This window comes from Lepidochelys kempii, chromosome 9 (assembly GCF_965140285.1).
Source record: "Lepidochelys kempii isolate rLepKem1 chromosome 9, rLepKem1.hap1, whole genome shotgun sequence".
NCBI classification, from domain to species: Eukaryota; Metazoa; Chordata; order Testudines; family Cheloniidae; genus Lepidochelys; species Lepidochelys kempii.
In genome coordinates, this window is record NC_136388.1 from 2,651,763 (window position 1) to 2,764,879 (window position 113,117).

A 113,117-nucleotide genomic window follows, 5' to 3' on the forward strand; every position below is an offset into this window, starting at 1 on the left:
CTAATCTATCTTTTCTGAGATGGGGTGACCACAACTGCACGCAGTATTCAAGGTGCAGGTGTACCATGGATTTATTTACTGGCATTATGGAATTTTCTGTCTTGTTATCTGTCCCTTTCCAAATGGTTCCTAATGTTCTGGTAGCTTTTTTGACTGCCACTGCACACTGAGAAGATCGTTTTGGAAAACTATCCACAATGACTGCAAGATCTCTTTCTTGAGTGGTAACAACTAATTTAGAATCCATCATTGTGTATATATGGTTGGGATTATGTTTTCCAGTGCCCATTACTTTGCATTTATCAACAATGAATTTCATCTGCCATTTTGTTGCCAAGTCACCCAGTTTTGTGAGATCCCTTGGTAACTATTTGCAGTCAGCTTTGGACTTAACTGCCTTGTGTAATGTTGCATTGTCTGCAAACTTTGCCACCTCACTGTTTACCCCTTTTTCCAGACCATTAATCAATATGTTGAACAGCACTGGTCCCAGTACAGATCCCCAGGCCCACCGACAGGAGGGGGCAAAGGGGACAATTGCCCTTGGGCCCAAGCAATTTAAAAGGGTCTGGGGGTCCCCAGCTGCCGCCAGCACAGAGGGGCTAAGGCAGGCTTCCTGCCCACCCTTGCTCCGCGCCACTCAGCCGGCATGTCCCTGTGGCCCTCGGGGAGACTTGATTGTGACCATCATGGAAGAATTGGCTGCAAATCTGAAGGTGGGAATGGAATTTGGATGACTGTCAGCATGAAACGATAGATTTCATGATTCTAAGGAAAGGAAGGAGTGAGAACAGCAGAATAAGGACAATGGACTTCAAAAAAGTGAGCACTGACGAACTCAGAGAACTGATAGGTAGGTCCCATGAGAAGAAAATGTAAGGGAAAAACAAGTTCAGGAGAGCTGGCAGTTTCTCAAGTAGAAAATATTAAAGGCACAACTGCAAACTATCCTGATGTGAAGGACTGATAAGAAGAACAGTAAGAGGCCAATATGGCTCTCTGAGAAGCTCTTTAACGACTTCAAAATCAAAAAGGAATCCTACATAAGAACGGCCAGACTGGGTCAGACCAAAGGTCCATCCAGCCCAGTATCCTGTCTACCAACAGTGTCCAATGCCAGGTGCCCCAGAGGGAGTGAACCTAACAGGTAATGATCAAGTGATCTCTCTCCTGCCATCCGTCTCCACCCTCTGACAAACAGAGGCTAGAGACACCATTCCTTACCCATCCTGGCTAATAGCCATTAATGGACTTAACCTCCATGAATTTATCCAGTTCTCTTTTAAACCCTGTTATAGTCCTAGCCTTCACAACCTCCTCAGGCAAGGAGTTCCACAGGTTGACTGTGCGCTGAGTGAAGAAGAACTTCCTTTTATTTGTTTTAAACCTGCTACCCATTAATTTCATTTGGTGGCCCCTAGTTCTTATATTACGGGAACAAGTAAATAACTTTTCCTTATTAGCTTTCTCCACTCCACTCATGATTTTATAGACCTCTATCACATCCCCCCTTAGTCTTCTCTTTTCCAAGCTGAAAAGTCCTAGCCTCTTTAATCTCTCCTCATATGGAACCCGTTCTAACCCCCAAAAAGTGGAAGCATGGACAAAGTGCTACCAAGGAGTACAGAACAATAGCCCAAATGTGTAGGGACAAAATCAGAAAGGCTAAGGCACAAAATGAGTTACACCTGGCAAGGGACATAAATGCCAATAAGGAGAGGTTCCTTAAATGCTTTAGGAGGAAGAGAAAGACAAAGGAAAGTGTAGGTGTAGGTCATTTACTTAGTGGGGAAAGAGAGCTAATAATGGATGACATCGAAGAAGACTGAGATGTTTATTGCCCATTTTGTTTTAATCTTCATTGGTTAATGGTTAGCAGATATGCCACATGATTAATATTAACAAGGAGGAAGAAACTGCAAGCCAAAATAGGGACAGAATGGGTTAAAGAATAGTGAAATAAGTTAGATGTATGGAGTCAGGAGAGTCTGATGAAATTCATCGGCGGGTACCAGAGGAACTAGCTGAAACAATCTTGGAACTGTTAGCAATTATCTTCAAGAACTAAAGGAGGACAGGAGAAGGGCAAACATAGTACTATCTTTACAAAGGGAAACAAAGAGAACCCATGGAATTATAGACCAGTCAGCCTAACTCCTATGCCTGAAAAGATAGTGGAACAAATTATTAAACAATCAGTTTGTAAGCACCTAGAGGATAATAGGGTTATAAGGAGCAGCCAGCATGGATTTGTCAAGAACAAATCCTGCTGACCCAACCCAATTTCCTTCTCTGACAGGATTACTGGCCTAGTACCTGGGGGAAGCAGTACATGTGATATATCTTGATTTTAGTAGGGCTTCTGACATAGTCCCACATGACATACTCAGGAGCACTCTAAGGTACTTTTTGTTTTTATTCATCTCTGAGCCCACCTTCCTGGAGTCTGAACCCCTCTGCTGGGCAATGCCATACTGAATGCAGTCTCTCATTTACCCAAAGCCACAGGCTCTGAGCAGATGTCTGCCTAGAGACATGCTGGAGTGGTCCAAGTATCCATCTTGTGCCATCAGAGACTGACAGGTTCTTGGAGAAACAGGGCATTTAAATGCACTAGAGCACTCTTGCCCAGTGGATTGCTTTTCTTTTTGTGTCTGAAAGCAAAGATACCCAGAGAGCTCTTAGATTTTCATGCTATTAAAGGGAAAACAGATACAAAAGTCAATGGCTTTACAAGCAATCTGTCACAGGCTAGACAATTTTGAACAGAAGACACATTGGGGAGGGTTTTGCTAGACACATACTGCGGAGAAGGTAGAGCTTACAGCCTTTTAGCATTGAAAGCACAATGGAGGAACAATGTTTTATTGCAGTGCCCATGGATGCTGTTAGAATTCCTGGAATGTCAGCACTTCCCTAACCACCCTCCCCCCTTTCCACACCTTTAGAGCACTGTGTTTTGCAAGGAACACATTCAGGATTTCAGGAGACTGGAATATTTTTTTAAAACTTTGTATATCCATGCATCTCCTGTGGTTACACCCCATTACACAACAATTAGAAGAAGAAGCCGGGTCCCCTATTAACCTGATGCTGGATTTTATGTTACTAATGATGCAGGGATTATTATTTTACAAGGCACTGAAGAAATAACAGATATGGCTAAATCACAGGAAATGTTACCAGCTGCCAAGAGAGTGATGTGTATCGTTTAAAAATCTGTGCCAGGGCCAAGCACTGCAGAATGATACCTGGAGACTAGGGGCCATTAACAAGCCTGGGACAGAGCCTGCCATATGGATGTCTCCCTGATTCCATACAGAGCCCATGAGCGCCCATTTGTAGGCTCTGGCTCTTGGACAGACATTGATTATAGCCTGGGACTTGAGAGAGGATCTTGGTGGCATTTGGCCTTTGTTCCTAGATTTGCTAATATAAATTAGAAGTGCTAATGACAGGTTTTCATTATGTGTCTGTACAACACCTAGCACAGCAGGGTCCCAGTCCTGGACTGAGTCCTCTGTGTTACCACTATACCAATGAATAATAATATTAATACAACTCTCCAGCTATGCATAACATGTACTGCTGTAAGAGAGCTCATATTGCTGATTGTAGACCCTCCCGTATGCTACTAGAGTTGTTTTATTATTCCGTAACAGGGTGCATACCTAAACACTGGGTCCAAAGCTCTTCTGATCTGCGGGAAGTTAGGAGATGGATCTAGGTCACGATTTGAATTTCACGCAGACCCAGCTCTGAACCAGAAGATCAGCTCCAAAGTGCCTTCAAACCCTGGCAGAGTTCAGGTCTGGATTCAGACTTTGCAGCTTGAGTCATCACAACAGTCAAATAAACATAAAAAGGTACTCAAGTCACAGAAAAGAAACTGAGCAGCAGAAATACTTCCTGACATCATTCACTGAGGCCCTGCCCCAGCTCCCGTTGAAGTGCACAAGATTCCAGCTCACGCTGACCGCAATAAGAGTTGGATCAGGCCCTAACTACTCCTTGCAACACCCCAAAGAGGTAGGCAAGGGAGTAGTATAGTTTGCACTTCCCAGATACGGAAACTGAGGCAGAGAGATTAAGTGCCTTGTCTGGGGTCATGTAGTGAGTCATGGTCAGAACTGGTCTATTGGGAAGACACCAAGCACATTTTTAAATGTGTCTGAATACCGAGGTGTGAGCTGGAGGTGAATGGCTCCAGCTCGAGCCTTTGTGTGCACCAAAGGAATGGGTAACAATGGTCTATAGGTGCATGTGCGCAGGCTAATGGAGAAGAAGAATGTTCTGGTGGCTAAGGCACTAGAGTGGGGAGTAGGCTGTGGGGAAGTCTACTCCTGACTCTGCCATGGACTTGGGCAAATCTCTTTGGCTCTTTCCCTGCGTTTCCCCTTGGATCAGGCCTTAGTCTCTCTGGCCCTGATTCTCCAAGGTCTTTAGGAGTCTAACTCCCATGGAAACCAATGAGAGTTAGGTGCCTAAAGGCCTTTGAGGATCTGGGCCTCAGTTTCCCAGGTGTAAAATGAGGATGATGGTATGTCCCTGCCTCACACACGTGCTGTGAGAATAAGCTAGCTGCTGGCTGAGGAGTGCTCAGAGAAGATGCAAACTGATGCTGTCCTTGCTTGCCAGCTCCTACATCTTCTAGCACCCCCAGCACTGGGATGTCTGACCCCTTACAGACATAGGCAAGCTATGCTACTGAGTGTGCTACTCTGTCCCCCTCGACTTGGGTGGTGGCTAGGCCAACGCAAGCACAATGAGCTTGCTACAGCCTTGGCTAAGTGAGACAGGTCTTCTAGCTCGGACAGCAGATTAAGATCCGGAGATCCTATGGTCAAGCCCCACTGCCGACAGCCTTCCCAGGGGTGTCAGCTTAACATATATCAAAGGAACATGAGTCAATATGTGTGTCTCTCTGCTCTCTAGGGAGCGTTGTGGTGTCTCTTCAGTATGTGATGTAGGGACTTCGGGGAAGGTTGGTAGAAGCAGGGGATTTTGCCAAAGGCACTGAGGTTTGCAGGCACTCTCCTCTCTTCTCCTCCAGGTAAGGGTTCCAGTGATGGGACAGTTGCTGTGTCCTATGCATACAACTCTCATTCCTGAAGCTGACATCCTCATGGTTCCAGGGGAACACAGTGGTGCAAGAGGTCAGAATTATGCAGAATGGGCCAGTGCCAGGAAAGGGAATACCTGGACTTGGTATTCAGCAGCTCGAGACAGCAGAGTTTTGGGGTGATAGGCTGCTTTATGGGGGGAGAGGCAATGTGGGCCAATGGGAGTCAGAGAACTGGCTTCTATTCCTAGTTCTCCTGTATGACCTTGGGCCAGTCAATTCAATTCTCTGAGTCTGTTTCATCTCCCACCTATTGTCTGTTTAGACAACAAGTTCTCTGTGGCAGGGCCGGTCCCTCACTTACATGTTTGCACAGTGCCTGACACAATGGACCCTGATTTCGGTTGCTAGGCGCTATTATAATATAAATAATAATTCGCAGGCACTGTGTTTGGAACCAACGGCAGCATTTGTGGTCAGTAGTTTAATTCCTAGGAACAGAGCATTGCAGTATCACAAATGCATTAACAAGAGGAGCTCAGTGTGAGTCCGACAGGAGGGGGTGCAGTCTGCTAGCCTGCTCCATTTGGGCTGTGGGCTGCGTTGGTGGCGAAGGGCACAGGCCCTCCATGTCAGGGTGGTGGTAAACAGGTTCTCCGAAGCATGCTCCTCTTCCCACCGGTATCACAATGGTTCCTAGATTCAGCTTCAGCCAGGCCCTGGGATAGCTGGGGATGCTGCTGCTTGTGTCTGTTGTGAAGATTAGAGCTGGCCAGGAATTAAATGCTGATTTCTCCAAAACTGAACCATTCACAGGAAAGGACCGGCTCCAAACCTGAACCATTCACAGGAAAGGACCGGCTCCAAACCTGAACCGTTCACAGGCAAGGACCAGTCCCAAACCCAAACTGTTTACGGGAAAGGGCCGGGCAGGCTCCAAACCCGAACCGTACACGGGAAAGGGCCGGTTCCGACAAATGTTTCGAGCACCAACCTCACCTGAAGAGCCCAGCAGCCTGGCATGGGGCTGGATGGCCTTCAGGCCAGATTCACTCATGTTGGTGCCAGGAGATTCAGGTTGCAGCTTCCTCCTTGAGTTTGGCCAGCTGTGCCACAGGGAGTGGGATTCACCTGCGGGCAAGCAGGGAGCAAGAGCGCAGATCCTGGAGTTAACCTAGCCCTCTGGCTGCTGTACCCAGGCAGGGCACTGGGCCAAATGCATCCTTGGAGGGACTCCAGTTACTTCAGCTGGTACCAGTGCATTGCGCCAGGGATGAATGTGACTCAGCCTGTGTCTCTGATAATGATCTCAAGGGCTGTGCAGCACTTTCCTGGCACATCAAGGTGTGCTGAGCCAGTTCACCTCAGAGGCCCAGCAATACTTCCTCATTGTGCTCCATTCACTGCAATCAAACAGGGCATTAGACTGTGAGGGGAGTAGGCAGGAAGCCAGAATCCCTTAGGCCAGAAGCACCTCTCACTGCCACTAGTGTAATGCAGGAGTAACTCCATTTAAGTTAGCGGAGTGGCAGTGGTAGAACACTAGAACAAGAGGACACTTAGGCTCCTGGATCATCCAGTCTGACTCCAGTATGCTGGAATTATTTATTGTTTGTAGCTGTCATCCTCAGTTTCCCCATCTGCAAAATGGGGACAGGGAATTAATACTCCCCTGCCACACGGGAGGTTCCAAGGTTTAGCCGATCCAAGTAAGAAAAGCACTTTGAGATCAGGTAATGTGATGTAAATACAAAGAGCTATTTTCTTTAGCATCAGTATTCTGTGGTTCATTATATTGCTAACTGCTCCAGTCTCATTTTTGTTTATTTGCTCAGATAATCCCCACTGCTTGGGTTTATGTAAGGGTTGAATTAACAGCGTATTTATTTAGAGATCTAAAATTGCGCTGATGTGATGAGATAAGAATTGCAGAGGGGATTAACATATACAACGTGGTGGTGTAACTACTCCATGCCTGACAGTATGGTACACCCCATGGCCGCTCGGAACTTTGAAGTGCAAGTGGAAACAGGATGCGGTTCTCTTGCAAAAGCCCAGTCTGCTACTCCTTGAGCTGAAGGAAAATCTGTGTTAGTAGTGCAGGATGGGCATTTCTGATTGAGAAATTGTAAATGTGTAAAATGTATGAGCAGGGGGTGGGACTAGATGACCTCCTGAGGTCCCTTCTAACCCTGATATTCTATGATTCTATGAGTCTATGAAACTAGAGATGGGCCAAAGCCAAAACTGCAAATCAAACCCGTTTGAATATTTTGAGTTTCCAATTCCTGGATCCAAACCCACCTCTGACTTTAATTCTGGTTCCAGATCAAATCCCAAAGGAAATAGGACCTGTTTCTCAGTTCTAATTAGGCTGAGACCTGAAAGGCCAGCATTGTTACAAGATCAGCTGTACTTGAGAAATGCTCCCCAATTTAGGCAGAAATCTTGCAAGAATGGCATATGGGATTTCAGTGCCACTGAACCCAAACTTGAGTCCTAGTTCTGCTTTGACCCCTAACCTAAACATAATCCAGATCTAAATGCCATCTCCTACTCCTCCACCCATCGCTGGTATATATTGGGAAAATCACCTTGACTACCTTTCTAGGTTTAGCTTAGTTCCACTTTCCTGCTTTTCACTGACTCCCTCAATCATTGACTTCAATGGAGATTTCAGAGTAACAGCCCTGTTAGTCTGTATTCGCAAAAAGAAAAGGAGGACTTGTGGCACCTTAGAGACTAACCAATTTATTTGAGCATGAGCTTTCGTGAGCTACAGCTCACTTCATCGGATGCATACCGTGGAAACTGCAGAAGACATTATATACACAGAGACCATGAAACAATACCTCCTCCCACCCCACTGTCCTGCTGGTAATAGCTTATCTAAAGTGATCATCAAGTTGGGCCATTTCCAGCACAAATCCAGGTTTTCTCACCCTCCGCCCCCCCCCCCCCCCACACACACACAAACTCACTCTCCTGCTGGTAATAGCCCATCCAAAGTGACCACTCTCTTCACAATGTGTATGATAATCAAGGTGGGCCATTTCCTGCACAAATCCGGGTTCTCTCACTCCCTCACCCCCCTCCAAAAACCACACACACAAACTCACTCTCCTGCTGGTAATAGCTCATCCAAAGTGACCACTCTCCCCACAATGTGCATGATAATCAAGGTGGGCCATTTCCAGCACAAATCCAGGTTTTCTCACCCCCCCACCCCCATACACACACAAACTCACTCTCCTGCTGGTAATAGCTCATCCAAAGTGACCACTCTCTCTACAATGTGCATGGTAATCAAGGTGGGCCATTTCCAGCACAAATCCAGGCTTTTGGAGGGGGGTGAGGGAGTGAGAGAACCTGGATTTGTGCAGGAAATGGCCCACCTTGATTATCATACACATTGTGAAGAGAGTGGTCACTTTGGATGGGCTATTACCAGCAGGAGAGTGAGTTTGTGGGGGGCGGGGGGCGAAGGGTGAGAAAACCTGGATTTGTGCTGGAAATGGCCCAACTTGATGATCACTTTAGATAAGCTATTACCAGCAGGACAGTGGGGTGGGAGGAGGTATTGTTTCATGGTCTCTGTGTGTATATAATGTCTTCTGCAGTTTCCACGGTATGCATCCGATGAAGTGAGCTGTAGCTCACGAAAGCTTATGCTCAAATAAATTGGTTAGTCTCTAAGGTGCCACAAGTCCTCCTTTTCTTTTTTCAATGGAGATGCATCTGCTCAGCCAGGGACTGAATTTGGCCCTTTGCTTTCAGTCAGTATCCTTGGTGATATAATTTATTAAGTGTTTCATGTCAGGGCTGTAAGAATAAAGGTGCAGTTTAACTGAATACAATGTCATATATTTGTGAATTTCCCAGACAGGAAGCACAATCCTCCCAATGGGTGGACCAAGGTAAACAGCACAGTACGTGGCAGATGATCATACAACCCCCAGGACAGCAGACTGAGCAATACATCCTCAGGCTGAAAAATTAGGCATTAAAAATATATATTGAGAAGAGAAGCAGTTGGGTCTAGTGGACAGAGCACTGGACAGGGAGCCAGGAGGCTGGGATTTTATTCTCAGTTTGGCCACAGACCTGCTATGTGACTTAGGATCAGTCACTTCCCCTTTCTGTGTCTCTCTCCTTTCGTCTTGTCCTTTCACCTGTGTCTCCCACCTTTCACCGTGTCTGTTTAGATTGTAAGCATGGCACAATGGGGCCGTGAGCTCAGTTGTCCCTCTAGGCACTATCGCAATACAAATAATCACTAATGTCCTATAGAACAGCAGTTCTCACCCAGTGGTCGGAGTCTGCGGACTATGTCTAAGGCAGCGGTGCCCACACTTTTCCTCTCCCGCCCCCCCTTACCTGTAATGGAATGTGTCTGTGTCTCCGCCCCTCCCCAGCTGGGAGTGGAGTCGTGGCTGGGCCTGGGCCAGGAGCGGAGCCACAGCCAGGGGCTGGGGCTGGAGCAGAGTTGGGGGCAGAGTGGGACTGGGTGGTGCTCCTTCTCTGCGGGGGCTGGCCCAGGACCCACCACACCCCCAAAACATTCCTCCATAGGGAGGCATGCTCCACAGTTTGGGGACCACTGGTCTAAGGGGTCTGCAAAAAATATTAATTCTTTTCAGTCTCTCTCTATATACCGGGGTGGCCAAACTGGCTTGTGAGCCACGTGCAGCTCTTTTACAGTTAAAGTGCAGATCATGGAGCCCCTCACCCCCCTCATTGTGTAATGCTGTTGCAAAAAAAGTGAACATCATTCTGGGCTGTATTAGCAGGAGTGTTGTTAGCAACACCCGGGAGTAATTCTTCTGCTCTACTCTGTGCTGATTAGGCCTCAACTGGAGTATTGTGTCCAGTTTTGGACACCACATTTCAGGAAAGATGTGGACAAATTGTAGAGTCCAGAGAAGAGCATCAAAAATGATTAAAGGTCTAGAAAGCATAACCTGTGAGGGGAGATTGAAAAAACTGGGTTTGTTTAGTGTGGAGAACAGAAGACTGAGAGGGGACATGATAACAGTTTTGAAGTACATAAAAGGTTGTTACAAGGAGGAAGGGAAAAAATTGTTTTTCTTAAACTCTGGGGATAGGACGAGAAGCAATGGGCTTAAATTGCAGCAATTCCTAACTGTCAGGGTGGTTAAACACTGGAATAAATTGCCTAGGAAGGTTGTGGAATCTCAATCATTGGACATTTTTAAGAGCAGGTTAGACAAACACCTGTCAGAGCTGGTCTAGATAATACTTAGTCCTACCATGAGTGCTGGGGACTAGACTAGATGACCTCTCGAGGTCCCTTCCAGTTCTATGATTTTCCACCTACCGGACTTGGGCGGGGAGGAGCTTGGGGTTTCTGCCCTACAGTATGACAGGGTGGTAGGGCCCACAGGAGGAGCCTTGCCAGGGCTCGGGGCTTCGCCCCACTCTCGCTGAAGCCCTGAGCTCCAGCAGCTGCCTCCCCTGAGTGTGAAGCCTTGCCCACCACCCTGCCGCAGGGCAGAAGCCCGGAGCCTGGGGTAGATGTGCCCAGCTCTGGAACTTCTGAAGATTATCTCATGCGACTCGGAGGGGCAGTACGTCTGGCCACCCCGGATACATACAGCACATAGATTTCCCAAGGGGCTGGTGCCTCCCCTGGGAATTTCCAAAGGGTCCGCAGTGAGAAGTGGGTGAGCCCCTGGCTATCGGCCCGACTAGCAGGGGGCCCAGTGGCAGGAGGGAGACCCCCTAGAGTGCTGCTCTGGCTGAGGTTTAATTACAAGCCCGAGTCCTGGGGCCCATCTCCGAGTCCCTGGCCAGGGCTGGTCCCCGGGCGGTGGTGAGCTCGGGGCTCACCCCTCTCCTTGCCAGGGTGGTGCCAGGGATTTCCCTACACCCTTCCCCCCACCCCCGAATTTCCCCAACACCCCCTCCCCCCAGTTTTGTGAACTAGTTACATGCAGTGTTGCCAATTTAGTGATCGTTTGGAAATCTGAATTGAAATTGAAACATTAATACACACTTTAAAAGCATATACAGTGTGTGATAAAATATGTGTATCTGAAAAAGTATAATAGATTTTAAAAGTATGAATACAGACTAGCTTCCTTGTACAGCGTTTGTTTTTATGACCATGTCAGGGCATTCATTTCGGTGATGTTGGCCAACCTAATAATTTCAAATGATGATTTGTAAGCAAAGTGTAAATGAGCTCTCCCTGACAGCTAGTGATGAGCTGCGGGGAAAGGCTTCAGGACCAGATTGAATTTACATCCACACCTCATCTACCCAGGTATCCAGCAAACACAGCTGCCTTGCCCAAGTGATAGATTTTGGCTGGGGTTGGGTTACAAATCACTTGAATGCGGGGGCCGGGGGGTGGTAATGACATGTTGTTGTTCTTATTGTCTGAGTAAAGGGCAGTAGAACTGTCCTGAGCCTCTGCTGATTGAGGGCACCAAGAGAGAGGGTGGGGACAGGTGTTTTGCTTGATGGTCTGCGTGAGTCACAAGTACGATTTGACCTGCCCCTCTCCACTGTTTAAAGACAGAGCTGATTAGGCTCCATAGAGAGTCTTTTGTTTTAAGTGATCACTACAGCATCCGAGGAAGTGAGCTGTCGCTCACGAAAGCTCATGCTCAAATAAATTGGTTAGTCTCTAACGTGCCACAAGTCCTCCTGTTCTTTTTGCGAATACAGACTCACACGGCCGCTACTCACTGCAGCTGAAATCACTGATAATCAGGTCTAAGTGCTCAGACCGGCGGGGGGACAGTGTTTCTGTGGCAGAGACGGCCCAGCCTGCACCAGCAGCGCGGTTCCCCCTCTGAGAGCTCGGCTGAAATCACGGAGAATCAGGTCTCAGGGCTCAGACCGGCGGGGGGACAGCGTTTCTGTGGCAGAGACGGCCCAGTCTGCACCAGCAGCGCGGTTCCCCCACTGCGAGCTCGGCTGAAATCACGGAGAGCCGGTGGAACCTCAAGAGACCCACTGGCAGAGGTCACAGGGGCAGGTGGCAGCCGAAGGCGACGGCGCAGGGCCATGGGCCACAGCGCGATGGAGCGAACGGGGGCACAACGAACAACAGCGGCCAGAGCGAACCGTGAGCCGCTGGAGGAACGAGCAAGGCGCCTTCTTGCCCCCGACGTGGGAGGTGAACTCATGTGAAAGCACCTCTGAACTCTGAGTCCCCACTGACCAAGGACAACACCGGTGAGTGTTCAGGAGGCTGGTAAGAATGCTGGAGACACAACACAGTTCATGCGAACCAACATGGCCGCGGCATCCTACTTTCTATAAAGCAAGAGATGCCGCACACTGCGAACTGTTGGCCAATGTTAAGTGCATTGTCACTTGTTCATCCTGAAGTTGAACACTGGCTCCGAACAAGACCAGCAAATGCTCACTATCTTTCTGCAAGAAACTCCGCTGACTGGCTAGATGCATGTTGTGCAACAGTGAAAGACTCAACAGTTGAAAAAGTGAAGAACTCTCTCACCACATTCAAAAAAATTGCAGACATGGCTAATAAATGCACCGATGCAAACGGGCATCAAGTATTAAGTCATTGTGTATGTTATCTTGATGTCAGCGGTAGGCCAGTAGATGCATTTCTAGATGTTCAAATTACAGAAGACACATCGGCTGCATCTGTGACAACCCACATCTTAGAGTTAAATGCTTGTCAATTGGACCCCAAAGAGATGCCTGCTTGTGCATTTGATGGAGCTGCAAACTTCTCTGGAAGACATGGTGGAGCAAAGCTTTGCTCAGAGAAAAGTGTAACCCTAGTTTCTCCAATACACACTGCAGAGGCCATCTACTCCAAGTAGCACTAGTACGAGCTGCAGACTCTTCAAAAGACATTTTAAAAGCTATAAATTTAATGTCTTCATTATATTCTTTTTTCAGCAAGAGTCCAAAAAGAATATCTTGGACAATATAGAAGATACACTGGGACTGAAGTTCAAATTAGTCCAATCTGGGAAAACCCTCTGGCTTTCTCATGAACGATCCCTGGCTGTTGTCTTAAAATTACTCCAGCCATTATTACTGACTTTGGAAAGTATCTACCAAGATGCGATGGAGCTAAGTAGTGAGGCTGGTGGATTACTTTTGCTACTACGTTCAGAGAAGACTATTGCCATTCTCTCTCTTGCAAGTCTCTTCTTGAAACCACTTGGGTCACTAAACAATGCCATCCAGGCATCTGCTACAACAGTAGTAGATCTTTGTTCAGCAATAGAAGCTACATTTGGATCAATCAGAGAGCTATCCATTGAAAAAATACTGGAAGAAGCAAAGACTTCAGTCCAGAAGTTGACTAATGAAAGCATTTATATTGAATCCTTAAGTGAAGAGGACAAGAAGTGTTTGTTAAGACAACTGAAAAAGTACACAGACTTGATTCTTAAAAATCTACAACAGCGACTTCCAGATTCTGCTCAACTGCTACGTAGCTTTTACAGATCCCTGTCCTATAAAACACCGACAGCTGAGTGGAGTGAGGCACGACTAGCAATGGGGCTGCCATGTGCTCAGGACGGAATAGAGAATTTGAACACACAGTGGACGATCATACGACAAATGAATGAAGATTTGACTTCAACCTCTTTTTTATCATCGCTAGTGGCTCGACCCAATCTTTGTGCTCTGTTTCCTGGGATGAAAGAAGTGGGAATTCATCTCTTGCTCCTCCCAGTCACAACAGCTACAGTGGAGTGTTCTTTTGCCTCATTGAATAGAATTTTGTGTTCTGAAAGAAGTCGCCTTCTGCCTGATTATGTGAATGAACTAATGAGCATATCACTTGAAGGAATGGAAGTACCAGACACATAAGAAGCCACCAAAGATGAACGCATTGCATTCAAGAAGTTAATTAACAGAGTTGTGCAAAATTATAACAAGAAACCAAGAAGGATGTAGATGTCGTGCTTCATAGAAGGCTTGAGTAACCAACTTTAATTTGAAAGTAGCTATGCTTGAACAAAAAAAGTCAGAAACAGACTTCAAAGAGAAACAGCAGAACTAAAATTCATTTGCAAATTTAACACCATTAATCTGGGCTTGAATAGGGACTGGGAGTGGCTGGCTCATTACAGAAGCAGCCTTGCCTCTCCTGGGATTGACACCTCCTCCTCTGTTATTGGGAGTGGACCACATCCAGGGGGCTCCCATTGGCCCTGTCAGCACTGGTTCTCCACTTGTCAGGTAACTCCCTTCCCTTCTTGTGTCAGTATATTGATGTCTGCGGCTGTAACTTTCACTCCATACAGCTGAAGAAGTGAGGTTTTTGAAAGCTTATGCCCAAATAAATCTGTTAGTCTTTCAGGGGCCACTGGACTCCTTGTTGTTTTTGTGGATACAGACTAACACGGCTATCCTCCCCCCCCCCCATTTAATTTGTGTGAGGCTTTTAAAACGTGAGTTAAAGCTAATAAAACGGTTATGAAACCTTTTTCAGTTTTTACTAGGGGTGCCATAGACCCCCCCCTTCCCCTCACAGTCTCACCCCCCCCCCCCATCAGCCCTGACCCCCCCCCCCATTTCAATTCCTGGGGAAGACACTGGGCGGTGCCCTCGGGCCGGGCCAGGTCTGGGGGCGCCCGCCCCGCTTTTCAGGCCGCACGGAGCCAGCTCCGGAGGAGCCGCCCCGCATCCCGCGCCCCGCCCCGGGCTGGATTCGGAGCAGGCGCCGGCGTCCACACGGGCTCGGCTGGAATCGGCTCCGCGGCGCCGCCGGGCTCGCGTCGGCAGCGGCAGCCGCTTGTTGCTCTGCGCGCTGGTGGCTGTCACATTGTGTCCAGCTCGCCCGCTCGCGGGGGGGGAGGCTCGGGCTGCCGAGCTCGCCGCCGCCAGGGGAGCCCCGAGCCCGGGCCCGCCGAGAGAGGCTCGCTGCTGCTGCTGCTCCGGCGTCTCCTGTGCACGAAGATGGCGGCGCCGCTCGCCAGCAAGCCCGGACCCCTGGGCGCTCCCTGCAAGCCCGCCGGCCCCGAGCTCGATTTCAGGTCCGGAGCCCGCACGGAGGAATTGAACAAACTCATCCAGGAATTCACCAAGCACGACCAGCGGGAGTACGACGACCAGCGAGCCCTGGAGATCCACACGGCCAAAGACTTCATCTTCTCCATGCTCGGTGAGCGGGGGGCGTGGGGGGCTCCGGACCAGCCTGGGCTGCGGGGATGGGGGTCGGGGGTTGATTTGTTGCAGGTTGAGGTGGTGTCTCCCCCCCCCCCTTTTTTTAAAAATTAAAACTCTCTCTCCTGTCCCCCGTGCGAGTGCATGACACACCTTCCTTCCTGGCGGTAGGTGTGCAACCCCCGAGCTGGTGGGGGGCTGATTGAGATGCACACTCGTGGCTTTGGGAGGGGAGGGGGTGAGGCGAGGCCACTCTGGCGCTCCCTGTTATTTATTTATTGTTCTTTTCATGTCTGGAGGCTACTGATATATTTGCAGGTCACGGGTATAGTTGTAGCCAGATGGATTCGTTGCTAGCACTCTCCCATGAGCTGTGTTTCTAGGCTTGGTTGCAAAACTTGCTAAGGTATAAATTATCCTGTGGAAGGGACCCTGGCTGCGCTGGAGAATTCTAGTTTGCATGTAACTTTCATTCATCACGGGTGGGGGGATTCTTAAATGATACTAAAACAAATGGCAAACCACACCACTGCTTAAATCACCCATGTTGTTGAATGACAAAAGAGTTAGCACAGATGAAATGCAGAGTGACTAACGTTTTAACTGCACCTGCAGTCACTGATGAATATTTACCCTGCATTGGTTAAAAATTATTCATCTAAACAGAAACCTTTAAAATAGGAAAGGATCCTTTGTAATGGACCTTGAAACCAAGCTTTCAGGTTTACATCAGCGTCACGAGCACTTTTTCATTAAACTGATAGAAGAGTGAAACATATATTTGGCAGGTTCAAAGTTTTATCTGATATTCAAGAGTCTGGGGTCAAGCCATTGAAATAGAATGTAGGGTCAATAAATAGCTCTGTGCTTCAAGGTGTGTCTCTTTCTTTCTCTCCAGTCCATAATATATGTAACTAAATAGGTAAAGTACATATGCATGTGTGTGGCTGCACAGAATCAATTTATTAATAATTAATCTATACCGCATTTGTATATGAAAACATGCTAGCATATTCCAGAAATCGCTAACTGATCACTTCCTCTTTTGTCATAAATGTACAGTGCTTACATTAAACAAGTGACTACCTGCTGAACTCTGGTTATCTAGGATGACTAGCTAATGAGTAAACGCTTGCTTTGGGATTCAGATAGTCAATATTATCATAGGGCCTAATCACATCAGCCACGCTATCAGAGGCTCGTTCACCTGCACATCTACCAATGTGATAGATGCCATCATGTGCCGGCAATGCCCCTCTGCCATGTACATTGGCCAAACCGGACAGTCTCTACGTAAAAGAATAAATGGACACGAATCAGACGTCAAGAATTATAACATTCAAAAACCGGTCAGAGAACACTTCAATCTCTCTGGTCACTCGATTACAGACCTAAAAGTGGCAATTCTTCAACAAAAAAACTAAAAAACAGACTCCAACAAGAGACTGTTGAATTGGAATTAATTTGCCAACTGGACACAATTAATTTAGGCTTGAATAAGACTGGGAGTGGATGTGTCGTTATGCATCCAATAAAGTGAGCTGTAGCTCACGAAAGCTTGTGCTCAAATAAATTTGTGAGTCTCTAAGGTGCCACAAGTACTCCTTTTCTTTTTTGCGGATACAGACTAACACGGCTGCTACTCTGAAACCTACACAAAGTAAAACTATTTCCACGTGTTTGTTCCCCTCCCCCCTCCCCCCCCCACTGTTCCTCAGACGTTCTTGTCAACTGCTGGAAATGGCCCACCTTGATTATCACTACAAAAGGTTCCCCCCCTGTCCCCCGCTCTCCTGCTGGTAATAGCTCACCTTACCTGATCACTCTCCTTACAGTGTGTATGGTAACACCCATTGTTTCATGTTCTCTGCATATATAAAATCTCCCCACTGTATTTTCCACTGCATGCCTCCGATGAAGTGAGCTGTAGCCCACCAAAGCTTATGCTCTAATCAATGTGTGAGTCTCTGAGGTGCCACAAATCCACATATTTTTTTTCTTTTTCATGTAAGGCTGGAGAGAATGTAACTCACTAATTTTGGCTTGAGAACAAGGGCAAAGCACTGAAATGCTGCCTGGCACGGGTTATAACCGCGGTTTGTGGGTGGGTTTTCTTTTTCCTGCTTCCTTTTTAAAAAAAAAACCAAAAAACAACCCCTCCCTGCATGGAATTCTGGCCCCAGTGAAGTCAATGGGAGTCTTGCCATTCTCGCCAGTGAGGCCAGGGTTCCACCCACTATCGTGATCTGACAAACCTCTCCGCTGGGATTGTGTGGGGAAAACATCAACAAGTAGAAATGAGTGACCGCCTCACAATAACTTGTCGGCAAAGCTCTTTGGTTTGTAAATAGCAACAGCATCTTTCAGAACTGCCAGACCATGCAGAAGAGAACACCGTAGCCTTTCTTCGCCTTTACGTCTCCCCTCCCCCAGGCAGACATTGGGTGTGAGTACAGAAATTCGCACGGCACCACACCTTCTAGTTCTTCCTAGCCATCCTGACGGCCAGCTGCTCAGGATAGATCAGAAACTCTTGGATATTTGGTGCTTACACAAATTAACAAAGCTTCACTGCCCATATAATGCCCAAGGGGGACTGCTTCAGCTGTAATTGTGGAGTCTGAAATCTATCCGAATATACATCAATCACTTTCTGTCAGAATGCTGCGTGTACAACTCTGCAGGCTGAAGCATGCTGTTACATACTGACATGGGGTTTTCACAGAAGCTATGTTCTCTCATACGTCATGTTGGGCAGGTTTTGCTTGAGTCCCATCTTCAAAATTAAACCACTTCCAGTGGAAGGAATTTTGCCAGAGAAAGGACTCCAGGCTCAGACCCCGTGGAAGAATACCCTCTCGCATCGGTATTTAAAAGGTTGAATTTCTTGCTTCCCTGTCCCATACCCTTTTTCTCCCTAGCTATTGGACAGCTGAGCTCTGGAAGAGTTAATGAACTGCTGTTCTGCTACCTCAGACCTGGTACCGGGGTCCCAACAGCCCGTGTCCCCAAACGCTAGGGAAGATGTTTGTAGCTGCAGCCTTCTGACTCTGACCTAGATGGAGCAGGCGTTTGGATTGTGGTAACACAACTCGACGCTTTCCCAAAGAGCTCGCAGTCCTGTTAATCACGTAGCACTGAAAGTGTGCGCGCGGGGGAGCCCCTACTGGGTAAGTTTCCCTGTTTATGCTGAGCGTCACTTGAGGATTGTTTGAAGTTTAGCTGCATGGTTGTATTTTCTGTTTGTTAAGTGACAGAGATGGGTGGGGCTTGCATAATTAGGGTCCTAAATGGGGAAAATTGGGGAGGAAGAATGGTCTTGTACTATTGGGACTTTGGAGATCAGGGTCTAACTTTTAGCTCTACCACTGACTTCTGTGAGACCTTGGACAAGACGCTTATACTCGCTCTCAGGTCTCTGTGGATAGGTTTAGGAAAGCAGTGGTTCCCGACCTCACGGTGCTGTTGTGATGATGATTTCTCAGTGCCTGACAAGTGTCCTGGATACTGTTGTGATGGCGACCACATTAGTATCTAGATAAAATAGTCCTATTGGGGTGTTCATCCAAGGCGGGACTGTTCCCTCCAGAACAGCTGGAGTTGTGGTTATCGCTGCCTCCTACGTTTGCCAGAGCGGTTCAGTTCTTCTTTTGTTCGCAGCCCTTTGCGTAGAATCTTCCTTGATCCACAGCTAATTCCTCTCTGGGGCCTGAATAAAAACGTGCCATGATGCCCAGATGTGCTGTGAACTGTTAAAACCATACGCTGAGCTCTTGGGAACAGGAGTCCTGAGTACGAAACCAAGCTCTGACGTTCCTAGGACTGCGGCTGCCGCCTCAGACTAGCCTGTGGTCGGTTTCTTAGGGGTCCTGACTCTTAGATTCTTTTCTTTCTAAGGGTGCTGACAGCCTTAAGTAGATCTGTAACTGTCCCTTTGTTCCAGGTGGGCATAGACTTGCTCATAGCCATATAGAGAAGGGGTGCGGGGTTACTCATGATGATCCTTTAGTGAGGCCATTTTCACAAACCTTGACTGTTTTGCTTGTTGCCTAAATAGGTCTAGTCTCCACAGGAGGGAAGGGACAAAACCTCAGCTCCACACAGCTTTGGGGTGGGAGGGGGGTGTGTGTCCGTGCGTGCAAGTCCAAACGTTGCAGCCTGAGTCTATTGACAATCTCATGGGCGTTCAAAAGGGTGGTGGTGGTTCTGTCCTCTGACACTGGGCAGGTGGTCGGGCGGGTAAGATTTTCCGAAGCAGCTCATATGAGTTTGCAGGCTGAGTCCCAGTGACTTTCTGTGAGCCCTTTGACCTTGTCTACGTTTACAAGGGCTTGCTGGGATAGATGTACTGAGGGAGCTATACCAGAAAACCTCCCCAGGGGAGAGAGACAGCTTATCCAAGTGAAAGGACACTCCTGCTGGTGTGACTGCAGCTACACCAGGGCTTTGTTGGCATAGGTATATTGGTTAGAATGGTGGTCTTGCCACACCCTGTGGTCCCGTCCCGCAACTCGCTTCTAACAAGCACAGCTAGGCCAGTAAAATTGTCTCATGTAGATCCTGCCTTAGGCTCAAAGATACTTCTGTTAAGCACTCTCGGAAATGTTACCCACTGTCTGTTGTAGGTGAGAGAGAGACTTTGATTGTGGTCCTGTACTGAGGAGCAGAAATAGCTACCAGAGTGGAATGATCTCTCTGGAGTCAAGATTTTGTTCCTCCCTCTTTTGCAAGAGAGGCCAATCACGATAGGAGCCTACCGTACTCTGAGGTCTGTATTACTAAACACCTCTTACTGATGTGCCTCTGTGCTATTGCATACATACCGCACAGCTGTTAAAAATAACCTTCTTCTGCATCACAGTATCCTTCGTCTCTGGCTTTTGCTGGATCCCTCTCCCTGCAGGCCCTGAGTGTCTGGGTTTATATTTAAGGCTGTCCCTTGGGTGCAGAAAATGGTAGCTGTCTCCAATACAAAATCCTGATGGAAACAAGGCATAGGTAGCTCGTACCTCGATGTAGCTAGTTGAAGTCAACCCTATCCTTATGCTGCCCCCCCTCCGGGGAATACTGTGATGTGGGCTAGTCAAGATTTAAAAGACGTGGCTTGTCTCTTTTATCTCAATATAAAAACCCTGCACCTTTTGTGCAGTGAAGGCAGCCTGAGAAGCTTTATCCTACCTGCCTCTGAGACAGGTGAGCGAATGAGCTGGAGAAGTCACTCGGCTACTATTTTGAAACGTTAGGTGGTGGTGCAGGCGGTTTAGTTTAATAGCGAAGAACGTGTCTTCCGGGCACAAAAATTCTCAAGGCAGGGTTGTCAAGAACTTGCCCAACACCCGTTCTTAAAGGCCGGGGAAATATTTGTAAAGGATTTTGGGAATTCTTGCCAAGCCTAATTATGCTTTAAAGGCAATTGATAATTATGTTCCTACAGAAGGATGGTAACTAGGATACGTGAATTGTTTTGTTTTTTTTTCTCTTCCACGTGACTTTGCATGAACACCTAGCGCGAACGCAGCATAAACAAGACAGATGCGATTAGCAGACTTGGAATGTTTCTAGCCTGGAAACAAGTTGTTCCGCTTGCTCTTAGCCAGCTGGTTAGTTTTATTTAGTAGATCCAAATCAAAGGGGCAGCAGAAATAAGGAACATAAGTGGTGGAGTTGCTTAGGAAGGGGGGTGGGGGGTTAAACTTTGCAATTCTAGGAAACACTTCCACTGGAAGATTTTTTCTCTAGTATGCAAAAATGTCTCTCTAGGAAAGCTATTGGTGGCAGCTCTGAAGCTTAATGGGCATTTCTGGGGGCTCTGCTCTGCAGCTTGGCCATTATTTCTCTTGTTAATCACTGCAGAGGAGACGTTAGATTTAATTCTAGTTTTGAAGGTTTTCTTTTCACACATTCAGACCAATGCAGTGTTCCTGCCGGTCCATACAAGATCTGGCAATGTGCAGGGTTTCCTTCGGGGTCCATGGCTATAATTGCACCCCACTTCAAAAGTATTTTACAATCGGAAAACGGGGCTCTAGCCAAATTGCAGCTTGTTTGTCACAGAATCGTAGGACTGGAAGGGACTTCAAGAGGTCATCTAGTCCAGTCCCCTGCACTCGTGGCAGGACTAAGTCCTCATAGTTATCAAGTGACCACAACCAGAATTGTCTGTCCCTCCTCAGACTCTCAAGCCCCCAAACACCGGGGAGACCTGGGTAGTATGGAAGGCAGATTTGAACAACACTTACTTTTGACTTTGCAGACACCAAACCTCTGCTTGTTTTCCCTATCACTGAACCCTGTATCAAGTCCACGGACAGGTGGTATCTAAGTTGTGTCTAAATCTTGCCGATTCCATCTGCATAATGTCTCTGGGGTCTTGTCTACACTACAGAGAAAAGTTGATCTAAGCTACGCAATTTGAGTTACAGGAATAGCGTAACTCAAGTTGACATAGCTTAGATCTATTTACCGCGGGGTCCACACTACATGATACTGACGGGAGACACTCTCCCGTTGACTCCCCTTACTCTTCTTGATCCGGTGGAGTACAGGAGTCGACGGGAGAGCTATCTGCAGTCAATTTAGCGGGTCCTCACGAGCCCCGCTAAATCGACCGCTCATGCATCGATCGCTGCACGTCGATCCCCCAGTGAGTATAGACAAGCCCTAAGGTACAGCCTTTACTGTCCACCCACACAGCTCAAACTCCTTGTCCAGGCTCTCGTCTCCTGTTTCAATTACCACAACATCCTTTTCTCTGGCCTTGACAAATGCAGTCTTGCCCCGCTCATCCATTCAGAGTGCAGCTGCGAAGATCGCTTACGTAGCTTATGGCTTTGAGCATGTCGCCCTCTCTGCATCCCTCCACTGGCTCCCTCTTTCTCGCAGCAAACACAGATTACTTCTTTTCGCTTTCAAGGCTCTTCACGGGCTGTCTTCACCCCACCCATCATCACTCGTTCAGCATTGAGATGTCTACTCTTGCCTCTGATCGGCCCATGATCTCAGCCTCCGTCACTCACTTGTTAAATTTTCAAGCAAGCACCATCATGCTTTCTCCCATGTTGACCTGCAAGCTGGTGAGGAGCTCCCTGTAGGCATCCACGAAGCTACCTTGTTATCCTCCTTCAGATTCCTCCTGGAAACTCTCCGTTTCCATGATGCCTCCAAACAACACGACAGTGGCTAGGCTCTTGGTGTGCCGAGGCCACTGCGTCACATGCTGACCAATGCTGTCCCGTGTGCGCCTCCATCCATCTGTACCCATCTGTTGTCTCCTTTTACTTAGGTTATAAGCTTTGGGAGAGGGGACTGTTTTTTTTTCTTCTGTTTGGACAGTGCCTAGCACAGTGGGGTCCTGGGCCATGACGAGGGCTCCTATGTAGTAGAACAATACAAATAAACAGTGACAGCATGTCCACTTGGAACTTCATGGCAGCAGCAGCAGGGGTAGAATCCAGATCCCACTGTTTTTCAAGCACCATACCTACCCTTTGACCTAAGGAAAATTGCTGTTGGCAATATAGGGCCTATGCCCCAGAGTTGAGTGATTCTGATTGTGTCCAGGAGACGGCAGCGATAGATGCTAGCCTGTTCATTGGAATACATAGCTGACATTAAAACAAATCCTGGAACTACCAAAATGAGATTAATGGTTTGGGGAGGAAAGAACCATATCCTTTACAATTCTTCAGCCCTTCTTTTCAAGCAGGAGTTCCTTCCTGAGCTAAACTCCCCTTGATCTGAATTGGGAAGGGGGCGGGGGAAGGGGAATCACGTTGCACACTTTGGAAAAAACCCACCTTAATTCTGCCCCGCTCTTCACCACCAATTGCCTACCATTCATCTAGTAAGGAGATACATCTCTCTCTCTGGGCAGTGTTTTTTTTAAATAGCCTCTGTTTATAAATGAAAATGTAATAATCTTCTGTTCGGTAAAGAAGTTATGTGCTACCTTAGTTGAATTATTGGGGCACTGTGCGATTTGCGGTTTGTGGGTGTTCGGGGCCGTGTGGCTGGAGTGGATTGGGAGGGACGGAGCCAGGCGGCTGCTCATTCTGTGGCAGACCTGGGGAGCTGTGACGGGCACTGTTGCACGGGGGATATCTTTCAGCGTGGATGTGCGCACACCAGAGCTTGCTTACTGAGGGAGGATGAATTGTCCCAGCTGGCTGGTGGATGGGAAATGACTCTTGGGCAGATGTATCAAACCGCCAGCCCCAGGACTCTGATCTGTGGGTCTGTACGTGCAGCGATCTTGAGTTTACCTGGCCTGATCCCTACTCTGCGTGTACTCCTTTTGGATACATCCTCTCTCGTTTTCAAAGACCTGTTTCAGTGGATCTCCTCTCTGTCTTCTGCAGTAGCTTAAATTAGAAGGAACAAACCTTCCTTGAACTGATTTGTTAAACACACGCGTCAAAGGTACCCTTGATGCTAAGTGAAGTACAGTGGTCTTATTAATGTGCTGTCTTTCATCTGTCAGACAGTATGATTTAGTCTAATTTAGAGCATTAATTAAAGTACAGTTCATGCACTTCGTGCTGATTGGGCTGGTGCGGAAAGTACAATGCTCTGAATGAGGAGCGATTACTTAATGTTAAGATGCAGAAACCACGAGGCGGGGATCTGGACTAGCTTTTCTTCCCTCCTGCTCCTTTCCAGGCCTCTTTGGAGAGGAGGCTGCTAATAGTGCTGTGCTGCCTGGCTTCCGGGCATAGAACAATGGAGACTGATGACACCAACTTGAATCACTGCTTCATAGACTGTAGTTAAGGCATTGGACTGGGAATCCTCAAACCTGGGTTCGGTTCCCAGCCCTACCCTAGTTGGGCAAGTGCCTGAGTCTATTGACTTTCAATGGGATTGGGGCATTTTTGGAAACTTTACCTGTCTGTGCCTCAGTTGCCCGTCTGTAAAATGGGGATAACAATTCTTCCTCTACTTGTGCAGCCTGTTCGGCTTGGTAGTGTCGGGCTGGCTTGGTGTGTCTGTGTATGGCCTACTGCAAGGGGCTGTCATCTTGGTTGGGGTCTCTACAGGCTGTTGTAATGTCAGAAATGAGATGCAACTGCAGGAATATGACAGTTGTGGCCCAGAACTGCTAGCGACCATGTTCCAGGCAATGTTGAAAGGGAATAACATTTTGAAGACTAAGATCATGACCTTTAAGAAGAATACTTCAGTTTGCTGTACAATTAGTCTAAAATACAGCAACTCCGCATTGCATAGCTGCAGGTCTTGAGCAGTAGGACACTGTATGGCAGTTCTTTCTGCTAAGGCTGTGGTGAGGCCATATCTGGCTTAGGGCATGCATTACTGACCAGCCAGCTCCAGAAAGTATTCAAAGAAACACTGGAGGAAGGTACTGATGCACCCTCCTTGTGTGCTGATCGAGTGGCTTGGCCTCAGAGAGAGGTTACAAAGTGACCTACTTATTAAGGTCTAGCAAATAATCCTAGATCTTATGCAGTAGGTTCCCAAAGCTCCTTACAAACTGCAGTTAAAAGTACGGTCCTGGCTTCAGCTGGAGCTGGTGTGGAATGTGTGGGTCCAAGCTCACAGAGCAGCAGGGAACAGCAATCTGGGACAGAAAGTGGTAACTATCATATATTGTTGAAACCACGGATACCGGTGTGGGTAACCACAAGGACACAGGAAAGAGTGTGATCACACTGTGTGACAAACTCGCAGCCTGCAGCTGTGATTTGAGATATGAAAAGTGGAAGTGGTTGAATGTAGGGTTTTTCCTTTTCCAAGCGCATCATGCTACGTGGAATACTCCCACCTCTCGGCACAGTGGGCACTCATTAATGAAAGTTAGCTTGTCCAGAATTGCTGAGAACGCACAGAACTACTGAGAGGTACAACCTGTGTTCCTGCCACAAAGCAGGAGAGCTTGGCCTGAGATACTAGCCCATGTGCTTTCGTTCTAAAACGTCTCTAGCACTCCTAGAGTGGCACAGCTGTACCGATGCAGCCGTGCCACTGTAAGATCGCTCGCGTAGCCGCTCCATGCCGGCGGGAGAGCTCTCCCACCAACGTAGTGCTGATGATATGGCCTTAGCTTTTCCACGCATATGGTGGGACCTTTTGAGATTTTGCTAAGAACCGGCCTTGAGGGAAGGAGGTTAGTCAGTGTGCCCCTGTACAGAAAGTTTGTGACTGTAAGGATTGTGTTTCCTTACTAATCATTCCTTCGTAGTCTCAAAGGTTCGGACAAACGCAATTAACTTCTCTGCTTCTCTTCTGCCCATTAAATCACTGCTTCTTGGGGCAGCGAGTCCTGGAACCCACAAGAGGAGAGGCAATTCTTGATTTAGTCCTATGTGGAGCACAGGATCTGGTCCAAGAGGTGAATAGAGCTGGACCGTGTGGTAATAGTGACCATAATATAATTATTTAACATCTCTGTGACGGGGAAAACACCACAGCAGCCCAACACTGTAGCATTTAATTTCAGAAAGGGGGACTACACAAAAATGAGGAAGTTAGTTTAACAAAAATTAAAAGGTACAGGGCCAAAAGTGAAATCCCTGCAAGGTGCGTGGAAACTTTTTAAAGACACCATAATAGAAGCTCAACTTAAATGTATACCCCACATTAAAAAACACCATAAGAGAACCAAAAAAGTGCCACCGTGGTTAAACAACAAAGTAAAAGAAGCAGTGAGAGACAAAAAGTGCAAGTTTAAATCCTAGTGAGGAAAATAGAAAGGAGCATAAACTCTGGCAAATGAAGTGTAAAAATATAATTAGGAAGGCCAATAAAGAATTTGAGGAACAGCTCGCCAAAGACTCAAAAAAATTAATAGCAATTTTTTTTTTACGTACATCAGAATCAGGAAGCCTGCTAAGCAACCAGTGGGGCCACTGGACGATCGAGATGCTAAATGATCACTCAAGGACGATAAGGCCATTGCGGAGAAACTACATGAATTCTTTGCATCGCTCTTCGTGGTTGAGGATGTGAGGGAGATTCCCAAACCTGAATCTTTTTAGGTGACAAATCTGAGGAACTGTCCCAGATTGAGGTGTCATTAGAGAAGGTTTTGGAACAAATTGACAAACTAAACAGTAATAAGTCACCAGGACCAGATGGTCTTCACCCAAGAATTCTGAAGGAACTCAAATGTGAAATTGCAGAATTACTAACTATAGTCTGTAACCTATCATTTAAATTAGCTTCTGTACCAAATGACTGGAAGATAGCTAATGTGACACCAATTTTTAAAAGTGCTCTAGAGGTGATCCCGGCAATTACAGGCCTGTACGCCTGACTTTAGTACTGGGCAAACTGGTTGAAACTATAGTAAAGAAGAGAATTGTCATACACATAGATGAACATAATTAGCTGGGGAAGAGTCAACATGGTTTTTGTAAAGAGAAATCATGCCTCACCAATCTACTAGAACTCTTTGAGGGGATCAGCAAGCATGTGGACAAGGGGGATCCAGTGGAGATAGTGTACTTAGATTTTCAGAAAGTCACTGAGAACGTCCCTCACCAACGGCTCTTAAGCAAAGTAAGCTGTCATGGGATAAGAGGGAAGGTCCTCTCATGAACTGGTAACTGGTTAGAAGATAGGAAACAAATGGTAGGAATAAATGGTCAGTTTTCAGAATGTAGAGAGGTAAATAGTGGTGTCGCCCAGGCGTCTGTACTAGGACCAGTCCTATTCAACATATTCATAAATGATCTGGAAAAAGGGGTAAACAGTGAAGTGGCAAAATTTTCAGATGATACAAAACTACTCAAGATAGGTAAATCCAAGGCAGACTACGAAGAGCTACAAAAGGATCTCTCAAAACTGGGTGACTGGGTAACAAAATAGCAGGTGAAATTCAGTGTTGATAAATTTCAGAGTAACAGCCGTGTTAGTCTGTATTCGCAAAAAGAAAAGGAGTACTTGTGGCACCTTAGAGACTAACCAATTTATTTGAGCATAAGCTTTCATGAGCTACAGCTCACTTCATCAGATGCTTATTGTGGAAAGTTTAGAAGATCTTATTATATACACACAAAGCATGAAAAAATACCTCCTCCCACCCCACTCTCCTGCTGGTAATAACTTATCTAAAGTGACCACTCTCCTTACAATGTGTATGATAATCAAGGTGGGCCATTTCCAACACAAATCCAGGTTTTCTCACCCCTTCCCCCCCCCCCCCTCTACAAACTTACTCTCCTGCTGGTAATAGCTATTTTACAACAAAAAAACTTCAAATCCAGACTCCAGCGAGAAACTGCTGAATTGGAATTCATTTGCAAATTGGATACAATTAACTTAGGCTTGAATAGAGACTGGGAGTGGCTTAGTCATTATGCAAGGTAGCCTATTTCCCCTTGTTTTTTCCTACTCCCCTCCCCCCAGACATTCTTGTTAAACCCTGGATTTGTGCTGGAAATGGCCCACCTTGATTATCATACACATTGTAGGGAAAGTGGTCACTTTAGATAAGCTATTACCAGCAGGAGAGTGGGGTGGGAGGAGGTATTTTTTCATGCTTTATGTGTATATAATAAGATCTTCCAAACTTTCCACAGTATGCATCTGATGAAGTGAGCTGTAGCTCACGAAAGCTTATGCTCAGATAAATTGGTTAGTCTGTAAGGTGCCACAAGTGTTGATAAAGTAATGCACATTGGCAAACACAACCCGAAGTATACATATAAAATGATGGGGTCTAAATTAGCTGTTACCACTCAAGAAAGAGATCTTGGAGCCATTGTGGATAGTTCTCTGAAAACAGCCGAGCTCCATCCTCTTTGGAACCCCCCTTCGGGTAGTTAAAGGCTGTGATCAAATCCCCCTCACTCTTCTCTTCTGCAGACTAAATAAACCCAGTTCCGTAAGCCTCTCCCCATAAGTCATGTGCCCCAGCCCCCGATTATTTTCGTTGCCCTCTGCTGGACTCTCTCCAATTTGTCCGCATCCTTTCTGTAGTGTGGGACCCAAAACTGGACACAATACTCCAGGTGTGGCCTCACCAGTGCCGAATAGAGGGGAATAATCACTTCCCTTGGTCTGCTGGCAATGCTCCTACTACTGCAGCCCAATATGCCGTTAGCTTTCTTGGCAACAAGGGCACCCTGCTGACTCATATCCAGCTTCTCATCCACTGTAATCTCCAAGTCCTTTTCTGCAGAACTGCCGCTTAGCCAGTTGGTCCCCATCCTGTAGTGGTACATGGGATTCTTCTGTCCTAAGTGCACTTGTCCTTGTTGAACTTCATCAGATTTCTTTTGGCCCGATCCTCCAATTTGTGTAGGTCACTCTGGACCCTATCCCTACCCTCCAGTGTATCTACCTCTCCCCAGAGTTTAGTGTCATCCACGAACTAACTGTGGGTGCAATCCATCCCATCATCCAGATCATTAATGAAGATGTTGAACAATGCTGGGAATCATTAAGAAAGAGATAGAAAATATCATATTGCCTCTATATAAATCCATAGTATGCCCACATCTTGAATACTGCGTGCAGATGTCACCACATCTCAAAAAAGATATATTGGAAAAGGTTCAGAAGAGGACAACAAAAATGATTAGGGATATGGAACAACTGCCATATGAGGAGAGATTAATAAGGCTGGGACTTTTCAGCTTGGAAAAGAGACGACTAAGGGGGGATGTGATAGAGATCTATAAAATCATGACTGGTGTGGAGAAAGTATTTAAGGAAGTGTTATTTACTCCTTCTCATAACACAAGAACTTAGGGTCATCAAATGAATTTAATAGGCAGTAGGTTTAAAACAAATGGAAGTATTTTTTCACACAACACACAGTCAGACTGTGGAACTCCTTGCCAGAGGATGTTGTGGAGGCCAGGACTATAACATGATTCCAAAAAGAACTAGAGAAGTTTGTGGAGGATAGGTCCATCAATGAATGGCTGTTATCCAGGATGGACAGGGGTGGTGTCCCTAGCCTCTGTTTACCAGAAGCGGGGAGTGGGCGACGGGATGGATCACTTGATGATTATCTGTTCTGTTCCTTCCCTCTGGGGCACATGGCACTGGCCACTGTCGGAAGACAGGACACTGGGCTAGATGGACCTTTGGTCTGACCCAGTTTGGCCGTTCTTAGGTCTGTATGTAAAATCTGCATTTACAGCTGCATTTGGCTCTAATACATGAGGCCGATGTTTGGAGATGCTTCAGGTTTATTTTTTTTAGTTCCTTTAGTAAATCTGTAACTTAGCACAGATGGAGAGCTGCATTTGCAGTCATTTCATGATGTAATCATTTAATCCTTTGTGACACGTTACTGCTGAGTGTCAAAGTGGATCACTCTAATCTCCATCTTTGGCTCAGTGTGGCCGAACCTGAACTGCAGGGCATTTTTCAGGAACCTGCAAACTCTCATGTGTGCGGGGAGATTGATGTCCATAAGCTTGTTTTGCTGCTGCTGAATGAGTTTCTCTGCAACACAGTCCAGTGCTTTGAAGAATCTGGAGTTTACAGCAAAGAAGAAAGAGGCAATGGAGTGCAAATTAAGGCATTTCCTGAATACAAAGTCCTACTTAATCTCCTTTTAGATGCACTTCTTTTGCCCACAGTCAGAGTTGTACCGTTTCTGTGGCTCAAAGGTGTCTGAATTCACCTCTCTTCCTTTCTTACAATTCTTACAACCACCTCTACTCGACCTGCACGTTGGGATAATTGTTGTGCAGCTTCCAATTTTTCAGCTGACGAAATATTAGAACTCCGACTCGCTCTACTGCCTGTACAGCTCGTCCGTGAGTGGTGACTCACTGCTATTCAAGACTCCAGTAGTGTTTAGTAACGTCATATTGTTTGCCATGCACAACGAGGTGTTTGCGTTTCTACGGGGAGACAGGTAAGGACTGGCATTCCAACAGCTCTTCAGTCCTCTTTCTCAACTGAGCAGTAGTCTACTTCCCAAATCTTCCTTTTGCTCGCTGCACACAGTGCAGGTTTTGAAGATTGTAGGTATCCCCCAGCTCGCTGGGCCAAACCTGAAGTTGACGGGGGAGGCGCTGCCTGCAGACATCTTCTAGCCACATGCTAAATGGCTTCTAGATTAGAGACAATAACAAGAAAGAACACAAGCCTGAGTGCAGATTGTACAAGCTGCAGCAGCTCGGAGAACTAAACGACTGCTTTCTCTGCATGCAGAGGTCTCAGAAACTTAACGGGGCAGGACACAGAAAACAAAGGCATGAGGATTTCATAGCATTCATCTGTCGGAGGGAAGAATTTCGCTTGATTACATTTTTTTAGAAAAAAGAAAAGGAGGACTTGTGGCACCTTAGAGACTAACGAATTTATTTGAGCATAAGCTTTCGTGAGCTACAGCTCACTTCATAGATATTTAGGTCAGAAGGGACCATTATGATCATCTAGTCTGACCTCCTGCACAATGCAGGCCACAGAATTTCACCCACCACTCCTGCAAAAAACCTCACACCTATATCTGAGCTATTGAAGTCCTCAAATTGTAGTTTAAAGACTTCAAGGAGCAGAGAATCCTCCAGCAAGTGACCCGTGCCCCATGCTACAGAGGAAGGCGAAAAACCTCCAGGGCCTCTTCCAATGTGCCCTTGAGGAAAATTCCTTCCCGACCCCAAATATGGCGATCAACTAAACCCTGAGCATATGGGCAAGATTCATCAGCCAGATACTACAGAAAATTCTTTCCTGGGTAACTCAGATCCCACCCCATCTAATATCCTATCACAGGCCATTGGGCCTATTTACCATGAATATTTAATTACCAAAACCATGTTATCCCATCATACCATCTCCTCCATAAACTTATCTAGTTTAATCTTAAAGCCAGATAGATCTTTTGCCCCCACTGCTTCCTTTGGAAGGCTATTCCAAAACTTCACTCCTCTGATGGTTAGAAACCCTCGTCTAATTTCAAGTATAAATTTCCTAGTGGCCAGTTTATATCCATTTGTTCTTGTGTCCACATTGGTACTGAGCTTAAATAATTCCTCTCCCTCGCCGGTGTTTATCCCTCTGATATATTTATAGAGAGCAATCATATCTCCCCTCAACCTTCTTTTAGTTAGGCTAAACAAGCCAAGCTCCTTGAGTCTCCTTTCATGAGACAGGTTTTCCATTCCTCGGATCATCCTAGTAGCCCTTCTGTGTACCTGTTCCAGTTTGAATTCATCCTTCTTAAACATGGGAGACCAGAACTGCACACAGTATTCCAGGTGAGGTCTCATCAGTGCCTTGTATAACGGTACTAAAACCTCCTTATCCCTACTGGAAATACCTCTCCTGATGCATCCCAAGACCGCATTAGCTTTTTTCATGGCCATATCACATTGGCGGCTCATAGTCATCCTATGATCAACCAATACTCCAAGGTCCTTCTCCTCCTCTGTTACTTCTAATTGATGCGTCCCTAGCTTATAACTAAAATTCTGTTGGATGCAGCTCACGAAAGCTTTGCTCAAATAAATTTCTTAGTCTCTAAGGTGCCACAAGTACTCCTTTTCTTTTTGCGAATACAGACTAACACGGCTGCTACTCTGAAACCTGTCGTTTTTTAGAGAAACCTGATCAGAATCACTCATTAAAGTGTTCAAGTCCTTGATGCTGCATTTCTAATGCAAGTCAGATTCCCTAATGGCCCTTATGGATATGTAAAGAATGCAAGGTTTCATAAAACCACACGTTCCCACTAAATTTATTGTTTTGGGAATGCGTACACTCTTAGGGTGTCTGCCCCCTGGACATTGCAGCATTGACAGCCTGAAGGCAGCACTGCCGACCCCAAACAGTTACGAATCAGAAGTCAGTCCCCAAAATCATGGGATTTTTTTTCTTTTTTTTTAAAGGGGGTATCTTATTTGCCTTCTGGCTTTTGAGCTTTGGGCAGGGTATAGTTGGGTCACGTCTTCAAACTTTAGAATTAGCAAACGTGTATTAGAATTGGCTTGTTAAGAGCAGTTTTCAGCTTTAATAATCTAAGACACTTTATTATGCAGGCAAATAAACTTGCTTCTCTATGATATATCTATTTTAAGATGACAGTGTTAAGATGGCACTTCTGTATATTGAATTTTGCACAGTGAATTCACTTGATCTTTCCTATTTGATTAAACACACATATCTTGTATGACTTAAAACCAACAAAAGAAATCACTTATTCATTTGGGGCCTGATCCTACTCCCACTTGACATGGAGTGGCAACCCCGGATGAGCTCCTCTGGAAAGGGATGTATTTCTTTAATTTGGTGTCTGAGTGGATGGAAGTGCAGCATTGTTTGTCCTCGAACAGGCTCAGCCCACCCTGGAACATCAGCTCCCTTTTCCGCGGCTGTGTTTGGAGAGAAGAAAATACAGCTTGTCAAGAGACCCCCTGTTGTTCTTAATTTGCCTCTCTAAATAGCACTGCTTCTGCCCTTGCGCACCAAGACAATAATAAATAACGATCCTCGGCATTTATAAAGCACTTTGCCCATTTCAAAGCATTCTAGGTACATTAACAAATTTATCTAAGATGCAAATGCTCCCTCGCTGAAGATAGTCTTCCTTCTCCCTAAGGGAATCCGCTATTCGAGCTGGGTCCAGACTTCGCCCCGCCCCCACCTTTCTTTAACTGCAGCTAAGAAGCATCAAAATTCCATTAAATTATGATTGCCACATACGCAGTCCCGTACAGCGGTCCATCAGCATATCTTCATTTTACTGCTGGGTAAAGCAAGGTGCAGCAGTTGAATGTGCGTGGAGTCAAGGGCACCATTCAGAGAACAACTCAGGCATCCAACTCCCAGCCCCACAGCTCTAAGCACTGTTATGCCACTCAGTAAATCTGTAAGTGTCTGGTGGGGAGCTGCCAGGGAGAGGCATTGATGAGGGCCTCTGTTTGTTCATGCCCAACACCGTCTGCCTTTGAAGCCCCGTGGAGCTGGAGGGGATGAGTGTTGGGCACCGGTGTGGGGCCTCCAACTTGTGTCACGTGGGTCACTCGTGAACCAGGCAGCAGTGACTGTGCTCATTACCGTCTTGTGCTGTGAACAGCTCTTGTAACTCATCAGCCCACCCGGCAGCCATAGGGTCACCAGTGTTCGCAAGACCATGGCCCACTGGGCGTGGCAATGCTATGTGGAGATCTTGAGCCTTTAGCAGTTCGGGAGTGGTACCATGATAAACCAACCCCATTTAAAAAAAAGGCCTGTCCCAGTAGGAGAATAAGGGATAGACTTTTTGTCCCTACTTTTGTAGCAGGCAAGCCAGGTCCCCAGCAGGACAGAGGTGGTTCTGCCACAGGCGAGGTGGGGTATAACTTTAGGATGCCATGGAGGAGAAAAACTTTGGCTTTTCTCCTCCATCAGGCACAGCTCAGTGGGGGCTCACTGCACCCTAGCACATGAGTGGGGCGGGGTAGGGTGCCTGGGAAGGAGACACATGGACCAGTGGGTCCATAGCTAATGTAAGCTGGTCATTTCCTCACACAGGGCTGTGGGGGTGGGGTGCGGTGGGCGTTAGAGCCGCAGTAGTATCTGCTCTAAGCGTCTGCAGAGCACGGCTTGGGATTACTTCCCTTCCCAGCTGGGTGCAGAGAATAGACATGTCCCTGAATGCACAGAAATCCTGCATTTACATGCATGTCGGGATGGATGCTTCCGGCTCTAGCCACTTGCCTAGTTTGTCCTTTCTTCTACCACCAGCTTTTCAATAGCTTTAAAAAACATTGTTAACTAAAGTGAGGGGTTAAATGCCGACGTTCATATGAATTGGGAGCCTGCAGACCTGCACTGAAATTCCCAGGCACGCTTCAAGGAGGATGTGGATAAATTGGAGAGAGACCAGCGAAGGGCAACAAAAATGATGAGGGGTCTGGAACACATGAGTTATGAGGAGAGGCTGAGGGAACTGGGATTGTTTAGTCTGCAGAAGAGAAGAATGAGGGGGGATTTGATAGCTGCTTTCAACTACCTGAAAGGGGGTTCCAAAGAGGATGGCTCTAGACTGTTCTCAATGGTAGCAGATGACAGAACGAGGAGTAATGGTCTCAAGTTGCAGTGCGGGAGGTTTAGGTTGGATATTAGGAAAAACTTTTTCACTAAGAGGGTGGTGAAACACTGCAATGCGTTACCTAGGGAGGTGGTAGAATCTCCTTCCTTAGAGGTTTTTAAGGTCAGGCTTGACAAAGCCCTGGCTGGGATGATTTAATTGGGGATGGGTCCTGCTTTGAGCAGGCGGTTGGACTAGATGACCTCCTGAGGTCCCTTCCTACCCGGATAGTCTGATTCTACTGGACCCCAGCTTGCGTGCCCTCTCATGGGCCAGTGCACTGTGCAGAGGCTACAATTAAAAACCCACAATTGCTGCATCAGCAGGTTTCTAACACACAGGGAGAGGGACCAAGGAGAAAGTGGACAGACTTTCCGCAGCATTTCCCCATCTGCCGGAGGTACAGAGTGCTCCCCCGCATGGGCCAGGGGCGTAGAGACAGCCAGCTGACGGCTATGAACAGGGAAATGAGGTGGGGGAGGGAATATCTTTCTGTTAATTGGACCAGCTTCTGGTGGTGGGAGAGACAAGGTTTCGAGCCTCACAGAGCTCTTCTTCAGGCCTGGGAAAGGAACTCCCAGTGTCGCTGCAAATTGCAAGGTGGAATGGATTGTAGGCAGCACATATTGTAAGGAATTACTCAAGGCAGGGAGGCCCATTAACACGTCTGCAGTCATAAGACAAAAAGAGAAGGTTAATTAGTGGGTTACAGATTGTTGTAATGTGCCATAAATCCAGTGTCTGTTCAGTCTGTGATTTTTGGTGCCTGGAAGGGTAATGAATTTAAACTCCTAGGCTTGTCTTTTGGGGTGTTTGTGCTGGTTTCCTTTGAGGATGAGGACTGATAGGTCAGGTATAGAGTGATGGCTTTGTGAAAAATGTTCACCCATAGGTGATAGGGTGTTTTTGTCTTTCTATCATTTTCCTGGGCGAGTTCATCCGAGAGCACAGTGATTGTCTGGTTGTACCCACATACTTCTTGTTGGGGCATTTAGTGCACTGGACGAGGAACACCACCCATTGTTGTGATAGGCACGTGTGGGATGCCTGGATCTTGAAAGATGTGTTTTGGGGGGTGTTGATCAGTGTAGCAGTGGAGAGCTGTCTGCAGGGTTTGAGCACAAAAGGCCTTGAACAGAGAGCACCATCACAAGCCGCCTGCTCCCATCAGCCAGTGGAAGAACTTCCATCAATGTGAACAGGTCCAATCTGAGCAGCTCGAAGCCGTCCCAGAGTTAAGCAAGACAAATTGAGATTAGAGTGCTGTGGAGGGAGGGAACAGGGGGAGGATGCCAGTTTGTCTCCACCTTTCCTGCTCCTTTTTCCCCACAGACCCCTTTTACCTCCTTGGACAGAACAGCGTGACCAATCCCCAGTTTAAATTACCCCTGTGATTTTTGGCATTAAAATGTTAACTGCAGCCTCTTCACTAATCCACAGTCACTGACGTCTGGAAGCTTCTAAAACGAGGGGTGCGGGGAAAGAATCTACTTTGTGCTAGGGATGGCGGAGAGGCCTCTAAACCAGGCCTTTGATGCTGGGCTCCTGCTGTTCCAATGCAACTTTCACAGGCAAATAAATCTTCCATTAAATAACGCTGTAAACAATTACAATGGGACTGGAGCACCAAGATCGCTGCCCCATTGAAGCTTTTTACATTTTTCAGTCAGAACGGAGAGACTAGAGGCAGCCCAGGCCACATTCCTCAAATACCGCCCCAGAGGAGCTGTGCTTAGAGCAGACCATTCCTGGGGCTGTGCTCAGAGCCCACGTTCCCTGGGCTGGCGGAGAGCGGGGTGTGGGTTTTTTTAACCCCCTGTTTGTGAGGTAGGACCCCACAAGATGATGGGTTAGTGTGCACATGCAGGCAAGCTACTCATTGTCTATAGCCTACGGCACAAAGCCATGAACTCCTGCTGAGCCTGATGCCACAGGGCTCGGCTCGCTCTCTGGCGCCCATAGGCTTGGTTCGCGGGCTCTAGAAGTGGGAGCCATCCTTGGTAGATTCATTTGCAGGCCTGAGTTTGAGCCTCCAGAGGGAACAGCCAGTGCAGAGGGAGATTCCCTGGCCACTTTGGCTGAGAGGCCAGCTGGTGTTTCCCAGGTGGCCCATTTCATGGACACGGAACAAGCTAGGGTTCACAAACACATTGTCCCTCACACTCGGTCTGGGTGACTTTGATGGGAACATTTTGCACGGGGCAAGAGACTAAGCACTTTTCCCAAGAGAACTGCTATATCAAAAAGAGCTGAAGGGCTCTGCTCCACACGGAGCTAGGTCAGCATAACTTACGGCCCTATTTTAAACTGGTTGAAAAAGGCTACGTAGAGGTTTTTTATTTCAGTGTAAACCAGGTTTATTTCTGTTTAGCTGGAGTCAGCTAGGAACAGGTGTAAGCGAAACCAAAATAAACTGCTCTTAAACCAAAATAAGATTTCCACACGGGGCCTGCACTGGTTTAACTGAACGGCTGCAAATGCATGTATGTAGACAAGAATGAAATTGCATTATTCATGGGACCGTTTCCTGGCCAGTCCAGGCCTGCACATAGCCTCCCTTATCCCATACAGATAACTCTGCTTTGGCAGGGAGGGATTCGGGGAAAGAGAGGACTCAAGTGCTGAGCACCTTCACACTCACTCTCTCCCCTCCTTCCCTGCCCCCCAGGACACTCAGCTCAGCCTTAGAACATTTCTCCTTAGCACCCTCATGAACAGCCTACCAAGCAGTGTCTCCACAGGGATGGTGTCAATACCAACTGGAGCAGAAAACTCCAAGATCACGCCTGTGCATTGTGCCGCTGAAATGTGGTCCATGCAGAATTGCATAGACCACTGCAACACACATAATGGATCAGATTTGGGTTTTTCATTCTTTAAATAATTTTCTAACGTGACTGTGGCCAAGAAAAGTTTGAAAAGTGTGATCTGAGTGCATCCTAAAGGCTTGAAGAAAAGAGGAGACATAGAAGAACAATTTTTTTTAAATCTCATAATTTTTTAAATTTTTGCTGTTGACCATACTGCTTATCTGACCTTTCAACTTTTTGGGAAGAAATGGGACATGAACCAAGTGGTCAGATAAAGCTATTTGAGTTTTTGGCCCATCTCTGAAGAGGAAATAAACTAACTCCTGATACATTTCAAATCATTCTGCTCTTTGCAGTTTAGACATGAGCACAAGCGATGCAGAGGACTCCAATGTTAGAGTAAAAAAAAAAAATTCCAAAGTTCCCAATACTCCAAGTCTTAAAAAAAAAAAAAAAGTGTCTAAGAACTATTTTTAAAAAGGCATGGAATTGAAAGCTGAAACTTGTACAAAATAACTGTGATTAAGAAAGTCTCCAGCAAATTAAATCCCAGCATTGCAGTTCAAATCACTCAGTTCTTTTTTTCTTTTTAATTCACGCTGGTCCAGTGTTTAATGGGAGCATTTTTCACTGTCTTCGTCTCCATGCTATATTTGGAAGCTAAAAATCTAATTTAAAAACCTCTTGCTCCTACAGTCGACCATCTCCATTAAATGCCACATGGCAGAAGCAAACGTTCTGTTTGGCCAAGACAAACACATGACACGCAATACATCACATGCAGAGGCAGCTCGGCAATTGTATTGTGTGATCGCCCCTAGCAATCTACACAGGAACTACAAATATACATCTGTTTAGAGGGTTAATGTCACTGTCAAAACTTCTTCTTCTGCCATGTACAGCTGGACAGAGTTCAGGAAAAGCCATAACAAACAGAGTTTTGATCTGTGAAACTTGTTGCCAGGGGCTATTGTGAAGGCCAAAAGTATAATTAGGCTGAAAAAAGAACTCGCTAAGTTCATGGAGGATAGGTCCATCAACGGGGGGCTGGAACAGTTTTTACAGAGGGGGTGCTGAGAACCATTGAACCAGACTGTATACCTTGTATCTAATGGAAATCACTTCAAGCCAGAGGGGGCGGCAGCACCCCTAGTCCCAACACCTCTGTCCATCAATGACTATTATCCAAGATAATCAGGGATGCAGCCCCATGATCTGGGTGTCCTAAACCTCTGACTGCCAGAAGCTGGGAGTGGATGACATGGGATGAATCACTTGATAATTGCCCTGTTCCCTCTGAGGCATCTCTCTCTGACACTGTTGGATGAGAGGATACTGGTTAGATGGACCATTGGTCTGACCCAGTATGGCTGTTCCTATGTTCTTATCAAGGCTGGTGGTTGGTGGATTGAGGCAGTTCAGCTTTATGACCTGTGTTGGGGGAAACTTAGTTATCAGACGGAGATTCAACCAACACCCCCACATGTTTGCCGATGTCTCCTCTGCTTGGGGAGTGTTTGAAATCTGGATCCAAATGCTGCATCTTGGGCAAATGTCTAATTATTATTGGTATTTAGAGATCCAACTGAGATTGTAAACTCTTTAGGACAGGGCCCATCTTTTACTGTGTTTTGAATCCCATTGTGCTGGGAGCTGTACAATCTAATGAGGCAGAGGAGACAAAAGTGTCTAGGGGACACAGGTGCAGAGAGGGGAAGAGACTTACCCGAGGTCGCATAGCAGGTCAGTGGTAGAGGCAGGCATAGAATCCAGGTGTTCTGAGTCGTCTTGCCGTGCCATAACCACTGCAGCACAATGCCTCCCAACGCTAAATGCTCTGCATAGCATTCTTCAGCTTCCCAGAGGTGATTGTACAGAGCTTTTCAGTGAGTAAGTCAATACTGCTGTCCCCATTTCCTGTGTGGGGAGACGTAGGGAGAGATTAATTTATCTGCCCAGCGCTCTCAACAGTGGGGCACCTGTCGCTTGTTTCTGTGTAGCTGTTAGATGAATGGAGGTGGAGAGATAATAGAACTTTCCATGAGCGTGAGAGCACAGTGGTTAGGGTTACCATATTTGAACATTCAAAAAAGAGGACACTCCACCGGGGAGTGTGTGTGGGGGTAATTTGCTAGTGCCCCCTCCCTGCCTCATTGGACCCCTTCCCCAAATCCCCGCCCTGGCCCCACCTCCTCCCCTGAGCGTGCCGTATTCCCCCTCCTGCCCCCTCCCTCCGAGCCACACAAAACAGCCATTTCATGGCGCAAGTGTTGGGAGCTAGGGGGGGAAAGTGGGCACTCTCTCGAGGGATCAACATTCATTCTCTTTCTTGAATGATCAGTTCTTCTTTGGGGAAAAATAATAATGGCAAAATCCCGGATGTTATTAGATATTTAAAAATTCCTCCAGACAGCGATTTAAGAACCAAAGAGCCAGACATGTCTGGGAAAATACAGACATATGGTAACCCTAACAGTGGTGTTATTCCTAATAGGCATTTGACTTGCAGCTCTGCCTCCTCATCCGCCCAAAACACGGACAGGCAAGGAAACTGCATTGAAGGGCGTCGGGGAGAGAGAGAGAACTGAAGTGTAAGGGTAGGGGAGAAATGACACCACTGCATATTAAGAGTCAAAGCAAGGATTAGAACTCGGGAGTCCCTAGCTCCTACTCCTGTGCTTAAAGCACAGTTCCCTTTACTGACGCGTATGGGACAGACCCCTTGTATATTGACAGAAGAACTGGAGAAGAGCAAATGTCGTACCTGCCTTTAAAATGGGTGACACAGACGATCCCGGAGAATTATAGACCAGTCAGCCTAACTTCGATACCTGGGAAGATTGTTTAATAAATTCCACTATCAATTTGTAAGCACCTAGAGGATAATAGATAGAAGAATAGCAAGTATGAATTTGTCAAGAACAAAAATATGCCAAATCAACCTAATTTCCTTCTTTGATGAAGTTACTGGCCTAGCAGATGGGGGGAAGCAGTAGACGTGATATATTTTGCTGGGTTTTTTTGTTTGGTGGGGTTTTTTTGGTGTTTGTCGTGCTGGTCGTGGTGTTTTGTTTTGTAGTAAGGCTTTTGACTCTATCCCATGTGACATTCAAACAAACTAGGGAAATGTGGTCTAGATAAAATTACTGTAAGGTGGGTACACAACTGGTTGAAAGACTGTACTAAGAAGTATTTATCGGCGGCTTGCTCTCAAACTGGGAGGATGTATCTAGTGGGGTCCTGCAAGGGTCAGTGCTGGGTCCGGTACAATTTATATTTTGATTTATGACTTGGGGAGTATGTTTAGAAAAATCTCAGGATGACACCAAACTTGGAGGCATTGCAAGCACTTTGCAGGGCACGATTCAAATTCAAAATAATCTTGACAAATTGGAGTACTGGTCTGAATTCAGCAAGATGAAATTGAATAAAGACAAGTGCAAAGAACTTCACTTAGGAAGGAAAAATCAAATGCACAGCTCCAAAATGGGGCATGACTGCCTAGGTGATAGAACTGCTGAAAAGGTTCTGGGGGTTGAAGTGAATCACAAACTGAACATGAGCCAACCATGTGATGCAGTTGCAAAAAGGCCTACTATCATGGGGGGGAGGGGGCAGTAGTAACAGGACCGTCATCTGTAAGACACCAGAAGTAATTGTCCTACTCTACTAGGTGCTGGCGAGGCCCCAGCTAGAGTACTGTCTCCAATTCTGGTCACTGCACTTTAGGTAGGATGTGGATAAATTGTAGAGAGTCCAGAAGAGAGCAAGAAAAATGGTAAGCTTTAGAAAACCTGACCTATGAGGAAAGATTAAAAAACCTGGGGATGGTTAGTCTTGATATAAGCAGACTCTGAAGGGGACTTGATGAGCCTTCACCTATGGCAAGGGCTGTTATATCGAGGACATTCTATTGATTGTTCTCCATGTCTGCTGAAGGTGGGACAAGAAGTACTTGGCAGAAAGGGAGATTGAGGTTAGACGTTAGGAAAAACTTTCTAACTCTAAGGATAGTTAAGCTCTGCAGTAGCCTTCCAAGGGACGTTGTGGAATCCCTGTCACTGGAGGGTTTTTAAGAACAGGCTGGACAAACACCTGTCAGGGCTGGTCTAGGTTTACTTGGTCCTGCCTCAGCACAGGGGGCTGGACTTGAAAACCACTTGAGGTCCCTTCCAGCCCTACATTTCTATGGTTCTCTGACCGCCCCAAAAGCCCTACCTCCTTCTTTGGACTTGTCCTTAATGGACTCTTGGAGAGCTGAGTGCATCATTTCCCTCAGTCAGTCGATCTGACTTCAGTCAGCTCAGATAAGCCTAGCATCGGCATTGAGCATCCTCCTTGCTCAATGCTCGACAATGGCTCCATTTTCTTAATGGTGGTCAGATAACAAAAATGCGCAAGAGAATTGGGCTAAACAGCCAGGGAACCAACTGCTTGGAGAGACCCATCCAATTTTAAGTGTTTCTACTGACTCTCTGATTTTAAACTAGTATGGAGCATCAGTGATGTTCTTGGCTCTTTCCTCTGTGTGTCTGCTAGCCCACTGCGCACCTCAGCATCACTTCACTCACTACCAGGCAATGCCGGCTTTCTGGGGTCTTGTCCGTTAAAGGGGGCAGGAGGGACTCTAGAGATGCTACTATGGTAACTTTTAACCCGACATAAGTTACATAATTACAGCGAAGATGCTTGCAAGATTAAAGCTACAGGGCTCATTCTGAAATCTGTCTAGATTCCCCTGTTGCAACTAATTCCATACTGAGCACAGTAAGCTGTAGCGTAGAGCGGGTGAGAACATGTTCATGGCGGTCTTGTTGTATTAATTTAAATGGAATACGTGGGCCAAAAGTGTTAACGTGATAACATATCACATAACAGCGATAAACAAGGTTCGGGGTTTCACATACAGAGACTTCAGCCTGCTTGGCACCATGGCAAACCCCTATTAAAAATATTTTAAACCTTTTATTAAAGATCCAGAAAAGAAGGGAGAACAGTCAAAGCATATGAAATGTGTAGTATTAAGGCTTTCATTTTAACTGGAGAGACATTTTAACTGTCCCCTTTCCTTTTAGCTGGAGAGTTTTTTAGAAGGAAACCCCCCCCACCCCCTTGTTTGACAGGCACTTAAATGCTGTCAAAGATTGTAATAATGGTGCTTTGGGGGAGAAGAGCAGTTAGCTGGGATGGGCCAGAGCTGCAGCTGTTGTTGTTAATCTGATCCCATTTCATTTCAGGCAGCGTTTGGCATTCAGCTGGAGGTGGCAGGGGTGGGGATGTCGTCTGGGTACCTCTCTTTTGCCTGTCTGTTCAGGGCACCCCTGGAGATCGGGATGATGAAGGCCCAGGGACTCGGGAGATAGTGAAATGTTCTCCAATAGCCACTTTTTCTCCTCAAAGCCTTTCTTTAAGGATCCCCAAAGGGGGTGATGGGTGCAATTGCCAGTCCCCTCGTTACTTTGTTGATCAATTTGGCCTAGTTCCAATACACAAGTTTTGGTTCACGGATTTCGAGTCCCACGCTTCTCTTGATTATCAGGCCTGATATTAACACAGCCCTTGAGTTCTATCGGGAGGCATTTTTGTTTGGACTGATTCAGTCTGTCTCGTTTTCGTACCTTTTCCCATCAACATTTATTTGTACTGCCTTTGTGACATCTTTTGAACTTTCACTCACTCTTCCCAGTTGAGCTCACAATTAAGGTAAATTTGTAGACCCAAATTATTACAACAGTCCTGCCCTCCTAATGTTAATATCCCAGGGTGACCTGCTTCATCTGCTAAATCCTTAGGTAACAGGAAGAGTTGCCCATTAAAATGGCTTACAAGGTGGAGACCTAGATTTCTTAAAGCACCCAGGAGTTGTGTGCTTGAGAGCAAGGGGTTTAAACCAAGAAGGTGCAGTAGCAAAGACTGTGCAGAACACTTACTCTAGAGCCTCAACTGGGCTTGGCTTTCCCTTCAGGAAGTCCTGTGGAATTTAAGAGAAAAATAAAAACCACCTACAGAATCTTGAAGATGGGCTATAACATGAATAGAATTCTCTTTTTGAATTTATAGGCTCTAGTATATATGGCACCCTATGTAACTTCTGGGTATGTAACTTCTGTAGAGTCTGCCTGCTTTCACATTCATAGGACAATTTCATACAAAAGTCATTATCTGGCTTCAGTGCATACAAAATGTACCTCCTCTGTCAGGATCAGGCCACATACAAGGAGGTGGTAAAAGTAGCAAGAGCTAATGCCTAGAATGAGCCTTTGGAAAAGCTGCACCATGCTCCCCATCTTTGTTTAGGAAGGAGTGGGGAGCTTTGTGTGTGTGTGAAGCTAGGCATCGCGAGATGGAAACGCTCTGTGTATCTATCTATAAGGTAACATTCTGCTCCATTGAGAGAATCTTCACACCCATGTGTTACTCCATCGACTCCAATGGGATTGGCCTTGGAATTAATCTGGTGAAGGGAGGAGCTTTTTAAGGAGAAAAATTGATGGAGATCTTGATCCTACATTAGTTGAGCTTCCTGTCTCTGACTGATGTAATCAATCTAAATAACATGCATTTTAGAAACCATTGAGTTCTGCTAATTGGCTTTATCCCCGTAAATTAAAATTCGAGAGAATCTACAAAGAAACTGGTTATTTGCCAGTAGATCTCCTGGACACACATTGGTCACTAATATCTGATGCTATTAAGGGTGTGGCTAGAATCCAAGAACTTGCGGCAAATCTTGCAGAAGAAATCTTGCAAGAACTTGCAGCAAATCACCAGGAAGAGCAGCAGGCTAGGAGCCAGGAGCTTCTGAGTTCTAAAGCTGGCTAGAACAGTGACTCAGTTTGTGACAGTCTCTCTGCCTCAGTTCCCTGTCCACAGCCTGGGCGGGTGATAGCACTTGGATTAAATTACCTCTTCAGGGCCATTTGTTCCCTAAAGTGCAGCAGGATCCTGTGAGCACCTTGTAACTCTAGGGCCCACCTGAGTCTGGAACCATAGGGTGTTTGGCACTCTGCAAACTCTTCATGAGAGATGGCGCTTTATGCCAGCAGAGGGTCGGAGGAACGAAATGCTCTTCTCCCCTCTGTACAGGCAGGGGACTAAGGCACGGGGAAAGCACAAGACTTGGTCTCTATTGGTGTAAATGAGGGATGCTCAGCTCACGCACAGATCCCAACTTACTGTTGCTGACAGCCACACGGGACTTGTGGAACACCTGGGCACTGGACCTGATCACCCGAGCCCCGGTGTGGAACATCTAACCCAAAGACCACCTTCATAGCAGCCTCTGCACTGACCCTAGAATAACCTCCAGCTGCTAATAGTGTAGGTCGAGAGCTTGAGATCACCTTTTAATTCTGAACAGTTTCCCCCCCGCGCTCCACCCCTCAGGTGCTTTTTTTCTTCGGGGTTCTGTTTGGGCCCTTTTGAACGTGGAAGAGGCCCTTGAACTTCAATGGGGAGGGCAAGCTGTGATGCTAGCAGGAGAAGCCACTTCCACCAAAGAAACGTGTTTGTAAAACGATTATTATCAGGTCAGGAGACATAGAGGCTGTCGTGCTTTATTGCTTATTTTCACAACCACCGTCAAACAGCGGTAGTAGACAGTTCTAATAACCATATTCTATAGCTTAGTCTCTTGGTTGAGAAGGGGGACAGATGACTGTGGATACCATCTGAAGTGCGTGCCTCTGTCTGTCGTCTTGTCCCATCAATTAACCAGCAGCTGACATTAATATTTGAAGGTCAGCAGTTTTATAACCTAATATTACCATATATTTTTTCCCCTGGGCCTATTATCTCCTTCCAACCTGCGGCTCCATGCCATCTGGTGTGAGCACACAAGGGAGAAAGATTAGGGGGGGAGTAAAGAGGCTTTGTTCGTTTCCCCTCACTGGTGCTTGGAAGGAGGAAATAGCATTCTTTTATGATACTGAATTTTATGTGGTGGGGAGGGACTGTAGCATTTTACCTGGGGAGGGGGAGTGGGGAATACAGCTAGAGGACCTATCCACAGTTATTAGTGATCTTCCAGAGAGTCTGTCAAACCCAGTGATTAGGCAGGAGTCTGCCTGTAACCACTGAGCACAATATACAAGCCTTGTTCTGGTGGCCTACTTTACCATAACTGTGTCTCCCTTCTGTCAGTTGCTGAAGCACTTCTAATGATCAGCGCAGTGGGCTAATGATAGCCAGAGCAGACTGCAGTCCTCCTATGACATGTACCTATAGTCTTTTTAATCCACTTATACTGGACAAAATCACCCTGACTGGTTCAGTGTAAATGCATTACATTGCATAGGGATGTCAATGTGCTCCGCCTGATGCTGATCACAGCTAGCTCAAGCTTCTAGGGCCAGACCCTGGGAGACACTGAGCGTCTCGGACAGGCTCTTTGCTTCCCAATTTACGTATGGGTTTGGATCCAGACTCAGGTTTGGGCCTTGGCCATAGAGCCACAGCAGGTGGGGATCCTCTACATCCAAACTGGGTGGGGTTATGTAAAAACAAATGGCTGTTTCCTTATTCTAAGAATAGAGAGGGGTCAGCAGTGCTTGTCTCCCAGACATCTAGCACTAGATAAAGAAAAAAGAATATCCTCAAACTTTGAGACGCTGGGTGGCGAATCCTGTGTTTGATTGCTCTGTTAAATCAAAACATCTCTGGCCATAAATAGCTAACTTACGTTTAGATACTTAGAATAGATGATTGCCACATGCATGAAGCCACTGATTTGGAAGTCTATTCTGGTGTCTGCTAGAGGTAGGGGTACAAAGAGAGAACACAAGATCTGAACATCCAAGATAGGTTTTGAGGACGTGCAGATTGGGGATCTAACTCCAGGATTTGGGGAGAGTTTGGGGTGTGTGGCAAATAACACACATTCAGACTGTCTCCATTTATTCTTCACTTCAGTATAGCTAAGAGCCATGTTGCCCGCTGTCGTGATTCTATTGTGAGTGGCAGGATATTCGTTTTACATAAATCCCCAGCTCCTAGACACAAATGCCTACATGAGAATTTCCACTTTCATTTAAAAATAATAAAGTGAGTTTGCAGGGGAAGAAAGCTTGAAAAGGTGACTAAAGTGGAAAAGATTAAAAAACCAGAAGGCAAAGAAAAAGGACTTGACACCACTTTCTTGGGGGTCACACTCCAGATTTTTCAACCTCTGGGGCTAGCAGTGCTGAGAGTTTTTCTCATGTGATCCTTGCTATTGTGCCATATGCTTAGCAGATCACAAGATGAAAAGTGTGTTACAGAGAGGAGGAAACAAGTCAATTCTGCAGCTGAAGAGAGGTACTTTTAATGTACTTAAATCAAAGTACAAATATGGTGTCTCAAATATGGTGTCTTGTACATGCCCCCACCCCTCAGCAGAAAGGATCCTTGTGCATGAAGTACAGTAAGGGAATAGGCTAAACTCTTGTTCCAAACAGTCTGCGATTTTTCTATCCGATGTGAATGCTCAGCACCTTTTGCTCCCAGGTATAAATACCTGACAATGGGTTTTCATGCTTAATTACAGCACTTAAGATGAGGTGATTTGAAAACGAAACTGGTGAATGCATACATAGCCTGCCTTTGGATTTGACTACTCTGACTTGATTGCTTTTTTTAGGTCACTGTCTAAAACTCCGCAAGCTGTGTAATACGAACCAGGATAAGAGTAGCCACATAAAGGGCAATATGCCAGTGTGTGTGTATTTTGTCTGCATAACTGTGTGTGGTTCTTCTTATGGAATAAATTATGTTAAGGAAACTTACACGGTCAGATAAGTAAGCAGTTGAGTCAGGAAATGTCAGAATTCAGGTTTCCATGTACATTGTACATTTTTGTATCCCCCTTTCTGTGTATGCTTTGATACAGCTCCATATGCTGTAATGTTTAATTATCTCCCATTAGTTCCTCTATAAAACAATGTAATATACAGTGTTTTCTGAATGTTAGATAAATGTGCAGCATACCATGATTTCTGAAGATTGTTTGTATTGAAGATACATGATAAATGAGGCAAGAACTCCTAACCTTCCTTACAAGGTTGTAGGAATAAATTGTGCTTTACCAATGGTATATGGTCACTTACTAGGACTGTCCCATAAATACAAAGGAGCTGAGTTAAGGGTACAAGTGTATGTTGAGCACTTGCATTTTGTGGATTTGATGTGCTTAATCGTGCAGCCATCGCTTTCTAGGAAAGGGAGTGTCTCTTTCTCTTTAAATGGAGAAAAGGGTGTGTGTGTGTGTTCATTAGATTCCAGTTTGCAGTTTTAAATCAACACGCACAAACTAGCAAGATGCATCAAAATTTTAGAAGAACTGTTTTTTAAATCAGATGCTGATGAAGTGAGCTGTAGCTCACGAAAGCTCATGCTCAAATAAATTGGTTAGTCTCTAAGGTGCCACAAGTACTCCTTTTCTTTTTGCGAATACAGACTAACACGGCTGTTCCTCTGAAACCTGTTTTTTAAATGGTTTTAAAAAGCAACCTTCGGTGGAATTCATTGTCAGGTCTCGCTGCCCACTGTCATCTACATCTGATAGCCCATCCTGTTGATGCTCCATGGTTCAGTCCTATTTTACATTACTAATGCAGTATGAGGGAGGGAGTGTACTTACACACAATGGAGAATGCAGGATCAGAAAACAAGACTGCTGAAATATTTGTGTGTGTGAGCACGTGAGTGTTTTAAACAAATCCTGAGAGCTATGCAGGTATAATTCCTATGGACTGGAATGAAAGTTTTCCATGGGCAAGGACTGGAGAGAGAAAAAACAGAGTCTGGAGCTCAGGACTGGGCCCTTGGGTTGGGTTGGGTTGTAAAACACTCTCTGGTGTGTCTTCTGGTAGAACATCGCTGTATAAGAGAAGCGTTAAATGTGTCATTGTGGTTCCCGCACCTGTTTTAGCCAGCAAACCCCCCCTTTTAAAGAGATCCTCTTGTTTCGTAGCCCTCTCCTGTAACGAGGGTATCAGATTTTATATTGCTCCTTGCCAGGCATTGGGGAGGTTAACTAGTGCTCTTTCAGCAAAAGTGGATTCAACCCAATGACTTCAACGTATGTCGAATATGCAGTACTTCGCAGTACTTCTCCCCTCCCCGCCCCACACTTCATCTCGCTCTGTAACCGTGAGAGCTTTGCCAGGCCTTTGAAATTGCCATGAGCAGTCTCCCAGTGGCATTACTGATTTGTCTTTTACTTGGAATTCTGTTTCTGTTTAAAATGGTGGTTTGTCTTAGTGCCTAGTTCTTTGCCTCTGCTGAATTCTTGCGTAGCGCGTGGGTAAACTCCTAACTCTGCAACGTTCTACGTTACGATTTCTCAGCAAGGAAACGTTCCTCTTATGACGAGTGATCGGATTAATGGATTTAAATACAACATTAATATTCATCTTGTCTGACTTGTGCTGCTTATATTGTCAGTCAGTCCTTTTAGCACGTGGTGATTGACATGCTCTGTCTTCAGAAGCAACTGGTTTTGCCTAACTCAAGACTGTGTTGGCTGCTTGCCATGCCTGACTTGAATAAAATGGACCAGATTGCAGTTACTCTCCACTTCAGCTGAGATGGGTCCAGTTCCAAGCCCTGGATCTGAACTGCCCCCTCATCTCCCCTCCCACCAACCCACCGTCCCAAATTCTGTAGCACTGATGCACCACTTCTAGTAAGACGTATAATTTCTGGGAGCTGGCCCCAAGCCCCAGGTTTAACAGTGGGATTAGCATTCTTGGACTACAAGCCCCAGGGCGTATTTGTATCCAGACCATGATTCTGTACATGCAGGCAACATAAGCCAGTGGTGAGGAATAGAGCCGGTGGCTCTCAACGCTACAATCCCAAACCTAGTGTGCCTGTACTGAACTTTGTCTCCACTGGTTACGTGGACATGCCTGGGCCAAGCCCTCTGGAGGGAGGTGAGAATGTGGATCAGGAGTCAGCAGAAGAAAAGGCGTATGGTATTGGCATGAGGGGATACAGTACCAAGTATACAACAGTCTGCTCTTGGCGATCCTGGGGCCAGGGTGGACCATTATGATCTAGTCTGACTTCCTGCATAGCCACAGGTAGGAGAACCTCACTCTGCAGTTCCTTCATTGAGCCCAGTAACTTATGGCTGAGCTGGAGCAGATCTTTTACAAAGGTCTCTAGTCTTGATTTTAAAGATCCCATGTGAAAGAGAAATGTATCCCATCCCTTGGCAAGTTGTTCCAGTGGTTAATTATGCTCATTTAGATGTGCCTTGTATTGATAGTGTGAACTTTTCTGTCTTCAAATTCTAGACACTGACTCTTGTTCTGTCTTTCCTCACTAGATTAAGGATCTCTCTAGCATCAGATATCTTGCAGACCACAATCAGGTCACTGAAAGGAGTTGGCTTAGGCAATGGGGTCTCTTAGCTTTTGGTGCTGAAAGTCCCAGGTTCATTCCCATGTTCAGTCCCAGGTTCATGCCCATGGCATCAGCTGATGTTTATGCAGCCATGGATTGCTTACGTTTTTAGTTGATCCTATGCATTGGGGGGGGATGTTCTGTTATCTGCCGTTTCCTGTTCAGTGCTAGATAATGTTCTGGCATATGCCAGCTTCCTTTAGTGATCATCCTGCATTGTCTAAGGCTGCTTTCTGTAGAGCAATTGCAGGTTCACTCAGCTGTTTTGTGCTCAGATTAAAAACTACTCATTCTTTCTTTTCACCTTCTTCAGTTCATAATATGCCTTTCCATCTTGAAATGGCTCTCTGGCTGTTTGGTGGTGGTCTTTCAATTGGTTTTCTCTGAGCAGACCTTCCAGACTCTCTGTTTCAAGGACCGCATGAGATGATTCCATGGCTGGGGTCTGTGTGGGAGAGGAGGGTCCCAAAGCTGCTCATTCATGTTTATCTTTTCGGTGTCTAGTTTTCCTCTTTTCTGCTGTTGAAAGGACTCCGTCAAGGTTGATGGGGACAAAACTTAAGCAATAGCGGTGACAGACTGAACAAACTGTATGAAATTAAGTTAAATTTTATTGAACTAGGGTTAATACCTTTGGGGTACATTGTATTAAAAATTCAGTTTGGTATGTGTTTGTGGCATTGTCTGTATCTTTTCTAGTAGGGAGGGGATGCCAATATATTTCCTCCATTATCAGCCCTTTGAAACCATCTCCCTCGAGAGGTGTGGATACACTAGTTCAAACTGGATTCTCCAGGGACCAACCAGTACATAGCCTGGTTTTAAATTAGCTTGGGGCCTTCTTCCTGATTGCGCAAATGGACAGGACCCCTGGTCCGCCAAGGGCCCGCTTCCTTAGGGAGTGGTTGGAAGGATTGAGCCCTTTGAGCGCCATGAGACTTCTGACCTGAAGCGCGGTTGAACTTGGAACCACAAGAAAACCCCTTGGATGGGAATTTGAAGGGCAGCTCCTGCCAGAGCCATGTTTAAAGCAGGGGTGAACTCCGGGAAGCTTATTAGCATGTGTGTAGGTTCTCTTACTGTTTTTAATACAGTTTCTCTGTCATGCTTTTTGCCTTAAGGATAAAGTGGGCTTGTGTAGGAAGTGCTGTGTGGTACCGTATAACTGTAGCAATTACACCTGTTATCTGTCTCTGACAAAAAAGCAAGCAGGTGTCCTTGGGCAACCTGTCTATGGTAGGAATAACACAGTAATGGCAGGGAACTGTTCAGCTGGGAGAGTCTTTTCTGGGCAGGGAGAGAGATGCAGGTCTCCACCCAAGCGAGGTGAGGGCCAGGGTGCCCTTGCTGGACCTGTGAGGGGAAATTCGGGCACAGTTGCCCTGAACTGTGACGGTGTCCAGTTCCCATTCCAATCTCTTCTGTTTTTAATTTAGGAGTGGCTGGGAGCAGGCAACATTTCTAATTTTGTCCCCAGGCAGCCAGAAGGTTTAATCTGCCTTTGATGCGAGGGCAGTGAGGTCACTGCACTGAACGGTGTACTGCATCCCTGGCAGTGCTGATCCTCCTGCAAAGGAAGGGTTCCTGGGCCACTCTCCTCCAGGCTCCACGTTGTTCTTCTGTCCGGATGGGAGGGGAACGGATGTTGACTAAGTGTGGTTCCGCCAAGACCTTCAGCCAGGGTCTGAGCCGCCTGCAGCTGGAGTCTTCATAGACTCCTATGAAGCCCCTGCCCTGCCTGAAGATACTTCTAGAGTGTTGGTAATAAAGGCGTTTTTAAAAAATGGTTTTAACCCTTGTGCCCCTCTGTGAACTCGCTTTTCACTGGTATGGAGCATTAACTCGATGGTTCCTCTTTGCCACTTGCATAAAAATCCCCACTGTTTCATCGTTCCTCTTTGCGTCTCATGTAAAACTCCCCACTGTTCCTGTTTCGGGGTCTGTCCTGCTCCTTTCAGGAAGTTCTCCAGTTGTTTTTTGCTGCCTTTAGCAACCACAGTGGTGGCTTTCTGAGTTATGGGAAACAAAGTGAATTGATTTCCCCTTTTCCAATCTGGGATAGAAACTGTGATTTCCTCTGTCTGCTCTGTGCTCGAGGCTACTATCCATTTTACCTTCTCCTCCTGTGCAGCTGCTGTAGAAAAGATGCTTTCCAGATCCTGTGTGTGGAACTAATGTGGTTTGTATTATCAGATGATTTAGATAAACTGGGTGACAAAACATATTCTAGAATTCTTGACTGGCTGCCAGGTTGAGCAACACAGTAATGCGATTAAAATGCCGGCCAATGCTCGGCTCTTGATGTGTCTCTATAACCACATACCTGCCAGTCCTGTTCCCTCTTCTCTCTCCAGTCTAACGAAGATGGAAAGGAGCCACCAGAATGAGGAACATATGCACACGTGGGCTCTTGGGTAGCTGTGGCTCACAACAAATATTGATCACTTGTTACCGCGAAGCACTCATCAATCTAACCTGTCACTTTTTCTAAGGTGCCTCCTGCTGTCAGTTCTTCAGCACTCTGCAAATGCTGGTCTCATCCTGAAAAGTGCTGAGCACCCTGAGCTCCCACTGAAATTCATTTGGCGGTAACGGAGGGTGCTCAGGTTCTTGCAGGATCAAGCCCAGTATTAATAAATTCTCATAACATCTCTGCAAAGCAGGGAAGCGTTATCCACTCTTTGTACAGCAGGAAGAAAATCAAGGTGAAGAGCTGTACTGCCTTGTCAAAAACCAGGGAGGACATCTGTGCTGGAGATGGTGCTCAGCACTTCTGGGCCTCAGTGGCTCAAATAGGGTACTCCAAATGAATGGAACTTCTCTGCCTCCATTTCCCCACCTGTGAAATGGGGATAATAGTCCAGCCTCACCACAGCCTTGGGAGGAAGCAAAATTAACGAATGTTCGAGGCCCTTGGCTGTCGTTTAGTTACAGTATTTTCTGTGTCGCATATCCGCGTAATATCGATGTGTCATTACAAACCCCCTTTGACCGGACATGTGAGTAATACATGGGAGTATGCAGGCGTACACACTCCGTGTCCAGTTCCATACATTGCTTGCCCCTTCCCTCCTCAAAGCATTAATTTATCTGTAAATTTGGGGGAAACCCCAGCACCCCAAGGGTTAATCAGGGACTCTCCAGCCTGCTGCATTTCCTTCCAGCTTCTGTTCACATGGAGGAAACTGTTTTCATACATGAAAATTTGATTAGCTCACTTCTTCCTATCAAGCTGGCAGCCTCTCAGACACTAGCTGGCAGAATCGTTTCTTGGCCTGGGCACTTGAACAAGCTCCTGCCGCCGATGTGAATGTGCAGCTGTTCTGAAAGTCCAGTATTTAGAGGGAAAGCGGGTGTGGTTCGGTGGTTCCTTTAAAAGTTCTCTGGAGTCTGGGGAATGAGTGGAGGTGCAAAGGTAGGAGGCTTTCTTCTTCACTTTACTGCTGCTGCTATAAATCAGGGGCGTTTTAACTTCAATCCAGGTTAAGCTTTTACACTGACCTCCAAGGCCTCCCCGTTGCTGTCTGAGGGAGTCCAGCTGAATGAATGCTGATTGGCTGCTGGAGCCAGTTAGTGCTAAATATTAAGCTGGGATGCTGTGCTCTTGAATCAGAGCAGTTTCTACAGCACAAAGGGCACTTGTGATGGCTGTGACATGGCAGGGACTTCATTTAGCGTTTGGTTAGAGAGACACTTGCAGGTTTTTCTGTCAGAAATAGTGCTGGTGTGGAGGGTGTGTGCAAAAGGGGTGCAGAGCTATTACTGATTCACCATCCGCCCAGGGAGCCAGGCCCTGTGAGTCTAGCATAGGAGCGTAACAGGGCTTGAGTATCTCTGGGATTGCGCAGGGAAATCCATAGGAACAGGCAAGCTGTGGCAAAAGTTTAGACTGAGGTTTTTACATTGTTAATAAAGGAAACCTCACGAAGGGGATAATTTTGGAGCCAGTTACACATATGAGCATGCTATGTTAGGAGCAGGGTGGGAATGCCACATGTCTACAATACACAGCCCTTTCCCTCTCTTCCCCCCCCCCCTTTTTTTTTTTTAAAGGGATACCATTTGGTTAAAATGAGATGATTGCTCAGCATCTTGCAGGGCTGGGGCTGGAGCTGGGAGAGGTTTGGCAGTCTGTACATGCCAAGGAACTGTTTTTCTGCTGTCTGTATTGCAACCGTCTCTGGGGTGGAGCATGGTATGTTAGTGCACAGGAACAATAGCCAGGTTCCTAAGGAGTAGACTCTTTTCATGAAGCCAGAGAACTGTCTTGCTTTAGAAACCAGAATCATTTCCCACCCCAACCCTCCACTGTCAGCTACAGTATATGACTGAATGAGGCCAGAGGCATCCTACTCAGTAGAGTGCAGACTGTATGGCTTCCCTACAAAGAGCCCAAGGAACAAAGAGCCTGTGGTGTGCTGGAAAGAATTACGCAGTATGCCCTCTGCTGTATTCCACTGTGGGTAGTGGTGGCAGGAATTGGCAGTGCCCCCAACTCCTGAGGCTGGCACCTGCTCTTACCCAGTCTTCATCCTGAACTTGCACGGAACAAGAGCTGTGCACTACGATGTCTCTTAGCAGGGCATGTGCTCTCTTAAGCTGGAAACTGGGACCTCTCTGCCACCTTGGCCGACTGACTTAACCTCCTTCAGTCTCTGTGCCTCAGTTTCTCCTTCTGGGAAGAATGGGAAGCATACTGTTGCACCATGTTTGTGCTAATGCCCGCCACCGTGTGGAATTAGAACTGTTTGGTCATCATAGCGCCTCTGTTGCAGTAGCCATTTAAATAGTTTGTGAGCCCTCTAGCGGTGCTCACTGTGTTCTGGGTTTTAGAAGCCGCCAGGACCCAGCCAGAGTAGCTAGGACTTGCATGATTATGTCCGTTAAACACTGTTGGTTGGGACCTAGCTGTGAACCTGTGGCTTCATTGCTTTGTTGTGTAAAGATCAGCAGGTGCAAGAAGTGCTAATGGAGTCTCCGTTAGCTCAAGTGACCAGAACTGGTGGCTTGAGAACCGGTGGCTCGGTTCTATCCTTGCTGTCACTACAGTGTCAAGCTCTGTTGTGTGCAAGTGTAATGACAACAGTGAAGTCCGGGGCCCGGCCTACACTAGGAGTGAGTTCTCCAGGAGACTTCTCTCCCCATCCTACAGTCCACTTGGCTAACCTCTTACAAAGTGGGAAGAAAGGATGTTACCCAGTAAATGATACAGTCTGACAAGTGAATGTCCTGCATTGAAGCTCTCCTCCTCTACCTCCCCCCCACCCGCACCCTACCCCATCCCCCAAAAAGCACAATGAAGACATCTGTTCCTTTGAACCCACTACCAGACTCACTGGTAATAAAACAGTGGAGAGGAGAGCCTGTCCTGGTTGTTCAAGTGGCTGTTAATCACAGATTGAGTGCCGAAGGAGGTGAGCCGTCATCACAGTGACCCTCTCTGGGGATATTGAAAGAGGCTGGCACCCAGCTAAGATTTAAACCAGGGAAATTGGTCTCTTTTATGCCCTGTCAAAGGGAAGGTCTGGGCACAGCTCTATTGGAGCAGGAGCACCGAATGGGCGGGCTGCTTCTCTTTGGCTGCGGTGGCTCCATCGAACTGCTCGGGCAGCGTCTGTCCCTAGTAAATGGCCGTGCTCGTGCTGGAGCTGGCAGGAGGGCAGTAAACCAGCTGATGGGCTCTGCAGAGAGAAGAAGCCTCTTGTCCCCTGGATCAGACACTCGTTGCCTGCGACTTCCCCCGAGGATTTTGAAAGGCTTGTTGTCACAACCGTGGTGTGGTGCCCACCTCCCCCTCCCCTTTCTCCTCTCAGCACCCTGCATAATCTCATTTCCCTCCTTAGTCACAGGAAAGACAATTCTAATGGGTTTAAGTGCTCCCGCCCCTCCCTGGGCTTTGTGGGTATATGGGTGCTTTGTTTGGGATGGGATGGCTGGTGTGAGTTTCGCACATTTTTGGCTTGAAAGCACCATTGTTGTGTCAGCAGGTGTGTGATGGGTTTCCAGCTTGAGTATCACAATAACAAACCCTAGCAGTTTGGGACATGGGCTCCCCACTTGCTGTGGTGGTGATGCGCTGATCTCTTAGCCGATATAATGACGTGACTCTGAACAGTCTGGTGAGTTACCTAATGGGTGCAAATGCAACAGATCTCCCAAATGGGTTTCTGGAGACCACCAGAGCAGACACCGCTCATCGTGGTATTTATTAGTGCCAAAGATGTAGCAGAGAGAACCTGAAAACTAGACTTAAAAGATTGACTCAGCGCTCCTGGGGTAACTTTCTCTGGCATTCTGACGGTGCCACGCAGAAGACCCATTAAACAAGGGAATACTTCGGTCTCAGAAATGGATGAGAAGAGGGGGTAAAGGGAGGCCTTAAGTTCTAGGTGCTGCAATGTTTAGGAATGGGCCCCACCTTTACTGCCCTTCCAAAGAAACCAGGCCCCTGCCACGGAGAACTGAGGCTGCTTTGTGTGATTATTTAAAGGAGGAGCTGGGGGTGAGCTGGCAGAGGTTGAGCACTGAGGTTGGACAAAGACATCGCCTCTCTAACAGACAGGAACACCTTTGTGTCACTTTCAGAGACAGGCTATGAGCAGAGGCAAATTCCAGCCACGTTCCACAGTATCAAGCTAAGCAGTTAGGCTGGTTTGAAAATGTGACTAAAGCTATGTCTACACTACAGCCCATGTGGGCAAAGCTGATGTCGCGCAGGGTGTGAATATTCCACCACCGCTTATGCCGCTCGCAGAGATGGTTTTTTTACACCGAGGGAAGAGCTCTCTCCCATCAGCATAGAGCGCCTTCACCACATAGACATGACCTTATCAGCACCAGTCCCATTGAAAGTCCCTGGGATTTGTCACGTAGACTCTTGACCTCTAACCATTAAATAATGATAGGCAAAAGGCCAAAAATGTGTCTGCACCAATGTGAGAATTTCAGAAGCAAAATGAGGTGAACTAGGTTGCCTGGCAGTAGAACAGGGCTCTTGACACAGATGTTACTGTGAATGACTAAAATCGATGTGAGTCCTGCAACACATGGCTATAAACTACACAGAAAGAACACCTTGAGTCGTAAAGGTGAGGGAGTAGCATTATAGCTAAAAAGGCTTTCTAGAATCAAATCCTTCCATAATGACAGGTTTCAGAGTAACAGCCGTGTTAGTCTGTATCTGCAAAAAGAAAAGGAGGACTTGTGGCACCTTAGAGACTAACCAATTTATTTGAGCATAAGCTTTCGTGAGCTACAGCTCACTTCATCGGAGGCATGCAGTGGAAAATACGGTGGGGAGATTTTATATACACAGAGAACATGAAACAGTGGGTGTTACCATACACACTGTAACCAGAGTGATCAGGTAAGGTGAGCTATTACCAGCAGTAGTGATAATCAAGGTGGGCCATTTCCAGCAGTTGACAAGAACGTGTGAGGAACAGTGCGGGGGTAGGGGGGGGAGAGATAAACATGGAGAAATAGTTTTACTTTGTGTAATGACACATCCACTCCCAGTCTTTATTCAAACCCAATGTAGTGGTGTCCAGTTTGCAAATTAATTCCAATTCAGCAGTCTCTCCTTGGAGTCTGTTTTTGAAGGGTTTTTTTGTTGAAGAATTGCGACTTTTAGGTCTGTAATCGAGTGACCAAAGAGATTGAAGTGTTCTCCGACTGGTTTTTGAATGTTATAATTCTTGACTTCTGATTTGTGTCCATTTATTCTTTTACGTAGAGACTGTCCGGTTTGACCAATGTACATGGCAGAGGGGCATTGCTGGCACATGATGGCATCTATCACATTGGTAGATGTGCAGGTGAACGAGCCTCTGATCGTGTGGCTGATGTGATTAGGCCCTATGATGGTGTCCTCTGAATAGATATGTGGACACAGTTGGCAACGGGCTTTGTTGCAAGGATAGGTTTCTGGGTTAGTGCTTTTGTTGTGTGGTGTGTGGTTGCTGGTGAGTATTTGCTTCAGGTTAGGGAGCTGTCTGTAGGCAAGGACTGACCTGTCTCCCAAGATCTGTGAGAGTGATGGGTCATCCTTCCAGATAGGTTGTAGATTCTTGATGATGTGCTGGAGAGGCTTTAGTTGGGGGCTGAAGGTGATGGCTAGTGGCGTTCTGTTGATTTCTTTGTTGGGCCTGTCCTGTAGTAGGTAGACTCTGTCTAGTGGCTACTTAGGCAAATCATAAACCTCTCAGAAGGCAGGCCTGCCTGTGAGCAAAAGAAGCAGGAAAACAAGGTTAAAAGCCAGTGTGGCTTAAACTGCAAGGGTTGAGGTCATTTCAGATAGCAGGTACCCTCCAGAAAATGGAAATTCACAGGACACCAACACAAATAGGGCTTGTCTACGGCTGGAGGCCATCAGCAAAGAGCCAAAACAGGCAAGAAGATATATCGTCAGCAGGAGGAGGCCTGCAAAAAAGCCGGTGGGTCCACAGGACTAACTGGGGTAAGGCAGCAGTTAAGCAGGATAAGGACGCTGCAGAGATCCCAGCGAGGTCTGATGGCAGTGTTTACCTAATTTCTGGGATGTTGGCTGTACAAACCTGTTGGTTTAGTTTAGTAGGAGGCGGAAAGGAAAAGCAACCGGGAAGGAAACCGTGGCTTGAGATAACTTCCCAACAGTAAATGCTTGCGCATTGTTCCGGGACAACGGCAGAGCCGTTGGCACTGAGGATTCTGGCTTCACCATCTGCTGAGCCCGTCGGAGATTTGGATGAGTGCGGCCAAGGCCTGGGAACTGACCCGGTGAAAACTGGCTGGATTGTAAGGAGTCTGAATGTGTGCACGCACGCGCACTCTCTGTCTTTCGCTGTCTCTGAGAGTAGTTGTCAGGGGGGCTGTTCAGTGAAACCAGACTGGCACAGATTCTCCCTGGATTGTCTGAAGAAACTAGGTCCTAGGTTGCCAGTTAGGTAAGGTTGCCATGGGTGTTCACTGTTAGAAAACCCTTTTTCTCCAAATGTTCCTATTGACTAAAATTCGGGGATCTGGTTTAAGGCACCTGCCTGGTCACTCTACTAACCACTGGTCACAGACCCCCAAAGGGAATCATCACCAGTACCAAACCCAGTCCAGCCAGCTGGGTAGGTACAGTTGATCCCCATGGTGCCGTAGGCCAGGGTCTGCCTAAGAGTAGGAGAACTGCGTAATTCTACCCCCGGAGAGGCACAGGCAGGCGGTCTGATGCCAGAGGGGGTATGGTGCACTGAGGACTTACAGGATTCCCAAAACAGAAGCAGTTCTTCCATCCAGGGCACTTCAGGCCCCAGGCTACTGCCCCCTTAGCAAAAAGATCAGGAGAAGAATAGCTTCTAGGGTATGGCTTTTAGTCACCTATATTGTGCTGGGTTAACAAAATGAAATCTCTTTGCAACCTGGCTTGCCCATGGCCCACTTCCAGGTGCAATATTGGTGCATGGCCCAGTAGGAGAGAGCAAAGAGAGGATCACGAGCTGCTATATAAACTCTTTTTGCGAATACAGACTCACACGGCTTTTATTCTGAAACCTATATAAACTACTGGCTGGCTGGCTTATCATGGTGTTCTAAATAGCAGGAGTGATTCTATTAGTTAGCACTCAGCACCCTCTGAGGTGTGAACTTCGCTGTTCACACCAGTGAATGTTGTGAAGAAACCCTTCAACAGCAGTCCCTCTGGTCTGGCTGGGAGAGAATTTTTTCTTTGTTTTGTTTAGTCCAGATTATTCAGCGTAACAGGCCACTCTGCAAACTGAAGTGCTACTAAGGGTACGTCTACACTATAGGGCCTATACGGGCATAGTTCTGCCGACACAAACCCATAGTGTAGATGCAGCCTACACTGACTTCCCTCCATGCAGGAACACCCCCTCCATGTACTGTGGTAGCTACTTTGCAACTACGCTGACAGAAGAATGATTCTGTCAACATAGTTGCATTGACACTGGGGACTAGGTCGGCTGTGTCAGTTGGGGTGGATTTTTCACACCCCTGTCTAGCGTATCTGTGTCCACGTAAATCTTCAGGGTAGACCAGGCCTTGGTAAGTAGTTCAGTGAATTCAGTGTCCTCGCGCTGGGGGAGGAAGTGCCATGGGCAAGGCTGATAAAACTGGGCCCTGGTGTCCAACTTCACGTCTGTGTTTAGTTGTGTGGCTTTAGGCCGCTTTTGAAAATGGTGGTGTGCCTGCAGTTACCAATCTCATTGAACGGCTGGCTCCTGGGGTCCCTTAAGCAGAAGCAAATGGGGCTGCGTGTGAGAGTTAGGCTGACCGGCTGGAGAGAGCGTTTGTGGGCAGGCTGGGTGTCTTTCTGGCTTCCTGACAGCTAGCTCCACCAGGTATGGATTTGACAGGCTCTGTCTCTGAGTCCTGCAATGGCTTAGACGGTTTTAGGGTGAAATTCTCTGCTCATGCACGCAGCAGTCCCCTCCACAGAACTCTTACTAATTGGGGCGCAATATCCGCCATGGAGAGAAGAGAACACAATGTCTGCTCTTGGAGGTGTGTGTGGGGGGTGGGGGGGGAATTCACCACCCCCAAAGCTACAGTAAATCTGTGGGTAGCGTGTGGGGCAGCTCTGCAGACCTCATTCACCCCAAAGGTGGATTAACAGGTGCTCCTCCGGTGGGATCCCAGTAACTCGGTCAGTGTAACCGTAGAGCTAGTGTCCACTGCTTTGCACCACTCACTTTGGAACTGACAACAAGGTGTGGTTAGGGGATATCTTGTATTTAGCCAACTTCCACTGGTGAGAGAGACGAGTTTTGGCGCTGGGGTAGAGCTCACCTGGCAGGGCACAGGGTATGCAGAGCCTGCTTGCCCAGGGATGTGATGGATTTTCTGCAGCCAGGAGGGCAGGCTCTATGCCACCCCACAAGCTTCACGGCATGAGATCAGTCCCCAGAAGTCAGGAAGAAACTTCTTCTGGTGGCCCAGTATTGTTGAAGTAGGTCACCAGGTGGTGTTACGTTTCCTCCTGAAGCATTCAGGTCGCCTGGCTTTGGAGGCAAGGTAACAGGCTCAAAGGGTCATTGCTTCTCTTTTGGTGTGACGGTGCCTATATAAAGAAAAGGAGGACTTGTGGCACCTTAGAGACTAACCAATTTATTTGAGCATGAGCTTTCGTGAGCTACAGCTCACTTGGACTGGTGCATCACCATCAGGGGGCTGACAGGCTTCCACTAATAAACCAGAGTCTCTCCCGCTTCACCCTGCCAGCGTGCTTCTAGTGTAACTTCTCTTACAAATTCCCCAAATATCAGTTTGAATTTAGCAACAAACCAACCCGAGAGGCAAAGTTTCTTTCCCCCGGAGCAGAATTGGATTATCCAGTGGTGCTGCAAGGAACGAGCATGTCACCGTCTCTCGGCGCTTCCCTCTTTCCCGTTAAGCAATGGCTTTGGCTGGATTTGTAATAATGAGATCGTTTACTGGAGCCTTCGGCCTCAAGCGGTCATTGTCTGGTAGAGAAGACATAGGCATTTTACTTTCTGGACTGGATCTTAATATAATCCTGCCTTTTCTTTTAAAGTGTGGGATGGGAAGGACTTTTCCATAAGGATCCTGCTCTATAGAACTGGAAATGGTTTAAAATGTGGAACCTTTGCCCTGTGACATTCGTTGCAGTGTTCTGGAATGGAACGTCCCTTTCTGCTGATCTGCCTCATCCCTGGACCCCGAATCGCAACTTTCTCTCATGCCACCGTGCTCTGCCTCACATTCAGCTCTTGCTCGGGTTCCTGTGTCACAGCAACCCCAGTTGGAGACATCTGCGTGATGCTCCCAAATCAACATCATTAAAGTGAGCCCACAACGAGGACAGTCATTCCAGGGTGGGTTGTGCGGGGCGGGGGTCTGGCAAGCAGACATGAGTATCAGGAGCAATAAGTGTGTCTAAAAACCAGTCTCCTCGCACAGGCACAGATAAGCGATCTTGCTTTTTCTCCCTGCTTTGAGCATGTCCAACATGGCCATTGCCATAGTATTTAGGAGTCTGACACTCCCCTCGTTTCTCCTATCTGGCTGTCCTTGTTACATCAATGATATCAAAATGCTTTAAAGGGATTAAGCCTCTCCGCAGCCCTCTGGAAGAGGGAAGGGTTATTACACCTTAGTTTATAAGTGCGGAAATTCAAGCCACGGAATGGGGTTGTGGGTTACCCAAGCTTGCCCCCAGAGATGGGTATAGAAAGCCCAGGTCTCAGAGCCCAGTGCAGTCATAACCAACTGCCCACATGGCGTTGGCCCTATGCTAGTATCTGAGTGACTGTCTCTTGTACAGTGGACACAATGCCTGTATTGCATCAGCTAGGGAGGCTTGCATGAAGGCCGGGGCAACAAGCTGTGCAAAAGGTTCACAGCGAAATTCAGTACTTTGCAAAGCTGGCCTGGTTCTGGGCTATGCATGAGCTTTGTGAGCCAACTTGATCAGTTCTGAGCAAACCCTATGGGGGTGGGGAGAAGAGGGGACAGGATGGACGCGTTTCTTGGTTTTTTGTTTGTTTGTTTTTCGTTAGACTTGAGATGCTGGCTTCACCAGCCCTTCACTCTGTTGCTTGGGTCTCTTTGTGGGAACAGCCCCCGTCTGGAAGGAGGATGCTCCACGTTCCATGTCTATCCAGTACCGAGCGGCTCTGAGATTGCCAGTTGTGAACGGCTTGTCGATTGCAGCTGCTAGGAACTGGACTGAATAATCTGGCTAGATTGCTTAGTAGCCACAGGAGGGCAAAGACTTGGTTACTGGAGGTATGAAGTGGCACCTTAGCACTGCTAGATGAGGGATTTCATATCCCAATATCACTGTGATGAGTCTGACATGGCATGTGATGATTGCAGCTGGATTTTTTGTTTTCAGTTGTCTCTTTATTATTTAATGCTTTTTCCCTTTGCTCTGGGCCACTGTTCACACCGTAGTCCTTTGTGCTTTCTTTGGTGCAAGAATCACTTAGAATTCAAGTAGCAGTTTAGAAAGACTACTGCGTTTATTTGGAAGGTGTTGCCCGCCTGCTCGGGCTGCAATGGCGAGCTCACAGATAACACCGTGCTGATCTCCAGTACACATTTTTGCAAATCAGAGTCTTTTTCTGTGAGAATAAAGACCACAAACTTTAAAGCTTTTGCTTTGAACTCCTCTTCAAATATTCCATTAAAATGCCACTCTGAGCACACAGTGAGTGTGCTCTCCAAAGCTTCCCACACCACGAGCCCTGACACGCATGACGCAAAAGGAGATGTTAGTAATTGTGCTCTCACCCTTAGCTTGATCCCGGTCCTTTCTGTGTAATACCCAACTATGAGAGACTCATCTCTGGTCTTATTACCTCTAGATCGGGGAAAATAAATGCACTCTGTATTATTGTGTATGTAGGGTAAACCCCTCCATATATCTATTAATTAGATATAGGCTGTACACCATGTTGTCTTATGTAGTCTGATATGATTAATTTTTAGGGCCTGATTCAGTTCCCACTAAAGCCATTGGAAAAATCCTATTGACTTCAGTGGAGTTTGGATCAGTCCCCTAATCCTATAAAAGAAAGTGGCTGTATTCTTGTGATGTTCCTAGCATGACTGCATGCTGCATACCATAATGACTGTTGCGATAATAACCTGAGTATTTTCCATCTGGGTGTGAAATCATCTTGATGTTTGAAACCATTCAGATATTTTTCTAAACCTTTGCTTATCTCAGCATGGGAGTGTTGTCCCATAATAGCCTTGGGGTGATTGAATATTGCATGCCTCACAACCATGAGTTTCCCCCCTAATCCACTGAGTTCCTAAGGTCTTTTTGAAAACTTGGATAAGGAAAGGGGAGGAGGATTGGAACAAGACTTTAAAAAGAATCTGTAATGAACCTTCACAGACAGAGAATTAAGCACTGTAGTAGGTCTGTTAGTGTAGCTTTCATTCTACATTGACTGATGTCTTACTTTGAAGTTATTCTGTAGATTTCTATCATATTTTTAATCTTTGTAGCACTACTGAAGTGTATCTAAAAAACTGTCAGGAGGTCGTCCCTATTCATAGAGCTTTAGGCCTTCATTGGTCATGTTTTAGTAATCCTATTTGCATATGTTTTGTCTCATGAAGATGAAAAAACATTTTAAAAACCATTTTCATTAGGTGTGTTAATAATGACCACCTTCGATATTTTTAAAAAACCCTTTCCGTGTGACCAATCGGAGTTCTCTGCTTCATGTTGGCAGGTTTTACTCTTCGCCCTTCGCTCGTCTTGGAGAGCTAAACACAGGCTGGCCGCTCCTGCTCCTGGTGTAGTCAGTTTCCCTTTCTGGTTTTCACACAGTGCTAGCACCAGGGTTACGAACCCTACAACTCCTTTAATGAACAGTTTAATAAAAACAAACAGGCAAATCAGAAAACTTTCTGGAAATGTATTGTTGCCCTCTTATTAAAAACGGGTTTGTTTTTAACCAAGTTTACGTCATTAAGTGGACGTACTTTGCTTAGGTGACAGTTGTTACTGACGGGCACAGCTTAACGTATGCTTTTGTGAGGGAAAATTCCTTGCAGTATGGTTTTGATGTCATTCAATTATCAACTGTGTCTGCTACCCGTTGGCATGGAAGGGGGACCACTAAATGCCACACGCGGAGTGAAGTGCACTGGAGAGCAGTGGGCCACTTAGCAATGAAGCCGCTTCGAGAACTCTGACAGGAAAGCGGGTGTATCCGAGTTGAACTAGATTTTGGTCTTTTTCTCGCTTGCGGGACAGATCCCCCTGTCGTCTCAGTGACTGGCAGCATGACAACCAGAATCTCCCCGCACAGACACACCATCTTGGGACCGTTATTTGTATCTGGCACTACTGAAATGCAGCAGCTGTCTGGCACCGCTGGGGCTCCTTGCTCTGCAGCGTACGTTTCCTGGTGAACTGAAGTGCAGAGAGCCGTGGTACGGAGGGGCCAATGAGTGCCTGACCTCGTCCCGTGACTGCCCGTCCTAGGCAGGCTTGCTCGTCATGACTCCTGTATCTCCCAGCAGCCCTGAGCTCCAGAGCCGGCTCCTTTCAATGCAGCTTCCAGGGTGCTGGCAGGGACAGCTTGGGGAGGTGGCTGAGCTGAAGCCCTGCTGCACTCGTGTTGGCGCCAGATGTCGGCCTGTTTCTGATATAGGAGCGACACCAGCTCCTGGGGAAGGGATGGGAAAGAAATAGATTTGGAGGGGAGGGGAGAGGCTGCTTGGTGGGGACATGGGTTAGATGGTAGGGGTCAGTCTAGGGCTAAGCTTTGATGCTTTGAGGCAAAATCTAGACTGGCTAGCTACTGAAATGGCAGATTCTTGGAGCCCAAGTGCTGCTCTCTGCTCCCTTTCCAGTCTCTCCTCGGAGACGCATGAAAGGTTTGCTGGCTTGTCTGCAGCCCCTCAGCAGCCTCTGCGTGAGCAGAGCTGAGCCGTCCCACTGTTTTTAACCCTGGGGCATGTGACTGAGATGAAATCCATGAATGCTGAGGCTCTGCCAGGAATGCCAGCACAGTTGGTGCAAGTCAAATCCAGACCCTGGGGTCATGCAGTGTAACAATTGGTTCCTCCCTGTCGCACCTTGGAATGGAAGCAGTTGTGGTGATGTCATCCTGCGTTCTGATTTCAAGTGGGCGTCAATTAGAGATCCACAAATGTTCCGTCTGGCACTTTAATAGGTCCCTGTAAAACTCCAGCACTCACCCTCTCATTAGTCTGTCTGCTAGGAACCCTCCTTGCTGCCCGCCACAAGCCCAAGCTCCGGCTTGCAGGACGCATATGAAAAAGCTGGTGACCAGAGTGGCTGAGCTGGTGGCTTTTTCAGAATTAGCTGCCCAGGGTTAAAAACATCCCCTTTCTCTCTGAAACCTTAGACCCTGGAGCCGCGGCGTTGGAGTTGGGGCCGCCTGACCCCCCTCCACCCCCCGCCCCCGACCCCCATTCTATTTCATGCAGTTCTTGCTGGGTTGCTAATAATACCAATAACTTTGCCTGGACTCTCCTCGGAGATGCCCACCACGCAGCTAGTGGCCAGGGGCTTTAAGCCAGCTTCCCACTCGGCTGGTGTCAGGGAGCCCCTTCGGCCAGCACCTGGTTTGGTGAAGGAGCTGCTGCAGGGGAATCCACCAGTGGCTGGGGAAGCCAGCGTTGGGGCAGCTGTGTGCTGCCTGAATGGCCTTCGCGTAGGGACCCAGCCCCATGGGCCCCCGCTGGGCTGTCTGGGCCTCTGGCTTGGCTCTGTCTGTCGCAGCTCAGGCCTGTCCCTGCTGAATCTGGGGCAAAGGTTTGGGCATGGTCAGACACGTCAGAAGTTAAGCGGAAGCTGTCCTCTCCCCCAGAGCCCCACCATCCCAACAACTAGGCCAGATGAGAGGGAGCAGGATGGGCCTGTGGGGCTGTGGGGAAAGAGAGATGAGGGTAAGAAAGGGCCTGCTGCAGTGGTTGCGCTAAAAACCGAGATCTTTCCTGAGTGGTAACAGCTAATTCAGACCCAGTTTTTTGATATGTGTCCTTGGGATTAAGCTTTCCGATGTGCATTACTTTCCACTCAGCACCATCAAATTTCATCTGCCGTTTTGTCACGCGGTCACTTGGTTTTGCGAGATCCCTTTGTAACTCTTCAGTCTGCTTTGGACTTTACTAGCTTGAGTCATTTTTATTGTCTGAAAACGTGGCCACCTCCTGTTATCTGTAGTGACACCGGGGACCTCTGGCTGGGTCCCCTCCTCCATGGGAACTGTCAGGGAGCCATAGGGATGCGCCTTTCTTATTGCCCTCCAGTTCCTTTTCCCCACTCGTTTGGGGATTTCCTTCTGGCGAGTGTCGTTAGCAGCTTGCCCCAGGCCTGGCTCCAGCTCGGTCTCCTTTATTTCAAGAGGGCCTGGGCAGCCAGGGCTGGCAGTGGGTGCCTGGCGTTACTGGCCTGCTGCCCTCTCTCGAAGTCTGTCGAATGGGGGTCACTGAGTTGTCTGTCCTCAGTGAGGTGAGGGTGGAGTGGGGACGCACACCACTGCCCCCCGGGTGGTTGGTTGGCTTACAGACAGTAAGAGCTTGCCGGTGTTGCCAGCGGCTAAGAGATTGCCCTCTCAGCCGAGAGAGAGACCCCTTTTGTTTTGGAAGCTAAAGGTTGCTCAGGGAGGTGTATTCAGTACCGGATTTGTTTACTCAAAGTACGTTTAAAATGGAGTAGGTCGGCTTTTCCCTTTGGGCTCGTAATAAAACGCAGAGAGGTCAAAGCGATATTGTGATCCTGGTTGGAGACTGTGCCGCAGTGCTCGGGCCACGTTCTCTAACCCTGAACTTGTCCTGCCGCTGTTGTTGGCGGGAGCCGCCTGGGGCCCATCTGAAGTCAGGTTAATTCCTCAAGGCCGGATTCTGTGCTCGCTTACCCTGGTGTCAGCACAGAGCCTCTTGCACTGGACTCAGCAAAATCCCCAGCTTCCCACGACTGTAGCTGGGAGCAGAAGCTGGCTCAATCGTGACAACTCTTCCTGTGCTTTAACCTACTTGGGAAGGAGTAGTAATAGCCACGTTGTGGGGAGCAGAATGTAAAGTTGGTTTGACAAAGTCTCTCTCTTTACAAGGAACCGCTAGAAATAAAATGGCTTTAAACCGCTCTCAGCTAGTCTGCATTAGGATAGAAACGGACACTTCCTACCTTGACGGAAAGTAACCCACCTCCCCAAGCGGCATCAGCTAGGTCTGTGGAAGAATTCTTCTATCTATTTAGCCGCGTCTATGCTGGGGGCCAGGTCAGTTTACCGAATGACATAGCTACATCAGTCTAAACTCAAAATATAGACCAGGCCTCAGATGCATTCTCTGTTCAGACACAGGCCAACTGCGGCTCTTGGACTTCAGTGAGGGAGCTGCATGCAGTTAGCAGAAAAATGTAGAGTTACTCCCCATAACGTAGGTTGGTTCAGTCCAGGCCCCAAAGTCTGCAAACTTTGGCCTAAAGTACCAGTTGTAAAACTAGGGAAGGGTTTGCAAGAACCTCTGGCTTTGACACTGGCTTTATGGTCATTGTTCTTAAGATCCAAGGGTTTGGGTCTGTGGTCACCTATGCAAATTGGTGAGGATTTTTATCAAGCCTTCCCCAGGAAAGGGGGTGTAGGGTTTGGGAGGATTTTGGGGGGAAAGACGTTTCCAAGCGGGCTCTTTCCCTGTTATATATTTGTTAGACGCATGGTGGTATCAGCAATAAAGTCCAAGGGCAAAAGGTAAAATAGTTTGTACCTTGGGGAAGTTTTAACCTAAGCTGGTAAAAATAAGCTTAGGGGGTTTTTCATGCAGGTCCCCACATCTGTACCTGAGAGTTCAGAGTGGGGAAGGAACCTTGACAGCTGTGAGAGAAACTGCACCAAATAAAGCCTTGTTGTAGTAACTGCCGGTGGCTTTTGAAATGGCTCCCGTGTGTGTGTCTCAGAACCACCTGCATTCCCAGCGAGGCTGTTCCTTCAGGTCCTCAGCCTTTGACATTCTTCTTGAGAAATGGGAGATTAGCTCTGTGCTGTCAGGTGCTGGGAATTAGAAAGAGATCAGCTGACTCCTGCTAGTTTTGCATAATTGCTTCCTTTGTTGTGGCTGCTCTGTTTCTACCTGTGCTCGGAAACGCCCGGCCCCTATCCGTGCTCTTCCTTTCTCACGCTGTTCATCTTCTGTGCCCAGGAGCCCTTCCCTGCCTGGCAATGCTCTGGGGAGGGGCTGTGTTTGTACTGTATGGGGGTGCAAATGGCAAACAGAGGGTTCTGCTGTTGCTCTCCTTCACTGAATCCCGTCTCTGTGACTGGCAATGCTAGAAATGCAGAGGGAGGTAGGGAGGAACTGGAGGAGGAGGAGGAGCTATTCCCCACTTCATTCCCTGTGGGACTTCAGAGTAGCAGCCGTGTTAGTCTGTAGTCGCAAAAAGAAAAGGAGGACTTGTGGCACCTTAGAGACTAACCAATTTATTTGAGCATAAGCTTTTGTGAGCTACAGCTCACTTCATCGGATGCATTCAGTGGAAAATACAGTGGGGAGATTTATATACATAGAGAACATGAAACAATGGGTGTTACCATACACACTGTAACCAGAGTGATCACTTAAGGTGAGCTATTACCAGCAGGGGGGTGGGGGTGGGGGTGGGGGTGGGGCGAACCTTTTGTAGTGATAATCCAGGTGGGCCATTTCCAGCAGTTGACAAGAACATCTGAGGAATGGTGGGGGGGGGGATAAACATGGGGAAATAGTTTTACTTTGTGTAATGACCCATCCACTCCCAGTCTCTATTCAAGCCTAAGTTAATTGTATCCAGTTTGCAAATAGATATTGACGCATCATCAAGGATCTACAACCTATCCTGTAGGACGACCCATCACTCTCACAGATCTTGGGAGACAGGTCAGTCCTTGCTTACAGACAGCCCCCCAACCTGAAGCAAATACTCACCAGCAACCACACACCACACCACACCACAGAACCACTAACCCAGGAACCTATCCTTGCCAAAAAGCCCATTGCCAACTGTGTCCACATATCTATTCAGGGGACACTATCAGAGGCTCGTTCACCTGCACATCTACCAATGTGATAGATGCCAACATGTGCCAGCAATGCCCCTCTGCCATGTACATTGGCCAAACCGGACAGTCTCTTCGTAAAAGAATTAATGGACCCAAATCAGACGTCAATTATAACATTCGAAAATCAATCGGAGAACACTTCAATCTCTTTGGGCACTCGATTACAGACCTAAAAGTGGCAATTCTTCAACAAAAAAACTTCAGAAACAGACTCCAAGGAGAGACTGCTGAATTGGAATTAATTTGCAAACTGGATACAATTAACTTAGGCTTGAATAGAGCCTGGGAGTGGATGGGTCATTACATAAAGTAAAACTATTTCTCCATGTTTATCCCCCCACTGTTCTTCACACGTTCTTGTCAACTGCTGGAAATGGCCCATCTTGATTATCACCACAAAAGGTCCCTCCCAACCCCCCACCCCACCCCACGCTCTCCTGCTGGTAATAGCTCACCTTAAGTGATCACTCTGGTTACAGTCTGTATGGTCAAAAAGAAAAGGAGTACTTGTGGCACCTTAGAGACTAACCAATTTATTTGAGCATGAGCTTTCGTGAGCTACAGCTCACTTCATCAGATGTTTCATGTTCTTTGTGTATATAAATCTCCCCACTGTTTTTTCCACTGAATGCATCCGATTTAGTGAGCTGTAACTCACGAAAGCTTATGCTCAAATAAATTTGTTAGCCTCTAAGGTGCCACAAGTCCTCCTTTTCTTTTTGTGGGACTTCAGACTCCCTCATTCCCCCCCATCCAAGGAATCGTACCTGTCTCTGTTGTGGAAAGAGACATTACAGGCCCTCGGAGAAAGTAGAGCTCCCTGTTTCAACGTGTGCTCAGCTAATGAATCTAATAAGAGCCTTGGGGATGTTTAAAGGAACTACAGCACATCCTGCTCCCCAAAGGGGGACAGGAAGCTCTCAATCGTAGGAGACTCCCTACCCTCCAGTGGCCGCTCCTAGACTTGCAAGCAGCCCTGGCTGCAGAGGTGATTGTGCTGCTCGTCACGTGAGGATTGCAGTACGCCAGACTCTGAGCAGCTTCTACAAGGTGGTACCATGGACCCCGCAGCTGTGCTTACCAAGGGTGGCTGCTCTGCACCCTGCTACACGCCCAGTGAGTCAGGCCTCTTGTGCACTTCGCTGGCCCACACAGTTGCCTTTACCAGATAAATCTGTGGGCATGGATGGGTGTCAGCTGTCCAGAGGGGGAGTGTCACGGGGAATTGGTTACTGGGTGCAGTGTGACTGACCTCAGGCAACCAGGAGTCCTGAGCTGGGCTCCAGAAATAAAAATACCTCCTGCGTTCTTTATTTCCTTCCTGCTCTCTGAGCTTTCAGGTCTCACTTATGTCGTGTTTTCAGCGTTTCTCTGGTGGTAGATGGAAGCTGAAATTTGCACATCATCACCTGACTCCAGGAGCTGGGACTTTTGAGCAAAGCACCAAAGACCATGAGACTTGCGAGAGTTGGCAACAGGCTGTGTGTGTGTGTTAAAGGTAGTCAGTGCACGTGCTCATTGGCAAAGGCATACCGTCTCCTAGGGCCAAATCCTGCAGCCCAAGAAAAGGATGTTGCATTTCTTCTGCTCAGGGGTGCAGGAGTCTGCACTCTTCAGAGCACAGCAATGTGGATGGTGGGAGAGGGGAGAGGAAGGACAAAGGTGGCTCTCTAGTTACAGGTGTGCCTTTTGTAAGACCTGACTCAAAACCCAGCCTGGAACGCTCCCACCAAACAGCCACTGTTGTTACAGGACAAACAATGCACCTGCTGCCAGACCTGGTCACTGGGGAGCACGAAACATGGCTCCACACCAGGATCTTGAAACCCATCTCTCATTGATGTGCTTTGAGATTCTGAAGCTTGTTCTCTTTCACTCAGCAGGTTCAGATGCATGCAGATCAAAGGTGATCAAGGGTGTGTGATACCTGGGAAAGAGAGAGCTGCTTGTTTTATAAGTAGTGAATGCAGAGCCGATGCTGGTTTGACTGTACTGAAGGCAGAAGAAATTTAAACTATATATATGATCTTTAAATAAACACTTTCACTTAAAGCTATTTGAAGCCCGAATTTTTCGCGTGCCCCTGGGAGCCTGGGATACAGTGGAATGTTACTTATGAAAAACTACTAAAGAGTAAAGATCAGATGGGAGAGGGAGGGTGCGATGCAGTGTAGGCTTGTCACGTGCCTAGATCTCATCCTGCAAACAGTCACACGTGATTTAACTGTCCATGTGAGGTAAGTGCAGTGAGATCAGTGGGGTGCGCATGAGCACACGTCTATGGCATCGGAGTCCTACTTCAGAGACTCCTCTATCCCTGAAGTTACTGAAATGAGTTGTGCTTGCATTTGCTGCAGCAGAAAGGATTGAACCTCCAGTCTAATGCACTGGCTATGTCCTTGGTACTGTGGGATTGTCTATGTGGACATGGTGGTGCACCGGAGGGAACTGCATGCTGGGTTTACTCAGAGGAAACTTCGGCACAGGTCTCTAGAGGTTCCAACGTGTTAGTCGTTCAGCTGGGTATGAGGCACAAAGACGTCATCTGACACTGTTGCCATCTCTGGTAATATTGGGTATTTTCCTTAAAGTCCCAGTTCCTGGCGTCCTGGAATTATGTGAGAATCTCAGTTTTCACTTTATCAAAAAAAAAAAAAAGGGGGGGGGGCAGCAAGTTTGCAGCCCTCATGGTTGCAGAGAAAAACTTGAAAATGTGACCCAAGCGCATCCTCAGGGCTCAGAAAGCAGCAGACAAATGGCAAGAACCCAACTTTTTTTTTGTTTTAATTTGGTAATTAAGCCAGTCTCGTGGTGTTCGGAGGACCCCCTCCTGAGGTGTGAACGCTGCGGGCAGGTGATGCTGGTTTTGACGGGAGCCAGCTGTGGCATGCTGGTCTCTGATTGAAGATGCACAGGGTGTGTCAGGCTCTCAGCCCGGATAAGAGCACCAAGCTTGTGGGGCAGCCTCTGTGGATTCAGGTCACCTTGGTCAAGCAGAAGTAGAAACAAACGCAAAGCTGACCGTTGCCTAAGCCATTAATACAGGAATGGGGCCCGCTAAAGCTGGGGTAACTTTAAATGCTGAGCATAGCAAGCATCCCAGGCAGGCGAAGGCCGGCTGTCTCCCAGCGTTCCTTGCTGGGCTTCCTGGTAATGTTAACTGTGTTCTCTTCCCCACTGCCCGCCTCCTCCGTTTCCTGCCTCGAGTGGTTTAAGCCAGTGCTTCTCAAGCTGTCTGAAGTGGAGGACCGGCAATTTTATTTTCTGATGTGCGCGCAGACTGGCAGCTGGTGGCTCGCGGACCGGCAGCGGTCTGCGGATCACCACTTTGAGTAGCACTGGTTTAAGCAATCTGAGCTCCTTCATTTGTTTCCACTTCTGCCTCTTCGTTGTGACTTGGATCTCGATGTTACCCAAGATCTCTGATCGGTGAGCCAAACTGCTGTGTGCTGCGAAGGTCTGGATTCCTAGCCCTGTGGCCAGAGAGTACGCAGCGGGCTCCTTTTCCCTTTCTGAGTGTGTTGCAGCTCCACAGTAGGAGACTGAAATGAGGAGCCTAGTCTGTAGCACGATTGTTATAGGCCTAAATCTACCTTGAGAAACCCTAAGAATCTGCTCCCGGACCTGTACGACCCCACTGGCTCACTGGCAGCTTCACCTGTGGCAGGGCTGCCAGTTTTGTCTCTGTTAACATCTGGTTTACTGTGGCCAGACGCTCTCTCCACCCTTGCAGGTTACCCTGTGGAACGCCTGTCTCCTGGCTCTGGGGACTTGTGCACGTACTCCAGATGCACAAAGCCAAGGCTGATGGTCCAACCTCTGATGGCTGATCTGGACACACACGCTCTCACTCACAACATGCAGAGCGTCCTGAGAACAGATCTTGCAACGGTCCCTTTGGCCCGCAGAGTACTGGCTCTGCCCCACCACAAGGTTAGGGGAGGGTTCCAGATGCCCTGCTACCTTCCTCCTTATCCTACAGGGCCACTACCATGGGGGGACAGGACATGGGCACAGGGACCCAACCCAGTTTAGCCTTGCTGTACCCATGCCACATTGCTCACAGTTGAGAGTCTACATTTCGAGTTCCTCTGAAGTCAGATTGGCAAGATTTTAATATAAATTCTTTAACTAAAATGCTAATCCTGGTTCCCAAATGCCTCATTAAATTAGATGCACTTTTAATTAGTTTTAGTTCAGAATCTCCCAAGTAATTGAAAGCTTTATAGACTGCATTCACACATTTACACCCTATTTTACAAGGATGCTGTCAATGTCTCTTTTAGTCGTCCCCCCCACACCCTCAAATTGTAGATTATCAATTCAGTGTAGAACCAATAAATTCCAAAATCCCTGCATTTTTCCTCCGATTTATAATCCAAGCCTATGTAATAAGTGACATCTTGCAGTAGTTCAACGGAAACAATGTTAAATCTCTCCTTTCTCTCTCATTATTAAAGCTGTTTGTTTACTTTGTCTGAAAAGGGTGAAATGCAACCAGACTGAAGTGAAAGTGACTGGTGGGTCTATTTCACTTCCTCAGTGTTTGCCTTGCAATCACTTCTATTTTAAAATAAACAAAATCACCTGCTTCCACTGAAACTTTGAGCTATTTCTCCTCCTAGGTTTTTTGTGAATGCTTGACTTTTATTTCTTAAACAACCTATACCCTAACTTTGGATCAAGTTTCACTTGCAATTGCCCCTGTAAAGGTGATGGTTTCTTTTCATAACTTAATATGCATTAGCAATAAATTCTTAACAATGCTGCTATAAACAAAGCCTGTTCTGTTCTCTAGCTCTGGTAAACCGTGCCAATTGCATGTTCACTGCTTGGATTTTATGATGCTATAAAGCACCATAAAGTGGCTACTAAATACTAAAATAAAACCAACACAAAAAGGACCTTGCAAAGGTGGTTTGGCCAAAATACCAGCCTTCCTTGATAGTTATTCCACACAGACATTCTTCACCGTCTCTTCTCATTGCCCTATTCGCGCGCCCCCCACCGCACCCCCACACACGGTGGTATGGCACTAGCTACGGCACTCTCATGCTGGGAGAAAACCCATAATGGCGCTGTGAGGACCTGACACTGTAGGTGTTTTTCGTCTCTACCTGCCATGATTTGGTGCAGCAGAACTGATTTAAAATGCTCCTTAACCCTCCAATAGGTGGGGATCTGTCCTAGCCTTGAACAGCTCCTAGAACTGTGATGCCACATCCTCCCTTGGCAAATGGCCGGTCGGTCAGTTATTCTGTTCTTGTAATTCTAATACATTGCCTTGGGGTTTCACCTGGATTTCCTTGCCATGGCCTCTAACTTCTGTTCTGGGTGATTCCTTTCTGGTGGGGGGAAGGGTGGGTGGCGAGAGAGAGAGATTTCTCCTTCCTTCCCCAGAGGTGCAATAGGAAAAACCTAAACCCCCTTGTTTTCAGCTCTTCTCCAGCCCCCTCCTCCCTTCCCCCCATCTGCTCTCTGCATCCTACAGTAAAACCAATGCGTTTGCTCCATCTGCTGATTGAAGAGGTAATTTCACAGTAAGGAAACTGCTGCCTTCTTGCTGTATCTTTCACAAGTGCTATGGGGATTGTTAGGGGTGGGCGAAGATTAAGAAAGGGCATGGATATTTCCCTTCCTTAAATCCTGGATTTTAAACTGTTTGGATAACAGGTATGAGATCAGCAACTGACTATGAAACTACATGTTTTGGATGCTTGTAAACTACCCATCAGCCTGGAATGACTTGCAAAACAACTGACAAGTTCTCACATCAGGTGCTTGGATGGATAGGGAATATAGGCGGTATACACACACACACGAGCTCTCTCGCTCTCTACTTTGTGATGTACCCCGAAGGCCAGTATGATCCCTCTTTCGACCCATCAGTGGGAGCACGCTCCAGGGGCTTTGGACCCCACCATCTTCCCCTTGGCAGTTCCTCTGAAGTCACCCCTCCCCTTCCCCTGTGATCCTTTTGGGAGGGGAGGGGGCTAGAGAAGGGCACGCTTGTGGCTGCAGAACTGGAGTGAAGCTTAGACATGGGTTCTAGTCTCAGTTCTTGGCGTGTCGGTTAGGTCGCTGGGTCTCATTTCCCCATCCACGGCACTTCTCTGCTGCTCAGGGTGTTGTGAGGACAGGCCCATTGAAGAGTTTTTGGTGACTAATGATTACACTGATGAGAAGCACAGAAAAGCCTGTGAATGGATAAATAAACAGGCTGCTGTGTTTTATTGTGCACTCTGGCTTTGTTCTCTCTGGTTTATGCTTTGGTCCTGCTGGTGGCGAGGCCGGCCTTGGAGAGCCGGTGCTTGCAGGGCCGTGGGTGCTGAAGGCACCTGTTCTGTTGAGAGTGTCTCTGCTTGGTGTCGGTGTGCCCCAACGCTCTCTGCGTGTGTGCAGAGCAGAAATGAAAGCCTGGGCGTGTACAGCCGCTGTCTGTCACAGCAGGATCTCTTCAGCTAGGCAGAGCGTGGCGCTCAGTACATGTCTTGTGTTTGCAAGCTCTTATTTGCACGTCTTTTATTTGTATCCACTAAAAAGCCAGGGCTTCGTTCTCTTCTCAACCCTTCCCCAAAGCAGCCATGATTGAATAAACAGGATTCTGGACACGATTTGTGCTTCCTCATTTTGATTTTTCTAATACCGTGCCCTTCTTAAGGGGCCAGTCTCCACGTTGGTGCTTCTGGCATACCCAGTTCTGTTGATTGAGGTGGTGAATTGGGGGGTCTGTGGTCTTCCTCCCCATGGCGTCCAGCTGTTGGCAGGGGACAGTGAAGTTGCTATTATCTGATGCCGTATATTCAGCAGAATGGCCTGCTGATAGTGTCCCTACTGAGGGACAGCTTCTGTGCTGGGGATGGTGAGTGCTGCAGAAACACAACCTCCGTAAGGGCACTTTCATCACAACAGCTATAAAAACTAGACCTAAAATGTTTGATTTCTTTGAGGTTCCTAATTTTGATTGTACCTGTGAAGATGATCTAGATCTGTCGTATACCTTAAGCCTTTTTCATCCGCCTTCTCCATTGTATGCTTCTTATGAGCAAAGCTTTAATTTGCATTTGTTTAGTTATTAACATAAATATAGAAACTATTGAGGTTGAATGTCTTGGAGCAATGTATAGTGAAAAAAGATGGTCTTGTGGCTAAGACAAATTAAACTAAATCAGCCAATCTGGCAACATTTGATGCTTTTTCTTGAAGCCCCAGCTTCTGGAGTCAGTGATAGCATGAGAATCTCAACTTTCTTTTTTATAAAAAAGTTTTTTAGCCCTCATATTTGCAGAGAAAAGCCTGAAAATGTGACCTGAGTGCACATTAAAGGTTGAAAAGCCAGAATCAAATGAAAAGACACCCCCTCCCCCCAAAAAGAAACCCTCATGATGTTTAAAACAATTGTCTGACTTTTTGGGGCCTGACTCTTTTGACCATATGCTGGCTTGGCAGTTCTGCAGCCTGAAACTCAGTGAGCTTGTGAAAAATTATCCCTGTCTCTCTGTGCTTTCCTGGCTTCACGTGGGAACTCTGAGGTATCCAGATTCTGTGAGAGAAGAGAGCGTGAACACAGTGTAACCAGCTGGCTCCAAACTCAAATGTACTGGCAATCTGGCAAGGCTTGCAGCTGGATTTCCTGACTAAATAACTTCTTAAAGAAGAATCCAAGATTGCAGAGGTTTAACAGAATCTCCTGCTTCTCTCGATGGTTGCACTGCTCTGGTCTCAAACTCGTGTTTTTTGCACAATCAGTACTACCACTGGAGGGGGCAGGGGAGGTCTGGATGCAAAAGGGAATGTGGGAACCAACAGGCTAAAACAAATTCATTCCAGGAATAATTTTTCCTGTGGGTATTTTTGATCTTTCCATCAATGAAGTTACTGGTATCTCACCAGCTCATCAAGGCAGTAGGTGTTCTCTAGCATGATGGTGTGAGCTTGTGCCCATTCTAGGCTTTGTTCTGGAATAGATCCAGAACGAAGAGATTAGACCTTACAGTGTATTGCAACCAGCCTGCGGCCGCCTTGTATCTCCACTTCCTGCTATGCCACACTTAGTGGAAAATGGTTGGTTGTGGGGTGGAGAATCCCCGCGAGCTGACAGCAGCATAGGCCCTGTGCCGCGCAGCTGAGCAATTCCAGCCACATACAACCAGCCCGTTCGTTATAGCGTGGAAGGGATGTGACCAGTGGAAAACAGAGAACCTGGGACGATCAGAGTGTGACCAGTGCCAGGATGTTACCGTAACAGCTGGCTAAGCGACTCCTGAGACCGTCTTTATGTTGTGGAAGTATTAAGCCTCTGGCTGCTCCACCCCACTCAGCGATATTGCCACCGTGTTGCAAGGCACCTGTCAATGAGGTGGAGGTAGCTGGAGCTGCAGCAGTTAGGTTCTCTGTTTTACTGACTCTCTAAATTGCTCTTGCTCCTCGGTCAAAGGTTAACGCTGCAGCTGTCAGGCCATTGTTCTCAGGGAGTGATGGACCGCTAGATGGAGCTAGTGAGCGTGATTCCCTCACTCTAGCTCCTGATAAATTGACATGGCACCTTCTGCCAAATCCTCTAACACAGGGATTCTCAGCCTTCTTCTTTCTGAGCCCCCCCGAGACATGCTATAAAAACTCCACTGCCCACCTGTGCACAATAACTGGTTTTCTGCATATCAAAGCCAGGGCCAGCGTTAGGGGGTTGCAAACAGGGCAATTATCTGGGGCCCCACACAACAGGGGCACCCACAAAACTACATTGCTCAGGCCTTGGCTTCAGCTCCTTGTGTCAGGGCTCAGGGCCCAGGGCTTCAGCCCCATGCGGTGGGGCTTCAGCCTTCTTCCCTGAGCCTCAAGTGAGTCTAATGCTGGTCCAGCCTGGTGGACTTCCTGAAATCTGCTTGGGGCCCCCGGTTGAGAACCACTGCTCACCTCAAGTGATCACTCTCGTCACAGTGTGTATGGTAACACCCATTGTTTCATGTTCTGTGTGTATATAAATCTCCCCACTGTATTTTCCACTGAATGCATCCAATGAAGTGAGCTGTAGCTCATGAAAGCTTATGCTCAAATAAATTGGTTAGTCTCTAAGGTGCCACAAGTACTCCTTTTCTTTTTGAGGATACAGACTAACACGGCTGATACTCTGAAACCTGTCACTGCTCTAACAGATGACAACGTTCATTTGCACTTAAGCTTCTAAGTGACTATAAATGCCGAGAGTGTGCCGATGGCAAAACCTATTAGATTATCCAAGCCATTGCTCTGCTCTTTAACCCGGGGAAGCAGGGCGGGTGTTCCCACAAGGTCACAGAACAGGCTTAGTTCATTGGCAGAAGTAGCAACAGCCCCACTTAGTATAACCTCAGTGCGATAAAACTGGAACAATTGCGTGTGAGGATGCATGAGACTTGCAGCCACTTCTCAGGGGCTGTCCCCAGGGTAGTAATAAGTTCAGGGTTGGGTGGGGGGAGAGGGGAATCCACTTAGATCCCCTCCAGTGGCTACATCTGTAATACTGTCTTAAGTGGAGCTGCACCATTTTCCACTAGCTGAGAGTTTGACCCATTCTTGTTTTCTTCCGTGGCTATGGAATATGCCCATATCCAATATGGGCTCAATGCACTCGGTGTACATCAGAGCTAAGGAGGGTATTTAACAGACCTGATTCTGTAAAAATGTGGCTCTTGCCATTCTCTGCTGTGCTAAATAACCTGAGCGCCCCTGTTTGCTCCGCTGGGGAAAGTTCCCCCTCTTCAGATCCTGGGGTTGCAGTCACAGTTGTGTTTATTTCTGCCTTGATGCTTTGTATAGGGGTGTGGAGCTCGCTACTGCCTTCTGACCCAGGACCCAGATCACCACCCTCCCTCCCCCCCCCCCCCCCACGCCCACAACAAAAGTCTTGGGAGGAGATTTTTATTATTAGGAAATCTCTGCCACCCCAAAAGGTGCCCCTGGGTTGTCTGATCAGACAGGCCAAGGGGTCACCCGCGCACAAGGTGGATTCTAGAGGATCTGTGGGAGGCCAAGCCCATCCTCCAGGGATGCTCCATTTCCTCCTCCCCCATTGCTCTGTCCTCTGGAGGCCTTCCCCTAGCGTAGCTCCACTGGACCCCCGTCATGCTGTCTGGAGCGTGCTCACAATGGTGAGCACCAGCATCAGGGCAGACCCCCGAGACTGGCTGCATGTTCTACAATTCGATTTCACCAGCTCGGTAACCGATGTGAACACCTGAAGCAGTGTAACCATCTTACCAGACAGTCCCCTTGGGCACTCCAGTCTGTCGTGCCACCCAGGCAAACTGGACTTGGTGATGGTTGCTGTGCGCCAAAGGATCACAAAACGTTCAGGTTGCTCCCAGTCCCAAGAGACCAGTCACTTACCCCAGGTCAGTTTGTATTTCAGATCTCACACCAAAGACAACACAAATAGTCTTATAGTAAACTAAGAGTCTGTCTACACAGCAAAGAAAAAACCATGGCTGGCCCGTGCCAGCCAACTCAGGCTTGTAGGGCTGTTTTGTTGCTCTGTAGGATTCTGGGTTCAGGCTGAAGCCCATGCTCTAGGGTCCTCCCACCTTGCAGGACTCAGAAGACCTGAGGTCTGTTCTTGGCTCTGCCACTGGCCCACTCTGTGACCTCTGTCAAGTCACTGCACCTCTGTGCCTCAGTTTCCCATCTATAAAAGGGGGAAGAAAGACAACAAACTCATTTTACCCAGGTGTGGGTTTTTTCTATGCTGTGTAGACATGCCCTAGCTAAGGCTTTATTAACTAGGAAAAATAAATGAGTTATTTACAGGTTAAAGCAGACAAACATGTATACACAAATGAGTTACAAATGGTTCCAAAAGGTAACAGAGTTGCAGTAATCTGTTAGCTCTGAATGTCTTTTAGGGCTGTTTTGTAGCTCCAGCCCTGTGAAAGTCCAAACAGCCAAACTCTTCATGTCCGCTGTCTTTATTTCCTTCCAGAATTCAAGCTGATGGGACAAGCCCTTGCACATAGCCTGTGGAGGGGCAAGTAGCAAAGTCTTTGTATTGTGATTATTGCGCAATGGCTCATTTCATTCTGATAGCCCTTCCTGATGGGCAAGAGGCGATTCCTTTCATAGAGATTGTCAGGGTTCCCTCCCCACTCTGAACGCTAGGGTACAGACATGGGGACCCACATGAAAGACCCCCTTAAGCTTATTTCTACCAGCTTAGGTTAAAAACTTCACCAAGGCACAAATCTCTATTTGTCCTTGGACTGCGGTATGCTGCCACCACCAAGTGATTTAACAAAGAACCAGGGAAAAGGACCACTTGGAGTTCCTCTTCCCCCAGCAATCCCCCCAAGCCCTTACACCCCCTTTCCTGGGGAGGCTTGAGAATAATATCCTAACCAATTGGTTATAAAATGATCAAAGACCCAAACCCCTGGGTCTTGGAACAATGGAAAAATCAGTCAGGTTCTTAAAAGAAAAGTAAAAAAGGTAAAAATCATCCCTGTAAAATCAGGATGGAAAATACTGTACAGGGTATTCAGATTCAAAACACAGAGGATCCCCCTCTGGGCAAAACCTTAAAGTTACAGAAAACAGGAATAAACCTCCCCTCTTAACACAGGGGAAATTCACAAGAAAGACAGTAGATAAACTAATCCACCTTGCCTGGCTTACCTCTACTGGTTGCAGTATTGGAGACTTGGATTGGGATGGGTTGGAGAAGATGGATTTCTCTCTGGCCCTCTCTCAGTCCCACGTAAACAAAGAGCACAAACAAAAGCCTTCTTCCCCCACCCCCGCCCCCAAGATTTGAAAGTATCTTTTATCCCGTTGGTTCCTTTGGCCAGGTGCCAACCAGGCTATTTGAGCTTCTTAACCCCTTACAGGTAAGGAGGGATTTTAGGCTACCCTTATGGTTATGACAGGGATTTAGCATTTTAAATGAGGTTGTCTTGGTTGGTGAGTTACACTGTTCAGAGCAAATGTTTTACAGCTATAGCACAAACACTTCAGTATTGCCTTATGGCTCGGGATACCGGCATTGTAAGTAGGGTTAATACAGGCCTCAATTTACAAGCATTCCATGAAGTCTAAACACATTTCTTACGAGTCCACTAGCCATCTTAACCAGACTACCACACAGGTGAGCTGGGCTGTTTTCCAGCAGTGAATTTGTCAGTGCTTGGCTGAGGCCTAAAGCCATGGCAAGAGCTGTCACCTGGTCTGCCAGTGCTCCCCCCCTCCCGGATCTGCGGCTTCCCCTGTCCCCTGGGGGTAGATCTGTGAAGCAGCCCCAGCCTGCCGCCTACGTTAACTGTTCCTGTTTTCTGAGAAACTCTGTGGTGTTGAGAGAGGATATTCCAGTGTCGTCTCCTCCCCATTCCCAACACAGGCCCTTGGCCCCCCCATGGCAGCACTCCTGGAAGGTATTCAAGTCCCCTTTGCATGCGGGAACGATTTGTGTGTGGAGTACCCCTCTCAGTGTGGATCTAACGGGGTTGGTGGAAGGGCGAGCTGGTCCCTGGAGGTGGCTGCATGTTGAGGACCTGTGCTGGTCTGTCGAGCACGTTCAGCTGTTTAGGGAGAACCACATTTTGGGTGGATCTTAATCCCTTGCTTCCTCCTCCTCTATGCCTGCAGGTGCCTTGTGCCTATTTTGAACCAGTTGTCGAGCCAGTGTTCTAGCTGCATTCACTCAGTGGTGATGAGCACCATGGAAATGCCTGGAAACAATTTTAGAAACAGAATGCGTACCTAATATAAAGGTCAACACAGACTATTAAAGGGATCCTCACTGGGTCATCTTTTGAAGTAAAAGATTCTGCGCTGGGACCGTCAGAGATGTCGCAAATAGGAAGACGAGGAGGAAGAGAGACTTTTGTTGGAGGGAAATACTATGGGGGCATCTTTGTCCCTCCCACTCACATTATAAGGAACCTGTTGCTTTCTCATAAATGCCATTCCCGCTCTCACAGGCCTCTCCTGTCTGAGGGGGGTAATCTGGGATTCTTATCACACGCAGTGGCTCTCAGATGTCCCATAGTATACAGCCCAGTAGACTTAACCGTAGGATAATGGAGGGTATGAGAATGGTTTGGTTGCATGTGAGCTGCTGGTTTCATGCTTGAGCAGTTGTTGCAGGGTTATCAGAAACTGGACACTAAATACTGAAGGATGTGATCAGGTCTCCCTCTGTTGATTATTGGTTCCATATACAGATGGTGGTGTGGGGGAAGAGGGAGTATAGCAAGTCTTAGGGCTCGTCTACACTAGAAAGTCAGGTTGACTCAGGTACTTTGGTCTGGGATGTGAATGATCCACACGCCTGAGCGACGTAGTTGGGCCGACCCAAGCCCCAGTGTAGACCGCGCTCGGGTGATGGAAGAGTTCTTCTAGCTACCGCCTCTTGGGGAAGTGGATTTACTACCACGATTGGAAAAAACTCCTCCCCTGCTGTAGCGAGTGTCTACACTGCAGCTGAGCCGCTGTCGCGTTTCTAGTGCAGACAAAGTTATTCTTGCCAAATGGTTTATGGGAGATTTTGTGAGGGAAGGACCCAGATCCTTGTGTTGCCCAGTAGCCGGGAAGTATCGTTTTAGAACAGGAACGTATCTATGGTGGGCATGGCAAGCCCAAGTTTCTAGGAGGAGTTTACCCTGTCTGTAAGTAATTGTGATGGGTTCCCCCACCCTGGGGTGCCACCTGGAACGTGGGTACCACTGAGCCCTCTGACTCCCCAGCCTGGGCTCCCTCTCCCCCAAGCTGTAGACCCTCTCCCGGCCTACACTTCCACCAGCATTCACACAGGGAGGGACACAGCCAGCTGTAGTTACATGCAGGCTGACCAGCCACTGCATGAATCAACAATAGAGAGGCTACAGCCAGGATAATCCCCAACCCCGCAGGCACACACCCAGAGTAAGCCCATTTGAAATACAGATCCCTAGTCAATATTTATAGCTTCAGATACAAAAGTGATACATGCATACAGCAAATCATCACTTTTCCAATGAGACCTCACAGGGCCTGCCTTGTACAAAATGTGTCACAATTATGCCACAATCGTAATAATATTACTGTGAAGAATATGGGAGGCAGTGTGTCAGTGGTCTCCATAGAGAACAGCCAGACTCGGGTACGGAAGTGAAATATCATGGCTGGGTCACTGGAGACAAAAATTATGTGCTAACTATCCATGTACAGGCCCAGCAGCAGCAAAACAAGGTCTAGTTCTTATATAGGCATTTTCATCAGTGGATCTCGGAGTGTTGTACAGAGGGAGTCCAGTATCCGTATCCCCATTTTACAGATAGCGAAACTGAGGCACAGAGGTGAAGTGACTTGGCTGAGATCACACAGCAGGCCAATGGCAGAGCCAAGAATAGACCCCAGGTCTCCTGAGTCCCAGTTCGGGGTGCTATCTCTAAGCCCCACTGCCTCCCACATTCGGTGCACCCCTGGTTTCACACCGACTGAAAGGGTGTGGGGGGGGAACACTGGGTGTGGATGTGCTTCTGTGAGCACAGCACACGTGAGCTGTCTGCAAACAGGGCTCTGTGGACTCATTTAACGATTTGTACTCTAGAGACTAGAAGACAAATAGCAAACTGTATGTACCAAGGGCAGTAAGCCGTCCTGGAGAAACCCCAAGTGCTGTGCGTACTCTGGTCAAAGTTCGACCTGATGGGACTGCATGCCCCCTCTCCTTGGCGTGACTGGGAGGCTCCCGGGAGTGACTGCGAGCAGAGTTTGTTCCTTGTGTGTGTATAGAATTGCTGTGACCATCACTGGGAGGCAGCCAGACCTGCCAGCAGAGACACCTGGCAGCGACTGGTCAGGTTTGAGCCTGCGCTGGGTTTCCGTTGCGTGAAACACTGAGGGCTTTGAAGTCCGACTTCAGTCTCTTCCCAGGTACAGCCGCGGCAGCCCTCTGTTTCAGTGTCCCGCATGATGCCACAGGAGGGCACCTCTCACCAGTAGCCCATGTTGACCCGGTGGACTTGTTGGGGAAGGCGGAGAGACTGTCCACTAGGTGGGGCTTGGTGCGTGGTAAAAGCTGCATCCGGGGAGCAGATGAGCTGCAGACCAGGGCTGAGTTGAGGCCACAGTGTCTGTCAGGCCAGATGTCTGAGGAGCTGGCCAGGGTTTGGGAACAGCAGAGATGCTGCTAGCAGTGTGGGGACTGGAAGTGTTGAATACAAGTCATAGGGGTCCAAACCTGGCAGGTGCTGCAGGGTCCCTCCTTCAAAGCACTCGGTCACCTTGCAGGACTGGGCCCCAAAAGAGTAAACGCCTTGAGTCTCTTCCAAGGCAAAAGCTCCTGGGCTGAAGCCTCCCTCTTGGTCACACCTGAGCAGCACCCCAGGGATGTAGGTGGGGGCAGAACCGGGCTCTCTTTGCCCACCAGGGGCATGGGTGGATTCTAGTATTGCTTCTAGAGCTTATTTGGGATGCAATCGCTGCAGCACTGCTGAGAGGCTGGAAACCCCCAAAAAGATAAATGCTGTACCAGGGCACCAGTTAGGTAGTAACTTGGGGTGCAAACATCTGCAGCTTAAAGTAGTTAATTGGCGGGCACAGTGATTTGGGGTGAATACTACTTATGAGACTTTTTTTAATGAAAAGGCTGCCCAAACTATGTACTAGTGCCATCAGAGATCAATGAAATTCCACTAACTGCTCTGTGTCCTAATCCTAGAGCTGCAGCCTTATTTTGGGGAGGGCGTGTGGGTGCATTGGATGGCTGGCGTCTCCAGCTCTTGGCTCTTTCAGAGTCATCATTTCTTTCCTTTTGGCTCATGCTCCTGGCGTTACATTACCCAATTTCCACAAGGTAGCAACCCCTGACTTTCAACGTGAGGTTTTAAAAATAGTTTCCCAAAATAATATTTAAAAAATCCTCTTGAGCTCTCAAAATTCTCTTGAGCTCTCCTTCAAAGGGCAGGTTCATTTAATGACACACACTTTGAAAGAAAGTGGCAGTAAAACACTTCCTAAAAAAAGAGATCGAGTGAGATTACCAGAGCCTTGTCTGCAAAAAGCCACTTTTTGACCCATCAAATTCAACAAAGATTTTGCCAGAGACTTCAGTGTTTTAGCCTAGTTTTCTTTAGCTCCTGACAGGGGAGTTCAAGGTGTGTGGGTTTTTTTGTGTTTTTTTTTGTTTGTGCCAAAGCAGCTCACCTCGTTAAGACTCATGTTTCCTGCCGTGTTGGATAAAGGATCCTTTTTGAACTGGGTCACAGAGGTATCCTAAGACAGAATTGTCACCACCTTCTATTTGGTTTGTAATGACATGTGCAGGTTGTAGGGGTGCATTTCCATCAGTGGAACAATGATGACTGAAAATATAACTTGAGTGTTTATGAGAAATCATATTCTGGTTAAATAAATGGAGGCCCAATGTCAAGGAAACAAATTTCAAGAGTAAAATATACAATGCTTTCTAATGTTAAACAGAGCACCATCAAGCTACTTGCTGATTATGTCTTTTCTATCCGTTCTTCCCTCTCCCCTGCTTGACTACTGCCCTCCAAACTCATGGTCCTTATTCAGACCATGATGTCCCTCTGTTCAATTTGTGATCCTCTTTCTGTGCTTTGCTTTCAGGGCCAGATTCTGATCTCAGCTTCCCTGGTGAAAATACAGAGTAACTCCATTGGATGAACAGCGTCGTTCCTGCACCATGAGTTGGTGATCAGAATCTGACTCCCAGAGTCTAATTTACATTTTTCCGATCACCCTTAGGCCTCAACATACAGGATATCTGCTCACAGTAAGGATTCTGACAGAGGCATGAAGTTAAAAGAAAGTAGTGTCCCAGTTTCTTCCTGATCTTGTAAAGAAAGCATAGAGATAAAAGCTTGACTTTTAAATCAAGAGTGCTAGTTACCTGCCGTGTGTTCTGCAGCCTGCTCACAAAAGATGGCTAAAAGGAGAAAAATCTATAGGGCTCCAGCATAGCAATCCGCAAAGAATTGCTTGCTTGGCTTGCCTCCCATATTGGACTGAATTGGCATCACATGGCTTATTCTTTCCACTTTGACTCCCCCCAAGGGTGCTTCTGTCAACACTCCCCTAACATGCGCTTTGTAACTCAAGACTGCTTTAAAGAGCTCACTCTTCTGTTTGCTCAATAGAATGGGAACTTGCACTGCTCACAAATAGATTTACAATTAGCAAGAGGAATGGAAGAATCTGCGCACACCTTCACCGAGTGCACATCGCTTACATTAAAGCAGACGCATCAGCCGCCTTTAATGAAGCCCTTGGAATTAGGTGCGAGTCACTCTAGGGCAGTGGTTCTCAAACTTGTTTGATCGGGCCCCACTTCTTTGTGTCTGTAGTCATTTTCGCTGTCCCCTGCCCCACAAGTACTGCCACCCGGCTCCGAAGGCGGAGCGGAGAGCAGCGGCTGCTGGCCGGGAGCCCGGCTCCGAAGGCGGAGCGGAGAGCAGCGGCGGGCGATATGAAAAGTGTTATCTGTCAATATCGCTTTTCACAGCAGACTTAGCACCCCATTGCCACCCTTGCTTCTGTGCTGCTGACAATCAGAGTCCTGCTGCCTCCAGGTGAGGGATTGGAGTGGGGAGAGCCTCAGCCAGGGCTGCCTCCCAGTGAGGGATTGAGGATTGGAGAGGGGAGGAGAACCTGGGTGGCGGGGCTCCAGCTGTCCCCTTTATCCCCGCCTCCTGGGTGTGCACGGCCCTTCTGCACGACCCCCAGCCACCCAGGGCTGACTGTCAAGGGGTGGCGGGAAATAAGCACACAGCTCGCGCCTCCCATGACATGTTCCCACACCTCCCTTCGGGGGCCCGCCCCATCATTTGAGAACCGCTGCTCTAGGGGAAGGTGGGAGAACGCTGCAGTGGGTTTTCCTTTGCAGAATGTTCCTTCCTGCAACAGGGAGAACAGTCCCCAGGATTTGCTGTTTGTGGTAGGATTCCCAAAGAACTGCAAACCGCTGGCTCTTGCGCTTCTGTAAATGACCCTGGCCGTGCCTACGTGACGAAAGCTGTGCCCCAGCTACCCTGCCTGAGCTAGCTTGAATGCAGCTAGTGCGGGGACCAGTAGCAGTGAGGGTGGTACAGAACAGGCTTCATCGAATCACAGAATATCAGGGTTGGAAGAGACCTCAGGAGGTCACCTAGTCCCCACCCTGCTCAAAGCAGGACCAATCCCCAACTAAATCATCCCAGCCAGGGCTTTGTCAAGCCTGACCTTAAAAATATCTAAGGAAGGAGATTCCACCACCTCCCTAGGTAACGCATTCCAGTGTTTCACCACCCTCCTAGTGAAAAAGATTTTCCTAATATCCAACCTAAACCTCCCCCACTGCAACTTGAGACCATTGCTCCTTGTTCTGTCATCTGCCACCACTGAGAACAGCTGAGCTCCATCCTCTTTGTAACCCCCCTTCATGTAGTTGAAGGCTGCTATCAGATCCCCCCTCACTCTCCTCTTCTGCAGACTAAATAAGCCCGGTTCTCTCAGCCCCTCCTTGTCAGTCATGTGCCCCAGTCCCCTGATCATTTTTGTTGCCCTCCACTGGACTCTCTCTGATTTGTCCACATCACTGCTGCAGTGGGGGGACCAAAACTGGATGCAGTACTCCAGATGTGGCCTCACCAGTGCCGAATAGAGGGGAATAATCATTTCCCTCGATCTTCTGGCAATGCTCCTACTGATATAGCCCAATATGCCGTTGGCCTTTTTGGCAACGAGGACACACTGCTGACTCATATCCAGCTTCTCGTCCACTGTAATTCGGAGCAGGTTGGCAAGCAGAGTACGTACCTAGGGTCTGTGCTGAGCTGGTACCTGCCTATGCTGCCCGGTCTTCCCTGTTGTTACCTGCCCTGCTGGATTTGAGCTAGCTCAGGAAGGCTGGCCTGGACGCAGCCCTTGTTCTGTAGACAGAGCTGATGTTTTGTTGATTAGTCTGGAATTTCACGGCATTTCCCCCAGCAGCCGAGTGTGACAATTGCCTGGGGAAGTGAAATGGTTTTATATTAAAGATGTGGGGAGTGAGGCAAGGAGAGGCTATGTGTCGTGCTTGAGGTTACACAGCAAATCCGGCAGAACTGGCGGAGAACCCAAGAGTCTGACTCCCAGTTTCGTGCTGTAACCACTAGGCTGTGCCAGACCATGGCAGTGGGGGGGCGAGGGAAGCTCCCCTCTCATCCAAGGTGCAAGAGGCAGCAGCCCAGTGCCCCTTGGTTTCCCAAGGAGCAGCAGCAGCAGGGACCCCCTCCCCGTGGGGGCAGCAAGGAAAGATATCTGTAGGGGTCACCTCCTCCCCCAACTGCCTAAAGGGGCCGGGGTGGCAGCAGACAGTTGTCCTAGTTCATACTCCAGCGGCTGGGCTGTACCTGCTGGGTGCAGGGACTGGGCACGCTGCACTTTTCCCCACCTACCACACGCAGCCTCTGCTGGGGTAGGGTTGGCAGGACACCTGCGTGGCCCTGGGCCTGGGTGTTAACACCCCATTGAGAAGCACGAGGCAGTCCCATCTTTTCCCAGTCTGTTCCAGGCTCCGTGCAGACTCAGGCAGGCACCTCTGCCTCTTCCACATCTGGGTCCCATGGCCAAGCTTTTCTTTCCAACAATGTGGGCTAGAAATGGGCATTTCTGTTTTAAACGGAAGCTGAGCTGTTGCTTTGTGTGACTTCACGAGCAGTGGCTGTTGGCGTGGGCCCGCAGTGCCTTAGCGCTGTCTCCTGGATGGTTCTGGGAGTGTCCCAGGGTCATTGAGTCTCCATAGAACACACCCAAATCCTAGGCCAAACCTGGGCAGCCAGCGGGAGTGGTGCTCTGTGCACGTGCCGGGGGGGCTATTTTTTCCAAGCTACACAAGGGCTGAGGGGCAGAAGCTGGGCGCTTGTCGTGTGGTGCAGCTATTTTTAACAGCTGATGCTGTGTGGCTCTGTGCTTCGCCTCCGGTCCGATTTGATGGCGAAGTCAAGAGGTGACGGGAGAAAGTGCAGTAGCAAGGCATAATGGCTGGTTAGCACAGCTTTCTTGTTGAACTCCGGTGCACGGCTGCCCGCAGGCTGCAGGCTCTCCCTTCCCATAAGCTCTCATTTGTTTTTTTTCTAGCAAGTCTCCAAGCTCTTCCCTCAGGACCAGTCCCTGCCCTCCCTGCAGTCCTGGGTTCGCTGCTGCTGCTTTCACAGCAATCCTTTACCAGCTCTGGGCCATATGCTCTGTAGCAACTCGGGCTGGCTGGTTTTCAGAGGCTGCAGAGTTCAGTGGACTAGTGCTTGCCCTGTATCCTAGTAGGATATAAAACAGGCAGGGGTGGGGGAAACAATCTGATATGGGACTATGTTAACACCTGAGACACTTGAGACAGAGCGTGGGGCCCAGCGTGCGTGAAGATATGGCAGCTCAAGGTGCACGCTGCCTGGAGGAGATAGTCCAGGCTGAGCAGTGGGTGACACTGGGCTGGGGGGAGCCTGGCCGGGGTACGCATTTGCTTGGTATATCCCTTCTGCTGCTTCCACCAGCAGGCCACTAACGATCTGCAAAGCAACTGTCCCTGTCGCCAACCTGGTGGAGATGGAAACATGGCAGATCTAGCCCCTGGAGCTCCAGCTTGTCCCAGAGAAGCAGTGCATATTCTGATGCTTATCCAGAGCGCATAAGAGACTGGGCTGTATGCTTTCTGGGAGGTCTTCCTCTTCCCCATGCAGCAGAAAGATGGCTTTTCTGCTGCATTCCGGGTACTCGGGCTGCACTGGAGGTCACAAGGTTTAACCTGATGAGACCAGGTTGGTCTTATTAGCATAGCCTATCTCCCTTTTTTCAGGCTGGTGCTTGCTTTCCTTATTCTCTAGCTATAGCTGCTTAAGTAAGACATCAAGGCTAGATGAAAGATCAGGAAATGAATGGATGTCTGAGAAGACGGTGGTGTTTCATTTCATGGTCAGTTTCTCTGTAGAGGGGACTGTAAATCTGCTTATTTGCATGAAGTATCTCCTTGGGTGGAAGCAGAGCCCTGCATGCACAGTGGCTGCTGTGAAATCAATTCACATTGAAATACCGTAATGGGCTGAGAGCTTCTCTGCATTACTTAATGTACAGGATATGTTGTGTCTTGTGCCTTGAAGCATCCCAGTTCATTCGAGGATATATCCCAAAAGGAAAAGTTAGGTAAAGCTCGCCCCTCCTCCTCCTTTTGTAATGCTCTGCCCTCCTTTCCCTTGCAGGATGTGGGAATAAAAATAGATCACGTTTCCTGTTATTAAAAGGACAGTGATTTATTTTAACAAAAATAATCTCTCTCGCACACACAGTGTAGCCTAGTGGAATGTGCGCTAAATGACAAGCTCTGTGACTGTGGGCTCTGGTCCCAGAGCTTCCACTGACTGCTGGTTTTAATTCTTTTATGTTTAACAATCCTTAAGAAGAGCCAAGATTTCATACCTTGGGGCAGTACTCGCTAATTTCATAGGTAAGAAAACAGAGTTTCTGTGATCTCACCTCAGAGAGAACTGGGGAAAGAATCCAGGTCTCTGAAGCCAAGTAGCTACTTGCCAAACAAGCTTTCAGAGGGAACATGCCAAAATGAAGTACTTCTGTAATCCACTCTGACAACATATGGCTCTGTGTTACCCTCTAGCAGCAAGGCCATAGGTAGAGGTCTATGACTCCTCTCCTGCCTTAATGTTGAGAGATCAGATCTTTGATCCCAGGTGGTAGAGGCTCATGCTTTTGCATCCACAGGTTCTGGGTTCAGTCCCTAAAGATGATTTAAACAGGGACCTGTCATATTTCAGTGTCTGTAACCTCTAAACCACAATCTGCTTCCAGAACCAAGAGGAGAAACCAAAAGTCCTGATGCCTGGCCTTCCACAGTTGTTTCTCAAATATTAGGACTTCAGTTCACTTGGACCATATCCTGCCTCTTTAATATTCCCAGCCTTGCTAGACTAGATCGGCCTGAGTCAGCTGGGTATACATTTGCTACTTTGGATTTGGCCCAATCAATTGTGAGGCTTGATGCCAAAATAGGATGCTCAGTTTACTGTTCTCATGTGATATTCCTTTATATATTTTCAAATACTCAATAGAATTGTAAATAAGAGGGCTGGTTTGAGTGCTTAGCAAAGTCCATAGGCCTCCTAAAAACCTCACTGAATCTTGTACGTGACCAGCTCAGCTCTTCACAGAGCCTTTCATTTATGGCTTGTGCACATCTTAAATGGAGGAGACCCTGTTTCAAACCCCTACTCTGTGGTCTTCAAATGTAGCAGCATTGCTGGTCCTAACCACTCACAGAGATTCTTTCTCTGGCTGCATGCTGGAGCTCCTGCTATTTTTGATCAGCGGGTGCTCATGCTGCAGTGTCTGGAGGGGAAAGGATGCAAGCTTCAGATGGGCTTGGATTTAAAATCTGCAGCTCTCCAGGCAGAGAGATTTTGACAGACCAATGGTTCATCTCCTGTAGCCATTGTGTGGACATTAATGCTTCGCAGTTCCCGATGGGCTGGTAGATCCAGATGTCTGCAAGGAAAAGAGTGGCTGGTGATTTATTACACTTTCTCCTTTCAAATTTCTGAGAACTTGCAGACTAGCCTGGTAGTGGAGCTCACACACAGGCTGTTATCTCTAGAAGAGTTGCAGACTGCTTATCAAAAGCATTCTCTGACTGCTGGCATTTCGGATGGCTTTGCAATGGGAAACTAACACTTCCAGTTTTGTTTTACCATAGGGGAGCAGAGGGGCCTTGTCAGCTTCACATAGAAAGATCTAGTTGAGTGCACTTCACATAGAAAGTTAGGGTTGGAAGGGACCTCAGGAGGTCAGACGGTCAGGGGTCCTCTAGCTGTACCCAGGGGGCTTCAGCCCTATAAAAGCTGCAACTTCTTACAATCGCACCGCAGCCTGGGCTCAGAAGAAGCTTCTCCCCAGCTGAACCCAGTCGCTGCTGCTGCGAGCCCTGCCACATTTGGCTCACAGATGGGTCCATCTTCCCCTGTCCCAGCTGTTGCCCCTACTGAGCCCCACGGGTTTGAAGGTTGGTTGTTTGGGTTCATCCACCACCTTCCTCTAACATGAGACGAGACAAATGACAGCTTGTAAAGGTTCACAAAGTGTGTGTGTGTGTGTGTCTGTCTCTCTCTCTCTTACACACACACACTTTAATTCTGGAAGTGCTGAGTATTGGCGGGTTTAACCCTCAGATGGGGCTGGTGTTGAATGTTTTGCTTTTAAAATATTTTTCTGTCTTTGCAGCCAGTTTTCTGTGCTTTTCCTCAGAGAAATCGCCAACCCCATTTACATTTATATAGAACTTTCCAAGCGAGTCTGGCTGGTGGCTGTACATCAGGTGCAATTAGTGATGCGGAAAGTGCCAAATACGTGTTCCATGCTCACATTCTTAACTGGGCAGAAGTCTTGAATGTAGATTTAAACAGTGAAAGAGTCGTTATGTTTGGAATATTAGATGGAGTGCTATTCTGCCCAGACCAGGGCTGTAACAGCCAGGGACTCTGTGCTCCACAGGACTAAGTTGTAATGCTGTGATCTCTCTTGTACTGTACTTAGCTTTTGGGGGCCATCCTATAGAATTTAATAGATTATTTTTATCCCTCCTGTAGCACACCCCAAAAAAGTATTTAGGAAATATATATTTGTCAACTTCTGCAAGTTTTAAGAGTAATTTCCGTAGAATTCTCTTACATCCTGGCCCTGGGAATATCTGAAAACTTACCCGCGGGGGGGTACCTTGTGGTCCTATGTTAGAGGGAGTGTTTGGACCAGCCTACAGGCAGGACTGGTACCTAGCAACTTGTCCTGCATAAGGGGCAGTGTGTAGGGCAGCACAGGTCAGAAGGAACAGAGCAGGGATCCCATTAACTATGCCAGAGTCACAGTTCTGGCCCTGCTCGCTGGGGGGAGTAAGCTTTGCCAAGCTTACACCAGCACAGGTTGCTTCTCCCTCTGCCCTGGCTAGGCGCTGCTGGCGGGCGTGTCGTGGGAGCGAAGGAGGAGAGGGTGCATTGGCTGGTGTGTTGGAAGGGGGGGACTCCCAGCCTGGTGGTGGCTGCCCCCCCTCCTCTCATCATGACCCCAGGATGTGAGTAGCCCGGGCAGGCGAGTCAGAGGGAGCCTTGTCCCCTTTCCCCCCTGCATGGCTGCGTAGGCTGGCTGACGACTCCGCCCTAAAAAGCAAGTGTTTGGGGGCAGAGTGTCAGGGCAGCGTCTGGCAGAGAGGGCAGCAGGACTCTGCATCGGGTGCACTTTTTTGGACACTAGGTAGGAGTGAGCGACGCTACCTGGTCCAGGGAGATAGGCCTGGTCCCCAATTCCACCCATCAGGCTAATACAGCCCACCATGTAACTAAGCCCCCTCAAACCACCTTTGGGGGTGACAGCAGGGGCCACGTATGGGGAGATCACAGAGCAGGGCTGGCGTGAGGGAGGCCAGACTCTCCCGCTCTTCTGGAGCCATTTCTCTCCCTGAGGCCAGGACTGTGTGGAGGGAAGAGAACCCCGGCCATGGCTCTCAGCTGGCAGGAAGGTGACCCCGACTTGGGGCAGGGAGGGTGAAGGGCACTTGCAGGGAGCAACTTCAGTTCTTCAGGAAGAAATTGAAAGCTGAATGGAGATGGAGGCAAAACGTTAAATGAGGGGGAGAATTGTCGGAAATCTGTGTTAAGACCCAGAGCCAGCCCTCTGTCCAGAGGGTGATTAGAGTCTGTCTTCACCGCAGAGAGAGACCAGAATCTTACTTGGGGTTGTCCCAACCCCTTTCCGATCCACACACAAAACCCTCTCACCCAGGTGTTGTGGTGCTTTCACCCGGGATAAACCTTGCAGTGAAGTGTCCCTTTGTGGTTTCTGGCACCATATTGCGTGGCCTTTAGTTAAAGACCAACTGCTTTTCCTCTCTCCACTCCCCCTCCTTGCCAACTTGCTCTCCTTTGTGTTCCTGTTTAAGCCTGGTAGTGGAAGGGTTCACCCGGCATCAGTAATGTAGATGGAAAGAAGCGGGTCACGAGGCTACTTTATCAAATGTGTGCCAAGAAATAAATCACTCCCAGAGTGACACCTCAAAATGTGTAGTATGGTACTGGTGGTCCGGGGGGATAATGCAACTGTCCAGTATCTTATAACTGCAGATCTCAAAGCAAACTAAAACCATTGACAAAGTGGGTGAGTATCCTGATCCTCCTCTCACAAATGGGAAACTGAGGCACGGTCCTGCTAACTGAATTGCCTGAAGTTATACAGGGAGCCTGAGGAAAGCGTAACTCCCAGTCCTGAACCTTTAACAACAAGACCAACTCAAATAGTGACATTGGCTTTCAAACAGTCAAGTGGTCAAAAGGGAGTTAATTTTTAAGCCTAAAATTTTAAGTTGACTTAGAAATCGAGTGCAATGTGGTGTTTTGTTTTGAATGTTGCAGTGGTTAAGTCTCTCCTGTTGTTCTTAATTAAAAGTTTTAAAAACTCAACAAAAATGAAAAATTTTAACTTCTGCACTGTATAGGGGGCAAAAAAGTGGTGTGGTTTGTTTAGCAATGACAGTAGAAGTCCAGTATTCACATTCACGTGGGAGTTAGGGCAAGTCATTAAGGGAATGCCACTTTCCTTGCAACCTGAAGGATTAGTTTCCAAATTAAGTCAATCAGGATGTTCGAGTGGAGTTACTCTGTGAAATTCCCTCCCATAAAGATGGGGAAACAACCACAGACCTCACTGAATTCAGAACTAAATGCAAAGTCCATTTCTCTGGCTTAGCTTTCCCTGTAAGTTCCACAGAGACACTCAAACACAAACCAAAAAACCTACCTGCTAATCCAGCTCTGCCCTTCCCCTGCGGAAGCAAGAAAGGTATGGACGGAGAGGGAGGCGGTGTTAACGTTTGTATTTTGAAATTAGTGGGAGGCGCTTGGCTACTCAACGGCGGGAGCCCTACTAGCTAGACAGCTAAACCTGGTTTTGGCAGGGCTTAACGGGAGTTAAATTTAGGTCTAGAAATAGCCTGACAATTTTTTCCAAAGCCCTTTGCTCTTTCCATCCAGTACTGCTAAGTATGATATTCAGAATCAGCCTGTTTTAACTAGACAACATATCCCTGCATTGAAAAGGGGCCCTGCTGTTGACTTCTGTGGGAGCAGGGACTGGCTTTATCCTTGGCAGAGGCTCACTGTCCAAGGGCTGTCAGGATGGAGCGTTAGTGTGTGGCAAGTGGGCCTGTCAATGTACAGCGCAGTAGTCTGGCACACACTCAGCATCCATGTGGACCTTGCTATCTTGCACTAAAAGTTCACTAGCGTGCATTGACCTGCTGCTGTCCAAGCATGCTGGGGAACTTTTAGTGTGCAGTAGCAGTGTCCACAGGGCCAGTTAGCGTGTGGCACACCCGTGCGCTATAAATTTCCACCCCAGCTTGCTACGCTAACTCTTCTAGACAAGACCTCAGACTCGTGTCTCCTGTAGCCTATATGAGCAGTGCTGGATTTCCATGGTGGTTGTATGTCATCTTTGACACACAGTAGCTTTTAATGTGAATTAAACATGCAATCCAAAAATCCGTCCCATTTTCTGACTCTGGTTTCTCTTGCAGGGATGGTGCAGAAGCTGGACCAAAAGCTCCCAGTAGCCAACGAGTACCTGCTCCTTTCAGGTGGGGTCCGGGAAGGTGTGGTGGATCTCGATCTCGACGAATTAAATGTTTACGCTCGAGGAACGGACTATGACATGGACTTCACCCTTCTGGTGCCAGCACTGAAACTGCACGACCGAAACCAGCCAGTCACGCTGGACATGCGCCACTCGGCTCTGTGTCACTCGTGGCTGAGCCTTCGGCTGTTCGACGAAGGTACTATAAGTAAATGGAAAGACTGCTGCACAATTGTGGACCATATCAATGGGGCCACCAATTATTTCTTCTCTCCTACGAAAGTGGCGGACTGGTTCTATGACTCCATTAGCATCGTCTTGTCTGAGATCCAGAAGAAGCCGCAGCGAGGGATGCCCAAAGTAGAAAAGGTGGAAAAGAACGGAACTATAATATCCACCATCTTGGGAGTGGGCAGCAGCCGCATGCTGTATGATATTGTCCCCGTAGTGTCTTTCAAAGGGTGGCCAGCGGTGGCCCAGAGCTGGCTGATGGAGAACCACTTCTGGGATGGGAAGATCACGGAGGAGGAAGTCATTAGTGGGTTTTACCTAGTGCCTGCCTGTTCCTACAAAGGCAAGAAGGACAATGAGTGGAGGCTGTCGTTCGCCAGAAGCGAAGTGCAGCTGAAGAAGTGCATCTCCAGCAGCCTCATGCAAGCCTACCAGGCCTGCAAAGCGATCATCATCAAACTCCTCTCCCGCCCCAAAGCCATTAGTCCATATCACTTGCGGAGCATGATGCTGTGGGCGTGCGACCGGCTCCCAGCCAACTACTTGGCTCAAGAGGATTATGCTGCCCACTTCTTACTGGGGCTCATTGACGACCTGCAACATTGCTTGGTCAATAAGATGTGCCCCAATTACTTCATCCCCCAGTGCAACATGTTGGAGCACCTGTCCGAAGAGACAGTCATGCTGCATGCCCGGAAGCTGTCCTCGGTCCGCTCGGATCCTGCAGAGCACCTCCGAACTGCCATTGAGCACGTTAAAGCTGCTAACCGGCTAACCCTGGAGCTCCAAAGGCGAGGCAGCACCAGCAGCATCCCCTCCCCGCAGTCAGACGGAGGGGACCCCAGCCAGCCTGATGACCGATTAGCCAAAAAACTGCAACAGCTGGTGACTGAGAACCCAGGGAAATCCATCTCCGTCTTCATCAACCCAGACGACGTCACGAGGCCCCACTTCCGAATTGACGACAAGTTTTTCTGAGCTTTCGCCAACGCTTGTTTTTATTTTTTTTTTTAAAGACTATACAAGGTGTAGGTTGTTTTTTGGTGACACGGTCCCTTGTTTTTTACATATCCAGTGTAGATTGGATTTGTCAGGAACAAAACAAACACATGATAATTCCTGGTTCTGCTGGACAGTGCAGACTTTGAAACCGTTTATTACTATTTCATATGCTGCTTTGATTCTCATCCCCCCCCATTGTTTTTGTGTGTGGTTTTTTAAAAGGAGAACTTGAGCCATAAACACACATGCCCACATCATTTCTTTTCAAGCTTCCATAATTATCCACAACTTGTTTGGGTGGGGAGGAGAGAATTCACCTTCCTCTGTGTAAAAACATTCAGTTGTTCTTTTCAGGAGCTTCCATCACCATAAAGAACTTGGGTGAGATTCCAGACTGGGAAGCGCTACTTGGCATTTTTTGCTGGCCAAAGCCCCACCTCCCACCATGGTGAATGTACTGTGTATCTGCTCTTCACATGTTTCTCACGCTGAGGGAGCAAGGAGACTTGAAAGAGCCGATGATGCAACAAACAATTAATTGTTTGGTTTTTTTCGGAAGCCACCTCTTCTTGAATGTAATTGTTCGTATTTGGACCTTGTAGGGCAGGGAGGGTTTTCTGCCGCTTTTCCACGTGGAATAAGGTTATGGAATGTTAGTTTTAGTGTGTGTAATTATTCAAAGCCTTATTTAAATTCTCTATTAAAGAACATACCATTATAAATGTTAATTGCACTAATGAAATCTTTTGCCATTACCTCAGCACCACTGTTTGTGTTTCTTTTATGATTAGCAGCGATTCTTAAGGCCTTATTCTGCAAGGTGCTGAGCACCCTCAACTCCCGTTGTCTCCGGCGGCACTCCTACGATTCGGCCTTTCGAGAGGGCTCTGGCTTGTCATTAGTCCTGTTACACTCAAGAACACAAGCAGGGGTGGGCAAACTTTTTGGCCTGAGGGCCGCATCAGGTTTTGGAAATTGTATGGAGGGCTGGTTAGGGGAGGCTATGCCGCCCCAAGCAGCCAGGCGTGGTCTGGCCCCCGCCCCTTATCCCCACCCTGCTCCCTGTCCCCTGACCGCCCCTGGACCCCCCTCCCCCGACTGCCCCCCCCGCTGCCCCATCCAACCCCTCCTCTCCTTCCTGACTGCCCCGCCGGGACCCCTTCCTCCATTCAACCCCCCCGTTCCCTGCCCTCTGACCGCCACGACCCCTATCCACACCCCTGCCCCCAACGACCCTCCCCACAACTCCCCTGCCCTCTATCCAACTCCCGCACTCCCTGCCCCCTTACCGCGCTGCCTGGAGCACCGGTGGCTGGCGGTGCTGTAGCCGTGCCGCCCGGCTGGAGCCAGCCACCCACCCACCGCGCAGCACAGAGACCGGGTCCGGCCAGGCTCTGCAGCTGCCCTGCCCCAGGAGCTCGCAGCCCCCCCCGCCCAGAGCATCACGCCAGCAGCGCAGTGAGCAGAGGCTGTGGGGGCTGGAGAACAGCGGGGGAGGGGCCGGGGGCGAGCCTCCCGGGCCAGGAGCTCAGGGTCTGGGCAGGAGGGGCCCACGGGCCGTTGTGTTCAGAGGTGGGCAAACAAGCCTCCTGCATTGGTGTGGTTCTCCTTTAAATACCGTGTGTCACGAGTCACTTGCGTTTGCTGTCACTGTTAAATATATGATGGAATGGTGTCCTATGCAAAGTGAATCATCCAGACGGGGGAGAAGAGAAGAGTGTCTTACACCCTGCGTGCAGCTAAGATAAAACACACCCTGGGCCTGGTTCTCCTCTCACCTGTTTCTGCTCCATTTTGACTTCAGTGGTGCCACTCCTGATCTGAACTCGGGCTGGGAGCTCAGATTTGGACCCGCTGTGCACCAGGGTTACTTACATTCTATTCCACTGCAACCTTACATATGTAACACAGCCATGATGCTCTGCAAAAGAAACCTTGTTCCCTTTTTAGAAAGTAGGTTAAAATATACAGGAATGATGACTGATCTGAACTGAAAATGTGTCCAGTCCGTCCTTGTGCAGCTGGCTTTAGGTTTTCTATCCGGCCAGACCATAACCCGGACCATGATTTTGATCAGCAAATTCAGTTTGCTGATCAGACCAGAACAACTCCTCCAGGATCAATTTTGTGCGCTTTTTAAAATATGATGATTAGAGCTGGGATTGAGAAGTTTTGAAAACATTTCACAAAAATAGAACACGCTTTTGTGAAAATGTTTGCAAAAAAACATGTCCCTCTTTTTGACTCCCTCTTGTGAATGAGTGACTGGTTTCCTGGCACAGCAGATATCTGCTTTACAAATTGCCTTTTGTCCGTTAGACGAGAAGGGTAAGATTTTTTCAAAAGTGCTTTAGCGCTTAAGAGCCCAAGTCGCTTTTAAAAATGGATTTAGGCTCCCAAGTCACTTAGGTTTTTTTTTGAAGATTTTTATCCTATACCTGCATCAGGTAAAATAAACAAAAACCTTCTGAAACCTGCATTAGATAATTACCTGATGGGAGCAGTTAGCCCTTGCAGGCTCGATATCAGTGTTTAGTTTCAAAGGTGCCAGGTTGATAGGATTAAAAATGAACGTTAGTAGATCCCAGCACTGTCTCCCTTGCCGTCAGTAAGAGTAATATGATCCCCAGTGCTCATCGCTAGGGAGCCCCCTCCCGTCCCCCTCCCCCAGGTTCAAGAACGCAGGGATGCACGAGTGCTTAGAGTACAGATCCCCATAGCACACCTAGATCCTGGGTGGAGACACGCTCCCGCATTCTCCAACCTCGGGAAGTTGGGACCCTAACTTTGAGAGGGTTGGGGGGGGGCGTGTCAAAATCTGGATTAGATTTTGCTACTTGGGCCAATCTCGGTTTGACCCAGACTGACATAAGCAGAGATCAGTATAAGCTGGAGCCTCTGTAAAGATCAGCTGGTCGTTGCAGACCTCTTCTCTCTCCCTTCCCCCTGGCATGGCTACACTGGGCCAGTTTCTCTGAAGTATTTAAGCACCAAGTGGAGTTTTCCAAAGCACCTAAGCAGGTGATGTGCCCAACTCCCCTTGGTATCTCCCCACACTCCATTGATTTCCATGGGAATTGGGCACCTTGTCTTTTGGTGTTTTTTGAAACCTCCGCTAAGCACTTAGAGGCCTAAAGAACTTGGGAGATTTGGCTCCTCGAGGTGTAAAGGAGTGACTCGGCCTTTGCTGAATATCAGGAGAGAGTTTGTTTGACGTGGGCCCTATTTCACCCCATGTGCTGACTTTTGGGACCTGATCCTGAGCGTTGCTGAGTTCCTTTGGAGGGAGCCAACCAAAGATGCTCGGCACCCTTCTGGATTGACTACGCTAAGGTGCTGGACTGGACGGGATGGGCTCCCTCCTCCTCGGACACCGGCTCCTCCCTGCCCACTTCCACTTGGCTTCAGTGGGACTGAGGTGATGAGGCTGGGACCAGATGCCAGCTGGAGAGGGGGCTGGAGGGTGGTGCTGAGAGCAGGGTTCTCAGCCTCTGCATCGTCACTGCCGGGCCCTTCCCATCGTGCTACCGGGGCCCTGGTATGGAACAGATTGAGAGCCACGGGTGGAACAGAAGCCCCCTGTGGTTTCTGCTCGTTGGGTGCTGAGTGGGTCTGTCCCGGCCCTCCGGCCGCGCTCTCTGCCTTCCTGTTCCAACCCGTTGCTCCTCCGGGCCTTTGGCCCATGGCAGCGGGAGGAGCTGCTGCTTTGTCCTTCCATCCCTCACATTTGCCGAGGCATCTCCTCCTGCCCCTGGGAAAACTGGTGCTGCGCCAGGAGGGCTGGCCAGTCGATGGAAATCGTAGAGGGGCATGTTTCCCTCCCTCTTGCTTTGAAGCGGCCTCTGGTGCCTTGAGTTAGGAACAGAGCCCAGTGCGCAGAGGCAGCCCGGTGAAAGGCTGCAGCATTGCAGCTCTCTCATGCTTGAGGTGCGTGAGGCTTAAGGCTGGCTTGGCTGACCGTGGCGAATGGGTTTCTCTGGCTTGCCCCAGTGCCCCGGCGCATGGCAGCGTCTGTGCCACCTGCAGCCAGCAGAGTGCTAACGAGCTTCTCTGTCTCCTTCAAGAGCTCAAGCAAACGCTGGCAAAATACATGTGGAGGTGTTAACCCTTTCAGTGACTGCAGACTAATACCCTTCCCAAAGGCAATTAAAACAGCAGGTTTTTTTTATAAAGAGAAATAAAAGCAGCGTCTCCAACTCAGCCTCGTGTCCGCGTTTGAAATCTCACTTTGTCCAAGGTGCCAGCCCAGCAGTTTCTGACCGTCGCTTGCCTCCACCGGGTCATCGCCGTGCTGTGGCGGGGCAGGGTCACTCAGCCTTCCTGCCCTCTCCTGCTCTCCCTCCTTAACCTCCCTCTGGAGACTAGCACCAAGTGGGCTCTGCTGTCGTGGTGGTTTGCGGTGTAGACGTCTGCCCGCTAGGAAGTGGACAGAAACCAGTGGCTCACGTGGGCCATTAAACAGCTTTGGGATGGTAACAGCAGTCAGTTCTGGCCTGATGTGGACCTGAGGCATTGCCCTGGAGGGCAGAGGCTGTATCTGCTATGGCTGATTTTTCTGAGGCTGGAAGTCTGCCCTGGCTGTCAGTGGCCTGAGTTAATGGACCACAGGAAATCATCCAAAAACTCCATTCTCTGAACGGTGTGTATTGAAATAATTGCAGACCACCTGGTTTTCCAGTCACGGAGTCAGCTTACAAAAACTAGAGGCCTTTAATCTGCTGGTTCAGTTGCCAGTAAGGTGGAGATGGAGATAAAAACAAGTATTAAAAATGCCTTAGAATGATACCGATTCTCAAGGCTCCTCTCCTCCTGCTCTCCAGTGTGCCAAATGGCCGCCTCCACCCCAACATTCCCAGCCGCATTCTGCAAAAACACTTGGATGTCCTCAGTACGCCCTCTGGCGTGTCCTGAGCCCAACGCCGGTCGGAGGTCACTCGCGGTGCCCATGAAGCGTTTGGAGGGGTGGGGCGGTTAGTGGGGCTCCACTTTCCAGGCCCCAGTTAAAGCCTCTTGGAGTTTACTGGGACTTGAACACATGCTTGAAACTAAGTGAGTGCTTTGCTGAATCGAGGCCACAGTGGGAGCTGATGTTTGGCATGTGGGAATGAACACCTGGGGCACTTGTGCTGGCGGAGATCTGGACCGACGCACAGTGGGTTGGACAGGGGACCTCACCACCTAAAAGCACACACTGCTACAGCTTGCGCTAACGAGCCACAGCTCTGTAGCTGCGGGCTGTACCAGCCCCCACCCTCGGTGGGTCTGCACCGAGCGGGCCCCTGTCACACGCACACGCTCCCCGGTGGGTTGCACACTGAGCTGCGTAAAGCCGCAAGTGCTTTGTAGAACAGCAACCGCAGCAGTGGGGAGGGGGAGGTGCTTCAACAATCACTTTGCAGGCGCATTTTTGTACTAGCATAATAAATACTGGGAACGAGTGAAGAATATTCCCTGTGCACCCGGAACACTCAGCACCTAATGTTTTGTCAAGGGGCTTTGTGTTATTTGTAAGCGGTTGACAGGCCATCAGCGGGCTGAGTGCAATAGAGGGTTAGATTCTCTTGGTGCCATTCAGTGACTAGAAATCTTCAACGTGCAAAAGGCTCGTGGTCAGGCTGCTTGGAGTGCATCGCGTCTTTCTCCCGCCAGCCTTGTTTAGGGGAACCTAATGAAAACCAGAATGTTTTCATGCAGCTTACAAACTTAACCGCTGTAGGAGAAGCTACCTAGAAATGAAATTAAGCATGGTGGAGCACAGATTAAAAAGGAAAAACAACTCAGTCCTTGAGAAGCTGCTCTGCCAAGGTCCTCTTGCTGGCACCTTTCATCGCTGGGAATTCAGCTTTATCCAGAGCACGCTACGGCTTAGGAGAACTGGACGTCACATGGAGCCTGATTATTCCTTTTGAATGCATTTAGCGATGGTGATAAAGTGCCCCTCCATCCCTCCCCCACCCTTCTCATTTGTAATCTATTATTTAGAGCTGCTCTGAGGAACTATTGTGTGCGTTTTATGGTCACTGTTCCTGGCTTGGCATCATGCTGCTGCCTCAGAGAACTGAAGCTGCGTTTGGGCTTTTTTGATCCTTTTATCTTTCTGAACTTCTGGTTGCAGTGACGTGTTTCCATTCACGCTGCAGACACGGATGGATTCGTGCTGGGGAGAGGGAGCTGAAATCCAGCTCCGCTTACAGTGACTTTCCCTTTTATACCTCTTCCTCTCTGTTCCCCAAAGCCTCAGCTTGAGTCCAGGCTCGTCACACGGCTTCCCTTGTTTGGCACACAGCAAAGCTACATGGGAGTTGCTCGGACTCGAGCGTAGGGGGTGGGCATCGGGCGTACCACACCTCCAGAGTTACCCAGCAGGCCTCTTCCTTTATCTACACATACACGTTACATGCCATTTCCCACACATGGCATCACACACTTGGGGACCTGCTCAGGCACTTGGTAGGCACCAATCCCCTGTGCTGCCCATGCACGGTTCGTGCAGGGATGCTGGAACAATTTATATAGAGTGTGTGGGGTGGGGGCATAGGCGCTGACTCTGTGGGTGCTCCGGGGTTGGAGCACCCACGGGGAAATATTGGTGGGTGCTGAGCACCCACAGGCACCTCCCCGCCCCACCCAAGCTCACCTCCGCCTCCTCCCCTGAGCGCGCCGCGTCCCGCTTCTCCCCCTAGCTCCCAGCCCTTGCCACCGCGAAACAGCTGGGAGGGGTCCAGCAGGGGCAGGGACTTTGGGAGAGGGGTTGGAATGGGGGCAGGGCAGGGCCGGGGCGCGAGCACCCACTGGTGCCGGGAAAAGTTGGTGTCTGTGGGGAGGGGATGTGGGTGCTGAGAGCCGTTTACCCAAACGGTAAACCCTGTACATGATGGAAACCACTTCCAGCCAGCACGGCTAGTTCCAGCACCTATGGGTCCGTGCACAGCTTACGCATCTTTCCTTCCAGCCTTATCTTATCCATTGTTCTCTTGGCCCTGGGTCCCTGGGTATGCCCCCTTCTAGCTAGCCCAGACGGTCTCTTTCCAGCCCGCGGATGCGTTTCGCTCCCTGTTCCTGTCTCCAAGAAATGAGGCCTCGTCCATGATCAATGACTCCTGTCAAGCCAGGCCAGCAGCGTTTCTGGGGAACGTGACTAGATGAGCCGGGGGTCCTGTCCAGCCATAAGCTTTGTGACTGAGGCCTCCTCTCTGGGTCCGGAGAAGCCGTGGGCCGAGGTGAGACTTGGTTTGCAAGTCTTGGGTCCTAGTACGACCTGAAACCTCTGTTTACAAGGTGGAGGCTGGGCCGAACTGTCTGCTTCACTGCCTGTCGAACCCCTCGCTGCAGCTTTCATTCGCTGAGCCGCTGGCCTGGCGCTGGCCGCCTGAGGGGTGCCCGCAGGGCTCCCTGTGGCACTACGAATGGCCTCCCCTCCCCTCGTGAGAGCCGGGTGGCCCTGCGGATTTGAACGGCGGACAGACCCACGCCGGACCAGAACATAGAAGAACAGTGGGGCTGTGATGCTGGATCCTTTTGCTGCTTCCCCATGTCAAGGCTCGTACACAGCTGCCCTGAGGGTACCCTGGGGATGGGCCTGGCATAATGGCTCGGTAGAAGAGAAGGCAAAGCTCAAGCCGCTGTAGTTCAGGCTGCTTGGACTGGTCCCCTCTCAGCTCTTGTGGAAGGCAGTGCCCCAGGGACTGAACGCACCCCTGGGTGTGGGTGAAGCTGGCTGGGTGCCGACTGTCACAGTGGCTGGCAGGGCGGGAGGCCGCCTGCCATGCCCCCGCAGCTAATGTAAAGGTAATTCAGCTCCTCTAATGTGAACCTGCCCGGAGAAGAGGGGATAATCCTAGTGCCAGGAGTTCCCCCCCAGAAACCCTGCCCCCCTCTCCAGCGGCAGTGGGCAGGAGAAGGTCTCTCTGGCTGCTGGCACCCTGGGGAGTGGCCCTTTCCTGGGTGTCTGACACCCAGCTGACAGTGTCCTGAGGTGATGTGCATGACTCTCCCTCCTGCCCCCAAAGGGGCTCAGGGGTCTCCTCACTCCCTCCCTGCCCTGAGGAGGGTTCTCCGCAGGGCTAGCCCCGAGGAGAGGGCTGATGGGTGGGGACACGCTGTACACGTGCTGACCCCATGAAGATCCCACAGGCAGGCAAGGCCCTGGGGTGAGTGGTTCTTTCCCGCTGGAGCCCTTCCATGTGGGGTTTCATGTCCCTGTTCAGAGGTTCCAGGGCAGCCATAGCTGAGGGAATGCCTCGTCCTCACAGCGACAAAGATAATACACCCCCCCCCCCGCCCCATGAAGCATGCAGATGGGCAGAGGGCCTGATCCTCCCCAGCCGGGCACCCTGTGTCACTGTTTACATCGGTGCACGGTCCGGGTAAAACATCACCATGCTGATCTGGCAGCAGCTGACACTCGCTTTGCACTGGGTAAATGGCCGCAGAAGGGGGCAAGAGGTGGAGAATCAGGAGTAGGATCTATAGCTCTCAGAGATGTGAATTCACCCCTTCGTCCCCTAATGCTACGGCTTTCTGCTCCGAGTGCCTTTTCATCCAAGGAGTTCCAAATCTTGCTCAAACAGGACCTAATTCCCTCCAAGGCTGGTAGCATAGGATCCATCCATCTGCCAAAAGGCTGTAACTAAACTGGGGTACTGATTAGGGGGTGTACCCAATGTGACACTAGATATTTCTGCTTAAATTCATAGTTCCATCACAGACTGCAACACTGAGAGCTCTAGTGTAGAGAAGGCTCCTGCGGCCCCTGGTGGGGTTAACCCGCGTTCTCTGGATCTGCTGTGAGCAGGGTGTGGATGAGACAGCAGACACTGTCTGTTCTAGCTCTGGCAGAGTTGAACTGGAAGTAACAACAGTGGAACTGTTTTCGTTTTTTGACGGCTAGCACAGACACGAGCCACGTTGAGTTAAGGGAAGGGGCAGAAACAGAACCCAAGTGTCCTGAATCCCATTCACTCTTGTCTGACCACTGGACTGGACTGCCTGTCAGTGACTTACATTACCAGGTCCAGTAGTACAGAGTCAGTCTAATATCCTCCGTCGTTCATCCTCCGGCCCATGGCAGGGCTCTCCGCATCACAATGCTGGGTCCTGCAAACTGTTACTCCACTGGACCAGCCCTGTGCCATACGGCAGCAACGATGGGAACAAAAGCACAGTAAATAAACGCTGTGAATGTGCTCCCCTCCACAGTACTAACCCTACTGCAAATGAATTGCTGCTGCAAGGGTCTGGATAAATGTCCTGTCACATTTCATTAAAATCATGGAGAGCCACTTAATTGTCGGTGTCGTCTGCATCTCTGCTTTGTTTGCAGCGATACGAGCATCACAGTGACTGCAAAAAAAGAGAAAAGAAATACAAGTTCCTCCTAGAATAAATAGTTCAGAGGCACTGCTGGAGTGCAATGGTCCAGCCAGATGCAGAATGTCCCATTTCTTTACTAAATTACCCAGCAGTCTGCCAGGATTTTAATTTTCCTCTGGACTTGGGCTGCAGGAAGGTAGTGGCAGTCTGGCTGCACCTGGTCCCCTGCGGATGAGGGCAGTGTAGATGCCTAGCTAGTTGCATCCGATGAAGTGAGCTGTAGCTCACGAAAGCTTATGCTTCAGATAAATTTGTTCATCTCTAAGGTGCCACAAGTCCTCCTTTTCTTTTAGCTAGGTGATGTGTTCTTTCTGGAGATTTTTGGTGTGGTGGTGAAGTGTCTCTCTGTCCATCTTTGCACACAGGTATTTGGTGTTCTATTGGTCTGTATAAGCGTGGGGGCGATTGATCGGTTTAGGCGTTGGATTTGAAAACAGATTGAGTACTAGCATGTGAAATGAAGTGCCAGAAAGATCTCCAGGGCGCTTTCTGGAAGCCAGACGATGTGATCAAAAAAGGGCTTCCATCTTTTTTTATTATTATTATTTTCTCCTTTTAAGGCTTACTGCTCTGGAGTGCTGAGACAAATCCACACCCTCTTCTCCCGATACCCCATGGAGCAGGAAAAGGCCAGGGGATACCCCATTTGGTGGAGTGTGAGACATGGCAGAGAGCTTTCTGAGCTAAATGGAATATAAGTGGAGACTTCTCAGAATGAACTAAAGCTACAGGTGCATTTCTCAGGCAAGAATTGCCCCCCGCCCCATGCCCCGGGGGAAAGGAATGGACTGGGCTTGGAGGCAGGCAGGAGCCCCTACCCACTAGCCTAAAGTGGCACCTGAGTGCAGCCCCCGATCAGCCTTTTGCCCCATTGAAACCATTCCATGATTCCCGCCCCTGTCTCCCATCACTGCTGCCCAGCAAGGAGAACTTGACTTAGAGGCAGTGTTAGCATCCCAGTTCTGCCAGAGGTCCTGGGACGTGGGATCCCCGCTGTGAGCATGAGAAGGCTGTAACAGCGCGAGGTGGCAAGCACCCGAGCCTCGTCCCTAGCAGTGTGAGGTGAGCCACGGGGCTTGCTTTCCTTTACTAGATGCAGCTGCGTGGCGAGCAAGGCTTGAGTGCGGAACAGCACCAATTACCGTGGAGAGAAGGTGAAGAACTCTTGGTACCTAGGACCATCCAGCGCCCCCCACGCTCCCCGGGACAGCACAGTGCTCCGACCAGCCCCCTCTGATATAAACCCAGAGCTGCGCGGACCTTGACAACCCCAACAAAAACAGCCCGTGAAAGAAACCACTGTACCGTACACAATTCTCCCTCTAGGGAGGAGATGAGAGAGCGAAGGAACCACATCTGACAGATGTTAGTCATGTTGCTTAACGAGGATCTCTAGCTCTTAGATAAGGCTTTTCATCAGCTGATCGCCAAGGGCTTTACAAAGCAGGTCAGTATCATTATTTCTATTTTACAGATGTGGAAACTGAGGTACAGTGAGGTGAAGTGACTTGCCCAAGCAGCCAGCAGGTCCATGGCAGGGCTGGGAATAGATCCCAAGTCTCCAGAGTGCCAGTCAGTGCCCCTACCCATTCACACAACAGTAAGGGGCTCGGATACTGCAGAGACGAGGGCAGGGTCAGAACCTCTATATAGAATAAAATAGCAAAGGGTAGATCTGGTGTCCAGCTACTCATCTGTGAAGAACTCCATCCCATTTCATTCAGGCTGGCTAGCGCATGTCTGGAGGCTCTGATCAGAGAAGGGCTTTGTCCAGGTGGGAACACTGTTCCACAGTTCCAGTCCAATTCAGCGGGCAGCTGGTGTGTATGCCAGCTTATGTCAGACATTTTAGCTGGATATTTTTCCAGCTGGCTGTGCAGATGGTGTGTTAATATTTTATGTTTTATATAACATCTTTCCCTTCGAAAGGTGCTAAAGTTCTTTAAAAAGTAAATGCATTCAGTAGTAGTCTTCCTTGCTGACCCCAGCCCCCCCCCCCCCCACACACACACAAAATCCAGCCACTGCAGGGGTGAGAGGACTATACAGCCCCATGCCTAGTGGTGTGGGGACAGGGAATCTTAGCCAGGTACATCAAGCAACTCCTACGAAATATGCCATGGGATCGTTATGGTCTGTGTAGAGCAGAGGGGAGGGGACTTGGGGTTTTAGGGTCTCATCCAAAAGACCCAATACCATTCCATTCACAGTTGGTGCTTGTCTCAGCTGGGGTTTAAAGGTGTGCCATGTGTTGGCTCTCTCATGCTACCTGGCTTGTTCTGAACCTGGAGTTAGAGAGGCAGGGCAGCCTGGATGAGGTCCAGCTGGTAATGTGGCACCTAGGTTCCCCCCCATAGCTAACCCATCCTACCCTGTGCTACACAATGGCATATGACTCAAAGAGCTAAACTGGCCCTGGTGCAGCTCCACTCGGATTGCAGCACAAATGAATTTGACACTAGTTATTTACCACTGTTGAACAGAAGGCTGAGTTAACCCTCCTGGGCCCTGAACCAAATCTGAGGCTTAGGAGACCAGTAAGCTGTTAAGGTTCTCTGCCCACCCCTTATTAGATCGTTCGCTCTTTGAAGCCTGGCCCTTGTCTTTCTGTATGTTTGTAAAGTGGAAGGGATGCCTTCGGTGCTGTATAATAACTCTCATCCCTCTGGCTGGTTACGGCTCCTGGGTCCAAATGTCACCATCGCTACTCGCATGCCATCTGACTGGGGTATGCTCCTTGGGACTTCAAATGCCATTTTTCTGTTGAGATCTGCCACTCTTCTGCTGATTGTTTTTATAACGCGGTACTTAGACATGGACACAAACTACTTCAGGCTGTTCACAGGGGCTTCTGTGAGGAGCAAAAAGCACACTACAAACATCATCACGGTGCTCCGCTCTGAGATCATTTCACCTCCCTGTACCTCCGCTCTGAGATCGGGAACGTCTGGTCTCCAGCTGAAGCACCGAGTGCTTTGCCTTGGCTAGCACAGCAGAGGTAGCAACAGAGCCCGGATCGCTTATTTTCCAGGGCTGACCTTCACCCGGTGCCTGGTGCTGCCTCCTATATTGTACTATGTTTTAGAACCTAAAAACCCTCAATGTCTTTTGCAATAACTACCTCATCCTTGCGCTGGTTGGGAAGGGCTTTCCAGCAGCCCACTTGTGGCCACACTCTTCCCTATATCTGGTAAGTTAATAGTATCTTTACCGACCTAGGGATGATTTCATAAGGAAAAACCTGCCTCTCTCGCTTTTATGAGCAGTACCATCATGGTCCCCAAGCACATGGTACTCAGACGAATGTCCCTGTTTTGCCAGCTTGAGTTCAAATGGTGGTGGTGGTTGGAGAATGAACATAATTCCTGGATGCATTTGTAAAATCATCTCTCAAATATGTACTTCCTCATTTCTAGAGGTTGATTTCTATTCCAGTCACATCGGGACTATGTTGATTTGTGCTTTTGCACTTGTCTAAATTCCTCTGCACTCCGTTAGGGCCAGGGTTCCTATTTTTTAAAATATTGTTCTCTAGGTTCATCTGAGAAGAGTGATAATGTGTCATTGTTCCCCTTAGGGAGTTAGCTTCCTGCAAATTCGTGCCTGCCAACATACATTAGAGCTGGGGTAAACAGGAGTGATCAACAGCCAGGCACGCTGCTGTTGGGGCTGCAGTGAAGTGCAGATCTAATGGTACTTATGCAAACTTTAATAACCACAGGAGAGAGAACTCCTGTTGTAAGAAGCAAAGGAGTAAGATCAGCTGTTCTCCTACTTGCTAAAGGAGTGCCGGTGTTGGTTTCCATATGTTAAGAGAGGTTTCAGAGTAGCAGCCGTGTGAGTCTGTATCCGCAAAAAAGAAAAGGAGGACTTGTGGCACCTAAGAGACTAACACATTTATTTGAGCATAAGCTTTCGTGAGCTATTTCTTGCATCCGATGAAGTGAGCTGTAGCTCACAAAAGCTTATGCTCAAATTAATTTTTTAGTCTCTAAAGTGCCACAAGTTCTCCTTTTCTTTATACGTTAAGAGAGTGGAATGTGATGGCTCAGGGAGCTGGCAATGGGGTTATAGACCTGAATTAGCAAAAGGGCCTCTAGTTTTTTGGGGTGTCTCAGTTTATAGGAGCTCAACTTGAGACACCCAGAGCCAGATTTTCAGAGGAGCTGAGCACCTGCAACTCCCCTTGAACTCAGCTGAAATTGCGGGTCCCTGGCCCTGCTGGAAACCACGCTCCTTGTGTGTGACGTGCGCAGGGCAAATAGCCATTCCGTTAGTGCTGAGCACAGGGCGGATGCATGGAGAAAGGATGGTGGTGTGGGGAAGGCATCAGACTGGGGCCCTTGAGCTGGAGTTGATTCCTGATGCTGATGCGGGTTTCCTGAGCAGCTTTGGACAAATCACTCCATGCCTCAGTTACCCACCTGTAAAATGGGGATTAATGATGGTCCCCAGGAATTATGAGGTTGCTTGGTACCATGGTGATGGAGGCCATGTAGGTACCTAGGACACCAGAGAAAGTAGCCGTCAACACTACAGACGTTGGAAAGATCAAATGTGCTGCTGTCCATCTCTTTGCTATGGGAGGAACCTCATGTTAAAAAAAAAAAAAAAAAAGTTCATCACACAGCATGCGTGGAATTTGACTCTGTCTGAATTACCATGCAGGCCTCCATGCCAGGAGTCAGATCCTACATGAGTCTGGCTGGGTTCTTTTGCTTTGGTTTTGGAGGTGAACAACCTCAGGAATATTAGAGTGGAGCTTGGTGTTTTGAACAGGAGACCTGGCTATTTGAAGTTGATGCTACTATGGTGATAACACTGGCTCAAAACCAGAAACAATTGTGCACAATAATCAGCTGGGAAAAGGGATGTGATTCGAATGCAAAGAGGGGACATATATGAGAAATGCCAGGGCACAGCACAGTGCATCATTCATGATCGAGATCCAAGCATCAGCAGATGTTTAGTGTCTCTCACAAAGCATTGTCCTTGTGACCTGTCTCATTGGGGAAGACAAGGAGATTCCTTGGTTTGTTCTGTGGGAAGCAACCAATAAGCGCTCAGAGACTGAGTGAGAGTGAAAAGAGCAGGCAGCTGATGCTCCATACTCACGTCAACCTACTGCAAACAGGTTTATTGTGGCAATTAGAGTTGAAACCATGTTGCTAGTTTGAAAATGGGGAAGGATCCAGGGGGAGACAGCAGAGAGACGTGAGGACCCCAAACAAACAATCCCGGTATTTCTGTTGTTCCATTGTCCTCCCAGCTCAGTCCAAACTCTCACCTCACCGAGCTAACAACTGAACCCAGATCTCCTGGTTCAGGACCAGATCTCTAACCACAAGACTGACCATCTTCCGTAGGGACCAGAAGTCACTTCAGTCTTGGACCTCCCTGCTGGTGACTAATCACAACAAGGTCTAACAGTGTCAGTGCTACGGGCTTCTCTGCACCAGGAAGTGCAGAGACATGGCCAGCCTAGAAGGCCCCTTCCAGAGTCCCCCCAGCCCTGATTTCTCATGTCACACGTGTAGTGTTTCTTGTTTCCTGGTGTGTTCTTCTGAACACTGACTAGAGAAGGGCTCTTTTCATAGGTGTTTCCAGGCAGCCTCCTCACTCCTTGGACATTTCTGGCTCTAAGAGAAGATGACTCAAGGACAAATATAACTTCATTTTCCCCGCTCCCACTTGGTCGGGCACGATTCAGCCTCTGGGCAAGCTGGCAAGGACAATGAGGAGGGAAGCCTTCCAGGGGTCTGAGCCTCATTAAGGCCCATTCTAGGTCTCAGTGAAGCCAATGGAAAATCTACTTCTTCCTCTGTGTGTCTGGTTCATCTGTCATTACGTTTAGGGCGACTGGATGATGAGGACCATCATCCTTCCTTAGAAGTTTTTAAGGTCAGGCTTGACAAAGCCCTGGCTGGGATGATTTAATTGGGGATGGGTCCTGCTTTTGAGCAGGGGGTGGGACTAGATGACCTCCTGAGGTCCCTTCCAACCCTGATCTTCTAGGATTCTATGACCAAATTCTGCCCTTAGTTCTGCTGCTGAAAGGCTACTGCCGTCGGGGACACTTGCCCGGTGCTGTGTTCGTGCCGGTTAGCAGATTACAAGCATTGCTGGCTGCTTTGGTTAAACCTGATCACCGCTAGAGCCAATGCGTAATTCCTCCTCCTCCTCTTGCTCCCCACCCCACTCACAGCCTCAGAAACGACTCACCTGCCTCCTAGCAGTGCTGTTGCGCTTCAGGAAGGATCTCAGTGGAGTTGCAGCTGTGTAAACTGAGGTTAGGTTTGGCCCTGAGTCAGCCTCTAACATACACTAGCATAGCCGCTTCTCAAAGACGTGCCCCGTCACTGGGCTTAGCAAGTTCCCTGGCTGCAGCCAGAGCTCTGCTCGCTGTCAGGTCACCGAATGGCAGTTTGCCCTTGAGCAACAGATCTTGGTAGCCTTGTGGCGTGTCTGAGCCCCGTGGGGCAGGGAGCTGTTGTGGGTGTTACACCTTTCTGACTGAGCCGGGCCAGAGACAGCTTCCATTCCCAGCTCTCTGAAAGGTCGTTCCCTGCCATGACAGGCTTAAAAGACTGTGTGAGAGAGAGAGAGCGCGCAAGCGTGCCCTGGATCTGTTGTGGAGCTGGGCATGAAGAGGAACATGGGATCAGAAATACCACTTCTTTTCCCCCTCAGTCCCGCCGGACTCCAGAAGCAGTTGGGCCCAGACGTGAACTCCTCGGTATAGCTGTGACAGGTATTGCAGCCACATGCAGTATCTTTGGGGGAACATATTTGTGTTAAGTGTGTGTATCGCTGTGGGCCAGGGATACTATGTATGATCGTGGTGTTCTACATCCGGGAGAGTTAACACAACTCCTCCAGGGATTAAAACAGTGGGGTGAATCACTCAGGCTGCAACCCCCCCCCCCCAAGAGGTAACTCCCCTGGGCTGGTTTGCATAGATTGGTTCATACTGGGTTTTC

General features: G+C 48.3%; 1 protein-coding gene across 2 annotated transcripts; it reads left to right on the plus strand.

Moving 5' to 3' along the window:
• Nucleotides 1–14,626: 14,626 nt before the first annotated feature.
• MB21D2 (Mab-21 domain containing 2) lies at nucleotides 14,627–97,487 on the plus strand. 2 transcript variants are annotated; one of them, XM_073358727.2, is made up of 2 exons: nucleotides 14,627–15,191; nucleotides 95,477–97,487. In XM_073358727.2, exons 1-2 carry the CDS (start codon nucleotides 14,987–14,989, stop codon nucleotides 96,739–96,741), a joined length of 1,470 nt encoding a protein of 489 aa, XP_073214828.1. In that variant the 5' UTR covers nucleotides 14,627–14,986; the 3' UTR covers nucleotides 96,742–97,487. The 2 variants fall into 2 exon arrangements, with proteins under 2 accessions (XP_073214828.1, XP_073214829.1); XM_073358728.2 differs by lacking the exon at nucleotides 14,627–15,191 and adding an exon at nucleotides 83,698–83,808.
• Nucleotides 97,488–113,117: the final 15,630 nt, after the last annotated feature.

Coding starts and splice junctions, on each gene's coding strand:
- MB21D2 (XM_073358727.2), top strand. CDS start 14,987: ATGGCGGCGCCGCTCGCCAGCAAGCCCGGACCCCTGGGCGCTCCCTGC. Junction 15,192..95,476: donor CTTCATCTTCTCCATGCTCG/GTGAGCGGGGGG, acceptor TTTCTCTTGCAG/GGATGGTGCAGAAGCTGGAC.